This window comes from Parasteatoda tepidariorum, chromosome 4 (assembly GCF_982258835.1).
Source record: "Parasteatoda tepidariorum strain Cologne lab strain chromosome 4, Ptep-v5.0, whole genome shotgun sequence".
Taxonomy (NCBI): Eukaryota; Metazoa; Arthropoda; class Arachnida; order Araneae; family Theridiidae; genus Parasteatoda; species Parasteatoda tepidariorum.
The window spans coordinates 20,519,254-20,663,432 of NC_141758.1; the positions used below are offsets into that span (position 1 = coordinate 20,519,254).

Below are 144,179 nucleotides of genomic sequence, written 5' to 3' on the forward strand. Positions count from 1 at the left end.
CACATGTGCGGGTATATTTGATCTTCTTCTTGAAGTGCAAGTACCCAATTCGGCTTTTTTTCCAGAAAAAAATTACTCCCTTTGTTTCAAATTAATTGCTATATTAGAATAGTTTTGTATTTGGTGATTTTGTTTTAATATTTTTCAGAAATTTAAAAGGGCTATTCTATAAATTAACACGATTTATAAACCAAGCATTCTTTTTTTAAATCAGTATCCAATTAGTTTAAAAAATCCAGGATACACACCCTTCATTTCGTAACGACACTTTCACCAGTAATCGTATAAAACAATCTTCTAACTAATGAATTCTGAACTCATTAATTGTATAATTTTACTAGCGTCGATCTACTTTAACTCCATTGGAAGTTTTTTATGATTCCCTCTGCTTGAAATACAGCAACTAATCTGGGGAAAAATTCTCGATTAAGTGTAGCAACTAAATATGGACGGAGAGAGTATATTTTAAAATTGATAAAACTTTAATATACAAAAAGGTTAACATAAACTACCAGTAAATTTATGCAACAAAATTTTATGTATATCATACATTTTTTATGATTCTCACATTTTCAAATCTATTCCTTTTAAATAGATGAAAAAAGCAACCATAAAAAAAATGTGGTAGCTATGACGTATTTAAATTTTAGTCTTTTCAATCGGTGGTCCATCGGTTTTTACAAAGTGAGCATGCCTGGCTGCCAACTACTACGCTTTTTGCAAAATACTTTATAAAGTCGCAGACATTTAAAAAACAAAGTTTTCAGAACTTCTGGCAATTTTGTTAACATTTTAATGACCTCATCTTGAGAGAGTTGGATCAAAAATGCGTTTATGATTTTTTAAATCATTTACATGTGTGGAAAAATATGTATAAAGAAAGAAAGAATTTAACCCATTTTATATATTGAAATGCCACAAAAAATGGTTTTATGGAAAAAGTGGTATAATATATTATCGAAATTAATTGGTTTTTCTACTGTTAAAGCATTCATAAAGTCTTTGATAGATCAAAAAGTACTTGCTCCTTATAATTCTAGATCTAATCAGAAATAACTAAATCATAATGGTATCTGAGAATCTTTTAATTCACCCATATAAATGAAAATACTGAAAAATATTTTCCATCACAATGAATATCTTTGAAAAAAAGAACTGTCTTTAATATATGCAGAGATGCCAACTGCACCAGACAAGCCAAAATAATTTTTAAAAAAACGGTAAATAACTACAAAGTAAATTTTGCAAATATTTGACTATTTTTGCTTGCTTTTTGAAAGGTATTGCATGACGTAAGTGCTACGAAGTGGAGAATAATATAAGCCTACGAATTATTTAGAAATAGTGGTGTATAAAAATTTACTAAATTGAATTCATTAAACCAAGAAACACAATTGATAAACTACCACTTTAAAATATATATTTGCTGTCCGGAGCAAGTTGGCATCTCTGTATATGATGTTGGGCGTTAACCGGTTAAGTAGTTATCACTGAAATAAATTTTTCCAAGAAGCGTTTGCAGTCCTGAGTATGATCTATATTAAAAGTACCACTTTTTATTACACTTTTTCTTTATAAATTAGACGTTAATTCTTTACTAAAACCATGTCTCACATAATACGATGACATACCTGCCAACTTTTAATCCCATCTATTATCATTTTTCCCAGTGGTATTAATATGGAATTAAAACTTCAGTTTTAAGCAAACAAATACGTTGTATTTGAAAACACTAAAGTTGACAACCATGATAGTAACGCATATTAATATATGTGCTTCATTTTTGTAAGAATAGTTGTGATCAAAATCATTTAAAAATAAAGTTTATAAAAGAAAAAATAGTATATATTTACTACCACTTTAAATATGAAATTAAAATCTTCCGAAAAATCCAGAAGAAGTGGCAGGTATACGGTGAATAAGTTGGTCGTGGCCAAATCAGTGTTGCCAGATTGGGCTACAAGTAGCGAATTGGGCTACTTTTAAAAGTCCCCGCTACTCAAAATTGAATTTTGGCTACTCGCTACTTTTTGGGCTACTTATTATTTTTTGAACGCTACAAATCTTAAATATGCGCTACTTTTTTTCCTTACAGAAATGTGTATATATTTTTTAATTTTTTCCCTTCCCATTATAAAATGATTCTGAAACTTTGCAGTTTCCGTACTATTTTTAAAAAGGACATTTGGAGTTTTGGATTCTTGATTTGCTTTACTGATAGAGTCTATAATCTTTCCATGTTTATGTTTCAAATCGTAGACTCGGGAAATCGCAAGGATATGGAAAAATGCACGGAGAGTATGATGGGGAAAATTTTTTTAACTCCAACCATTATTAATCGTTTATCTTCTGGAAATATAAACCACGTTACTCGCTTTGAAACTCAGAAAAATTAAATCCAAAGTCATTAAACCTGCTGAATGAAAATAGTTGTTGAGAATGACAATGAGTTTCTAAAAAATATCGTACTGTTAAATGCTTTTTAGTGAATTAATTTTACTTTTATAAATCACCATCTATTAAGAAAATTTTTAAATCTCTCTAGAGCTTAGATTTGCCCGTTGTAAATGATGAAATTATTTTTTTTAAAGGAAGCTATAATATATATTGCTATGGTTACAGTTATTATTTTTCACCTCATTTTGTCAAATATGCAATAAATGAAACAAATAAAAATGAGATTTTGGATAGTTATCATATTAAAATAAAATTCGTATTACCAAACGCAAATGGTAATCAGAATTGGCATCAAGGAGAACGACATGAAGAAATATTTCATAGAAGGCCAAGGCCCATCCAATGATGACGATGCAAAATGCAAAACATGGAATTTGTTTTTAAAACAAAAATATATACTATGAAATTTCAAATAATAATTAACTATAACAATGAAATTATGAATAAAAATGACTAAGTTAACTGAAACATAATGCACTTAGGGATCAGGACAATTGAATAACGACAATTTTTTAATGCGAAAATGTCAACATTTTAAACCTTTCGAAACATTTATAGTAATTGCAAAATAACTAGGAAAGATAATTACTTTGAATGATAAACACGGTAATGTATATGCTGTGTGTTATAAAAGGAGTTTAGAAAATTATTAAAGCTACTACAGTGAAACTAGCTTAAACTAATCGCAAGTGGAACTACAATTTGATGGTTTTATAAGAGAAGTCATCTTATAAAAATGATAATAAATTGTTTTTACCAGTTTTGCACTTGATCATCAAAATCTTAGATAGGTGATTAACCTATAGAGATGGTCAACTTAACAGGTTTCACTGTGCAAGTAAAGTAAGCACAGCAACTAAGTGAGTTGCGAGAAAAGAAAATATTTACGAGCATTTAGTGCAAATCTATCGTTTTATCATTGTTATTTTTTTTTAACTTTACAACAGATGTTACGGCTACCATAAATGAAAAAAAAAATTTGTTAAAAATATTTGTTGCTTCGTAGACGCTTTAAAATACTGTTCCATACGTGGCCCAAATCAAAATATTCTTGTGTTCACTAAATTACTATCAAAACTATTCTCAATCGAGTTTGAAACAATTATTGATGTTGTTACAAAGGAAAGCAAAGTCATATTTCTCATCTGCGAGCTGAATGTTTGTACTTTGTATTGTTTCGAACTTCAGAACAGAAATGATTAAATAAATTATTTTGCTTATCAAAAAAAAGATTTTTTGCCTTTTATTTTCAAAGGCACACAGATGAAGGCCCATGAAGTTGAACTTTTCTGAATTTCTTGTTGGAGATTGGGTCCTTGTTAGGTCTTATTTTTAATTTCCTCGAAACGCGAGTTAATTTCATTAAAAAAAAAATTAGCTAGTGAGAACACTTTTATGTGCGAGTAATTAAGATTCTTCAGGTTGGGGAACCAAGCGAGCTGAGGTCGAAACCTCTCAGGAGAAAAATATTTTCTCACAAAATGTCCCATTATTCTTTAGCAGCTCAAAGACCCCACCAACATTAAAATATCGAAGACAGTTCCGACTGATTTTTACACATAAAAAATCTTGAAAAAACGAGCTATCCAATGTTATTATTATTATAATGTTTTCTGGCAAACGGCGCTGTTTTACAGAAATATAGCCAAATGAATTAGAACACTCAAAACATGGCAAACTTTACACTTTATTTATGCTGTGATATTAATTTTGTTAATATATATATATATATATATATATATATATATATATATATATATATATATATGATTTATTTTTGGGCTACAAAATGTTCGAATCCGCTACTTTTGGAGCTCCCATTCGCTACTTTTTAATCTTAAGTTCTGGCAACACTGAGCCAAATGTCGAGCTAAGTATCATCAAGAGACATGCCTGCCATCTCTTCCGGAATTTCCCGAAGATTTTAATTTCATAATTAAAGTGGTAGCAATACTCATGTTATTCCAATTAACCTTTTGAATTATAATGAGAATTATAAATGAGTTTGACCACCACTACATATAAATAATTTCAATAAATATATGAAAGCATAATAATCCTTGCGCAAGATAATTTCAACGGGATCAAAATATAAATATATTTTTGAGTCAGATTGTTTTTCGTTAATTGTATTACAACCACTCAGAAAATCCATTCTCGGAAAGAGTGAAAGTTGGCAGGTATGTCAAGAGCATACCACACTGGCTGCAGTGATAGACTTCTAAACATCTTTAACACGCTGAATGATATGGGGGTGACCGGTGAAGCCAAAATTATTAGAAACACATAAATTGAGTAAATTTTAAATTTTTTTATATAATTATAGTTACTAAAATGGTTTGAAGAAATTAATGCAATATAGAAAACACAAATAGTTTTTTTTTATATACACAGAGAAGCCATTTTGCTCCGGACAGAGTATAAATAAATTCAAGTGGTAGTTTATTAATTTGTGATTCTTGGTTTAATAAATTCAAAAGAAAATGGTAGGAAATATATCTCTAAAAATTGAATTTCGGAATATGATTGGTCGGTCTTATTTACTTGTCAACCAAAACAAATTCAAATTTAAAATATATATGAAAAATTTCTCCCAATTGCTTTAAATATATTAAAAAAAATTGGGTTCATGGGCACAACTAGTTCACTTTTTAAATAGTCTGCGCAGACTACTTATAAAAAAACAGAGTGAGAGCCTTTGAATGTAGGAGATGAAGGCTGATCACAGCTGGCTGTGATTTTTTCTCTTTTTGATTTTTCAAATTCTTAACAACTGAATCGACATCATAGACTTAACATAATCGAGGGATCGGTTCATACCGGTAACGGGCAGCGGACTGAGATTGGTTCCATTTCCAACATCAAGTGTTTAAGTTTATTCTGATTTATTAGAATTAACCGGTTAACGCCCAGCGTCATATATTTAGGACAGTTCCTTTTTTCAAAGACATCCATTGTGATGGGAAACTTTTATCAGAATTTTCATTTATCTGGGTAAATTAAGAGATTTTCAGACACCATAATTTATGAAAGATCTCTGACTAGATCTAGAATTAAAAGGAACAAGTACTTTTTGATCTATCAAAGAGTACTTGCCCTAAGAACTACTGTTAGAATGGCCTAACAGTAGAAAAAGAAATTAATTTCGATAATATATTATACCACCTTTTCCATAAAACCACTTCTTGTATCATTTCAATATATAAAGTCGGGACAAAACGGGTTAAACAGAATTACCAACCATTAGTGAAAGCATGTTAGCTATGAATTATATTTATTTTTTTAGATTTTTTGATAAAAGGTTTATTGAAGTCAGCTTGTACGAACGTTGAACAAATTTTTTCTTACCCGTGGATGAATCAAAGAACGTAGAAAGGGGAAGAAGTCCAGGGGAGGGGAATTGTTCGGAGTGGTACGTTATACCAGAAAAACAACTTACAGGATGACCAATATACATAGATTTAGGAGAGCATCATATGTATTGAAATCCAGCTCATGCGCATAAGAAATAAAGTGACTGTCAAAAGGTACCTCGCCTGTGAACTGGTTGTTGGACAACTCCACATGTATGGTTGGGTATGCTATCTCCCACCAACTGCTATTTTATTTTTTTCTCTTTGTGTTAAAAGGTGTTAGCAGATTCAATCAACATGTATTCTCAAAGAAATATTTTAATGAATGGTACAACACTGTTTATTAATAGTGCAAAAATGAAGAAGAAACCAACAATAAGCAAAAAGGAAAAACTTTTCTTCTATACCCCAACCCCAGTAGTTGTTGGGCAGGCAGAAGTATGCAAACCGGTTTCAAGATCTTCGGCTGTTGTGCCCCTAAATATTATGTATTTTTTATGCACAGGGACCACACCTAACCTTGGGGGACTGATTTTCATTTTGCTTATGGATGTTGGACTTCTTTCCCTTAATATATTCTTTGTATTCACTTTGTTTTAACTATTTGACCTACAGGTTGCCACTTTGGCACCTTAAATTATCTACATTTTTGAACGTTAAAATTTTTTCCAACTTTCATAAACCCTTACCGTAAAAGAAAATGTCGATGGACACTTACAGTTCGGCTATTCATTAGATACTATAAAGTTTAAACAATGCCCTAAGTGAAACGACATACTCTTGCTCTTTCTTGTTAGTGGTTGCTAAGCGTCAAAGACAAATAGTTTTACATTTCTAATATTTCGCATCATTTGTTGAATTAGTGTTGCCAGACTTGGTTCCACTGCATCGAAAAGGGTATACTTTTTAAACTCCTTTTCACGGTGGTTTAGTAACACACTTTATTTAATGGTCTCTTAGATGCTTTAGATCAATTGTGCAATTTAAGATTTTGTCTACTAAATCAACGGTTAGTACAATTACCATATTTAATTTTATACTATCGCTGAACAACCAGCCCAATTTGTTTAGTTTATGACTACTAATGCGCAACTCTGTAGCCTTCTTCTTCAGTTGGCATCTTTGCGAATGCACAGATGCCAACTGCTCCGGACACGCGAAAATAATTAAAATAACGGTAAATAACTACGAAGTAAATTTTACAAATACTTGACTATTTTTGCTTGCTTTTTAAAAGGTATAGCATGACGCAAGTGCTACAAAGTGGTGAATCATATAAACCTACGAATTATTTTGAAATGGTGGTGGATTAAAATCTACTAAATTGATATTATTAAACCAAAGATCCCTTTGATAAACTACTACTTTAAAATATATATTTGCTGTCCGGAGCAAGTTGGCATTTCTGCATATGTGATTTTATTGATTTATTGAAATTACATACATTTGCTGACTTGTGTGCTCAATATATAGGCTTAAAGTCATTGTCAAATAGAAAATACAGATAGAACAATTCAGAGAAAGACATCACAAAGAATACATCCAGGGTTACGGCGGGATTCGAACCCGCTACCTCCACGCTTAACAGAGCGTTTGGACCGGCGATACCGCTCGGCCAGGGAGGCCCCTCTGCATATGTGAAAAAGTGGGGGGAAATATAAGCCTGCGAATTGTTTAGAAATAGCGGTAGATATAAATCTACTTAATTGAATTTATTAAACCAAGAATCACAATTAATAAACAACCACTTGAAAATATTTATTCGCAGTCCTGAGAAAGTTGGCATCTCTGTGTATATAAATAAAAATATTTTTGTGTGTTCTATATTGCATTAATTAATAATTCATTAACCCTCGTGGCGAAACGAACAGAGTGACGATCACCGATGATCCCCATGGCATTCAACCTGCCAACTTTCACTTTTTCCGAGAATGGATTTTCAGAGTGGTTGTTTTACAATAAACGAAGAACAATACATACCCTCCAATTTATGAGGATTTCGAAAATAATTCTTTCTAGTGGTAGCGAACCAAAGTAGAAATTTTTAAAGCAAATGGATCTCTCATAAAACTTTTATCAGAACTTAAGAATCTAGCCATATGGCCTGCACTTTTATAAGTAATAGTGGACAAGTTACGCTAAAATTAATTTTTTTTAAATATTAAGACATTAATTTTGCTACAGTCTGAATGGAAGATTTCTGAAACTACGGAAATTCCGTAGCAGTTGGAGGGTATGATCAACATACCTGCCGACTCTTCCGGAAGATTTTATTTTCATATTTAAAGTGGTAGTAAGTATATACTATTCTTCCTTTTATAAACTTAATTTTGAGATGATTTTGATCACCACTATTCATACAAAAATTAAGCACATATATCAATATGCGTTACTATCATGGTTGTTAACTTAAGTTTTCTCAAATACAACGTATTTGTTTGCTTAAAATTGAAGTTTTAATTCCATTTTAATACCACTGGGAAAAATGATAATGGAAGGGATTAAAAGTTGGCAGGTATGTGACAATATGACTCAAAAATATTTTTATATTTTGATTACGTTCAAATTCGCTTGTGTTCCAGTAATATTATGCTTACATATATTTATTTTAATTTTTAAATATAGTGGTGGTCAAACTCATTAATAATTATCATTATAATTCAAAAAAGTTAATTGGAATAACATGAGTATTGCTACCACTTTAAATATGAAGATAAAATCCTCCGGAAAATCTTGAAGAGTTGGCAGGTATTATGTAAGTGTGAGTGTGTGTATATATATATATATATATATATATAAAGCCTTGATATTTTTTATTAACTGGTACATTTAGACATAAAATTAACCCACTAAAAATATCATATTTTAAAAAATCTGTAGCTTTCCGAACGTAACTGATATCCCCACACCAGAAATAAGTAAGATCAAGTACTTGCATAAATGTAAAAAAAAAATTTTTTTTTCACCCGGTTTAATATAAGTTTCGAAATTAGACATGCGCCGTCTCAACTCAATATATCTCAATTTTCTAAAAGTGAATTTGAAGTAATTTAGTCGTAATGCTGTGTTGTTCACTGAAAAAACTCTTGCAGCCTTATAAGACCTAACAACAATTCAGAGATGCCAACAGCTCCGTTTTAAACTAAAGTTTTAAAAAATTGGTAGGAGAAGAAATAGTAAAACTTGTTTAATAAGAATAATTACGATAACTTTTTAAGCGAGAAATTGCGAGATAAATGCAACAACGTTGCATTTGGGTATGATATTTTATATTTTTGTAGTGTAGTTCGAGAAAATTTTTATTTAATTGAAATAAAGCAAACAAAAAATATCTTAAAATTCGTAACCGCAAATAAATACTTTAATGCAAGGAGGATCAGGAGGAAATCTTCACAATGAAATTATACTCTTTTTTAGGAAAATATAATTGTTTTAATTTTAAAATATAATTTGGACCATAATACACAAATAATATGGGTAGGATTTTTATGATAATATATAAATGATATAAGAAACGATATTTATTTCTGAAATTACTAAAATGGGACCAACTTTAGAAAAGAAATCTATCTAAGCTTAAATGCTCTACCACATTTTCAGTAAAGATACTTTTAGCATCACCTCAAAATGTATTTTCGTAATATGACAAAATATTTATAACTGTTAAATTGAATCATAAAATTTATATAATTATGAAATGAAAAGGCAACAAATAAAAGTTTGCGTATAGAGATTTTTGACTCGAAAGAATTACTTAAATGGTTGGAATTTGTTACATGTCATAATTCCAATTTAGAATGTCTTGTTTTAAAATAAAACATGATTTCTACACGGAGACAGCTAAATCACCCAGGCACTCATGAAACTCTTCTTTTCAAAAACTAACCATCCCCAAAAGTTAAAGGGTTCTTCAGGCAATTTCCCCCCATCTCCTTTTACATCAGCAATTTCACTAAGTGCGGTGGTGTATCATGATGGAGCTATGGAATACGATACCACCTCCCCAGCATGATATTCGACTCAAATTAAACGCCCTGCCATCGCCCTGATATATCTGAGTGACACGATTCGATAAAGCTCCTCAGGGCGTTTGAAAGAGGGAAGATTTTAGAGATGATGCTAAAGGCAACATATTGCTTAGAAAGGCAAAATTTATTAAAGCTCGTTCGGGGGGGGGGATTAACGATAACAGGTTACAAATGGAAATCTCTCCGTCATTTCTGACGAGAGCTTATGCTTTTGATTTGGGGAGAAATTCTCTGGGGGGTGGCGAGACTAAATTGAAATGAAATCGAGCGAGAGATTGATTTATGTGAACTGTGCTTTTGTGGTAAAATATAACTCCCATAAAAGATATTTTCTATTTTTGGATATAAATAAGCAAATAATGGATCAAATTTAATTTCTGAAGTATCAACGTTCGTTTTATTTCACAAAACCGGGCATAAAATACTAAAATAATGCTTTCATGATGCATATGTTGAGTTGAATGAAATTTTATTTTAAGATGTTTGTTGAATAAACATGCTTTTCAATTAAAGTTTGTAGGGTTACCGGATTGTGCAGAGGTCAGGAAACTAGCCTTCCGTCAGAAATGTTCTGGATTCGAATCCTGTGCAAGACATGGATGTTCTTTATTCATTCTCCGTACTATCTGTCCTTAGTGTGGGAGAAAAGTAGCCCTACCTAATAAGGAGCCCCTAAAAAAGTGGCCAACAAATCTGCTCTGTAAATGCATGCATTGACAAAACGTTAACACGGGTTGTGATTAAAAGTAGAATTTTTAAAAAAATTAAAATTTGAACAAATTGATCGTTTTTAGTTTTAACTTTATTTCTTTAATCTTTTATGACACTAAGATGTATTTTTTCGAAGAAGCACTACTGTCGTGCAGGTATTTTACTTGAGCGTAAACTGTGAATTATTATACTTAAAGACGATCTAAATCTGACGTCATCAGGACGCATATCTTAAAGTTTCTCCTTACCCAACAGTCTAGAGCGCCTTCTAGCAGCATTTAACAGAAACGGTTAGTAAACTCGATAGATATAAATGGCTCACATTCTATGGTGTTGCGTGTCTCTGACATATTTTTATTTATTTCTGTACAATTACATTTGTGCATGATTAAATGAACACTATTTTCTAGTAATTTATTGTTTTTAGAGTTAGTTTTTGAGTTTAGTTTTAATTAAAAATTATTGAATTAAGGTAGGATTCGTGGAGTTATATCAATGTAGAAAATTTTTCACATTGAGCATTAATTAGAGGCATTAAATTTTCTGACCAATTCCATGAACTTAATCTTAGATTTTAGTTCTATTGCTGCTTCTGTCAAATTTTTATTTATTTTTGCTGTCTTGTTTATTTCATTCTGTGATATGATAAATTCTACTTTAAACACAGAGAAGAAGAAAGAAACACTCTACATTATTAACACTTTTCCATAATAAACTCCCTTATTAGTTAAAGAAGATTAACAATGCATAGTATCTGAATAAACATTCATTTTATTCAACATTAAAATAAACATAGCAAGGAAAATTCTGAGAAATTAAATTAAACATAATTTCTTTAATGAAATGTTCTTTTGAGTTTGTTATAGCACAACTTCCTTTGAGAACTAACATCTAAGCCTTATCTAGAACTAAAATAAAAACAAATTACCAATCTATAACAAAGAACTTCATTAATACAATTAAAGAAAGCAATAAACTCATCAACCCAGCAAGTAGTAAACGTTTTGCCGTTGAGCGGTAATAAAATTGTTTAGGCAAGACTGCTTTCATTTTCAGAAATGATTGTTCTCCGGAAAAAAACTGATTTTTTCGCTAACCGCGATCTGGAAGTTTACGAAAATCGAAGATCTACAAGTTTCAAGAAATCATCTTTCATATTTATGTTTAAAAGTTCTTCTGTATTTTATATAAAAATATCAGAACTACAATTTGTACTTCGCATCTCTCATTTGTATATATTTTTTTGTTTTAGAATAATAAATGTGATTAAACATAAAAGTAAACTTATACATAATTATTCATTTGAATTATGATGTATATAATTTATTTAGAATTTCATGTTTTCAAAATTCCAATCATTTAAATTTATGAAGACTTTAATTCTTTGAAATGCGTCATTAATGACTTTATTCGAGAAATTTTCAGGAATTTTGAGTACCACTATAAAATATTTATCTACCGCCCGGAGCAAGTTAATTGCATACCTCTCTGATATCCGTTCTTAGAAATATGTTTTCCTTAATGGTGATATTGGTAAATTCTTGATGTTTTTAAAAACTAGTTTTTATAAAAATGTTCACTAGTACTTTTAAATAATTTTAGTCAACAAATTAAAATTGAGATAGATAAATGACTGTGTATTAATAGAGTTCTTTAAAATTTCAATTTGTTTTAAAGAACAATTCTGCTTAGATTTGATACGACTAAGAAAAATAGTTTTAAAAATTCTTAAATGTTGAGTTAAGGATTGCCTATATCATGTGAGCTTTTTCACGAACCTAACAATTTATTACGTTTACGAACGGCTGCCACTATATAGTTGTTCTCGATGAGTTAACTAAGTGATAATAAAATACCAACTAATGTAATTTGATAAAATTTTTAAAAATGAAACTGTCATCTAATTTTTCGATTTTTGGTATATTATTTGTATAATAATTCTTAATTATTCATTTACCAAGGTTTTTTTTTTAACCTTTTGGAAAAATGGGTGTTGTTTTTGGTTGATGGCGTGCGCACCTAATTTGGACGTTATCACACTCTTCAACTGTGTTCAAGAGTAATAGTAAATCGTGTGCATGCGTTGCTATGGTGACAGCTGCTCTTTGATGAAATTTTTAGAAACTTTTCTTTTCACTATTAATTTTGTTATGCATTAAGTTGGTGAGTTTCGCCTATGGGTAACCTGTGATCGTCTTTCGGCTATCGCAATTTTTTAGTTTCTGAAATTCTATTACCATTGAAATGCTATCAAAGCTAAATTAAATTGCTCATCGAGAATTATTCATAATTATTTATGCATTATAATGATAAATTAATTTTAATTTTATATCAGAAAAAGATCATGGATCAATGTCATACTTATTTAAATTTTTATTATTATTCATTCATTCATTTATTTCTTTAATTTACAGACAAAGATTTAAGTAATAAAACAAAAATGGCACAACTAAGAAATTTTCTCCATATAAGTTTCTACGGCCGCGTTTACGTAGTGTAAGTTCCTGAAGTAACTTACAAAATTGCCTATCTCTTCTGAAATTGTAAGCTACAAAATTTATAATTCGATTATTCCAGATCCAAATTCAACCTGATATGTCAAGTCTCAAGCAACGGCCAGAAGTAGTTTTAGTGTGGCAGCTAAATTTATAAAAATATATGCACTTTGAAATATTCATAATAATTAAAAATACTTTTTATATCGGTGATATTAGCGTGTGAAAACTTCAAAGCTAATTTAATAAAAATAGAGTGTCTGGGAGGCGCAGTTGGTTTGTCGTCGGCCATCTGAGCCCAAGTCTGCGGGTTCGATCCCCGGCCCAGGCACCGGATTTTCGGGATGCAGAAATCCTCAGCAGCCATGTCGTATGATTATGCGGCATGTAAAAGATCCCTGGAGTGCCTTACAGGCTTTTGGCATTTCCGGCAAAATTAAAATCCTAGTGCACGCTAGCATCCAAATAGAGTCTCGGTTCTGCCATCTTGTGTGGCAGAAACTAGACGTCCAAATTAACATGGCCAACGGTATCTCACTCATTGTGGTGGTCCTGAAGGAGTGGATACCACTTCTGGAGAACACACTAGGTCTGCTCATCGGAAAGACTGATTGTGCAGGTTATTGGAAATAAAATTTATAAAATTAAATTGAAAGTTAACTTTAAGAAATTTTAAGTAACCACTTTCAAATTTTTCTAGTTTGTGAGTTCCCAGTATTTGATGAAGTATCATAAGGAATATGCTTCTTTGAATGACCTAAATTGGTGGTTGATGACTCCCACCAGTGAATGTTGACAATCACATAGTCATTCTGGTAAAGTTCGAAATATATACTTGGAATACTGCATGAGAAACATTTAAAACTTAACAAGAAATATCAAAAATTGAAATATTTTTTAAAACGAAATTTTATCATGTCCGCCAGCTTTTACACAGTGTATAATTTACATAAAGAAGTCATTTGATTTAAAAACTGTTACCACTTTATAAAATAAATTACAAAGTATAAGTTTCTACAAAATTTAAAATTCAACTAATTGTGGTTAAATTAAAAATTCCCACAGAAGTGTTTGCTAGCTAACAACGATTGAAAAAGAAGTGCTTTTGTAACATAGTAAAATATTCCGCCTTCCCTGGAAGGAAAACTTGGCAATAACGAGTAAAAAAATATCGGGAAAAGATCCATTCTGTGCGTATTAAATTTTCTTTGAAACCGAATTTTTACATTTCCGCTCTGTAGAAAGCGTTATTATGTAAAAAATAACAGCAAATATATTTGTGTAATAAATAAACCTTTTTCATGTTAGGTACGTTACATGATGCCTTTATCATATTAAAATATTAAAAATTTATTATTCGATGTTTACAGATCCAAATTCGACCTGATATGTCACGCCTCAAGCATGGCCTGGATATAGTTTTAATGTGGTAGCTAAATTGTGAAAAATATTTGTACTTTCAAATATTCATACTTGCTGAAAATATTTCTTTTCACGGCTTAGAAATAAATTTAATGTGGTAGCTAAATTTCGAAAATTATTTGTATTAATACTTGCTAAAAATATTTCTTTTCACGGCCTAGAAATAAATTTAATGTGGTAGGAGGCGTTACAAAACAGGTGACATTCCATTTTTTATGCCAAATCATTAATCTTTGTTGACCCTTTCTCCCTCAAATTGTCATAATGTAAATAATTTGATTTCATAAGATATATTTACAAGCTAAATCGAATGCAATAAAACGATTTGTATGCTTCTTTAGAAAAAGACCTTTTTTTGTCAAAATGATTATATTTTCCTACGGTTGCAGTTAAACATATTTCAATATGTTTTTTTTCCTGAGGTATTACCCTCTCTTTGTTACAACTTTTTACAGTTTGAACATCCGATAAATGTCTTACAAATTTTTAAAAAATGATCCCTCTTCCTTTTTTTAACAAACTGTACTTTGAAATTTATAAGACTCATTTAATACTTCTTCAAAAAATATCCAAAAATTGAAATATTTTTTAAAACAAAATTTGAAAATTGATAAAGTCCTCTAATTTTAACGCAGTGTAAAATTTGCATAAAAAGTCATTTGAAATAAAACTCTTACCACTTTATAAAATGAATTAAAAAGTATAACAAACTGCAAAATTTCGTATCAACTATATGAGTGCTGTCAATGCTGTCATGAAAAGGTGTTAGGGAAGTATTTGCTAGCTGAAAACAATGCGTGCAAATACAAATAATATATATTTCGCCTTTCCCGCGAAGAAGACTTCGTAGTTATGAGTCAAAAAAATCTTGAAATGTGAGTACTTTAAAATTTTTTTTTCACATTTCTGCCATTTAAAAAGTGTTATTACGGAAAAGAAATAACAGTAAATATATTTGAGTAATAAATAAACTTTTATCCTGTTAGCTACATTAATGCATATTCGTCAGTCATCATTTACAGCATAATAAATCAAATGCTGGTAGTTTCATCCACTGCTATATAAAAATAATGCATTTTCGACACCTTGCTGCAGGTTATTGACTAGGAAAGGACAAATTCTTGTCAAGAGCAGAGATGCCAATTGCTCCGGACACGCCAAAATAATTAAAAAACCGGTAAATAACTATAAAGTAAATTTTGCATATATTTAACTACTTTTGCTTTTTAAGAGGTATAGCTTGACTTAATTATTATTGATTGATATGAGTGGAATCTCGGTGTTAAGCGCTTCTAACCGATTCATCTATACTGTTTTGGCATTTAGTCCAGAGGTCATATACAGTTCAAAGTTCTAAGTTAGGATCAGATAATAAGTCCATGATGAGGTGAGGCATGAGTTGATTCAGTAGTAACTTAATTATTAGCTAGCTAGATCATGTAATTTTTTCAAGGTACCTGCCCGCGCAAGCGGGCACCAGACCTCTGATCTGTGTTATGCCCTAGGGCGACTGAGACTAATGGCATTGGAAAAAATTAAAGACTGAAGTAGATGTAAAAGATGGTGACTGGGCTGGGTAGTCGGCATGGTGGAGTAAACTTAATTATTATAAAGTGATGAATTATATAAGCTTACGAATTATTTAGAGATAGTGGTGGATAAAAATCTACTAAATTGAATTTATTATACCAAGAATCACAATGGATAAACTACCACTTTAAAATATTTATTTATTGTCCGGAACAAGTTGGCATCTCTGCAAGAGGGTAGTTAACACGTTGAATGCCACGCTAATTTTACACGGCTTGCCCATCTGGCTATGTAGTATATATGTTCAAACTGAATTTGCATATATAGACAGATTTTGCTAGTTTATAAAAGGTTTAGCATGACATATATGAAAAAAGTGGTGAATTAGATATGTCTACGAATTGTTTAAAAATAGTGGGGGATAAAAATCTATTAAATTGAATTCATTAAAGCAAGAATCTCAATAATTAAGTAAATTTTGAATAAATTTTCTGCAATTCCATGAAAGAGTGTAAATTTTATAGTTCTACATCATGTTATACGCTGTCAGCCAGCTTTCTTTCGCTGCCTATGAGAAAGGTCAGTGTTAACAAGCGGTGGCAGACGCAGCCTAAATGTAATTTCAGTGTCAGCCACCGGTGGTTGACGCAGCCTAAATGTAATTTCAGTGTCAGCCACCGATGGCTGACGCGGCGTTCAACGTGTTAAGGGAGTAAAGTACATTAAAAATATGTAAGCAAAATCGTAATAATATTAGTAATAACTAATATTAAATACCATTCGTTAAAATTTTGTTTGGTAAGGAGCAAGCTCTTGAATTTATTAAATGCTACGCTAGAAAAATTTTAGCAATAATTTCATTTACTTTTAATTTTAAGAAAGTGGTAATATATTATTTTAATAAAATATATTATTTTCTTACTGAAATTTTAAACCTGGAAACTATTTTTTTTAGATTTATGCTTGACTTAATGCATAGCACTTGAAGTACTAAATTTTCATTTTAAAGATTACAATTTAATTCGGCATATTACAAAATTTTAGCGAAATAGGTCGAACAGTTCTTAAAAAATCAAATTTTAAGAAAGTTAGATACTTAAAATTCCTTTTCACAGGTACTATCCGACCGATTTCACAGAAAGTTTGTGTTTACCGAGTAGAATTACATTCTTTATAATAATATACAAAATTGTATACCTTACAATTCAGAATTTATATTACTATAATTATATAAAAGAATAAATATTTACGAAGAATTTTTATTTTGCATGGAATTGTCTTTTTTATCAAGAACTTTATAGAAGGTTGCAAAACTTTTTCAATTTGCTTCAAGAGTTCTCGCAATTACAAAAAAAGTAAAATTAACATTAAGAGGTCGAAACTGCTGATCACTCTCCTGACCAAACTATGGGGACCATATTTCCCTAGTTGCTGCTATCACCTATATTTTGAGGATCGGAAATCAGAATCCATCTAGAAGAAAGTATGCTTATTCAGAGAAATCTGCCTTTTCGTATAAGAGCATACCTTTTTCATACCTAAGCATACTTTTTTCGTATAAGAAATGTGCTTTAGGATCTGAATTTTGCAACTTGAAATATCATCTGCAATAATTAATTAGTATATTTGAAATCACCTCCTCGATACTTTAAGATTGAGTTGTTGAAAAATGATCCCTCTCACTTTTTTTTTAACAAACTGTGCACTAAAACGTATAAGAATCATTCAATACTTCTCAAAAGAAATATCAAAAATTTAAATACTTTTTAAAACAAAATTTGAAAATTGATAATGTCCTCTAATTTTTACACAGTGTAAAATTTGCATAAAAAAGTCATTTGAATGAAAACTCCTACCACTTTATAAAATGAATTAAAAAATATATGAAACTGCAAAATTTCACATTACCATTATGAATTCTGTAGTGTCGTTAAAATATCAGTTAACTCTTCCGGATTTTCCAGAAGATTTTAATTTCATATTTAAAGTGGTAGTAGTTATATACTATTTTTTCTTTTATAATCTTAATTTTTAAATGATATTGATCACTACTATTCTTACCAAAATTAAGCACAGATATTAATATGCGTTACTATCATGGTTGTCATCTTAAGTTTTCTCAAATACAACGTATTTGTTTGCTTAAAATTGAAGTTTTAATACCACTGGGAAAAATGATAAAGGAAGGGATTAAAAGTTGGCAGGTATGCGTTAGTAAAAAAATTGCTAGCTGAAAACAATGCAAGCAAATAAAAAGAATATAAAAGAAGTATTTTTGAAACATACTAAAAATTTCGCCTTTCCTGCGAAGAAGACTTCACAGTTATGAGTCAAAAAAATCTGAAATGTTCCTCTCTGTGAGTTCTTTAAAACCAAATTTTCACATTTCTGCCATGTAGAAAGTGTTATTATGGATAAGAAATAGCAGTAAATATGTTTGAGTAATCAATAAACTTTTATCATGTTGGCTACATTAATGCATATTCGTCAGTCATTATTTACAGCATAATAAATCAAATGCTGGTAGTTTCCCAAATTGCTACTATCCCCTATATTTTGAAGATCGGAAATCTGAATCTCTCCAGAAAATGTATTTTTATTTAGAGAAAGTACGCTTTAGAGTCTGAATTTGTAGCTTAAAGCATCATCTACACTAATCAATTAGTATATTTAAAATCACCTCCTCGATACTTTAAGACTGAGTCCTTGAATGTGAAGATCCAAAATTATTCAAAACAGTATGTATTTTTCGCACTGTTTGCATAAATTCACATGCACATTTTCTTATGAACTTAGTCGCTCCGCTGAAAATAACAGCATTTAAAAGAAATAATCTTAACGTATTAGATCACAAATGGAAATATCGCCTTCTGCCCATTACTTCCTACGTAGCAGAGAAGTTGAGACAAATAGTAATCACCCGAGTTAATTTTAAGAAGTTCTGATTAGGATTTTATTATTGAATTGTATTAGAGAGAAATCGATTGCAGATTTGTAGTGAGGGACGAAAAAATATCTAAGATATCGTTCAAAAATCTTATGCAACGGGGAAAAAATGTTCCTCATTATTATTTTTTTCTCAAAAATAATCTATAATTAACTTATAGAGGGCACTGATATCGAAGTCTTACAGGATATTACATCTTTTTCGCAAGCGCTTAGACATGATTTTCAAAAATCCAGCTGAGAGCGCTCGACTGTTTTTTAATTTAATATCTCAGAAGTGACGTGTGTGAAATTTTAATCAAAATGTTGGTATTTTGTGTCTCATTTCTCTCTTCACAAATAAGATCAACTCGTTGTATACTAATAAAAATTTTTTTTTACATTTTGTCATTTACACTGAACTTTACTTTTCTTTAACATTGTTACTATCTTGTAATATCTTTTTGCGAATTTTTTAATTATTAATTAGGTTTAAATAGTTCGAGTGCAGTGTAAAAAAGTCATCCCAGAGAAAAAATGCAATAAAAATTACGCTACATATGTAGAAAATATATCATTCATAGTGACTTATAATTGGAGATCTTTTAACTCATTGTAATATGTATTAAACATCAAAATAGATGGAAAAAATTTTGTTTTTATCATATTATAAATAAATATGTCTCATTTATAGTGGCTTATAAACGGAAATCTTTTTAACTCTTTTTCTTAAAATAGTGTGTTCAAAAAGTTTTAAAATAGTTATTAAATATCAAACTAAATGGAAAGAGTTTAGTTTTTATCATATTATAAATATGAATCATTTATTGTGGCTGATAAACAGAGACCTTTTCAACTCATTATTTTAAAAACTTTTTTTGTTAAACCAATTTTAAAATATTTATTAATTATTAAACTTTTCACAAAATATATTTTTGACCTTTCTTATTACTTAGTATTAATTTATGTCAAAATCAGTGAAAAATAATATATTTAGCATTTAAATAATTTGTAATTAGCAAATACAGCATAAAAAGACCACTGATTCGTCAAATTCAAGCTATGAAAAATTTGTTTAAAAATATTAAAATTTAAGGAAAACATTTGTGAAGAAAAATGATGAATTTGAATTTTTTTAAAAATTCAAATTGTTTTTATTTATAAATTGTGTGACCCTTTTCTTTGTTATAATTTTACAAACCGTTCTAAAAAATGACATGCAACGTTTGTTTTTCGATAAGTAGATAGATAAGATAAGATAAGATTTAAAGATTGGACAGCTCTGACAAGCAAGGCACGTCGACCAGAGGTCTATTGTACCCGAACCCCCTGATTAGCATGAAAGTCCTTAAGATGAGATGAAATTCAGCAGGCACCTTACAGGAACGTCTTGTAGCTCCCAGGCGTTGACACAATATTGCCCTAAATGCTCAAATCTTTGAGAAGTATAGACCTCACAATCACAGAGTATGTTTCGTGATGTCTCTTCTTCAAGGTGACAACCCTGAAAAAGACAATTGGGGTCTATTCCTATTCTGTATAGGTGTTTTCTGAGGATGCAGTGTCCAGTAAGAAGACCAATGATCTTCCTTAGACTATTTCTATTAAGCTTTAAAAGTTTTTTTTGACGTACGCTAGGACAGTCGTGATTTAGCTCCTAAGCTTGTCTCTGACCGTCAGCAGCGCACCATTGCTCATGGGCAATTTTGCCATAGAGCTTGAAAATGGATGCCCTAAATGAGGTGGGAGAAATTCCCAGTGCAGGTTCAGGGCCCCAGAAAATTGCATTAGAGCCAGCTCGTGCCTCTTCATCAGATAGCTCATTTCCACCGATGCCCGTATGTCCAGGTACCCAATACAGGGATACCTTGTTATGAGTGGATAAGTCACTGAGGACCGTGAAGCATTTCCACAATAACAAAGAGGTGAATTTACACCTTGACAGTGATAGGAGAGCAGCCTGACTGTCAGAACAAATGCGGATGGTCGTATTTTGATATCCCTTGTCTAAGCATGTCTTGCAGCACAAGATAATGGCATAGACCTCAGCCTGAAAAACAGTGGCATAGTTTCCCAAGGGAAAGTGAAGTTTTTTCGATAAGTAAGAACAGTCAAACACGGTTAACCATTTGTTTTCGTACAATCTCGATTCTATTTGACTTGACTATTAGTAAAACGTTTTTATTATCAGATTAAAATAAATTCGTATTAATTGACATTGATAATGATATTTAAAACGATTCACAAAATAGGGGATAAAAGTTAAAATAATATTTTAAGCAATCAAAAATGATAATTTAAGCAATTATAATCTATAAAAAAAAGATACATTTTGCAACCATTGAAGTGCTCGCCCTATTATAAGCACCTGAGTGGTGTAAGAAAATTGTATTTCAAAAGTACTGGAAAATGATTCATCACATTAAAACTAACCTAATGTATAAAATTATAAATCTTTCTACAGTAATTAGTTATCGTAAAGCTTCAAATGTTTGGGACAAAACAACACCTCCAAGAAGAGAAAATACCTTCTCAGAGTTCATTTTAATCGCTCGAAAGAACGAACATAAACTGCGTAGTGGGGGAAATTTATAAATATGTCACAACATTCAGACTTCTAAAAGATCGGAATTCTCGTTTATAGTGATTCGTGTGAAAGCCCTAGAAGGTGCAATCCTGAGGCTCTCAAATTTCAAAGGGTTTGAAGCAATGTTTTCCTCCCTTAAGAATTGTCTATTAGAATTATGACATAAAAATTTAAATAAATACAAAGTTAAATTTACTAAATGTATCGTTATGTTGTGTTATCAATCAATTGAAATCAATTTGTTCATTGACGTTTCGATGCATTTAATACGAAGTTTCGATTAGGGGGCCTCCGACAGTATTTAAAATTTTTTTTCAGATTTTCTTATAATTAAAATATTTGCCGTTGCGACGCAATTAGTTGATTATTAAAAAAGTTTAAAAAAAATTTATCAAAACATCAAAACTTAAAGTAATTTTTTATTTTCTAATATCGGTAACTATTTTGAAATATTTCTTAAAAAAATTATCATCAATATTAATTTTATAACGCCATTAGACTTGAGTCATAGCTGCCTATTAATACTCTTTTGCAAAATATTTTGTGGAATGGTAAACATTTTAAAGCTTTAAACATTTTCGGTAATTTTGCCAACATTGTAAAAGCCTCGTCACCAGACAGCTGGAACAAAGTGGAGTTCCATCTAACCTTTGGAATCATTTAGATGTAGAAGCGCTGTAAACAACTAAATCTAACAAAACGTTGAATACATTAAAATATAAACTTAGCTACTACAAGAAGAAATCGTAGAAAGTGGCAAACCTGCTAGAGTTGGTGATTTTGAGATGAAAAAAAGATCTTTTCAAATCTGATCTAGGAGTACGGAAATATAAAATTATGAAATATGTACATAATAGATCTCACAGAAGGTTCTTGTTTTTAAAAATAAATTATTAAATTTTCTAGATCACCACAAAAATTTAGAACCTTATTTCCTTCACATAAGTCTAATACAGTCTAGAGGAATATTATTGAAATTGAACTGGTTGCGAAAGTAAAAAAAGTTCAAACTGCTTTCATGTTACCACTAAAATATTTTGGCAGACCTTTAAAAGCTCCGCTTTTCAAAATTCTGTCCAAACTTTCTGGGCTACCCGTTACTTTGAAATATTCATACCTGATAAAAATATTTTATTTCGTTTACCGCGGTGTGATTATTTCAGAATGGTAGGCCGAGTACATGATCGCAAAATCTTCGGAATCAAAAGTCTTACGATAGTACGCTGAGCAGTACCGTGGATATAAGAATCTGGAAAAATTTACCTTCCCCTTCAGATCTATGTTAAAATCGTGTAAGTTACCTCTAATGTGATTGGTGCTGCCACCTGTCTGGGAGGTTCTGAACTAAGTCTTACTTTCCCCCTTGCGGTGCTCTCTTGTCACTTGACTTAATACTAAAAAGCAAATGGATGGAGAGCTTGGCTTGTTCAAATGTCATGAGAGACAACAGAGAACATAAAAACTGATTTTTTTAAAAAAAATTTATGTTAACTTCATGAAACTTTAAGCAGTTTTAAGAAAAGCTCGTAAGTACTCTTAATTCTTTTTTATTAGGTTGTGGGTACTCTGCATTGGTAATTTCGGCCTGAAGAGGTAATGGAAAAAGTAGTAGGGCATGTATGCTTTTGACTAATTTGGTATCTTAAAAAGCTGGCATTCACTCTAGTTTCAAAATATCGCAGTTTAGTAGATAAAAGTAAATACAGATATTTAAGTTTTTGTTACATTACGGTGAACATGAATTTCTGTTATCGCCAAGATAAAAGACCATGAATGAAATAATTAAGGTACCAGTCTTTCAATTATTGAAACAATTTAATCGGACTTATGCTTTTAAGTGTGAGCAAAACAGAACCTTAATGCTTCGACTACAATCATTAAATTTAACGTTTCATTATCTGAAACGCCTCAATCGATTAAAGCAAATCAATAGAAAGTCGTTTAATGTTATGAGCGATTCATAATATTTAAAAAAATATTTCAAATTAAAACTGGTAACAAATTTAAGAATAGAATATTATATTATTTTTCCTGTATTGTAAAACATTTTTTTTATAGCAACTGCTAGGTTAAATACAAATTTTTATTTAAAAGTTGCATTAAGCACTTGAACAAATTTATATTAAGTACTAAAATTATTTCGTTTTTAACCCTGCCGCGTTGACAGCCAATTTTTAAGTGTTTAAAGAAATTATTTACTAATGGCAGTGATGGTATTAGCACCTAAGAAATGTAGAAGTGCTTCAAACTCCATTGATTTTTTTCATTATCTCCATTTAATTATTCATTTTTTACTACCGCCGCGTTTCAAACTATCGACGGTTAATGTTTAAATCAAACCTTTCCTTGCGTAATTATACGATACTTGTTACAAACTGTTGATAAACCAATTAAAAAGCTCTTTTGAACGGTGTATTGCTTTTTTATTGGTTAACACTTTTTTATATTAAGGCGAGCTTATTATCCTTGCGTATATATTGTTGGTATAACAAATTATTGAGAGCAGTAAATAGATATTTTTTCTATAATTTCTTAAATATTTGCTCTGATTAATGAGAAAATGTTTTCTAGTGGCGGTTACATCGATGGTTTAGTGTGCGATTTTCGGCTTAGTAATTTTAAAATATAGTGATTTAGACCACCGCCACAAATGATTCAAACTTATATGTTAAATAATACATAGTTTCAGTTATCTTATGGTGAGGCTTTTAACCTTTACCGATACAGTGCCGCACGAATTCAACTAATATTGCGAACTACTAGATGTGTAAAACTACTTTCCTAAACTTTTAGCGACCACCATTCTGACAAGCAACAAAAAGTTAAGGTACTTTTATAACCGTCGTTGAATAACTAAACAATTTTTGTGTTTACTACAGCCAATGTTCAACTCCGTAGCCTTGTAATTTTGAACCCAATCCAGAAGACAAGGGAACTCCTGGATCAACTATTAGGAGAAATTTTACATTGTGGAAGTATGTGTAATTAACCCGTATCTGTGTTGCTTGGAGAGGAAAACCTCCCATGGCTAGCCAAACGACAAGAGGATTCTAACCCATGATTCGTTTACCACTGAGGATATTTCACGTCTGCACTGTGGTTGGTGCAAGCCGGATGGAAGTCGCATAGACCAACCGTCTCTGGTTTTTGAACCCGGTTCAATTAAGTGGAAAGCGAACGCTCTATCCCCTGAGCCAAGAGTTGAGGTATTTTATTTTATTACCGACGTTGAACAGCCGACCCAATTGTTGGGTTTACGACTAAAAATGTTCAACTCAGTAGACTTGTAATATTAACCATTCCAGAAGACAAGGAAACACTTGCAGGACTTTGAGACTCGACAGATTTAACGTGTATCAGTCACTATTTACTACACGGGGAGCCTTCGGCTGGCGATGATCGAACTCACGACCTCATGGATATGAGCCCTAGTGCCCTAACAACCAGGATATCCCAGCCAAGAGCTGAGGTATGGCGCTTCAAATAGAATGCACTGTCTATGGACACACTTGCTAAAATACTAAAAATTTTAATCGAAATTGTATAGAAAGTTGCCGGGATAGCCTGGTTAGTAAGGTTACTGAGCCCATGTTTAAGATGTTGTGAGTTCGATACCCTCCGATCGAATACTCCCCGTGTATTCATTGATGACTGATACAAGTAAAATCTGTCGGTCTCAAAGTCCTCCATATTCTCATACCATATAAAAACCTGTTGGGGTACTGAATTATAGATTGATCGTTCCAGGTCAAAATTACGATATGTTGATGAATGATTGGGCCCACCCTTTAAACGGGCTATGGCGAGTGGGTGGCTAAAGGAGTATTCTTAGCCATAAATGGCACCACCACTGAAAAATATTAAACGCACCCTCTGCCTTAAATTTACTTGGTTTCACGGGTTGCTGATATTGGTAAGTGCCATTAGAAGCAACAAAAAGTTTTGTTTCAGTTTATACTACTGTATAAAATATTTTTCGGAAGCCATTACATACTCTACCAGATTTTGCGGACTATTTAACTTTAATATTTAATGAGGTAGTAAAATTTTAGCATTGATGCTTGATTCCTGTTTTAACTCTTTACTGAAAAGCAAATTTTAGTTTAGATATTAGCAGGTGCGACCTTAAACATTTTTTAAAATTATTTCCAATGAGCTGCACAAGTGCGCACACATGAGCAGACCTAGTGCATTCTCCAGAAGTGGTATCCACTCTTTCAGGACCACCACAATGGGTGAGATACCAATTGGCCATGTTAATTTGGACGCCTAGTTTCTGCCACACTCCATGGCAGCACCCAGACTCTTATTCGGATGCTAAATTGCACTAGGAATTTCATTTTGCCGGAAATGCCAAGGCACTCCAGGGATCTTCTACATGCCGCATAATCATACGACATGGCAGCTGAGGATTTTCTGCGTCCCGAAAATCTGGTGTCTGGGCCGGTGATCGAACCCGCAGACTTGGGCTCAGAAGGCCGACGACAGACCAACTGCACCACCCAGCCACCCTTAAACATTATATTCTAATTTAAGTGACACACTCTTTGTTGTTTAGAGAATAGTGTTTGCTAAAAGTTTCAAAGCATTTATACTTTTACATTTCAAGTGCCTTGTGAGACTTGTTGAATTAATGTTATCAGACTGGCGACACTGAATCGAAAAGGGTGGACAAATTTGATTTCAATAAATTTCAACTACCATTACATTTAAATAGTCTAAATATTCATTTTAGAAGATCAACTGGCTGTCTTCTATGTTTTAAACGATGGTAAAAAACGAATTAAGTAATTGTGTTATTACTACTAGGAAAATAATGTCTTAAAGAACGTAAATGTTCTCATCCTTCATGTCATGAAAATAGTGTTGTTTGTGAAAGCATTTTTCATACCAATAAAACTGTTACGTTTACATCTCATCGGCAAGGAAAAGATAAATAAATTTTTAGAAGATGCAGAATATTTTATTATTATCGTTTTCGCCACATCGAAACACACACATTTATTATATATTTAAAAAAAAAACTTGCTTAAAAATAATATAACTTTTAACTCTTTATAAAAAAAATTGTACACAGCTTTTGTTTAAAAAAATGATGTATGAAATAATACTATCATGGTTTAAACTAAGAGTTTCCGCCTTTCCTTAATAGATGGCGCTTTTAAAACAAAATATTCTCTACGTAAGTCGACGGATATGAGCTTCTATGGGAATCCCAAATGTGATTTCAATGACGGCTTAATGGGAAGATGGAGGGATAAAAATATACATATTTAGGATAAAAAGGGAAACATTATGCACTCAGTTAGGATGCACGTATAATATATCAGCAGAATTTATGAAAGTTGAATGCACAGCAAGGCAATTAGTTTGAATAAAACACATTTTTGTGAGCTGTTACCGACGGAATAAAACTTCATTTTTCATCAGTATAGATATGTTAAAGAATAAAAAATAAAAAAAATAAAGAAAGACTAGTCATTTTGTATTGTTGACATGCCATTTTATAATACTGATTTTCTTATAAAATATTATTCATGAAGTGCTATTTTATATAGTAATAGCAAAATATTTTATAAAATATAGTTTTCTTCCTGTTGTATAAACTCTAATAATTTTTTTTGCAGTATATATTTCGATTTCGCTTATGTTTTGAATTACATTCGAGTTGTTCCATACATTCTCAAAAAAATAAATAAATAATAAATGAAATAAAATAAAATAAAAAAATAATAATTTCAGTAATTAATTGTAATATTAAGATTGCCAACTTGCTCCACTTTGCGAATAAAAATTTTCTAGTGGAAACAAAATTTCTGCTATTTTAAATTCAGAATTTTTCATTTGAGTAATTTTTCTACCACGACAAATAAAGATACTTCGAATTTTTGATTCGGATTACTTATTTGCATAAATGCAAAAAGATCTTTTGATACGAAAGTCGAACATATTCAGCAAAAAATGTAAAATATTTTATATTTATAGTTTTGTGATTAAAATGTTCTATTTCAAAAAAAATTTTCGTGCTCCTCACACTATATTATTGATATATTTTGCTTTGACTACATTAGTACAATATTAGAAAGCACTTTTTTTTTAGGATATAATCGCGTGAGTTGATGATGAGATTATATCCTTTCCTTAATTTTTTTCGTTTTTTTTTAAATGTTTAAATATTTTTAAAAACATTCTATTTATTAATAATTTTTCTACTTTTCTTCAAAAATAGTACTTTCTGTTGTTTTCTTTACATTTTTTGCATTTACATTTTTCTTTACATTTACATTCCGTTTACATTACGTTTTACGTTACGTTTTACATTTACATTACGTTTTCTTTACATTTACATTCAATCACCCACCTGGTTTTTCACTTATGTTATAGGTTATATGCACTTGCAGCTTATACGCAGTAAGTAAAACTTATTATTGTTGATCTCCTTCGGTGGTCTCTCTCTCTTTTTCTTTTTTGTATGCATATTTCCTGATACAAACAGCAATGACAGATACAGGCCTGCTAACTTCTACGCTTTTTAGCAAAATATTTTATAGAGTGGTAGGCATTCAAAAATCAACTCTTTCAGAATTTTTGGAAATTTCGCAAGTATTTCAAAAGCTTCCTCACGTTAGAACTGAGACAAAGTAGAGTTGTATATAAATGCTTTTTAAGCTGTTAAATCTAAAGACAAAGCAAGACACAGGTGTTTCATGTTGTATTTCATAACTACAAATTATTAAATTTACTACAATATTTTTAATTCATTTTGATCTAAACTAATATAAAAATATGTAAATATATATATGTTATTAAAATATGTATGAGTCAAAGGGTTAAGTTCTCATAATTTTTTTTTAAAATTCCGTTTGATCAAAAAGATTTTCGGATTTAATTCACTACCACTGAAAAAAGTCTAATTCGCAACAGAAGTGGGATTCTGCCTTATTAGCATACAATTTCTTATGATGTTCGCAAACCAGAGTAGATCTTCCCAAACAGACAGTAATTTTCTCTTTAAACCTAAAAACTCTAACTATTCAGTTTCATGAAGAAACTTTTTAAAATTTTAACTAACAGTTACTGTTGGAAAAACTCGATCATTGATTTATTAGCACTTAAAGATTGAGTTTTCTTTCGACGATGTTTTTGTATCATTAGCACTAAATGATGCGGAGAACGCTGTCTTAGAAATGGTAGTTTAAAACAAAAATCCCAGGTAATCGATCTTTGATGTTTTTCACTCACGAGAAAACTTCATTAACCAGACTGCTATTTAACCATCGATTGAATAGAATTTGCCTTCCTTTCTTACTAAACAATCCCTGTCAGACATTTGCTGATTAACCTTTAGATTAAGAATACATCGTAAACTTGACTCTTTGTTTTATGAGTTTGATGAAGAAAAAATCATTCATATTTCAAAAAACATTTAAGTTCATTGTACATCGGTATTGATCTTTGAATGTTAAAAGCAGCTTTTTATACACTTTAGATATACAATGTGTTAAGATTTTATGCAAGATCTATTTAGGTAAAGTTTTAGGGAAATGGATCATTAGTTTCGTTAACGCACCCTCTAACGTTTAAAGTTATTGCGAAATACATATTCAAGTAGTAGTAAAGTAAAGCAAGAAATTACAAATAGTTAGAACACACATTTACTTGCAATTGGATCGTACCAGGGAGGCCAACTGCTACGGATTCGACGAAAGATTTTAAAAAAACGGTAGAGAACTACAAACTGAAATTTGCAGATCTTCGGTGAATTTTGAAAACTTTTTAAAAGAGGTTCGCATAAGTTTAATTTAATCTCGGTGGAGAAAAGTTTAACATTTATATAAAAAAAGGTGGCAACTGATCTGATACATCAATAGAACGTTTCGCTTTAATTTATTTGTCGCTATTTATTATTTTTTATTAAAATATTTTTTTAATTTATTCCGCTTCTTTATTATATTTCATTTAAACTAAATTCCTTGCCTTTCAACCATACATTATATGGCTCAGGGGTTAGAGCGTTCGCCTTCCAATGAGGTGAACCTTGTTCGAATCCCACAAATGGCTGGTTGATAGGAATCCGCATCCGGTTTGCACCGATCACAGTGCTGACGTGAAATATCCACGGATTAGAGTCCCTTTGCCGTCAGGCTAACCTAGGAAGGTACTCGTGGTTTTTTTCTCTCCATGTAACGCGAATGTGGGTCAGTTCCATCGAAAAGTCCGGGTTCCGAGGCTGGTGAAGGAATGGCAAATTAAAAGTAGCAATTAAAATATGTAATAGGCCTTTTCATTAATTAAATAATTTCTCCTATTGTTAATACCAGCGGGTGACCGAGCTCCGCTCGGAGAAAACAGGTATCGAAGCTAACTCGAAGATTTAAATTTTCAATTGTGATTTATCAAAACAATACATGCCATAAGAAAATTTGTGAAACCATTGGTGAACCGGTTAAAGTGCACCATTGTAAACTATCTAAACAAAGTTAGAGTTTGGAAAGGGAACTATTCTATACAAAGGTAAAGTTTGAAAAGTCATAGGAAATAAAATGTAATTGATAACAAAAAATTATACAATTAAAGACACTGTTCACAACGAATTCGTAAATTTGCTTCCGTTCATCCGCTTCTTGAAAATTCTTGTCCAGGAAAAGGCGTCGATGAGAGAGGTATTGTCCAGCATAAAAGACGATGTAAACACCGCAGGAAGACGCGTCATCTTGGTGGTTGTAAGCGTTGCGAGGTTTCACGATGCATCCTTTCAGCTTTTCATTCGTAACAACGGTATTCAAAACGTGTCGCAGTATTTTTCTCAAAACAGCATCGATGGGCAGCGGGTTGTCGACTGGATCGCAGACTAATAGTTGACGTTCTCCATAGCTTGCTTCGTAAATTCCTAGCATCCAGTGCTCGCCTCTATCCATTTGAGCTCACTTGTGAGTGGGAATGAGTGGGAATGTATAGATAGTTGGAAGCCTTGTTCTGGTCACTGATATCGTTGAGAAGAGCCATTCCTTCATAAGCGCCATCCGCTGTTGTAACGTAGAAGCGTGCGACAAATTCAGGGTGAAGTACGGCAACTTAGACTTGGGTAAGCTTGTTCGGCGTAATGGAGAAGCATTCTGACAATAACGGTATCTTCTAGTTGTCCATTTGCGGGTAGAATTGAGTTGATCGCTTGTTGTTCCGATCGCTTGCTTGTTGAAGAATTTCATGTAGAGGTGCGTTCTGCATGTTGAAAATGTAGCTTGAAATCTGACGAATGTTGAAATGTCGGACTTTGTTGACGGTGATTTTAACACAAAAGTTAAACTTTTCTCCACTTTGATAAATGTAAACTAATGCGAACCTTACAATTAAATTATTAATTCCTTCGTATATTATTGGTTTAAGTTGTCGAAAATTAATATTTCAATTGTAAGGTTCGCATTAGCATACATTCATAAGAGTGGAGAAAAGTATCTATAGCCATTATGGCGAACTAATAAAGTTTGAAAATATCCTATCTGTAACTCCGAACTGCTCGACCGTAGCGCTTCAAAACCGGCGCCAATCGATTCCTCGTGGCCAAAAACCCCAGACCCCCAAGTTTACCGGAGTTTATTAATTCTGGGGCGATTTTCGACTTGGCAACCATTCCTCGTATTATAGTATAAGATTGATGTATAAAAAGAATCTAAAAAAGCAATGTTAGCAAAAATTAAGAAGTTACTTTTTCTACTTATAAAAAATCAGCTATCTTGGCTTGGTGGTATCAGCTATCTTGGTTTTGTCTTGCATATGAGTATGTAACCCAGTTTGCCAAGAGAGGAAAGTTTGCAGAGCTTTTTTTTTGTGTGTGTGATAAATAACAAAAATATTCCACTTTTCCATTTCTTTCCGTTTTCTGTCTTCTCCACACTATGGAAGTGAGAACAGTAAAAAGTCATTTTCACTTTTTAAAAAATAAACAGATTGAATTATTGTCGAAATTATTGACGTTATTATTTCTCATTTCGTTTGCAGTTCAACATAAAAAATAACGGATGTTATTCTTATTTATTATTTGAATTTATATTATGTGTAACATATACATTAAAATATTGATGTCGCGTAAATATTAAAGCATATTTTTCAAGGATTATAAATTGCTCTCTGTATTGAAATTTTCTGAAAGGCCTAGTTCATATTTATGGCTTTTCATTTTGCATTGCTGGGGAGAAAAACAACAAGCAAATAAAAAAGAAATCATCATAACTTTAACTTAAAAATGCAACCATTCAAATTTCCAGGAGGCATTCCCATCAAGTGCGCCATCTGTCGGTGATAAGAAAATGCGTCTAAGATGATTGATTGAAAACTTTATTGTCCTCTGAAGTTTCCTTTACGCATATCCGTTAACATTTTCTTCGCATTCTTAGTTGACGTTTGAATACTAAAAATAAAGGGGAAAAATCTTCATAGAATACAAGTAAGGAAACAACCGTCAACATATCAAAATTTCCCCTTTTTCCTTATTTTTTCCCCTTTTATATATTCAAGTAGAATAATAATAAAAAATAATATTTGGAATATATATCCCCATAAAATAAAATGCAGTAGAGGGAACGGATTGGAAATCGTTTGGGGATTTCAATAATCACCGATGAATAATCATATGTATCCGCAACGATGGAGAGTTACTGAAGCGAGGAACAAAAAATAATATCGATTCTATCGAATATTATTCTATTGTACTTTCCTCCAATAGAAACACCTTTCTTCGGAGAATGAGTTTTTTTTACTTTACTTTAATCCGTTTAGTTTTACTTTAACACGTTGAGCATTGATGTGCTTGACCTCTTGGAAGAAAAACGGAAACTACTATCTCAATTTTCCAGCAAATAGCTGGCTCACAGAGCGATGACCACACTGCAAGAGCAGCAATTGCTCTCCTTCACTCTCAGAGAAATTGCACGACAAAATGTTCGTATTTCAAAATTAGTAACTTGTACCGATTTATCGGAACATTTCAATAGAGTAATGGGAAATTTTGTAATTTGAGATCATATTATTGATTTATTAAATTTAATTCAAAATTATTTTACTCACGACTATATGGGTCATTCTCACAAAAACAGTCATTTTCATGTCCCCAGTATATTTTATGTTTGTTTTACAGCTTACGAAAAAAAAAATTCAGGGAAAGTGTCCTTCAGAATGCAAGCTAACAAAAAAATAAAAATAAAATTAAAAATTTTTATTTTTTATTTTTTTTAGGTAATTAAAATATACCAATATGTCATTCCCTCACTTGTCCCCACTGCTGATTTAAAAAAAGAAAAAAATTGTTTCTGAAATAAATTTTTTTTTTTTTAAAAAATTCGTGTTTTCTATTTCCGCATACTGAAACATAGAATTCAGAAAATCAATTTTAAATTTAATTTCTGATAAAAATATTAACACAGCACTATTTTAAACTTTGTCCCCAGTGTTTCGCGTCATTCCCTCACAACAATGTTCTTATCACCTGCAATCTTCTTAGAATAAAAATATTTTAATAAAAACTTCAGAAGTTAACAACTGGCATCATACAACGAAATTGCAGTATGTTTCCATCTTCAACTTAAAGAAGCTTTGCTGTGGAATAAATTTGAATGAATCAAACCAGGTAAAATTTTTTACATTTGTCATTCCCTCATGTCATTTTTTAGAGTAAAATAAAATACAACTTCATCGAGAAAGTGGATAATTATATGTTGCTTTCTTGTATGAAAATAATTGTATGTGATTGACTTCAGAAATTAATTAGGCCTAACTGTTATTTTCAAATTTTATTGAATTCGTCATTCCCTCACTAGTGTATAAAGTGAGGGAATGACGCTGAAGTGAGGGAATGATTCAAGATGAGTATAGTATCAAATTTTTTTTTGTTCAATCGTGCCAGCCAATTTTATTTCCCAAACCTGTAAAAACTATTAAATATATAAGACTAAATTATGATAAATATTAGATATACTTAGTATGTTATCATTTTCAAACTTTAGGTAGATGTAACTTAGATAAAAACATGTATTAAAATAAAATATCATTCCCTCACTATTAGTGTCATTCCCTCACTTTTTAAATAGTGAAAAGAATTAATTTACTTATTAATTAATTTGAAAAATAAATTAAAAAATTAATAAATTAATTTATTTATTAAATTAATTAATTAATTATTATAAATTAATTAATTATAAATTAATTATTTAAAAAATTAATTAACTTAAATATTAAGTATAATTTTTAGGATATATACTTTCTTTATAATGCCATTACATATTTCTATTAATATAAAAAGTTTCAGAGCTTTTTATTCACTTTACTTTTTTGGGATTTTATGAACTGAAAAATGACAGTTTTCGTGAGAATGACCCATATACAAGTGACTTAAACATATATACCAAACCTATTAATAGCGCAGACTCAGAGATGCCAACTGCTCCGGACAAGCCAAAATAATTAATAAAACGGTAGATAACAATGTAAATTTTGCAAAGATTTGACCAAATTTGCTTGCTTTTTAAAAGGTATAGCGTGACATAAGTACTACAAAGCGGTAATTTATATTAGCCTACGAATTATTTAGAAATAGTGGTGAATAAAAATCTACTAAATTGAATTTATTAAACCAAGAATCACAATTGATAAACTACCACTTTAAAATATATATTTGCTGTCTGGAGCAAGTTGGCATCTCTGCAGACTTATAAGGAGCCGAAACGAAGGTAATTGATTCTAGTTCAGGAGTACTGCCAACGCCTCCTATAACTGAAAGCGTTTTTTATAGGTAGTCCGATCAGACCACTATGAAGGTAAATCTAGTAGTGAAAGAACCATTTAATATGAAATCTATTAAAAATTAGAAAGTGGTAGAAAATGTATGTCGAAACATTTGTTTAATTTATGAATATAATTGGTTTGTTTTATTTATTTGTAAACCACTACAGATTCAATTCTCAAATATATATGATAAATTTATTTCAAGTGCTTTTAAAATAGAATTTGCGACCATGTGCACAATTGGGTCGTTTTTTACATAATCTGCGCAGACTACTTATAAGAAACCGTGTGGAGGCTTTCTGATGTAGGAGGTGATGGTACTGCACGTTACAAGCAATGGTTTTTCACTAATAACCACTAGGATCATTAACCCTTTGCATTCGAGAGGTGACTGTCAGTCACCACTGGCGCCAGTAAATTACCCACCACTTTAATTGCGAATTTTTTTCATCGTAATATTTAGTTACCACTTCATTCAGTGATCTTCGGGTAAAATGATATAGGTTTATGAAAACTTTTTCAAAATGTTAGTGTTTGTGTCCATTTTTTTACTGTTAACCCTTTCGCACCGACTGTCACAAATAACTGTATCAACCAGGGTGAAAGGATGAAATTGGTAATTAAAATTAATTCTTTAGCAGTTTATTTGTGGGTGGAGTTATAATTGTTTGATTTATTTATTTCACCATTACTTTGTTCAAAATGAAACTATTTAGTTATACTTTGAACTATCATTGATTATATATATGATTAAACTAATAGTAATTAAAGTAAAAGCAAAGTAAGTCTGCCGAAATTAGCAACGACTACATTTAAGTTACCGTTTTATATTTAATTACATTCTGATTTTGTATGAATGCTTTTCTGAATCACCCGTCCCCAAGAGATCAAAAGGACTTCGAGTGCAAAGGGTTAACTTACATTTTATTCAATATAAAGTTCACGATCTGTTCAGTTTAACAGACAACTACTCCGGCCACCAACTGCCTCACATACTTCCACTGTTTATCGTACATTTTTGTCTCAATCGAAGCAGAAGAACTAGTCTAATTTAGCGAAGAAAAGAACTTCAACTCGAGACAGGGGGACATCTCAGTTGAGGAAGTAAAGTATCCACTTCACGGGCCTGTACCCCGAACGACCTCATATCAAGTGCGGAGAAGTTTTAATTTTATTACCAGAATTATTACCATTCATGCATATATAAGACTACTGTAACCCAGCGATGCCAAAATGCTTCGAACAGCAGATTTGCAATGGTAGTCTTTTAATGTATGATTCTTCGTTCCGTAAATTCGATTTACAGGGTTTTCACCAACACCTTCTATAACTGAAAGCCTCCACACGGTTTTTTGTAGGTAGTCCGATCAGACCACTCTGAAAGTAAACCAATTGGTTAAAGAACCATTTAATATAAAATATATTAAAAATTAGAAAGTAGTAGCAAATACACGTCTAAAAATTTATTTAATTTATGAATATAATTGGTTTATTTTATTTACTTGTCAACCACTACAAATTCAATTGTCAAATATATATGATAAATTTCTCTCAAGTACTTTTAAAATAGATCTTGGGTTCAGGTGATGTTCTTACTTACCAGCAGCTCTAAATAATTCAAAGGATTATGTGATACGCCACTTTGTTACAGACAAACTATGTTGTGCATTTTAAAATATTTTCAAAATTAACATAAAATTCGCAAGTCTTAGTTTATAATTCTTTTACGTTTTTTAAAATTTATTGTAGAATCCGGAGCATTTGGTATCTCTTGTAACCCACCAGAAGCTGCGAACAGCAGTGAGGGAAGCTGGACCACTGTCCGTGCACCTATATAGACATCGTTTTTTCTATATCATTATTTGTGCGTTCCATACCTAGACATATGACTAGGTCATATACCTAGACATATGTCATATACCTAGTCATATACATATACCTAGACATGTCATTATCTTATCTCTTTGAATTGTGTCAGATCCATTGAATCAGTGGAATGGCTGGTATTGAGCAACCAGAACGGTTCTAATTCAAAGCGGAGAAATTTTTAATTGCAGACAAAATTAAATTAAGTTTACCTAAAGTACTACTTCCTTACCGCGAATTATATATTCTGGGAAGGTTAGGTTGATATCTTTGGTATTTACAACGGAATGTCATGCAATATTTTTAACTCTGCAATATAAATCCACTCAGAATTTTAAGAAGTATGGTCTATTTATTCAAGTTCGTGAAAAGAAGGAGAAACAGTGATAATTGTGTGATATATATGTTACTGTGAATGACCGAAATTGGTGCTTGTTGACTTACACCCGTGAATGTTGACTATCACGTAGTCACATTGGTAAATGTCCGAAATATAGATTTTTTAAGGTTCAGTGCCACTGCCCGGTATATATTTTCCCGGTTTGATCTACTTCACTATTTTTCTAAGATTCAGTGTCACTGCAAATGTACACATTTGCCCGATATGTCCCACATCAATGTTTTTTTAAGGTTCCGTCCCACTGCCCTGTACACATTTAATCGGTACTCCAAACACTGATGTTTCTCCCAATCTGTCCTCAACTGATATTAAAATATCGAATAAATGATATTAACGAATAAATTAACTACAAATCTGATATAACATCAAAACGGGTGTAACAAATATTTCGGAAATTCACCTAAGTGACTATGTGATTGCCGACATTCATCGGTGACATTCTACATTCTCTTGATTTCGGTCATTCACGGTAACATAAACAGGTGATAAACACATGTTATTTACATATTTTGGTACTTCGATTAGAATCCATCACTATCTGCTACGGATCTTATTGAGATGTCCTCTATTAGATTTACGAAACTATTATATAATCATAGCTGCCAACTACTATGCTTCTTGCAAAATATTTTCAGAGTGGTGGTCAGTTAAAAATTAAAGTTTACAGAATTTTTGGTAATTCGGCGGCATATTAATAACGAAAGAGCTGAAAAATAGTGGCGTTCGATATGAACATGTCAAGTTAGAGAGGATAATTTAAAATCAAATTTACGAAACGAAGAATCATACATTACTTTGCTATAGATAATCAAAATAAACCAATAACCTAAAATTACGGGGCTGCTTTCTGAGTGCTTGGAAACGGTACACACAGAGGAATACATACTAAATTCAGATAACACAGTATTCCAAGCAGTGATGCTCGCCATACCCTGATCCGGTTAAAAACTAATAACATCAACTCAGCATTCATTAAAGGATAGCCTCTCTACCATTTATGTTTTAACAAAGCTAAATAGAAAGATAAACATGCCTTCGACTTGCAAAACAATTCTAATTGAAACTTCTAAATATTTTAAATTTATCATCAACTGGGTAACAGCACAAACTGGTATCATTGGCAATGAATTAACCGACGAAGCAGCCAAAAGATGCCACTCTAGGCAATGGGATTAAGGTTAATTTACCCTACCTACTATTATTAAAAAAATGACAAATGAAAGAAATCACAATTGATCTCTGGCAGGATATTTGGAACACGACAACTAATGGTTCAACCACTAAACAACACATTAAGCTCGTCAATACCAATAAACTAATCTGGGAGTCAGATGTAACGCAATTTTTGACAGGACATGGTCACGCCATTGGTCACGAAATTATGGAGGTTTAACCTCCATGATCTCCTTGGCACACAACGGGCTGTTTCTGGAATGTTATACTTTGCTTTTAATAATTTCACTGTATGAAAACTAAGCCGTATATTGTATTTAGTGATAATCAAAAACATTATGGAATATTTATAAAAAATTTTATGAATAAAAATTTTTGTTACGTTTTTTTATGAAAATTTTTATAAAACTCTTCCATTTTTTTATTGATAATATTAATGTATGACATTTCTTTTGTAAATATGGTAAACATCACAAGATTTATTTCTAAAATGTAAAAAATAAATAAATCAGAAACTAGCATGAAATAAAGTAATTTTCAGATTATTAAAAATTATTCATAATTGTACACTAAAAAAAAACAATAATTAAATACGGATATCCTTTATAAGATAATATCACAGACTATAACTATTTGATGCTATTGCGAGTTTTTTTTTCAGTGGTAGTGGATTTAAGTAGAATTTTTTGAAACAAACAAAAAATATTTTTGTAAAAAAAATTATAAGAATTTAATAATTTGTCTACTTATAGCCTCATATTAATATATGTATATCGGTATATATAATATATAACGTAATATCTATCTAACATACATCTATAAAAATTGCTTGCGTTTAGTGGTAGAAAAATTCTTTTAATTCTAGCTTGTTGAAATATAAATACATTATCTTTGGAAACACTTTGAAAAACTACTACTATAGTATAGAGAAACTAAAACTATTATTCCAACTACTATGGATAATCCGTAGTAGTTGGAGTCTTTGTAGCATGAATTAAAGGAACAAATCATAATCAAATAGCTATCAAGACTGACTTATTATATCTGAAATTAAAAGAAGTAATGGGATACCTGCAAGTGACGTAGTGTGGATATCTTGATCCTGATTGGTTGTTGAAACGCGACATTTGCTTACGTTAGTAGCTATTTTTTCCATTATATTTCGAGTAAACCAAGCACGTCAAGTATTAATTCTCTTAAGTGACACATGATATATTCTTTCACAAATATTCCTTCACAAAGATTTCGATTCTTTCAAATTTATATTTCTAACTTAACACAAAGAGCCGCACCAAACCATGCAAAACAGAAACAAACTAATTATGCCCCGAAGTTGCCAGGTACACGAAACAAAAATATATTACGATTACAATAAAATACATAAACAAATAATAAACATAAATTAAGTAAAAGATGTAGACGTGTAATAATTATATTTCAACGTATTCGATGTGCGATACGGTGCTGCATTTAATTAATTTACTTCACTTTAACATTTTAATTTATGAGGAGAAGTTTAGCTCAACTTTGATGTTTTTGAAGGGAGTGGGAAGTATACTTACCACCACGTTTTACCACTTTTAATTTAGGTTTCCATTTTTCAATAACTTCAGCTTTCTTGAAGTGAGTTTGAATAAAATTGGTAACCATTTGTCACTTTTAAAAAACGTGTAAAAGTTATAAAATACATAATTCCTTTAGAAGTTTGTAGCATTTAAGGAATTTATTTCATAAATAAAGAAAAATAAAAGTCAGTAAGTTCCTAATAGGTCATGTTAAATATATTTACCACCAAACAAAAGGCATTCTTATAAACTAAATGATTTTTTTTAAATTTCAATTACTGTTCTTAAAACAATTTCAATTCCAAAAATACTTTAATTTACCTTTACTAGAAATAAAGGGCCCGTTAAAGGGTTAACAGGTCATTTTCCTCACTAGCGATCAACAGGCACCTACGTCATAGGTCACGTGTGTGGGTACCTTTGATCGTCTTCTTGAAGTGCAAGAATTCGGCTTTTTCTTTCTTCCAAAAATAAAAAATGCTTCCTTCATTACGAATTAGTTGCCACATTACAATAGTTTTGTTTTGATTGTTGATACCGATGATGTTATGATTTTATTTAAATATTTTTCAGAGATTTAAAAGTGCTATGCTATCAATTAACAACTTTTACAGACCCAGAATTTCCTACTTTCTTCTTTAAATCAGTATCAAATTAGTTTCAAAAATCGAGGATACACACCCTCTTAAGTCCATTTTATTAAGACTCTTTCACCAGTAATCGCATGAAACAATCTTCTAACTAATGAATTCTGAATTCACTAGTCGTATAATTTACTAGTGCCGATCTACTGTAACTCCATCTGAAGTTATCTATGACTCCACCTACTTGAAATGCAGCAACTAATTTCGGACAAAATTTTCGACTAAATGTCTCAACTAAATTAGGACAGATAGAGTATATTTTAAAATTGAATAAACTTTAACACACGAAAAGGTTTACATTAACTAACAGTAAATTTTTAAATTAAAATTTTATATCCTTTATAAAATTTGACGTACGCTTCGTAATTCTTATAGACAAATAAATTTATTGAAAATAGCTACTGTAATTTAAGCATGGTAGCTAAGAATATTTTAAATTCGAGCATTTTCATTCGGTGGTTCGGCTCATAGGTGCTGGCAAAAGTAGGATCCGAAATAAAAGTACTACTTTATAAAAGCACTTTTTTTTATAAATTAGACATATCTACGTCCAGCTAGTTCTGATTAATGAAAATAAATAGATACAGCGACCATAACAGGAAACATGGTGGCTAAGAATTATATTTAATTTCGAATTTTAAATGAGAGGTTCATTGGAGCCAGTTTGCGCACGAAACAAAAAATATATTACGATTACAATAAAGTACATAAACAAATAATAAATCTAAAATAAGTAAAATACATAGATGAGTAAGAATTATATTTCAGAATATTCGATGTGCTATAAGGGCCTGTATTTAATTACCTTCACTTTAATTAACATTTTAACTTATGCGGAGAATTTTAGCTCAGCTTTAACTCGCCATTTTCCTCACAAACGATCAGCTGGAACTGTCATCATAGGTCACATGTGTGGGTATATTTGATCTTCTTGAAATGCAAGTACCCAAATCGGCTTTTTTTCCAGAAAAAAATTACTCCCTTTGTTTCAAATTAATTGCTATATTAGAATAGTTTTGTATTGATTATTGATACTGATGATTTTGTTTTAAAGTTTTTCAGAAATTTAAAAGGGCTATTCTATAAATTAACAAGATTTATTAACCAAGCATTCTTTATTTAAATCAGTAACAAATTAATTTTCAAACTCCAAGATTTCCCCTTGAAGTTGATTTTATAAGGACTCTCCCACCAGCAATCGCATAACACAATCTTCTAACTAATGAATTCTGAATTCATTAGTAGTATAATTTTACTAGCGTCAATCTATTTTAACTCCAAAGGAAGTTTTTCATGACTCCTGCTTGAAATACAGCAACTAACTTGGGACAAAATTTTCGATTAAGTGTAGCAACTAAATATGGACGGAGAGAGTATATTTTATAATTGATAAAACTTTAATACACAAAAAGGTTAACATAAACTACCAGTAAATTTATACAACAAAATTTTATATATATCATACATTTTTCTTCATTCTCTCTAATAATCAATGCTTTTTAAATAGATGAAAGTAGCAACCATAAAAAAATGTGGTAGCTATGACTTACTTAAATTTTAGTATTTTCAATAGGTGGTCCATCGATTCTAACAAAGTAAGCATGTCTGGCTGTCAACTACTACAATTTTTGCAAAATACTTTATAAAGTCGCAGACAAAGCTTTCAGAATTTCTGGCAATTTTATTAACATTTTAACCGGATAACACACAGCGTCATATATTTAGGACAGTTCCTTTTTTCAAAGACATTCATTGTGGTAGGAAACTTTTATCAATATTTTCATTTATCTGGATGAATTAAAATTCTCGGATACCACAACGATTTAGTTATTTCTGATTAGATCTAGAATTATAAGGAGAAAGTACTTTTTGATCTATCAAACACTTTTTGATTGCCCTAACAGTAGAAAAACCAATTAATTTCGATAATATATTATACCACTTTATCCATAAACCAGTTTTTGTATCATTTCAAAATATAAATTCGGGACAAGACGGGTTAAGTAGTTATCACTAAAATAAATTTTTCCAAGAAGCGTTGAAAGTTTACAGCCCTGAGTATGATCTATATTAAAAGTATAATTTTTATTACACTTTTTCTTTATAAATTAGACATTAATTGTTTATCAAAAGCAAGTCTACGCAGTGAAGTTCCTAAGGATCCTCAAAGAACTTCAGGAACTTTTGAAAGACGAGAAAATCATCTCATTACTCATCTCCCTGTTCCCAGCCCTGAAGACGTAGATGAGGAGCCTCACCATCAAGCCTGCTGCATCTTTCATGATGCCTTTCATTATTTTATCGCATTTCAGGTTCTTTTCCGAACCACCAATATAACTTTCCTATGTATGTCCCTTTGGGATATTTCATGATAAATGGAATAAGGGTCATTTTGGCCTCAGATTTTCAGTTCTAAAACAACAAACGAAAAGCATGTCTCACAGAATACGATGAATCGGCTGGTGGAGTTTCACGCCAAAGTTATGTATAATCAAGAGCATACCACACAGCTTGCTTTACTGGCTGCAGTGAAAGACCAAAGAAAGAACCAAGAGAAAGACTTCTAAACATCTTTAACACGTTGAATGATATGGGGGTCACCGGTGACCGGCGAAACCAAGATTTTTAGAAACACATAATTTTAGTGAATTTTTAATTTTTTTTAATATAGTTATAATTACTAAAATGGTTTGAAGAAATTAATGCAATATATAACACATAAAAATAGTTTTATTTGTGTACACAGAGAAGCCAACTTGTTCCGGACAGCTAATAAATACTTTCAAGTGGTAGTTTATTAATTGTGATTCTTGGTTTAATAAATTCAAAAGAAAATGGTAGCAAATATATCTCTAAAAATTTAATTTCTGAATATGATTGGTTTGCTTTATTTACTTGTCAAACGCCACAAATTCAATTCTCAAATATATCTGATAAATTTCTCCCAATTATTTTAAATAAAAAAATGGGTTCATGGTCACAACTGGTTCACTTTTTAGATAATCTGCGCAGACTACTAATTAAAAAACCGTGTGAAGGCTTTCTAATGTGATGATGGCAGATCACAACGGACTGTGATCGTTCCTCTTTTTATTTTTTTAGATTCTCAACAGCTGAAACACCATCATCAGCGGATCTGTTCATCCCGTTAAAGGGCAGCGAACCGAGATTGGTTCTATTTCCTATTTCCTAAGTTCCAACATCAAGAGTGTAAGTTTATCGTGATTCACTAGACTTAAATAGAATTACCCCAGTAGTTGTTGGGAGGGCAGAAGGATGCATACCCGTTTCAAGAACCTCTGCTGTTCAGCCCCTAAATATAAGCTTATTCCCTTATACACAGGAACCAAACCTAACCTTGGGAGACTGATTTACATTATGTCTTTGGAAGCTAGACTTCTTCCCGTAAGTATATTCTTTGGATGCACTGTGTTTTAACCATTTGCCCTGCAGACTACCTCTTTGCTACCTTAAATTATCAACATTGTTGAATGTTAAAATTTTTTTCATCTTTCATTTACCCTTTCCGAAGTAGAAAATGTAGATAGACACCTTCAGTTAGGCAATTAATTAGATACTATGAATTTATACTACGCTCTAAGTGAAGCGTCATAATTTTGCTGTCTGTTGTTAGCGGTTGCGAAGCGTCAAAAACAAATAGTTTTATATTTCCCGTGGTTTGTATCATTTGTGTTTCTGGAATTGGCTTCATTGCACCGAAGAGGGTTAACTTTTTAACCTCCTTTTCACAATGGTCTAGTAACACCAATTTAGTTAAGGGTCTCTAAATATTTTATATTAATTGTGATATTTAGGATTTTGTCCAGTAAACTCTTAGTGGTTGTATCATTGTTTTTCACTGTAGGAAGGGAGGGGACTGAATTCAGGGATGCTTTCTGCTCCGCATTCAGCAAAAGTTTGAATTGGTAGCGAATTAAATAGTAAAACTTGTTGACTAATCAATAACTACGTTAGCTTTTCAAGAGAATAATTACTCGTAAATAAGTACCATAAAGTTGCATTTCATATGACATTTCAAATTTTTGATGTTTAGTGGTGGAAAAACTAATCGAAATGGAAAATTGCAAAATAAAATTATCTTAGATTTCGTTATCACAAAAATATTTATTAATGAAGATAGTTAGAATTTCAGACAATTTAAAGCTACTGAAAATAAATGTATAATGAAATGATTAAATTTTTATAAAATTAAATAGGCTGGTTAGGAAGCTATTTTAATTTTAAAATTTAATTTGTATGCACTAGACCATAATATATAACTAATATAGGTTTAAATTTTTTAATAATATATAAATAAGATTAGTAAAGATATTTTGGTCTGCAATTATACTAAAAAGGGATATACTATACTATAGAAAAGAAATCAATTTAAGCTTAAATGCCCAACCACTTTTTCCATAAAGATAATTTCAGCATCACCTCAAAATGTATTTTCGTAATATGACAAAATATTTTTTACTGTTAAAATGAATCACAAAATTTATATAATTATAAAATGAAAAGGCAACAAATAAAAGTTTGCGTGTAGAGATTTTTGACTCGAAAGAATAACTTAAATGGTAGGATTTTGTTGCGTGTCATAATTCCAATTTAGAATGTCTTGTTTTAAAATAAAGCATGATTTCTACACGGAGACAGCTAAATCACCCATACACTCATGAAACTCTTCTTTTCAAAAACTAACCATCCCCAAAAGTTAAAGGGTTCTTCAGGCAATTTCCCCCATCTCCTTTTACATCAGCAATTTCACTAAGTGCGGTGGTGTATCATGATGGAGCTATGGAATACGATACCACCTCCCCAGCATGATATTCGACTCAAATTAAACGCCCTGCCATCGCCCTGATATATCTGAGTGACACGATTCGATAAAGCTCCTCAGGGCGTTTAAAAGAGGGAAGATTTTAGAGATGGTGCTAAAGGCAACATATTGCTTAGAAAGGCAAAATTTATTAAAGCTCGTTCGGGGGGGATTAACGATAACAGGTTACAAATGGAAATCTCTCCGTCATTTCTGACGATCTGACGAGAGCTTATGCTTTTGATTTGGGGAGAAATTCTCTGGGGGGTGGAGAGACTAAATTGAAATGAAATCGAGCGAGAGATTGATTTATGTGAACTGTGCTTTTGTGGTAAAATATAACTCCCATAAAAGATATTTCCTATTTTTGGATATAAATAAGCAAATAACGGATCAAATTTAATATTGAAGTATCAACTTTCGTTTTATTTCACAAAACCGTACATAAAATACTAAAATAATGTTTTAATGATGCACATGTTCAGTTGAATAAAGCTTTAGTTTAAGATGTTTGTTGACGAAATGTGCTTTTCAATTAAAGTTTGAAGGCCTACCGGACTGTGTAGGGGTTAGAAAACTAGCCTTGCATCAGAAAAGTTCTTAGTTCGAATCCTGGGCAAGGCATGGATGTTCTTTCATTCTCTGTACTATCTGTCTTTAGTGTGGGAGAAACGTAGCCCTACCTAATAAAGAGCCCCTAAGAAAGTGGCTAACAAATCTGCTTTGTAAATGCCTGAATTGACAAAACGTTAACACAGGTAGAGATTGATAGTAAAATTTTTAAAAAATTTGAACAAACTGATCGTTTTTAGTTTTAACTTTATTTCTTTAATTTTTTATGACACAAAGATGTATTTTTTCGAAGAAACACTACCAACAGTCTAGAGCGCCTTCTAGCGACATTTAACAGAAATGGTTAGTAAACTCGATAGATGTAAATGGCTTACATTCTATGGTGTAGTGTGTCTCTGACATATTTTTATTCATTTCTGTACGATTTTATTTGTGCATGATTAAAGGAACAGTATTTTCTTGTAATTTATTGTCTTGTAATTATTTAGTTTAATTAAAAATTATTGAATTAAGGTAGGATTCGTGGAGTTACATAAATGTAGAAAATTTTTCCCATTGAGCATTAAGTAGAAGCATTAAATTTTCTAACCAATTCCATGAACTTAATCTTAGATTTTAGTTCTATTGCTGCTTCTGTCAAATTTTTATTTATTTTTGGCTGTCTTGTTTATTTCATTCTGTGATATGATAAATTCTACTTTAAACACAGAGAAGAAGAAAAAAACACTCTACATTATTAACACTTTTCCATAATATACTCACTTATTAGTTAAAGAAGATTAACAATGCATAGCATCTGAATAAACATTCATTTTATTCAACATTAAAATAAACGTAACAAGGAAAATTCTGAGAAATTAAATTAAACATAATTTCTTTAACGAAATGTTCTTTTTAGTTTGTTATAACACAACTTCCTTTGAGAACTAACATCTAAGCCTAATCAAGAACTAAAATAAAACAAATTACCAATCGATAACAAAGAACTTCATTAATACAATTAAAGAAAGCAATAACATACCTGCCAACTTTTAATCCTTTCAAGGATGATATTCCCCAGTGGTAGTAAAATAAAATGTAAATTGCAATTTTAGGCAGAATCATTTGCGGTATTATGAACAAGCTTATGCAGAATACTAGAACAGTATTACATATTAATCTATATGCTTAATTTTTTTAAAAATAGTGATGAATTAAAAATATTATAAATTAAGTTTATAAATGCAAGGAATATATAGAAAGCTTACATTTCACTACCACTTAAAACATAGAAATAAAATTTTACGCCAAATGCGTAAAAGTTGGCAGGTATGCAATAAACTCATCAAGACAGAGGCGGTACTACTTGGTGCTGTCTCTCCTATTGTGCTATCTGTCCTCTTCTACTTGACGAAGGTTTATAAGCCTATTTTGAGCACACAAGCCTGAAAATTTGTGTAATTGCAATAACCAATAACTCATCAACCCAACAAGTTGTAAGCGGTTTATCGTTGCGTGGTACTAAATCCGTTTAGGCCAGATTGTGGACATTTTCAGAGATGACTGTATGTACTCCGGAAAAAATCCGGATTTTTGATTTTTCGCTAACCGAGATCCGGAAGTTTCTGAATATCCAAGGTCTACAAGTTTTAAGAAATCATATTTATGGTAAAAATTCTTGTATATTTTATTTAGAAATATTTGAAATAGAATTTATACTTGGCATTTGCTAGTTGACAACAATGCGAGCAAATACAATGATTAAAAAAGAAGTGCTTTTGTAATATAGTAAAATATTCCGCCTTTCCTAAAAGGAAGACTTGGCAATAACGAGTGAAAAAATATCGGGAAAAGATCCATTCTGGGCGTATTAAGTTTTCTTTGAAACTGAATTTTCACATTTCTGCGATGTAGAAAGCGTTAATATGAAAAAAATAACAGCAAATATATTTGTGTATTAAATAAACTTTTCATGTTCAAATATTAAAAATTTATTATTCGATGTGTACAGATCCAAATTCGACCTCTTATGTCCCACCTCAAGCATGGCTTAGATAGTTTTAATGTGGTAGCTAAATTGTGAAAAATATTTGTACTATCAAGTATTCGTACTTGCGGAAAATACTTCTTTTTACGGCTCACGGCTTATAAATAAATTTAATAAGGCAGCTAAATTTTGAGAAATATTTATATTCATACTTGCTAAAAATATATATTTTCACGGCCTAGAAATAAATTTAATGTGGAAGGAGGCGTTACAAAGCAGGTGATATTCCATTTTTTTATGCCAAATCATTACTCTTTGTAGATCTTTTCGCCCTCAAATTGTCATAATGTAAAAAATTTGATTTCATAAGATATTTTTACACGCTAAATCGAATGCAATAAAACGATTTGTATGTTTCTTTAGAAAAAGAGCTCTTTTTGTTAAAATGATTAAACTTTCCCACGGTTGCAGTTAAACATATTTCAATATGTTTTTTTTCCTGAGGTATTACCTTCTCTTAGAGACAACTTTCTACAGTTTGAACATCCGATAAATGTCTTAAAAATTTTTAAAAAATGATCCCTCTCCCTTTTTTTATTAACAAACTGTACATTGAAATGTATAAGAATCATTTAATACTTCTCCAAAAAAATTTGAAATACTTTTTAAAACAAAATTTGAAAATTGATAATGTACTCTAATTTTTACACAGTGCAAAATTTGCATAAAAAAGTCATTTGAATTAAAAGTTTTACCACTTTATAAAATGAATTAAAAATTATAAGAAAATACAAAATTTCTCATTAACTGACTGGGTTGAAATCTCATAAATTGTTAGTGAAGTATTTGTAAGCTGAAAACAATGCGAGCAAATACAAAGAATATAATATAAGTATTTTTGAAATATACTAAAAATTTCGCCTTACCTGCAAAGAAGACTTCGTAGTTATGAGTAAAAAAAAAATCTGGAAATGTTCCTCTCTGTGAGTTCTTTAAAACCACATTTCTGCCATGAAGAAAGTTTTATTATGGAAAAGAAATAGCAGTAAATATACTTGAGCATACCCTCCAACTCATGAGCATTTTGAAAATAATTCTTTCTAGTGGTAGCGAACCAAAGTAGAAATTTTTAAAGCAAATGGATCTCTCATAAAACTTTTATCAGAACTTAAGAATCTAGCCATATGGCCTGCACTTTTATAAGTAATAGTGGACAAGTTACGCTAAAATTAATTTTGTTTAAATATTAAGACATTAATTTTGCTACCGTCTTAAAAGAAGATTTCTGAAACTACGGAAATTCCGTAGCAGTTGGAGGGTATGCTTGAGTAATCAATAAACTTTTATCATGTTAGCTACATTAATGCATATTCGTCAGTCATCATTTACAGCATAATAAATCAAATCCTGGTAGTTTCATCGACTGCTATATAGAAATAATGCATTTTCGACACCTTGCTGCAGGTTGTTGACTAGGAAAGGACCAATTCTTGCCAAGAGGGCAGTTAACACGTTAAATGCCACGCTAATTTTACATAACTTTACATGGCCCAAAACCTTTTATAAAAGTAATTGAGAGAAATTTATCTTATATATTAGAGAATTGAATCTGTAGTGGTTGTTCGGATTACCTATAAAAAACCGTGTGGAGGTTTTCAGTTATAGGAGGCGTTGTCTGACCACACGGTACAAACTATATTTGCAAATATAGACAGATTCTGATAGTCTATAAAAGGTTTAGAATGGCATTTCTGTTGAAAGTGGTGAATTATATATGCCTACGAATTGTTTAAAAATAGTGGTGGATAAAAATCTACTAAATTGAATTTATTAAGCCAAGAATCACAATAATTAAGTAAATTTTCTGCAATTCCATAAAAGAGTGTAAATTTTATAGTTCTATATCATGTTATACGCTGTCAGCCAGCGGTTTTTCACGGCCTATGTGAAACGTCAGAGTCAGCAAGCGGAGGCAGACGCAGCCTAAATGTAATTTCAGTGTCAGCCACCGGTGGTTGACGCGGCTTAAATGGAAAGTCCAGTGTCAGCCGCCAATGGCTGATGCGGCGAGTTAAGGGAGTGAAGTACACTAAAAAAATATGAGCAAAATCGTAATAATATTAGTTATTGAATACCATTCATTCAAATTTGCTTGCTAAGGAGCAGGCTTTCGATTTTATTATGTGCAACAATACAACTTGAACTGGAGTAGAGAACAAAGTACCTGTCCGCGAAGCGGACAATTGACTTCTTCATCTGAGGTAATGCCCGTGGGTGCCTGTAATGATGTCGATGGAGAGATGGGCAGAGTGGCGAGCGAAAACGCAGAAGCGGAAGTCACAAATCAGTTTAAACTAAGAGAGAAGAATGCAACAATACAATACTTTAGCAATATATTTATACACATTTAATTTTAATAAGAAAGTGGTAATATATTATTTTAATAAAATATATAATTTTCTTACAGATATTTTAAACCTGGAAACTATTTTTTTTTTTTTAGATTTATGCTTAACATAGCACTTGAAGTACTAAATTTTCATTTCAAAGATTGCAATTTAATTCGGCATATTACAAAATTTTAGCGAAATAGGTCGAATAGTTCTTAAAAAAATAAAATTTTAAGAAAGTTACTTAAAATTCCTTTTCTCAGGTACTATTCGACCGATTTCACACAAAGTTTGTGTTTTACCGAGTTGAATTACATTCTTTATAATAATGTACAAAATTGTATACAATTCAGAATTTATATTACTACTATAATTATATAAAAGAATAAATATTTACTAAGAATTTTTATTTTGCATGGAATTGACTTTTTATGAAGAATTTTATAGATGGTTGCAAAACTTTTTCAGTTTGCTTAAAGAGTTCTCGCAAATACAAAACAAAATTAACATTAAGAGTTCCAAACTGCTGATCACTCTCCTGACCAAACTATGGGGACCATACATACCTGCCAACTTTTAATCCCTTCCATTATGATTTTTCCCAGTGGTATTGAAGTGGAATAAAAATTTCAATTTTAAGCAAAAAAGTGCTTTGTATTTGTAAAAGCTTAAGCTGAAAACAATGGTAGTAACACATATTAATATATATGCTTAATTTTTTAAAGAATAGTGGTGATTAAAATCATCTAAAAATTAAGTTTATAAAAGTAAAGAAAATATATATTTACTACCACTTTAAATATAAAAATAAAATTTTACGCCAAATGCGTAAAAGTTGGCAGGTATGACCATATTTCCCAAGTTGCTGCTATCACCTATATTTTGAGGATCGGAAATCTGAATCCATCGAGAAAAAGGTATGCTTATTCAGGGAAATCTGAATAAGCATACCTTTTTCGTATAAGAAATGTGCTTTAGGATCTGAATTTTGCAACTTGAAATAACATCTGCAATAATTAATTAGTATATTTGAAATCACCTCCTCGATACTTTAAGATTGAGTTGTTGAAAAATGATCCTTTTTCCTTTTTTTCAACAAACTGTGGATTGAAATGTATAAGAATCATTTAATAGTTCTCAAAAAAAATATCAAAAATTGAAATACTTTTTAAAACAAAATTTGAAAATTGATAATGTCCTCTAATTTTGACACAGTGCAAAATTTACGTAAAAAAGGCATTTGAATGAAAACTCCTACCACTTTATAAAATGAATTGAAGAGTATAAGAAACTGCAAAATTTCTCAATAATTGTATGCGTTCGTTAGTGTCGTTAGTAAAAAAATTGCTAGCTGATAACAATGCCAGCAAATAAAAGAATATAAAAGAAGTATTTTTGAAAAATATTAAAAATTTCGCCTTTCCTGCGAAAAAGACTTCGCAGTTATGAGTCAAAAAAATCTGAAATGTTCCTCACTGTGAGTTCTTTAAAACCAAATTTTCATATTTCTGCCATGTAGAAAGTGTTATTATGGAAAAGAAATAGCAGTAAGTATACTTGAGTAATCAATAAACTTTTATCATGTTAGCTACATTAATGCATATTCGTCAGTCATCATTTACAGCATAATAAATCAAATGCTGGTAGTTTCGTCGACTGCTATATAGAAATAATGCATTTTCGACACCTTGCTGCAAGTTATTGACTAGGAAAGGACCAATTCTTGTCAAGAGGGCAGTTAACACGTTGAATGCCACGCTAATTTTACATGGCTTGCTCGTCTGGGCACACGGTATATAACTCCAAACTAAATTTGCAAATGTCGACAGATTTCGCTAGTTTATAATAGGTTTAGAATGACAAGTGTGTTGGTGAATTATATATGCTTACGAATTGTTTAAAAATAATGGTGAATAAAATCTACTAAGTTGAATTTATTAAACTAAGAATTACAATAAATTTTGAAAAAATTTTCTGCAATTCCATAAAAGAGTGTAAATTTTATAGTTCTGTATCATGTTATACGCTGTCAGATAGCTTTTTTCGCGGCCTATGAGAAAGGTCAGTGTTAGCAAGCGATGGCCGACGCAGCCTAAATGCATACCTGCCAACTTTTACGCATTTGGCGTAAAATTTTATTTCTATATTTAAAGTGGTAGTAAAATGCATGCTTTCTATATATTCCTTGCATTTATAAACTTAATTTATAATATTTTTAATTCACCACTATTTTAAAAAAAGTTAAGCATATAGATTAATATGTAATACTGTTCTAGTAATCCGCATAAGCTTGTTCCTAATGCAGCAAATGTTTCTGCCTAAAATTGTAATTTACATTTCATTTTACTACCCCAGGGGAATATCATCCGTGAAGGGATTAAAAGTTTGCAGGTATGTAAATATAATTTCAGTGTCAGTCACCGGTAATTGACGCAGCCTAAATGTAATTTCAGTGTCAGCCACCGATGGCTGACGCAGCATTCAACGTTTTAAGGGAGTAAAGTACATTAAAATAAACTGCTGTTTGTAGAAAATGCAACACCATGAAGGAATCATCAGAATCAAATGAAATTCGCAGCAAATGTCAATTATAGGATATTATGCAAATTAATAAAGTTTCAGAGCCATCGCGCGTGCGTGGCGCGCGCAGCGCCCTCTGAATTGATGCTGAAAGCGTATAAATAAAGTGCTGTAGCGGGACGTTGAAAATAGTCTATGATTATTTGTTAGTGGCAAACGTTTAGTGAGACCTGAGTATGCCTCCACGACGGAAGAATAAGAAATTCAAGCAACTTACGGAGTTTGAACGAGGGAGGATAATCGGCCTTCGAGAAGGAGGATTTTCCTATCGCGCAATAGCAGCTCGTATGCAGCGGAACAGTTCCACAGTGATGCGAGTTTGGAAGCAGTGGACCGACGAGCACCGAACAACTCGAAAAACAGGCACTGGACGACAGAAGGTGACGTCAGAGCGCGATGATCGACACCTGCTCCGCATGGCGGTAAATGATCGCACAGCTTCCTCCAGGCAGCTGGCAGCACATTGGTCTACTGCTACAGGTGTACAATTGTCGGCTTCGTCAATTCGTCGTCGTCTGCTGCGCCGTGGATTGCGTGCAAGGGTGCCATTATACAGGATTCCCCTCACGGCGGATCATCGACGGCTGCGTCGGCAGTGGGCTCTTGAGCACAGAGACTGGCGAGCTGATTGGCACCAAGTTGTCTTTTCAGATGAATCACGCTTCAATTTGTGGACCCATGATGGCCGTGTTCGTGTTAGACGTTATGCCGGTCAACGCTGCCTTCCTGAGTGTATTATTGAACGACATAGTGGTCGAACACCCGGAGTTATGGTCTGGGGTGCGATTTCGTATCATGGACGATCCAATTTGATACGAATTGAGGGTAATCTCAATAGCAACAGATACGTCCGTGAAGTGCTACAGCCCGAAGTCGTTCCTTTCCTTCAAGGCATCCCTGGAGCTATCTTTCAGCAGGATAATGCACGCCCACATGTTGCGCGGACTGTTAGAGACTTCTGTTCAGCACAACGCATGCAACTTCTTCCTTGGCCTGCTTATTCGCCGGATATGTCGCCTATTGAGCACGTGTGGGATATGGTTGGTCGGCGTCTCACTCGTGATCCGCGTCCTGCAGTTTCCAAAGACGAACTTTGGTTGCGCATACAAGCGATATGGAATTCTCTTCCTCAAGCAGATATTCAACATCTGTTTGACTCCATGCCACGTCGTATAGCAGCACTTATTGCAGCGCGTGGTGGCTGCACCAAATACTGATTTCGGACGCTTAATTTGTTTCTTTTGTTTTGAAAATTTCATCATTTATTTGTATCAGTACAAGTCGTTTCTGCATTAAATTTCATTTGATTCTGATGATTCTTTCATGGTGTTGCATTTTCTACAAACAGCAGTTTATATAAGCAGAATCGCAATAATATTAGTAATAACTAATATTAAATACCATTCATTAAAATTTTGTTTGGTAAGGATCAAGCTTTTGAATTTATTAAATGCTACGCTAGAATAATTTTAGCAATAATTTTATTTACCTTTAATTTTAAGAAAGTGGTAATATATTATTTTAATAAAGTATATTATTTTCGTACAGAAATTTTAAACCTGGAAACTATTTTTTTTTTTAGATTTATGCTTAACATAGCACTTGAAGTACTAAATTTTCATTTTAAAGATTGCAATTTAATTCGGCATATTACAAAATTTTAGCGAAATACGTCGAATAGTTCTTAAAAAATAAAATTTTAAGAAAGTTACTTAAAATTCCTTTTCTCAGGTACTATTCGACCGATTTCACACAAAGTTTGTGTTTTACCGAGTTGAATTACATTCTTTATAATAATGTACAAAATTGTATACAATTCAGAATTTATATTACTACTATAATTATATAAAAGAATAAATATTTACTAAGAATTTTTATTTTGCATGGAATTGTTTTTTTATAAAGAATTTTATAGATGGTTGCAAAACTTTTTCAGTTTGCTTAAAGAGTTCTCGCAAATACAAAACAAAATTAACATTAAGAGGTCCAACTGCTGATCACTCTCCTGACCAAACTATGGGGACCATATTTCCCAAGTTGCTGCTATCACCTATATTTTGAGGATCGGAAATCAGAATCAATCGAGAAAAAGGTATGCTTATTCAGGGAAATCTGAATAAGCATACCTTTTTCGTATAAGAAATGTGCTTTCGGATCTGAATTTTGCATCTTGAAATATCATCTGCAATAATTAATTAGTATATTTGAAATCCCCTCCTCGATACTTTAAGATGTATTTGTTGAAAAATGATCCCTCTTCCTTTTTTTCAACATACTGTGGATTGAAATGTATAAGAATCATTTAATACTTCTCAAAAAAATATCAAAAATTGAAATACTTTTTAAAACAAAATTTGAAAATTGAAAATGTCCTCTAATTTTGACACAGTGCAAAATTTACGTAAAAAAGGCATTTGAATTAAAAGTCCTACCACTTTATAAAATGAATTAAAGAGTATAAGAAACTGCTAAATTTCACACTAACTGTGTGAGTTAATATATGTCTTTAGTGATAAAATTGCTAGCTGAAAACAATGCGAGCAAATAAAAAAGGATATAAAAGAAGTATTTTTGCGAAGAAGACTTCGCAGTTATGAGTCAAAAAATCTGAAATGTTCCTCTTTGTGTGTTCTTTAAAACCAAATTTTCACATATCTGCCATGTAGAAAGTGTTATTATGGAAAAGAAATAGCAGTAAATATGTTTGAGTAATCAATAAATTTTTATCATGTTACCTACATTAATGCATATTCGTCAGTCATCATATACAGCATAATAAATCAAATGCTTGTAGTTTCCCAATTTGCTGCTATCTCCTATATTTTGAAGATCAGAAATCTGAATCCACCCAGAAAAATTTATTTTTATTTCAAGAAAGTACGCTTTAGGGTCTGAATTTCCTTGAACCAAACCTTAATCCAAAATTATTCAAAACAGTACGTATTTTTCGCACTGTTTACATAAGTTCATATGCACATTTTCTTATGAACTTAGTCGCTTAGCTGAAAATAACAATATTAGAAAGAACTGATCTTAACGTATTAGATCACAAATTGAAATGTCGCCTTCAACCCATTACTTCTTACGTAGCAGAGAAGTTGAGACAAGTAGTAATCACTCGAGTTAATATTAAAAAGCCCTGATTAGGATTTTATTATTGAATTGTATTAGAGAAAATTCCCGTTGAGAGAAATCGATTGCAGATTTGTAGAGAGTGACGAAAAAATATCTAAGATATCGTTCAAAAATCTTATGCAACGGGGAAAAAATGTTCCTCATTCTTATTTTTTTCTCAAAAATAATCTATAATTAACTCATAGAGCGCACTGATATTGACGTCTCTCAGGATATTGCATCTTTTTCGCAAGCGCTTATATATGATTTTCAAAAATTTTGCTGAGTGAGCTCGACTGTTTTTTAATTTAATATCTTAGAAGTGACGTGTGTGAAATTTAAATCAAAATGCTGGTATTTTGTGTCTCATTGCTATCTTCACAAATAGGGTCAACTTGCTGTATACTAATAAGAAAATGTCATAATTTTTGTTTCATTTTTGTAGAACATATTACACTGATCTTTACTTTTCTTTAACATTATTGCTATCTTTTTGCAAATTATTTAAATATTAATTAGGTTTAAATAGTTAGAGTGAAGTGTAAAGCAGTCATCCCAGAGAAAAATTGCAGTAAAAATTACGCTACATAAAATTACGCATAGTGACTTATAATTGGAGATCTTTTCAACCCATTGTCTTAAAATAGATTTAAAATATTTATTAAACAAACTAGATTGAAAAGATTTTGTTTTTATCATATTATAAGTAAATATGTCTCATTAATAGCGGCTTATACACGGAGATCTTTTTAACTCATTGTCTTAAAATAGATTTAAAATATTTATTAAACAAACTAGATTGAAAAGATTTTGTTCTTATCATATTATAAATAAATATGTCTGATTAATAGCGGCTTATACACTGAGATTTGTTTAACTCAGTGTCTTAAAATAGTGTGTTAAAAAGTTTTTAAATGTTTATTAAATATCAAACTAAATGGAATGGGTTTAGTTTTAATCATATTATAAATAAATATGTATCATTCATAGTTGTTTATAAACGGAGATTTTTTTTAACTCAGTGTCTTAAAATAGTGTATTAAAAAAGTTTTTAAGTATTTATTAAACATCAAACTAAGAGAAAAGGGTTTAGTTTATATCATATTATAAATAAAATTTATAATTTATAGAGGCTTATAACTGCAGATCTTTTTTACTCATTGTCTTAATATAGTTTTAAAATATTTATTAAACATCAAACTAAATGGGAAGGATTTAATTTTTATCAAATCATAAATAAAACTAGACTATTTATAGTGGCTTATAACTGCAGATATTTTTCACTTATTGTCTTAAAATAGTTTTAAAATTTTTATTTAACATTAAACTAAATGGGAACAATTTAATTTTTATCAAATTATAAATAAAACTAGACTATTTATAGTGGCTTGTAACTGCAAATCTTTTTTACTCATTGTCTTAATATAGTTTTAAAATATTTATTAAACATCAAACTAAATGGGAAGGATTTAATTTTTATCAAATTATAAATAAAACTAGACTATTTATAGTGGCTTATAACTGCAGATATTTCTAACTCATTGTCTTAAAATAGTTTTAAAATCTTTATTAAACATTAAACTAAATGGAAAGGGTTTTGTTAAAAACGCAGTATAACATTTTTATGCTAGAAAAAAATAAGACTTAATGGTTTAAAAGAGAGCAAAAAAATCCTAACAACTTATTTTGAAATTCAATTTTTCCGTAAAGTACTTCAGTCGTCTTAAATTCGAAATATTTTCGACTTAGAGAATACATAATTCATATTTTTTTTAGTCTATAGCGATAAAATGAGATTTTTCTCCAAGCATTTCGTTTGTTTTATTTATTTATCGCCTGTTTTATATTTATTTCACAAAATGTTGACACTTTGTCGAGGTTTATTTTTGTTCGAAATTGCCTTAAAAAATTTAAAGCATAACTCGGAATTCCAGCCACGAAAACAATTGGCATAAAATAAGATATGAATGTTTTTTTTAACATAACTCAAAAAATTCGTCTAAATGTAGTATCCAAACATGAAGTGTTAATTTTTTTTTTCATTCACTGCTTTCACATTAAAGTTACGGTTTCAGTCATAACTTTCGAAAACTTTTAATTATTTTAAAAACTCCTATTAAAATAAAACTATATAGTATATCGTTATTAGTCTTACAGTGTAAATTATAGTATATCGTTTAATATATCCAACTGTAATATATATCTTACTTTACTATATTTTATTTTATAACCGTTGTTGAACAGCCAAACCATTTTTTTGGTTTTACGACTGCTAATGATCAACTTTGTGAAGCCTTGTAATTTTGAACCCAATGCAGAAGACAAGGGAACTCTTGGATCAAGTATTGGGAGATATTTGCCTTCGTGGAGGGGACTTTTTGATGGAATTAACGGGCATTTGTATTACATGGAGAGGAAAACCACGAAAAACTTTCAAAGTTAGCCTGTTGGCAAGAGGACTCTAACCCATGATCCGTCTAGCACTGTGGTTGGTGCAAGCCGGATGCGGAATACGTATCGATCAGCCATCGCTGGGATTCCAACCTGGTTCAAATCATTGGAAGGTGAACGTTCTATCCCCTGAGCCATCACGGCTCCTAATTTATTATATAGTATATATAGCCCAATATCCTACTAAAGTACTAGTATATCCGGAATTGATTTTACATCACTAATTGTTAAGAGCCACGCCTACAAAAATGTTCTCACCTGTAATTACATACAATAATGTTTAAAAGCAAAACAAGCAATGGAAATATGCATTTTATTTTTTTGCAGATTTAGGAAAGACATTTCATCATTTTTTAAAATTTACATAAATGTTACTTTAGAGCAATTTTTTTAGAATACCTGAATTTAAAAGGTCAAGACATTTCATTATTCAGTTAAGTAGTCTATTACCATGCGTTATGTCAGGGCTTTCCAAAGCAAATGATTTGGTAACACTTTGGTCGTTATGATAAACGGTAAATGTCCGAAAGATATATTAGGTCTAGTTAATGGCCACTGCCTGGTATACATTTGTCCGATATATCCTACACTGATGTTTCTTCTCATATATCCTCAACAAATAAATAAATATCGTACAAATACAATGATATAAACGAATAAGTTAGTATTAAATCGGATATAACAAATATTTCGGACATTCGCCTAAGCCAGGGTTTCTTAACCTGTGGTTCATGGACCCCTTAGGGGTCCATGGGTCATATTTTGGGGGTCCACCGACTGCTCCTAATTTTTAAAACGTTTGGATCAATAATATTTAAATAACATTGATCTTTTTTTCTTTCTATAAGGTGAAAATACATACATATTTGAAACTAGGTGATCGAGATACCCCAAATTCAGTACGGATTGCACGCAGCCCTCTAATATCCCTGTCATATTTTCAACATCCTCCACTAACCGGCTTTCAGTTTGCACCATCAGGGGCAACTGTACTATGACGGTCGCTGTACTATTTTTATCATCCCCTATCAAGCTACTTACATTTGACACCTTGTTCAGGTTACTAGATGTGGAATTTATTACTAAGAAAGCCCAGTTTTTGAAATCTGGAACATTAGACAAACTTGGATTTGGTATTCCACAAAAACCTCTGGTTGTGGCATCTCTCAAAGTTGCATATCATATTGCTAAAAGCAAGAAACCGCATACTATTGGAGAGACGTTAATTAAGCCATAAGCGCTGGAGATGATTGAATTAGATTGGAACAGAGAAAAAAAACTTGAGGCAATTCCATTTTCAAATGATGTGACACATTCAAGAATAGTTGAAATTTCTTGCAATATCTTGAAAAAGATCATCGATGAATTGTAAGTATCGCCATTTCCCTTTAGTATGCAACTGGATGAAACTACAGATATCTCGAATTATAGTCAACTTCTTGTTTTTGTTCGTTACGTGTTTCTTGATACTATCAAAGACGAATTTTTATTTTGTGAGTCTCTTTTGTAAACTACAAAGACAGTTGATGTTTTAGCAATGTTAAATGTTTTCTTTACCAAACAAGACTTCGGCTGGAAAGAAAAACTTCATTCACTTCGTACAGATGGAGCACCTGTGATGCTTGGCAATAAATCTGGTTTTGCCCTGTTGGTAAAAAAAAAGTCTCCTAATGTTCTTGTTACTCATTGTTTTTTTACATAAACGGGCTACAAAAACTCTTCCAACCAGCTTAAAAGAAGTATTATCAAAAGTTATTAAAACTGTAAATTTTATTAGACGTAGAGCTCTTAATCATCGTCTCTTTAAAACGGTGTGTCAAGAAATGGACGCAGAACATGAGGTACTTCTGTACCACACGGAATTGCGCTGGCTGTCACGACGGTAGGTTTTGAAACAATTTTTCATGTTGAAGATCGAATTATCACTTGTTCTAGATGAAAAAGATAACTCATTCTTCGAATATTTGAACAAAAAAGATTTTACCTATAAATTGGCTTACCTGGCAAATAATTTTAACCGCATGAACAATATAAGTCTTTTAATTCAGGGACCCGATATCACCATTATGGATGCAACTGAGAAATTACAAGCATTCTAATTGAAGATGCCACTTAGAAAAAAATAGAATTCAAAGAGATATATGCAAACTTTTAATTGTTGGACGAAGTGCTTTCTGAAAATGGATCTTGGCAAGATAATTTGTTACTGAATAACTTAAAAAATGAAATCTGTGAACACCTGGAAGTACTTCAAGTTCCATTGAAAAAATATTTTAATTTAGATGAGATAAAGATAAAAGATAAGTTGTGGATTCGTCATCCTTTTCTTTGTGATATTGACTGTATCGATGATATGAACCTTGCCAAAGATGAGCTTATTGATCTTAGAACAAAGTCCTTGCTAAAAATGGATTTCGATTCAAAAACACTCGGAGAGTTCTGGTCTTCTGTGAAAGAAGCCTACCCATTGCTTGTAAAGCGAGCTATTTCAGCTATAATTCCGTTAGCTACAGTGTATCTTAACGAAGCCGGACTTTCCACAGTTGTGACAATAAAAACAAAACATCATTATCGATTGAATGTTGATCGCAACGAGCATAACATGTTATGCTCGTTGCTTTGTCGAAAACCATCCCTCTATTCAATTTATTAATTAAGGAAAAGCAGCAACAAATTTCAGACTAAAAATTTTAATTTTAAATATTTTGCATACTATTGAAATAATAAAATTAAATGCTAAAATAAATTAAATACTAAAAATTGATGTTTTTTTGTAATTTTTTTTCTCAGAGGGGTGGTTCGTGACTTCTTAAAAAACTTTAAAAGTGGTCCATTGTATCAAAAAGGTTAAGAAACACTGGCCTAAGCAATCATTCACGCGGTAACAGAAACACACATGTAGTATGTATAGTGCTGAGTTGTATTTAAGTACGGAAGAAAAGTTTAGAAAAATTGCAAATTTAATAATATTTATATTTACGTTTCAAATAAAATTAGTGGTAAATCAATTTTTAAACAGACTCTTCAATTTATTGAATAAGACCATTCGTACTTGAATGAACGACTTTGCATGGGTTTCATTTCAGTGGTAGTGTTTTTTAAAGGATCAAACATTCAAAAAAATTACATCAAACTGTTCCTCAGTTTTGTAACTATATAGATATTTTAGAAGTGGTGAAAGCTATTTAAATTAACAAGCAAAATTAGGTGGGAGCTTTACCAACTTTGACGTCAAGATCCATGGTAACTTTCTAATTTAGAAAAAAATTTAAAAGCAAATAACAACACTTCATATAGTTTTTATTGAACAAAAATACCTAATAAAACTTGATTTACAACATTAAGACTAGGAATTTCCTTTCTTTTTTTCGAAAATAACATAGTAGAATAAAAGCAAGATAGACTGATTTCACATTATGAGGGGAGGGGGAGTTCTTAGTTCCCTCTCAGAAATTAAACTCTCACTTTTGACAATTCAGATATTCCTTGAGTTGTATTTCGTTAACTTTGATAATCATTTTGTCAAGAAATCACCCGATTTGTGACGAAACGCGAATTCTGAAAAAATTGACGAAACTGCATTCTGCATTCGAAACCCCATTGCCGTGTATTTTGGGAGATTGCTAACTGGAATGAAGACTAGACGATTGAAGCTATAATGATGAAATAAGCTGAACCTTCCTGTATAGTGGTCAAAAAGTTGGTTTCAAACCAGGAAGATCGCGGGTTCAAATCTCGCTCACTATCTGTTCCACTTACGATATTCCACTTATATGGTGCCCATGAAGAAGTGATCAGCAAGAGATGATCGCACATGTCAGACACCATGAGGTGCCAAATAAAATTTTAAAAAAAAAATAGATTGATGAATTATTTCTTTACTTTTGACGAAATTCGTTTCTTTGAAGAAGAAACCATAGTTAATTCACCATTTTAACGTTTTGAAATGTTTACTTGGAGCATACACAATAAGACGGTTTCGTCAAAAACGAAGAAAGTTTCGTGAAATTTGAGTATCCATTTTTTACGGTATTTTGCAATATATTTAAAAATCAATAAATTCGACTTAAAATCAGCTTTCATTTTAACAATAACTAAAATTAAAATCTTTTTCAAAACAGTCAAGCGTGACATTTCTTCATGAATTGAACTATCCCACACACCATCATTTTTGCAGAACAAAAATATTCTAATTTACGAAATTAAAAATGGGTATAAAGTTCGGATGCAATAATGCTCTCTTAAAATATTTTGAGCCTAATTACACACCCTTTGTATTTAGAGTTATTAAAATTAATTATCATTAGCTTTTTTTCGGTCGTAACATTTCAACGTAAAAATAAAATAACGTTCCTTTTTTTTGGCACCTACTTTATTTTGTCAAAACATAATTAAACCTTTTCAACACCAGAAATCTTCATTAAGTAAATTGCGTATTAAATTCATTTTCGTCGCCACTAAATGACTAAAAGCTTCCCTGAGAATCGCCAAAAAATGTTACGTCTTTTAAGAGTATAATCATAAAAACGTATTACCCATTATTTCCTTAATTTCTATTTTTGCCACTGCATTACCTGTAACCGCCGAGAGAAAGAAAGGTGGAATATCTACTTAAATTAAGGCGCCTTGACTTAATTTTGCTCTTATGACTTAATTACAGGGTAACTTAGAGACCCATTACAGTTAGGACAAGATGAGTTTTTATTATGCCACTTGTCATGGAACTTAATGTTGTAAATATTCTTGGAAGTAACTAATATGATTGCAGAAGCAATGCTTATTCAGTATTTATCTAAAGGAAAAATGAACAATTTGTTTCACAGAAGTGATTTAGAAATATTGCAGGCAAACTATTCCTTTTGGACGTAGCTAAGAAACGGTAAGGAAAATGGACATAGCTTGTTATGCCACTTGTCATGGAGCTAATGTTGTAAATATTGTAGAAAGTAACTACTATGAATGCAGAAGCAATGCTCATTCAGTATTTATCTAAGTGAAATATGAACAATTTGTTTAACAGAAATATCTTAAAAATATTGTTGGTAAGTTACTCTTTTTGGACGCAGCTAATAAATTTTTTATGAAAATGGACGTAGATTGTTATGCTACTTGTCACGGAACTTAACATTGTAAATATTGTAGGAAGTAACTAATATGAATGCAGAAGCAATGCTTATTCAGTATTTATTTAAGTGAAATGTGAACAATTTGTTTAACATAAGTGTTTTAGAAATATCATAGGTAACGTAGGTGGAAAAAAACACGTTTAAGGAAATGAGCAAAACTTGTTATGTGGTGAACTACTCCTTTCAGATGTAGCTATAAAAAGCACGTTTAAGAAAATGAACATAGCTTGTTATGTGAACTACTCCTTTCAGAATTAGCTACAAAAAGCAAGCTTAAGAAAATGAGCATAGCTTGTTATGTAGTGAACTACTCCTTTTGGACGTAACCGAAAAAACACGCTTAAGAAAATGAACATAGCTTGTTATGAGGTGAACTACTCCATTCAGACGTAGCTACAAAAAGCACGTTTAAGAAAATGAACATAGCTTCTTATGTGGTGATCTACTCCTTTTGGACGTAACCGAAAAAACACGCTTAAGAAAATTATCATAGCTTGTTATGAGGTGAACTACTCCTTTCAGACGTAGCTACAAAAAGCATGCTTAAGAAAATGAACATAGCTTGTTATGTGGTGAACTACTCCTTTTGGACGTAACCGAAAAAAAACACACTTAAGAAAATGAACATAGCTTCTTATGACATTTGTTATGCCACTTTCATGGAACGCAAAGTTGGGAATATTTTAGGAAGTAACTAATATGATTGCAGAAGCAATGCTTGCTCAATAAGTGAAATGTGAACAATTTTTTTAACATAAATGTTTTAGATATTGTTGGTACACTAATCCTTTTAAGCGTAGCTAAAAAAAGAGCGTTTTTGAAAATTGTCATAGATTGTAAAATTAACATGATACAAAATATATGTTAGTTTCATGTTATCTATTCTACATAGGTCAAACCTTACGCGCTGAAAGACGAATCTACTCTTGTCGCTAATTTTTTTCATAGTTAGTAGTGTAAAGCGCTTTTATTTAAAGTAAGTAATATAATGAGAAGTGCGACTTTTATTGATTTGATGACAACAAAAACAATATAGAAATTAATGTTAAATGTCCTGCTATATAAACGGCTTTTGCGGCCTATATAAATGTGCTAACAACAATGGAAAACTGACAAACCATCTATCTATCTATCTATATTATATAAAACGCTAATACGCACTTATGTATGTATGTATCAATAAAACCTTACTTCTTTTCTCGCGCTGGCAACAGTTTTCATTTTTAATTGATTGGATTCGGCGTGCAAGAGCACGTAGTGAGCATCATATGGCTAATCCATGTTATATAAAACGCTAATACGTTTTAATTGATAGGCTTCGGCGCGCGAGAGCACGTAGTGAGCATCATATGTCTAAACGGGTGAATTCTCACCGAATTATCAAAAAAATTCTCACAAAATAATCTTCATCGAAGCCGATGCTTTACATCCGGCTTTCAGTACTATTTCATATTGTTTTACAACGCATGATTTTAGCCCTCTGGTGGGAAAGACTTTAAAACAAAACTTACAACAGTTACTTTTCGCAACAACTGAAATTTAGAATAGTGTGATTAAGATAAATATGTGAACTGTTTGCAATTTCAAATTAATATTGAAATGCACAGGTTTAGAATTTTCTACAGTGAAAAGTCTTCGGAACTTCAGTGTTCAAAAAAGTATACAAAAGCTAGACGTTAAGAACGTATCCAATGAGCGAGCATCGGATTGCGAAGCAATCCAAAATAAACTGCGAATGCAGTTCCAGGGGTTGGCGAGCGCGAGCGAGCAGGGGGCGAAGCCTCCTAGTATTATATAAAACGCTTATACGTATGTATCAATAAAACCGACGATATTTCTTTTCTCGCTTTGGCAACAGTTTTAATTTTTAATTGATAGGCTTCGGCGCGCAAGAGCACATAGTGAGCATATCATATGTCTAATCGGGTGAATTCTCACCGAATTATCAAAAAAATTCTCACAAAATTATCTTCATCGAAGCCGATGCTTTACATCCGGCTTTCAGTACTATAGTTCGTTCAGCAGGAGTTGGCACTTGGCTCCACCTCCTCGGACGCAGAGTTCATTTCAGCGCGGGGGAGTAAGAGGAAAAACATTTCTCCGCTTGAAATCGAGATAACCTCTAATGCGCGCAAAGCCTCCACACGGATTTTTATAGGTAGTCCAATCAGACCACTATGAAGGAAAACCAGTTTACAAAAGAGCCCTTTAATAGAAAATCTAGTAAAAATAAGAAAGTGGTAGCAAATATGTGTCTAAAAAATTTTTTAATTTTCGAATATGATTAGTTTGTCTTATTTACTTGTCTACCACTACAGATTCAATTCTCAAATATATATGACAAATTCCTCTCAGTCACTTTTATAACAGAATTTGGTTTCATGCACTCAAACTGTTCACTTTTTAAATGGTCTGCGCAGACTACTTATAAGAAACCGTGTGGAGGCTTTCTGATGTAGAAAGTGATAGCCAAACACAATGAAAAAAAATTTCAGTCACTTACTTCGCTTTATCATTAGCTATTATACCTTTCGTTATTCTAGCTAATTTATATTTAAAAACTTTTTCCCAGCAAAATATCTCAAAAAGAACAAACTATTCAATAAAAAGAGAGAAATATCAACAAGTTTATGAAATAAAATGCATATGTTCAAAATATGCACATGAAGATTGCGAAATAAATATTTTTGTCATACGATCGCCAAATAGCAGCCTTGTTCACATCCTTCTCCCCAAAATAGCGAAATAGTATCATCCGATACCACGTGATGAAGGCGGAGCCAAGTGCCAACTCCTGGTGAATGAACTATATTTCATATTGTTTTACAACACATGGTTTTAGCCCTCTGGTGGGAAAGACTTTAAAACCAAACTTACAAAAGTTACTTTTCTCAACAACTGAAATTTAGAATAGTGTGATTAAGAAAAATATGTGAACTGCTTGCAATTTCAAATTAATATTGAAATACACAGGTTTAGAATTTTCTACAGTTAAAGTTTTCGGAAGTTCAGTGCTCAAAAAAGTATACAAAAGCTAGACGTTAAGAACGTATCCAATGCGCGAGCAAAGCGAGCATCGGATTGCGAAGCAATCCGAAATGAAGTGCGAAAGCAGTTCCGGGGGTTGGCGAGCGCCAGCGAGCAGGGGGCGAAGCCTCCTAGTCATTAGAATTTTATGTTTAGTTAGATTTGTTATATACATTAACTTTTTCAGAGAAATGAGATGTTAGAAATATTGTTTTCATTGTTCAACATTGAAAAAAGTGTTTGCACTATATCCATTTACTTAAATATTCATTTAAATGTTCATTGTTTGTGTCCTTTCAATTATGCAAGCCATTTGAGCCATGACCATTTTTTAAACACGCAATTGAATTTAAGTCTATTTCAGAATTTTAAAAAAAATTTGAACAACTTGTTAATTTTTTTTTAAAAAAATACTATAAAATGGGGAAAAAAATTTTTTTTGAAAAATGGGCCATTCCTTTTAACCCGTTTTGTCCCGAATATATATATTGAAATGATACAAAAAGTGGTTTTATGGAAGAAGTGGTAAAATATATTATCGAAATTAATTGCTTTTTCTATAGTTAGAGCATTCAAAAAGTCTTTGATAGATCAAAAAATACATGCTCCTTATAATTCTAGATCTAATCAGAAATAACTAAATCATTGTGGTATCTGAGAATCTTTTTATTCACCCAGATAAATGAAAATACTGAAAAAAGTTTCCCACCACAATAAATGTCTTTGAAAAAAGGAACTGTCCTAAATATATGACGCTGGGCGTTAACCGGTTAACTAATAGTTCAAATATTCTTGATATCAATCATAAAAGTTTTTTTAAAAAAAATTATTCAATTTTGTTAGTACACAAGTTAAAATAATCTTCACTGAACTTTAGTAACAATTTTTATTACTTTTCATTCTAATCATCGACATAAATGATAAGGTTTTAAAAGATATATTTTTTTAATACTTTCTTAGTCACCAACACTAACACGTAATAAACTTTTATATGAATGTGTCAATTTTAAAATTATTCATGATTGAATTTATCGACCAAAACATTATTTTTTTAAACACGAAACGCTGTATGAAGAGTGAGGTCTTCATAAAATTAATTGAAATATAAGACACTTTTAAAACATGCAAGTATAATAAATTAATTTCAACTTAATTGGAAAGGATGGTTTTATTTTTTCCCCAAAAAGAAGGAAAAAATCCTCATCTGTTTCGATTAGCATGTTGCGGATTAACTTTTTGGATAAAAAAGTTTATGAAAAATATTTTGTTTTTTTAAGTCAAAACACTATTTTGCATTAGATACTTTATTTTGAGACTTTTAACAATCCTTTTTTTAGGTCTCAAAAGACTTTTTTTTCCTTAGAAATAAAAAAAGTTCGAACTTTACATTGTAACTTTATTCGGAACATATTTTCTAAAATAGTTCATAATTACTGATTTTCATTTTTAATTCAATTACGGATCTTTTTTTCCAATAAAAATTTGTAAAGTAAATTCTGAAAATTTAAAATGCTTCTGAGTGTGACGTAATATTTTCCGTCATAAAAAGTTTTTCACAGACAGAAAAAAAAAAGAAGATATTTGTAATTTTGAAATCATTTGTGACTATTTTGTAATAGTTTTAGCAATTTAGGTAAAAAGTATTAGTGATTAATGTAAACTAAAAACAAGCAGTTACGACTTTTTTTTATTTGTTTTAAATATACATTAATTTAGATGGAGCGATATACAAATTAATTTTAACACATTAACACCCGACTTTTTATTTCGCAATGATGAAAAAAGTGCTTAAAAAGAGAAACCGCATATTTTTTTTTTCAAAAATAATTGATTAATATCTACAGATTGGTCCCGCAGTGGATTGAAAGTCAAGACACGGTTCCTAGCAGATCACCGAAGTCAATCATCACTGGCTGCGGTCAGTGTGAGGGAGGGTGACCACTTGGATTAGTCTGTGTAGGGACCGAGGGCGAGCGGTATTGGTCCTCGTTAAACTGTTCTACGGTAAAGTGCTCAACTTCCCGTGCAAGTCATCGGGCTCCCGAATCGGCGGTGCCATCCCCTCTGCAGAGGATCAAAATTGCGATGGCATGTCTTCGGATCATCCCCAGGGATGTTTCCCAGAACGTCGCCAATAGCTCATTGTGCAGATCTAGTGCGATGTAAATGAACTACAACAACAATCTACAGAATCTATTAACTATCATAAAAGATCGCGATTGTCACAATAAGTAGACAGTCTTCCTTGTTTTTTCTCAAAAGAAAATTAATAACGACAAATTAACCAACCAAACGTACCATTTTACCATTTTGAAAATAAATAAATAAATAAAAAATAGTGCGTGGAGTCCCTCCGCGCGTAAGAAGTGAAACTTCGTAATGTGGAAATGAAAATAGGAAGGGGTAAAAATTGATTTTTAGTGAAATCATATTGTTTCTTTAAGACAAACTTTATTGACAATACTTACAATTTACAATTGATTGCATCTTTTAATTATCATTTTCGAGAGGAGAAATATCCAAATCTATAACATTTACAATGGGATTATGATAGCTAAAGTCAGAAACGAAATGTTTGAGTTCGATTTTTTCAATATTTCTCGCAAAAACTGCATCAATGATAGTTACCCCTTTGGTTGTTGGATCATTCCTACCATTTATCATTTCCAATCCAAATTTATCTTTAAGGAAGGTTAATAATGTTTCAGGTAACGAGAAATTCACATTAAAATCTCCTGCAAGGATCACAGGCCGCTCACAATAATCCATTTCTTCACCAGTAACGTCTGCCAGAGCTTGTGAACCTGCAGTCTATAGTGGCAATAAGGATTTTGCAATAAATAATTTAACATCACTCATGGCTGCATTTGGTGAAATATAAATGGCAATTAGAAAAGAGAAAACCTAACAATCAATTGATATTCACAAGAGACGTACCTTGACATAACCTTAAATCCGTCGCATTATCAGTGGGATTGTTTTCACTCATTTCTTACAATTGTTATCCACTAAGTTTGAAAATAAAAAATACTACCCTATTAAATTATATGTGTATCAAAACAAACTAAAAAAAATATTTATAGAAAAACAATACTTTTATTATTTTTATGCTAGTGAGAACCAAAACAATATGGAAATGAATGAGGGAAAACTGGATCCTACCACGTGATTTCTCGGCCAATAAAAATGTAGCGTTAAACATTTAACGCAACCTTGTTGGAAGTCGCATAAGAAGCATCACTTCAAAAAAACTATTTACAAACGAGAACGTTAGCTACTAATAAATCAACCATTGTGATTAAACAATTTAAAAGGATCTTTACAAAATTTAAGTGGAATTTTTTATGAATCTTTTTTTTATAATCACCAACATAATTTAAAAATTATTGTAAAATGTTGACCGACTGGCCTGTGTAGGGGTCAGGGAACTGTCCTTGCATCAGAAAGGTTCTGGGTTCGAATCCCGGGCAAGGCATGGATGTTCTTTCCTTCTCTGTACTATCTGTCCTTACCGTGGGAGAAACGTTGGTCCACTTAATATGGTGCCCCTGAAAGAGTGGCCAACAAATCTGCCCTTCAGGTGTGACCAAGGTCATTATCCGGGTGGGCATTGGAAAAAAAATTTAACATTTTGTAATTCTTTTCCCAGCAACACTACTGCGCATTAAACTTGTAACTGAATTCTAAAATTATTAAAGTCAGAATCTATGCATACTATAAAAAAAAAATTTTAAATTAAAAGCTCCATGAAGAGCTAGGTCTTCACAAAAATTAATTAAAATGTAAGACACTTTTTAAATATGCAAGTATAATGGATTGATTTTAACTTAATTGGAAAGAACAGTTCTATTTTTCCCTAAAAAGGGAAAAAAATCCTTCATGCATTTAGATTAATGTATTACAAATTAACTTTTTGGGTAAAAAAGTTTATGGAAAATACCTTCTTTTGGTAAATCAAGAAAACATTTTTAAAAGATAATTAATTTCAAGATTTTTAACGATCGTTTTCATGTATTAAAAGAAATGTGTTTTATTTGTATTATAAGAAAACCTGTGTATTTAATATGGCAATAGTTTTTCCGGACTTATTTTTTAAAATAGTTTTTAATAATTTATTTTGATTTCTAATTCAATTATAGTAGTTTTCCTATCGAAATTTTTAAAGTATTTTCAGAAAATGATCCAGTGTTTGACATAATATATTTAATTATAATAGCTTGAAAAAAGGAAGATATTTGTATGTTTGATAATATTTGTGATTATTTTGTAATTTAGTTAAAATGTCTTAATAATTAATGTAAACTACAAACATTTTAGTAAAGTTAGATAATTTTATTTATTTTAAATAAATTCAATTACAAAGGTCTCTAAATTTATTCGTCAATGTGTTAAATAGGTTGAATGCCAATGTGTTAAATAGGTTGAATGCCAATGTGTTAAATAAATTCAGGTCGGTACCTACCTACCTAAATTTATGTAACACATTCGCATTCGACTTCTCATAACGCAATAATGTAAAAAGTGCTATTATAAAAAGGGATGCAGTACATTAATATTTTAAAAAAGAAAATATAATCTCATTTAGCAAACACTTACATTTTTAAAAAAAATTCTATTTTAATAATTTGCAAAATCATTCGTTTTATGAAGGAAGATAAAATCCTACTTTTTTTTAAATTTATTCTAAGGTAGGTCAGGTAGCTAAGTATATGTTTTTATGTATTATAATTTCATTCATTTAAACTTAATTTCCACACCACTACATAGAAATAATTTAAAAGTTCATATGCAACGTCACTTTTTCCAGCTTTCTCGTGGCTGACTACGAAATAACTGCGCAAAGTATATAAATTTTTTCATCAATCACTTGCAGTGGTATGGGAAAAACAGTTATACAAAACAAAGGAATAATACATTAAAGCATAATATTTTCGGTACTACTACAGGAAATTTTCCCTAAAAGCTCTAGAAATTAGCAGGTGTCTACAAACATAAAATTGGTCTAAGCAGTAATACCCTTTCATATCTTCAAAGAGTACTTATTTTTGCGTACTTGATATTGCCTTTTCTATACAGTAGAACGAAATTGTTAAAATAATTAAGTCAGATAATTTTTTCAAATCGCGTTAAAGAAGATTTTACAGTATCATTAACAAGATACAAAACTTTTTTTGTAACAAGAACTGGAAAATATAATATCTATAATTATTTCATACGTACAGCTAAAACTTAGAAAGTTCTAGAAATGCAAACTTTCGAAATACTTCCTTCGTTTGTTTTATGTTGAAAAGGTTTAGTGCTCACAACTTTGAGGATATCCTAATTAGAAGTTCAGCTTATAGCTCGCATAGAAAAAGCGGTTTGAATAAATTATAAATTCGAATCAAAAACAAAGATATTAACAAAAATAAGTACGGAAATGTTTAACAAATAATAATATTTATAGTTAGTTTGAGAAAATGTGAAATAAACAACCTCACGATATTGACAATTTTTATAACATATATCCAACTTGTCCATTTTTTTAAACAAAATTGAATCAGATGATTGATTAAAAAAATTCTTCTCTTTTTTTCACTCTCAATATTCCTGATATTAATGATGAATATTAATATTATGTTACTCATAAATCTGGTGATTAAGTAAGTTAAAACGATCTTTACTAAACTTAAGTAGAACTTTTTTTTATTAATCTTCGTCATAATTGCCATAATTTTAAAAGCTTGTGTAAAACTTAGTATTTTTTTTTCTAAGCCACTATAAGTATAGTATCAAACTTCTAAATGAACGCGTCAATTTTAAAATTATTAATGACTTAACGTAAAGATAGTGAAAAAAAGAAAAGAAAACCTTTTTTTAGCGCAAAACACTGCATAAAGTATGAGATCTTAACAAAAATTAATTAAAATATAAAACACTTTTTAAACATGTAAGTTTAATGGATAAATCCTAACTTAATTCGAAAAGATAGTTTTCTTTTTCCTAGAAAAGAAAATTTTTTCTCATCTATTTCGATTAACGTGTTGCAGTTTAACTATTTGGACAAAAAAAAACATGGAAACACTTTCTTTTTATAGGAAAAATTGTTCTAAGATATTTATAAATTTATTATTATTTTTTACGACCTTTTGGAGTTTTAAAAGACTTTTCTTATAAAAATGATAAACTATATTTTATTACTTCTTGCAAACATATTTCGTAAACAAGCTTATAATGATATATTTTGACTTTTTATTTAATTAGAATTTCTTTCCTCGGTATTGGTTTGTAGAGTGCATTCTAAAAATATTTTTGCCTCTGACATAATATATCCTGATATAAAAGCATTTACATAGATTGAGAAAATATAGATATTTTCATTTTTTTAAGTAATTTATAATTATTTTGTAATATTTTCAGACATTTTGTAAAAGTATGCAATATTAACAATAAATGTGAGTTCGAAAAAACTATTCCAATTCCATATAAATATTTATATCAAATGTATTTAAATATATGTCAAAAATTTCGTTTAACCCCAGACTCTTCTCGTTGCAATCGCGTCAGAAAAAATTATAATACTGGTAATGAAAAAGGGACAAATTTCAATCAAATACATATCTAGCCTCCACTGTGTGTTATTTCGTCAATAAAAATATTCTCACATAATAGTCTTGTTCCTTAAAGATTCTAAATATTGAATTTTGCATCAAGAAAAAGGGAATTCTGATTGGATTTAACGAAAGGCCACCTCAACCACTGCTACATTCTTGTTAAGTACAATGAAGTAATAAGTTTTTTTTCAATACAAAGTGTGGCAGTACGTTAAATTAAATTATTATTTTAACCAATATTTAAGTCTTCAAAACATCATACTTTCAAGAGTATGCAAATTATGTATGCAAATTATAAGTTTTGTAATACTAATATATGACGGTAGTTCTGCAGAGATGCCAACTGCTCCGGACACGCCAAAATAATTTAAAAAACGGTAAATAATTACAAAGTAAATTTTGCAAATAATAGACTAATAATAGGCAAATAATATTTGACTAATTTTGCTTGCTTTTAAAAAGGTACAGCAGGACGTAAGAACTATAAAGTGGTGAATCATGTATGCCTACGAATTATTTAGAAATAGTGGTGGACAAAAATCCACTAAATTGAATTTTTTAAACCAAGAATTACAATTAATAAACTAACACTTTAAAATATATTTTTGCTGTCCGGAGCAAGTTGGCATCTCTGGTTCTGTTTACTTTGCTTTTCGCAGATAAAAAATAATTATACTGCTAATAATACTAATACTACCAGTTTTTTTTTCATTCTTTTTGTGTTCAAATTAGGTCTTATCTGATTTATGTATTTGAACCTTTTGCCTTCGAGAAGCGCCTCTCGGAATCACTGATGAAATACCCATACCAGGGATGCCAACTGCTCCAGATCAACGCTTCCTGCAACTGAAAGCATCCATACGGTCTCTTATTGGTAGTCCGATCAGACCACTATAAAGGTATACACGTTTACGAACGAGCGCTTTAATACAAAATCTAGTAAAAATAAGAAAGTGGTAGCAAATATGTGTTTAAAAATTTGTTTAATTTATGAATATGATTGGTTTGTCTTATTTACTTGTCATCCACTACAGATTCAATTCTCAAATACATATGATAAATTTCTCTCAGTCACTTATAAAACAAAAATTCGGTTCATGCGCACAACCGGTTTACAGAGATGTCAACTTGCTCCGGACAGCAATTATATATTTTAAAGTGGTAGTTTAGCAATTGTGATTATTGGTTTAATAAATTCAATCTAGTAGATTTTTTCTATTTCTAAATAATTCACAGGCTTATATAATTCACCACTTTATAGTACTTATGTCATGCTATATCTTTTAAAAATCAAGCAAAAATAGTCAAATATTCGCAAAATTTACTTTGTAATAACTTTTATAAAGCTTGCCTATGACTTTTTTGAAAATTTTAATCTGTAACACCTGCAATACAATTCTTCAAAGAGTTGCACGCATGCAATTGTTAAAATCTGATAAAGTTTCCTAGAAAGTTATAATTTTTTTAAAAATTTCGACTTTAACAAGTTACCACAAGAAAAATATTTTGTAAAAAATCTCAAATTAAGGGAATTAAAGAAATTTTTGTAAGATTTTACACTAATCATGAAACACATACTAAATTATCTATAACTCTATTGAATGCATCATCGGTACATAAAAGGTTATACGCAAATGTTTCTACGACTTCAAAAGAAAAGGTGATTTAACAATAAATTGATTTAAGGAAGGTGATTTAACAATTAAAGTTGATTCGATAATATGATGATACAAAGTTTACCATAGTTCGTTCACCAGGAGTAGGCACTTGGCTCCACTCCCTCGATTGCAGTATTCACTTCAGTGCGGGAGTAAGAAGAAAAACATCTCCGCCCTTGAAATTGAGACAACCCTTAAGCGCCCCAAACATAAACTGTGACTTATTTTTCAGTCATTTACTTTGCTTGATGATCTGCTATTGCACCTTTCAATTCTCTAGCTAATTAAATATATTTTAAATTTAAAACTGCAGTCTTCCCAGAAAATATCTCACAATGGACAAATATTCACTCAAAAGGGAGAAATATCATAAAAAATGGTGTGAAATATCAAATTTATAAAATATTTAATGTTGAAAAAATGCAGATTAATTTTTCGAAATAAATATTTTTACCATACGATCGCAAAATAGCAACCTTGTACGGGATTGCTCGCTATCTTCTCCCAAAAATAGCGAAACAGTATCGTGCATACCTCGTGATGAAGGCGGAGTCAAGTGCCTACTCCTGGTGAACGTGCTATACCTTAGAAATGTTGTTAATCAGCCCTCCAAATTATACCTCTAATTGCCTTACTTTTACCGACATTATACAGCCAGTAAGTTATGCATAATTTGACATGTGGAACACATTACGCGATCAACAAGCGAAATGAAATATTATCAAAACATATTTTTATCTTTTCTTGTGGTAGTTTAAATAATTTATAACTTGTAATCTTCAACTATATATGAACATAAATAAATGATACGGATTCAGTTCAATAAGTATCCAATATCTCAATTTGACTATACACGACGGATGAAGCGTAAATTTGGAGAATTTTAGTAAAAAACATTTGTTTATTTAATCCTAACAGTTTAAAACTGCGTAAGAAGTAACAGCTAAATTCATTGGGAAAAAAATATTGTTTTTCCTCCAGAGAAAAAAAAATTGTAATACAAAATGAGCGAAACTTCAGAAAAGATCAGCTGACAAGACTTAATATTCTCATTTGACAAAGATAAAACAAAATGATTTCAGAATATCACTAATAATTCTAAATTACTTCGTTACCTGCATTTTTAATGTGTATTTTCATTTTTATCCACTGGTAGCTTTTTTTTGTTTTGGACATAGCTCAAAATAAGTATTTAAATGGAAGCAGGTGCACGTGAGTACGAAATATGGCTATACGTTTGAAAATATGGTGATCATAATTTCAAAATTACGGCTACCTCCAATATGTCAAAGTTCAAGAGCTTGAAGTTGTCGGAAAAAAGCTATTTCTTCAGAATAACTACATTTTGCGTCTATCAACTAGCGTATTTCAAATTTATCAAGATTGCATCGTAAAAAAAAGCTAGGCATTTCCGTAAAAGCCCATTGTGAACCAGGGATGCTATGGAGGTTGAGCCACCGCAATTTCATTTGCCAACAGCTTGTTGGTGGCAATGTGGTCAATATTGCTCACCAACAACCTTTACTCATTCGGCAAGTTGGGGAATACAGGTGATCTAAAGCTAAATGAGCTTTAAGTCGCCACCGGAGATTCTCTAATTCTAAGAATGAATCTGAGCTTGTTAGTTTGATTATTATATGAAAATTATCAAAATGTTACAATTTTACTTCGCGCCTTATACAATGATTATTCGCTAATAAATCTAATACAATAATTGTATTTAAAATTAGTTTATGATCTACAAATTCCTATATATAAATTATTGTGTTTTTCAATCAGTAAATTTAAGACCTTACCGGGAAAACATTTCTGGCTGAGTCACTAGATTTAGTTTGTTGTCGAAATTTGTGAAATTTTGGTACTTAACTTGTTTAACATTGAAAAGGCTCATTTGGAGATATGTCCGTTTTCTTAAACACGAATTTTTAGTTGTGTCCATTTTCTTAGACACACTTTTTTAGTTTTGTCCGTTTTCTATGTTTAGTTGTGCCCATTTTCTTAAACACGTATTTTTAATAGTCGCCGTTTCCTAAAACACGCACTTATAGTTCTGCTCATTTTCTTCAACACGCATTTTTAGTTGTTCCAATTTTCTCAAACATGTATTTTTAGTTGTGTCCATTTTCTTGGACCCGCATTTTGAGATCACTTAAAAGAGCTCACCGATGATCTGCTGAACAATGTTGTTTCACGTTGAAGATACAATTTTATCCGAAGATGCGCTTAGCTATCTTACATCTGAGCTTAGCTATAATACATAAATATATGTCCATCGGCTTTCTTCACTAATTCATTGCTACATTACCAGTGATAGCTATATGATGCGCAGCTTTCAAGAGTTCAGGACATTTACCTGGCCTGACAGCTAAAATATCCAAATATCTTAAAACATTTTTTGGTACCGCAGAAAAATGTCTACTACCATTGTAAGGAAGTATACTATATCTTATTATTCAGAGATTATATCTCCTACCCCACCAGGCAAGACAGCAAAATTTTGAAAATTTGCCTCAAAATACTTAAATATTAAAAATATATGTCTGTAAACATATATCATTGACTTTGTAGAAGGCGTGCATTCACACTTAAAAGTCAACATTTCTTGAATATTTATACAAAATTTTAGAATCATAGCTTAATATTTTCTAATACCTCATCAGCATCGAAATCTAAATAACACCATTGAGGGAGCATATGATTATCAATTCAGAAAATTTCATTCCGCTGCCTCACAGAGGACCAATCAAAACTTCGGTGTCGTTGACAGTAATGGTGAATTAAATTTGTGGGAACTCCTCCCACAAATAAACTGCTAAAGAAATACTTTGATTACCAGTTTTATATTTTTACCCTGATTGATACGGATTGATGTTGGCACGTATTTGTGACAGTCGGCGCGAAAGGGTTAATGATACAGAAATTTGTAAAGGTAAAAAAAAGCCACGAAGGCTTAGTGGTTAAGATACTGAACCATCACCTCTTACATCAAAATTTTTTTATTAGTAGTTTTGCGCATGAACCCAAAGTCTATTTTTAAAGTAATTGAGAGAAATTTATTATATATATATTTGAATCTGTGGTGGTTGGCAAGTAAATAAAGCAAACCAATCATATTTATAAATTAAAAAAAATTTTAGACATATATTAGCTACCACTTCCTTGTTTTTATTAGATTTTATAATAAATAGTTCTTTCGTAAACTGGTTTTAATTCATAGTTGTCTGATCGGACTACTTGCAAGATATTAATATTAATTCAATACAATCCTTAGGATTGTAATTCTGGGAAAATGTCTCCTACTTTAAATTGTTGTTACCAATTATTTGATATTGTTAAACATTTTAATCTATTTTAAAATTAATTTAACTTATCTGTTCTAAGAACTCTAATTATCATGCAAATTTTTATTTAGCTCAGATAGGAGGTACTGTATCCATACAAGGCACTCCGTATGTTTGTGTTCAAGTACTTGCAAGAAACCGTATGGTGGCTTTCAGTTGTAAGAGGCGTTAACTGAATTGTCATTGTGAAAATTTTGCTCGATCCTTCAGTGGCAGCCTATTTATAACAACTTTTTTGCCTTCGAATTTATAAATCATTTTCTACTTTCGATAACATTAATTAAACAAAAGCATTAGTTTTAACGTACTTCTCAAATATGAATATTTGAGTTGATAACATAAAACGATGAATACTTTAAAATACTCTTAGTCAATAACTCAATCAAATAAATTTAATGTTAAATTTTTCTACCACTTCCAATATTTGGCCAAAGCATTTTGTTACAAAGAAGCTGAAAATTTATTAATATTAATAATCATTTTGAAATTAAAATTTCAACGACGTAACTTTTGGGTTACGAAATTGGATATTTAGTTTGCCGGTCTTTTGAAATTGTGTTATAAAATTGGATATGCCGGTCTTTTGAAACATAATAGTGAATATGAATAAAGTGAACATAATGTTTTAAATATTAATAATACTACTTTTAAGTATTTTAATTTTTTCTAAATGCATATGCATTCGCGCAAAAAACCGAACGGGTGCAGATATGCCAACTGCTCATCTCTCAACAAACATTTTAATAAATTCGTAACGAATTACGTAGTAAAACTTGTAGAATAAGGGAAATTACGCCCACCGTTAAAAAGTGTCTCCATGAACTAACTGCAATAAAATTGCCTTTTATATGATACTTTGAATTCTTGTAATATAGTGGAGGAAAAATTGTTTAAAATGAAAAACAATTAACTAAAAGTAACTTGCATTTCGATACCATTAGAAAATGATTTTTTACAAAGCGGAGCAAATTAGCATCTCTGGACTAGTTTGCAATTATATACAAATCATCCTTCTTATTAATTGATTTCATAAAAGTAACTTTAAAAAAATGTGTGGGTACTAACATTGCTAGATATTTTTTTAAAAATTATATTGGCATCATTTGAAATTTTTATAATATAATTATTTTTTATATAAATTAATGTCAATATAATTTATAACTACTTAAAAAAATTTTTGTTTTAATTTTATTGCATAATAATAGTATTAGTATCCACTTTTAGATATGAGAGCGAATATATCATACACTAGTTACAGTAAACTTTATTAAAACCTTATTAATAGAAAGAAATAAAAATTCATAAGCCTACTATTCCACCAACTTAATACTTGAGCGCAAACAGCCAATCTAAAAACCCTAAGAGCGCTGAAACCTAAAACTGCGCAAACAGAACCGTGCATATGCTTTTCATCTTTTAATAAACCCCCTCGCCGAAGAAGAAGCTTTAGCGATGAAATAAGCCAATAAACTTGGAATCCTTAGAAAACGAGATAAGAGAAAGAAAAATAAATCGAATCTGGGCTCAGCATCTGTCTTTTAAGTAATTATTTAATACGGCAGTGAAAACTCGGGAAAAGGAAGATATAAAAACTACAACTTCCACTTCGGAGACCAGATAGCCGGGAAGCAATTTAAATGAAACGGAGGAAACCTCTTTAACGGAGCTCCAAGATTTCCGTTTTCACTACTTCCTTTTTTTCTTCTCATTTTCCAGGACTTAATGCAGTTATTGAATACACGCGTGAATGAGTTCGTTGATAGGGAATTCTGTACATTGTGTGCTAAAGTGAATAAGAAAGGGTAATTAATAATGAAGAAATATAGGCTTGAACAATAGAAAATGCGTACATGTAATTAGTGTCAGTCTTAAATAATATTTTCTTGTAATTATTAATAGTAATATTGTATTTATTAACATTGTGCTAAAGTGAATGAGAAAGAATACTTAATAATGACGAAATATAGGCTTAAACAATAGAAAATGCGTAAGTGTCAGCCTCGAATAATATTTTCTTGTAATTATTAATAGTAATATTGTATTTATTAACATTGTGCTAAAGTGAATAAGAAAGCGTAATTAGTAATGAAGAAATATAGGATTAAACAATAGAAAATGCATACGTGTAATGTGTGTCAGCCTTAAATGATATTTTCTTGTAATTATTAATAGTAATATCGTATTTATTAACATTGTGATAAATAAGAAAGGGCAATTAATAGTGGTGAAATATAGGCTTAACCAATAGAAAATGCGTACGTGTAATGACCGTCAGCCTTGAATAATATTTTCTTGCAATTATTAGTAGTAATATCGCATTTATTAACATCGTGATAAATGAGAAAGTGTAATTAATAGTGGCGAAATATAGGCTTAACCAATAGAAAATGCGTACGTGTAATGACCGTCAGCCTTGAATAATATTTTCTTGCAATTATTAGTAGTAATATCGCATTTATTAACATCGTGATAAATGAGAAAGTGTAATTAATAGTGGCGAAATATAGGCTTAACCAATAGAAAATGCGTACGTGTAATGACCGTCAGCCTTGAATAATATTTTCTTGCAATTATTAGTAGTAATATCGCATTTATTAACATCGTGATAAATGAGAAAGGGAAATTAATAGTGGCGAAATATAGGCTTAAACAATAGAAAATGCGTACGTGTAATGACCGTCAGCCTTGAATAATATTTTCTTGCAATTATTAGTAGTAATATCGCATTTATTAACATCGTGATAAATGAGAAAGGGAAATTAATAGTGGCGAAATATAGGCTTAAACAATAGAAAATGCGTACGTGTAATGACCGTCAGCCTTGAATAATATTTTCTTGCAATTATTAGTAGTAATATCGCATTTATTAACATCGTGATAAATGAGAAAGTGTAATTAATAGTGGCGAAATATAGGCTTAACCAATAGAAAATGCGTACGTGTAATGACCGTCAGCCTTGAATAATATTTTCTTGCAATTATTAGTAGTAATATCGCATTTATTAACATCGTGATAAATGAGAAAGTGTAATTAATAGTGGCGAAATATAGGCTTAAACAATAGAAAATGCGTACGTGTAATGACCGTCAGCCTTGAATAATATTTTCTTGCAATTATTAGTAGTAATATCGCATTTATTAACATCGTGATAAATGAGAAAGTATAATTAATAGTGGCGAAATATAGGCTTAACCAATAGAAAATGCGTACGTGTAATGACCGTCAGCCTTGAATAATATTTTCTTGCAATTATTAGTAGTAATATCGCATTTATTAACATCGTGATAAATGAGAAAGGGAAATTAATAGTGGCGAAATATAGGCTTAAACAATAGAAAATGCGTACGTGTAATGACCGTCAGCCTTGAATAATATTTTCTTGCAATTATTAGTAGTAATATCGCATTTATTAACATCGTGATAAATGAGAAAGTGTAATTAATAGTGGCGAAATATAGGCTTAACCAATAGAAAATGCGTACGTGTAATGACCGTCAGCCTTGAATAATATTTTCTTGCAATTGTTAGTAGTAATATCGCATTTATTAACATCGTGATAAATGAGAAAGTATAATTAATAGTGGCGAAATATAGGCTTAACCAATAGAAAATGCGTACGTGTAATGACCGTCAGCCTTGAATAATATTTTCTTGCAATTATTAGTAGTAATATCGCATTTATTAACATCGTGATAAATGAGAAAGGGAAATTAATAGTGGCGAAATATAGACTTAAACAATAGAAAATGCGTACGTGTAATGTGTTTCAGCCTTGAATAATATTTTCTTGTAATTAATCATAGTAATATTGTATACGGTTCCTGGGATACGGCACTCGTCTCCCGATGAGGTTAGCTAGGCTCGAAATCTAGTGATGGCTGGTCGATATGAATTTCACACTCGGCTTACACCGACCACAGTGCTGATGTAAAGTATCCTCAGTGGTAGACGGATCATGGGTTAAAGTCCCCTTGCCGTCAGACTAACTGAGGGAGGTTTTCGTATTCTTCCTCCCCGTGTAACTTAAATGCGAGTTATTTTCATCAATGGGTCTTCCACAACCTGATCCAGGAGTTCCCTTATCCTCTGAATTGGGTTCAAAATTATAAGATTACGGAATTGAACATTGGCTGACGTAAACTTAAAAATTAGGTAAGCTGCTCAACAACGGTTACAATATTACCATATTGAATTATAATCAGAACGTTTCATTCTCAAAAACTTTAGTAAAAAAAAAATTCCCACTTCTCAATTTCTTATCAAGAAAACAGGAAGGAGGAAGGAAAAAAAAATAATAAAAAACCACTTAATTTGGGAAACAACAAAATCAGAAGCGTGAATTTTTCCATTAAAATCCATCAGGGTGTGAAGTTTCGCGATTTTCCCCACTCTTTCTATTTCCAATATTGCCCGGGCAGACACTGGATAGCAAAGTCAGTCTGCCCTATCGGAAAAGCTTGTAAGTCCGGAGTCCCCACCTAATGGATTTAGTTGTCTTGGTCCCTGATTGATGAAGTAGTTAGAAAACGGATTCCCTGCTCCCAAACTGCGAGGCACTTCTCTCAGATCGATTCGTGGTCCGTGTGAACCTTTCTTGACTATAAATTGGAAACAAACGAATGAAGTATTGGCATGAATCTATGCCAAAGAAAGAACAAGGGTGAAAAAAAGAAGATCCATGTTTTCGTTCGCTTTTTTCGAACTAAGAATGAGGTTTGGAAACTTATTGCCCTTTCTTTTGAATAGATTCAATTGATTTATGATCTGACTGCAGTTAATTGAGTTTAAAAAATGGATCAAGGTAAATTAGAGCTTTATTAAATATTTTTGGAAATATGGTTTTTATTTTAATTTTTTTCCTAATCTAGATAAATTTAAATTTTAGGTTCATTGAGTTTAAGATCAGTAGATATTTTATTTACGTCGAGCTAGAACTGAAGAAAGGGATATTGGCGACTGTCCGGGAAATATCCCTGAGGATGATTAGAATACATGCCATAACAATTTTGATTCTCTGCAGAGGGAATGGCTCCTCCGCTTTGGTATCCTGATGACATGCGTGCGAAGTCGAGCACTTTATGGTAGAACAGTTGATCATATCGAGGGTCGAGTTATTAAAACGTGCACCCTCGGTCTCTACGCGGGTTGATTTATTAAATTCACCATTACTTTGTTCAAAATAAAACTTACTATTTACTTTAACTATTTACTTTGAATTAACATTGATTATATATATGATTAAACTAACACTAATTAAATTAAAAGCAAAGTAAGTCTGTCAAATTAGCAACGACTACATTTAAGTTACCGTTTTTTATTTAATTACAACTTGATTCTGATTTTGTACGAATGCTTTTCAGAATCACCCGTCCCCAAGGGGTTAACTTAAAGTGTTTGGTAGAAATAAATTGTCTTAAATATTAAAATTGGTAAGTTTTTTTTCGGTAAATGGATAAACAATGTAAAAATTATGCATGCAAAATTTCAAAATGACTCTTAAAATGTAATAACACAAAACAGGAGATAATACTCAGCAATTTAAAACTTTTTTCATTCGTTTTTTTTTATAGTTACTTGTGAGGATTTTAAGTTCAATTTTGTGTTAAATGTATGATCACATTAAAGGAAATATTGATTTTCTCATACCAGACCTCCAACAAAAGAGTGATAAAAGTTTTAATGGAGAACTTTTATGGGACTTTTAAGAATTAAGAGGCGAGGAAAAGGTCTTTTAACTAGCAATGGCTTAAGTTCTTTCCCATCTGCTACCTCTGGCAAACTAGCGAAAACACGACGTCATAATATTATAAGTTTCGATCCTTCTAAATTTAGAACGTAAACTGAAAGCGATGAGGTGGTTGACCTTGCATAAAAATGGGTGAATAAAAGAGTAAAATCCTTATTAATAATAATTATCTTCGATAAGCGATTTCTTCTGAAATCTTGAACTTCTTTGAATAGCTTTATTTGAAGGAAAACATGCTGACATGATTCGGCTGGTATAGTTTGGATGATATAATTTGATGCCGAAATATACTTAACACTAGGTTTACGGACGTTTCTTATACGAACACGCGTTAATTTAAAGCATGAACGAATGCATTTAACAGTACTTACAGAGATGCCAACTTGCTCCGGACAGCAAATATATATTTTAAAGTGGTAGTTTATCAATTGTGATTCTTAGTTTAATAAATTCAATTTAGTAGATTTTTATCCACCACTATTTCTAAATAATTCGTAGGCTTATATAATTCACCACTTTATAGTGATTATGTCAAGCTGTACCTATTAAAAAGCAAGCAAAAATAGCCAAAAATGTTCAAAATTTCCTTTGTAGTTATTTACCGTTTTTTTTAATTATTTTGGCTTGTCCGGAGCAGTTGGCATCTCTGCATATCTTTAGGACAGTTCTTTTTTTCAAAGATATTCATTGTGACGGAAAAATTTTTTCAGTATTTTCATTTATTTGGGTGAATTAAAAGATTCTCAGATACCATTATGATTTGGTTATTTCTGATTAGATCTAGAATTATAAGGAGCAAGTACTTTTTGATCTCTCAAAGACTTTATGAATGCTTTAACAGTAGAAAAACCAATTAATTTCGATAATATATTATACCACTTTTTCCATAACACCATTTTTTGTAGCATTTCAATATTACCATGTTTTCTGTTATGAATTCTGGACAAAATTTTTCTTTATTTATACATATTTTTCCACACATGTAAATGATTCAAAAAATCATAAACGCATTTTTGATCCAACTCTCTCAAGATGAGGTCATTAAAATGTTAACCTAATTGCCAGAAATTCTGAAAGCTTTGTTTTTTAAATGTCTGCGACTTTATAAAGTATTTTGCAAAAAGCTTAGTAGTTGGCATCCAGGCATGCTTACTTTGTGAGAACCGATGGATCACCGATTGTAAATACTAAAATTTAAATACGTCATCGCTACCACATTTTTGTTATGGTTGCTACTTTCATCTATTTAAAATGAATAATTTTATCTAATGAGAATGATTAAAAATTTATAATGTATATAAAATTTTGTTGTATAAATTTACTGGTAGTTTATGTTAACCTTTTTGTGTATTAGGGTTTTATCAATTTTAAAATATACTCTCTCCGTCCATATTTAGTTGCTACACTTAATCGAAAATTTTGCCCCAGATTAGTTGCTGTATTTTAAGCAGAGGGAATCATAAAAAAACTTCCAATGGAGTTAAAGTAAAATAATACAATTTATGAGTTCAGAATTCATTAGTTAGAAGATTGTTTTATGCGATTACTGGTGAAAGTGTCGTTATGAAATGAAGGGTGTGTATCCTAGATTTTTTAAACTAATTGGATACTGATTTAAAAAAAGAATGCTTGGCTTATAAATCTTGTTAATTTACAGAATAGCCCTTTTAAATTTCCGAAAAACATTAAAACAAAATCACCAATATCAATGATCAATACAAAACTATTCTAATATAGCAATTAATTTGAAACAAAGGGAGTAATTTTTTTCTGGAAAAAAGCCGAATTGGGTACTTGCACTTCAAGAAGAAAATCAAATATACCCACACATGTGACCTATGACGACAGTGCCAGCTGATCGCTTGTGTGGAAAATGGCGAGTTAAAGTTAAGCTAAACTTCTCCACATAAGCTAAAATGTTAAAGTAAATTTAATTAAATACAGCACCTTATCGCACATCGAATATGTTGAAATATAATTCTTACTTGTCTATGTCTTTTACTGAATTTATATTTATTATTTGTTTATGTGTTTTATTGTAATCGTATAGTATTTTTGCTACGTGTACAAACTGGCTCCAGTGAACCTCTTATTTGACTATCTTTGGTTTAATTTGCTTTACATACATAAATATAAGAGAAATTTCTTACGTGATTTTTTTAAATAGAGGCTGGTTAATTTGCAGACTGGTTCACTTTTTAAGTAGTTTGATTAGACAATCTGTCAGATACTTTGTAGAGGCTTTTAGTAGTTGGCTCAGCCATCTTCATTCATTTTCAGGGCTGCCAACTTCTACGTTTGTTGCGAAATATCGTGCTGAATGGTAGACAATTAAAAAATAAAAGCTCTCAGAATTTTCGTAGATTTTGTTAACATTTTAACTCTATGCCGTGCGAGTACTTTAACTCGTTTTGTCCCGAGTTTATAAATTGAAATGATACAAAAAGTGGTTTTATGGAAAAAGTGGTATTAATCGCTAGATATCGTCATAACTAAGTACAGTATTGTCGAAATTAATTGTTTTTTCTGCTGTAAGGGTATTCAAAAAGTCTTTGATAGATCTAAAATTACTAGTCCTAGTCTAGTGTTCTGATGTTATTGGGCACCTGGGCCGCGAAGCGGCCCCTATCCCATTTATCTGGAATTTTAGAACAGTTTTGGTTGAGCAATGAGGTAAGCAGGCAATGGAGTTGCTTTTATGAATGTTTCAAGCTCTTTGCTTGAATAACTAAAAAGGAATAAAAAATAAATTGAGCAGCTCGCTCTAAACTGTGTTTGTTTGATTTTGGAGTTGTTCAGAATTGTATCAGCATGAGTAAACGTTATTTTCAGAAAAGTTGATGAAATTATTTGTTTTGATAGTTATGATATGAGGCGTCGGAGGTGAAATGTGCAGCTATTGGTCTGTAGTTTTTATCTTTGATATAATTTTCAAATTTAAAGATTTCATTAAAATTTGCTGTTTTACATTCTATGGCTTTATCGAAAAAATCTGCGTTTAACTTGTATATATGCTGTGATAGAGTTGGTATTTTGAGGTCTGCATGTATATTGGTATTCCGGATGAACCATCTTGCACAAGTTATTTTTCTAAGGATCTTGTTTTGGCATTGGTTTAATTTCTTCAGTAGATGTTGAGGTATCGTTGTCCAGGCAGGTGAGGCATAGGTAAGTATTGGGCGGATCATTGCTGTATATAGTAGCTTCTTTAGTTTAAGTGACATATTCTGATTATATATTAATGGTTGTATGGCTATTATTGCTGCATTTGCTTTATCTATTGTGCTTTTGATGTGATCATTCCAGGTGAGTTTGCTATTGATTATAAGGCCAAGATAATTTGCTTTTTTAACTATTGGTATTGGTATGTTGAACATTTTTGGTTGTGGAAGTATTTTAATTCTTCTTTTTTGTATAATTAATATTTGTGATTTTCCAGCATTTACTGCAGTTTTCCATTTTAAGCACCAGTCTTCTATTTCGTCTATATGGTCTTGTAGTTTTTGAAGAGCATGATTTGGGTTTCTGGATTTAATAATAATACCGGTATCGTCTGCGTAATAGGCTGTTATAATCGGCTTTTTTATAGGAAAATCATAAGTGTATAATATGTATAATATCGGTCCCAGAATGCTGCCCTGTGGTAGTCATTTATTGTTGGAGCAAAGAGCTAACATAAGCACAGCGAATAGATATTTTCATGTGGTAGTTTATTAATTGTAATTCTTGGTTTAATAAGCTCGATTTAGTAGATTTTAATCCACCACTATTTCTAAACAATGCGTAGGCTTATATAATTCACCACTTTTTAGTATTTTTTACATGCTCATACCCTCCAACTTATGAAGATTTTGAAAATAATTCTTTCAAGTGGTAGCGAACCAAAGTAGAAATTTTTAAAGCAAATGGATCCGTCATAAAACTTTTTTCAGAACTTAAGAATCTAGCCATATGACCTGCACTTTTATAAGTAATAGTGGACAAGTTACGCTAAAATTAATTTTTTTAAAATATTAAGACATTAATTTTGCTAATTCTGAAAAGAAGATTTCTGAAACTACGGAAATTCCGTAGCAGTTGGAGGTTATGCATGCTTTACATTTTTAAAAGCAAGCAAATATTGTCAACTATATGCAAAATTTACTTAGTAGTTATTTACGGTCTTTTAAATTATTTTGGCGTGTCCGCAGCATTTGGCATCTCTGTAATAACATAACGAATACTAAAATAACGTTAACTTGCTTTATAGGCCAGCTCTGATAGTATAGGAGCCTTATTTCGGACATTTACCAAAGGGACTATGTCATACCTGCCAACTTTTCCGGATTTTCCCGAAGATTTTATTTTCATTTTTCATAAATCAAGAAAATGTTTTTTCATGATTTTGAAGAGAATTGAAAGTTTTAGCTTTTAAATATTTAACACTGAAATATTTTTCTCTAACTTTTATAAGGCTTGCCTACCACTTCTTTTAAAAAAAATTATTTTATAACACCTGTAATAAAATTTTTTGTAAGTGTTTTACGTATGCAATTGTTAAAATCTGATAAAGTTTCATAGAAAGTTATACTTTTTTAAAAAGTTCGGCTTAATCAAGTTACCACAAGAAAAATATTATGTAAAAAATCTCAAATGAAAAAAAGTACGTGCAATGAAATATTTTTAGATAAAGTTTACATGCTAAGTATAAAACACGTACTAAATTATCTATCATTAGTATCATCGGTAGATAAAAGGTTATACGCTACTACTTCAAATGAACCTCTTGAAAAGGTGATTTAACAATAAATTGATTTAAAAAAAAATGGTGATATAGCAATTCTAGTTGATTCGAAAATATGAAACAAATGTAACTATCCTAGAAATTATTTTTATCCGCGCTCTAAGATCAGCTTCTCATTCTTACCGACATTATAAAATCAATAATTTATTCTTATAATTGCATACCTGCCAACACTTCCGGATGATTTTATTTTTATATTTAAAGTGGTAGCAATACTCAGGTTATTCCAATTAACTTTTTGAATTATAATGATAATTATAAATGAGTTTGACCACCACTACATATAAATAATTACAATAAATATATCAAAGCGTAATAATCCTTGCGCAAGTGAATTTCAACGGGATCAAAATATAAATATAGTTTTTCGTTTATTGTTTTACAACCACTCTGAAAATCCATTATCGGAAAGAGTGAAAGTTGGCAGGTACGTAATTGCCTCTCAGATCATGGAACATAAATTTCTTAAAAATGAATTACTATAAAATCCTATTTTTATATAATCTAGTGGTATTTTAAGCAATTCACAACTTCTTAACTTCAAATATATATGAACATAAATGGAACGGATTCAGTTTGATAAATACCCAATATCTCAATTTGACTATACAGGAGGACAGGCAGGATGAAGCTTAAATTTTGAGAATTTCAGTATAAAAAAAAACATTTGTTTAAGCAATCTTAATAGTTAAGAAGTAACCACTAAATTTATTGGAAAAAGATTTTTTCTCCAGAGAGAAAAAAATATACAGCAAAGTGAGTGAAACTTCAGAAAAGAGCAGCTAACAAGACTTAATAGTTTCATTTGATAAAGATAAAGCTATTTAATTTCAGAATCAGAATATCACTAAAAAATTCAAAATTACTTCCTTAGATGTTTTTTTTTTTCATTTCTATTCATTTTATTATCCACGGGTAATTTCTTTTAAATTTTGAACATCAAATATATATTTTAAAGTGGAAGTTTAACAATTGTGATTCTTGGTTTAATAAATTCAATTTAATAGTTTTATATTCACCACTATTTCTAAATTATTCGTAGGCTTATATTATTCAACACTTGAGAGGATATATGCAGAGATGCCAACTGCTCCGGACACGCAAAAATAATTAGAAAAACGGTAAATACTACTAAGTGAATTTTGCAATTATTTGACTATTTTTGCCTGCTTTTTAACAGGTAACATGACAAAAGTACTATAAAGCGGTGAATTATATAAGCCTACACATTATTTAAAAATAGTGGTGGATAAAAAGCTACTAAATTGAATTTATTAAAAAAGGAATCAAAATTAATAAACTACCACTTTAAAATATATATTTGCTGTCCGGAGCAAGTTGGCATCTCTGTATATGCAATGCTTATACCTCCTAAAAAGCAAGCAAAAATCGTCAAATATTTGCAAAATTTATTTAGTAGTTATTTACAGTTTTTTTTATTTTTTTTGGAGTGTCCGCAGCAGTTGGCATCTCTGATATCTCAAAATAATTATTTAAGTGGAAGTAGGTGTGTGAGTAAAATAACCCCATGCATGGGCAAAAAAAAAAAATCCCGTTTTTTATAAGTTTCAAGCATGATCTTTCAAATGGTGCCATCAGTTCAGCCACGTGAAATCTTCAAAAGTATGTGTTTCGAAAATCTTCCAAATTATTTGTTTTGAAAATTATATATAAAAAATTGCTCTTTAATTCATTTAATAATTTACTTTTTTGCTTTAAAATTAAATGTATTGTTTTTTTTTAATAATTCCGTAGCGAATTTAATTAAAAACTTTAAGTTGCACTTATATATAATGTATAGCTATTTTTAGATCGAAAAACTAAGTCATATATTAATAAATTTTGCATAACGTCAGTACATAAAATATATAAGCAGAAGGATATTTACTTTTTTTTTATTATTTAGAGAATTATTTAGTTAAACTTATTTGGATATACATATTTATTTAGGAAATTAATTATATATGTTGTTTGTTGGATATTTATTATTTACAAAAAATATTTATTAAAACTAAATTTACGTAATTATATAATTATAAATAAAAAATTGCTCTATAATTCATTAAATAATTTACTTTAATGTTTTAAAATTAAATGTATTTTTTCTTAATAGTTTCGATACGAATATAACCAGAAACTTTAATTTGTACTTATATATATTGTACAGGATATACATATTTATTTAAGAAATTTAATATTTATATTTATTGTTGGCTATTTATTATTTAGGAAAAATATTAACTGACTAAAATTAAATTTATATAACTGTGTTTGTTCAAATTTATAATTTTATAGGCTCAGTTTGTCGGAGATGTGACAATTTATTATAACTATTCATGGCAATTTATTTTATTTCATTTTAATTCTTCAAAATAAAAAGGAAACACCTAAACAACTTATTTTTAATATTCATACAATTATTTTCTTTTCCATTGCAAGCTAAAATCATATATAACTATTATTAAACGAAGTCTTAATTATTAATGATTGAGCAATAAAAAGTGAATAATTAAAAGTAGTGTGCATATATAATGTATTTTGACCCAAAGACGTATCGTTTAAATCGCTAGTAAAATTAGGAAAACATTCGAAATAAAAAGAAAGAGAGGAAATCTTCAGGCACTTTTAAAACTTTTCCTGTATGTATCAACAAAAAAAAATTCGCCCAAAAGATTACTCTTCTACAAGTTCATCTTTTAACAATTAACAATACGGAAATGGAGTAAAGCAGATACATTAATTTCTGTCTTCTGCTAATTCTTGTGTGTCGATTCTGTGTTGAGAAAATTTCTTCCAAATTCACTTATATAATTAAATGAGCTTATTAAACCGAAAGGAAACGCAGAATTCCTGTATTATCTTCCTCTTGAAGACTATTTTTCCCCCTTGATTCTTAGCGAGAACGATAAAGATAGAAAATCAGCCCAAATTTATTTTTTATACTATTTACTTAGTTATGTATCTCTTATACTGATTACTAAATATACTTATTAAATAAAGAGGAATAGTGATTTATTTTGAGAGTGTTAATATTCATAAGTGTACTGAAAAGAATTTCCTAAAAACCGGCTTTTTATAATTAAAATTATTAAACATTTTTTAAATAGCTTTTTAATAATGTAATTACATCATGACCATTACTAAATATAATACTAAATAAAATAATACTAAATATACTAAGTAAATAAAAAAGAATTATGATTTCTTTTAACAGCGTTAACATTTGTAAGTTAACTGAAAAAAATTACCTAAAAACCGATTTTTATAATGAAAAATATTTAGCAATTTTAAAATACTTTTTTTAATAATGTAATACGTAGCATACGCGTGCTCATTTATATTAACACGTTGAATACCATGGGGGTCACAGGTGACCGGCACTGAGTTTGCTCGTAGCGCCATGGGGTCGCCGGTGACCGACGAAGCCAAAATTATTAGAAACACATAATTCGAGTAAATGTTTAACTTTTTTATAATATTATAGTTACTAAAATGGTTTGAAGAAATTAATGCAATATGGAACACACAAAAATAGTTTTATTTACATACACACAGATGCCAACTCACTCCGGACAGCGAATAAATATTTTCAAGTGGTAGTTTATTAATTGTGATTCTTGGCTTAATAAACTCAATTTAGTAGATTTTTATCCACCACTATTTCTAAACAATTCGTAGGCTTATATTATTCCCCACTTGTAAATATGTCATTATAAACCTTTTGCAAAGTAACAAACTCTGTTTAATATTTGCATATTTAGATTGTAGTAATATACCGTTGTGTTCAGACGGGCAAACCATGTAAAATTAGCGTGGCATTCAACGTGTTAATGGTGAAAATAGTAGCCGAGCATCATCTCAGGCGGAGTTAGCTAATTCAGCCAGCTCCACATGTAAAATTAGCGTGGCATTCAACGTGTTAATGGTGAAAATAGTAGCCGAGCATCATCTCAGGCGGAGTTAGCTAATTCAGCCAGCTCCACATAGACCGTTCAGGTTGTTCCGTATCAGGATCAGTGAAAAAAATCATAAGAAATTTTTATTAAAATAAATGCGCTGTTATCAACATAAGAAGAGTTTGAGATATTTTATTACTAGTGGATGTAAAATTACAATTGTATTGATAAATAAAAGCAACAAAAAAAAATTATAATAAGTAAATATCACCGGTACCCTAAATCAGATATTTATGAAGCCTTTAATACATGTGTTTAAAATATTATATATAGCAGAGACGCAAATTGTTCCGTTTCCAGCAAAAATTCCAATAAACTGGTTACGAAATAAATAGTTAAATTTGCTGAAATCGGATAATTACGCTTTGTTTTTAAGTAGAAAATACGAGTTAATTGCAACTATGCCTAGGTGGTGACTTTACTTAAGTACCGGCCCCGTGAGGGGCCTCAATTTATTTAATTTAGTTGCGGAAGCAAGAATTAATTGCAATTACGTCGCATTTAATATGATACTTTGAATTTTCGATACATAGAGGTAGATAAATTCTAAACGAAAAATAACTTAATTTCAATTCCACTTGAAAATATTTTTTTTCAAAGTGGAGCAGGTTGGCATATCTGATTATAGAGATCAAAATCTAAACTAAGAATTAGTTATTAAGGAACTCAATTTTATGATACTTTAAAAAAAGCAATGGATTATTCTGGGAATACTGGATTATAAAAATTCATTTTTCTATGATTCATAAAGGAAACTGCAATATCTGCCAATCTGAAAAGATTTTAAAAAGTGGTAGTAAAACAACAATTAAATTTTGAAGAATTTTTTAAAAACAAAATTATTAAGACATCTATAAGCATAATTAGACAACAAATCGAGGTTGCTTTTATATTTGTTTAAATTATTGATTCCTCATTGTAGTCGTCAATTTTTTGGAACTTTAAACTTAAAGATTTAATATGCCAAAACGCTATTGTCGCTACCACTGAGAAAATTATTTCTCAATGGCGTACTAGTTGGCAGCTATGCATCAGTAATGAAAATAAAATAGCTTTTTTTTAATTTTTGGTGGTGCAGGTTGAACTCATTCAAACTGGTTCAGAAACAAGATCAAAACTGAGGTATCGATACAAAAATAATTCTCCGTAAGCAGAAAATGACGCAATTACACAAGGGAGAGAGATGTTAATAATCCATACAAATCTACCCTAAGTACTTGCCAATTACCCGGGTAATCTCGCTAGCTAATCCCCCACCAGGTATGTGTTATAAATTAGAAGAGGAAGAGCTTTCTTTGGGAAAGAAGAGTGAACGCAAAAATAAAAGTGAACATCAGAGTGTTATTAAGTAAGTTGATGCTGTGGGTGCTGTGGTGTTATTTGAATAGCTGCCAATGTGCATGGACACCCAGGAGAATTTTTCGTGGAGCTATTTTTTATCTTTATAAACCAACATTAATCGTAAATAAGTTATTCAAAGTTTGTTTAAAAATCGCTTAATCCACCTTGATCATCAATGCTTAACCTTCTCGGGACGGCTTAGTCATAAATGTATTCGTATAGAATCAGGATAGTAAAAAGTAAAAAGCGGTAGCTTATATTTGGGCATAGCTAATTTGACAAACTTATTTTTGATTTCACTTTAAATCTAAAACATCCAATACTAGTGCGTTAAAAGTGTAACTATGCCATTTTTAATTCGAACTAAGTAGTGGTGAATTAAATAAACTATTACTACCCCGCTCACAAATAAACTGTTTTAAAAATAGTTTGGCTACCAGTTTTATATTTTCTTAATTTGATTATCGACAACCTGAGAATGTATATATGACTCTCCCGTCTTGAAGAGGTTAAGAGAATTCATTTTTGATTCCGTTGAAATTTATGTTAACTGTGAGCGACCGATACCGACTATCATACACGTACGAATCCGTATATTATGACTCTAATTTCAAGGAATCAGTCTTTGTCGCTATTGGGTGCATGGAAATTCTGTCAACATCGTAAGAGTTAATATAATACCTGTAGGGGGGAAAAAACTGTGTTTCTGCTCACGTAATAGATCCTTCTTCAAAACAACACTTAACTTATGGCAAGCCGCTCCCCAGTAAATTTTCATTTAAAAACGAGCCATTTAATTTAAATTTTTTTATATTCATAAGTTATTTTTCATGCATATCAATTTAAATATCTATTTCTAATACATATCTATTTCTATATTTAAAGTGGTAGTTAAATGTATGTGCAGAAACGAATCATAGCGTTCTTACATTTTTACGGAACCAAAGACAACATCAAAACAATCAGAATATAAAAATAAATATTTTATTTTCCAGAAAACTGATAGAGTCACAAAAACTGCGTGACTAACTTAAAAATAAATTAAAATTCAAAATAGTGTATAACACTGAGTAGTAGTAGTTTTGTGGTTTCACAGACACACATATATATATATATATACTGGAGAAAATGTGCGATGAATAATTATGACATCAGTATCCTGCAGTCAGTTACAGTTAATTTCTGACAGCAGAAAGAATATCAGGATGAGAGGTTGCAGGTCCGATATTTCGATCAGCAGGTCTGATATAGCGAACTCTACAGTACTCCCCTTCCAGTCTGTAAGACGTTTAGGCTTGAAATGGCAGGGCAAATCGAACTTTCCTTCCAGACCTAGTAGTTACTTCTGGCTTTACCATAGGAGACTGATTGGTAGAGTCTGCAACTTAATCAGATAGAAAATAGGCAGGCTTTAATCTGTCGATAGAAACACTAGATTTCTGTCCTTCAAGATCTAGAACAAAAACTTTGTTAGTTCGTGAAATTACTTTAAATGTGCCTTTATAGGGCTGTTCCAAAGGACGTCGGACACTGTCTATCCTGACAAAAACGTGGCTACAAGACTTCAGATCTTTACTGATGAAGATTGGACGTGTGGCACCACGAGTATTCAGAGGAGCAGGGCGCAAATCTCTCATTTTTTCACGAAGTTTCTGTAAAAAATCAGAATGAGATGTTACAGATTTAGAAAAAGAGTTGCGAAAAAATTCAGCTGGAAGGCGTATCGAACAACCATACACCATTTCAACTGGTGTGCAATCAATATCTTCCTTTAAACTTGAGCGAATGCCCAACAAAACTGTTGGTAAAACTTCCATCCAGCGCTCAGTTAGGTGGCATTTAATAGCATTTTTTGGGCTTCTATGAAACCTTTCAATAGCTCCATTACACTTTGGATTGTAAGCTACCGTCCTAGTTTTCTGTGTTCCCAAAAACTTAGGCAAGGAAGAAAATAGTTCTGATTCAAACTGGCGACCTTGATCAGTTGTGACAGTCTCCGGAACGCCAAATCTGGCTATCCAACCAGCAAAGAATGTTTCTGCAACTGTGTCAGTTGTCTGATTCTGCATTGGAAATGCCTCAGGCCACCTAGAAAAACGGTCAATACATATAAGTATGTACCTGTAATCTCTTGATGGTGGTAGAGGACCTACAATGTCTATATGAACATGTGAAAATCTGTAGTGTACTGACTAATAAACTCTAAATGTCGCATTTGTCTTGGAGAGCATTTCTCACTTTTTTGCTGAAATGCGTAAATGAGAGGTTTGCGATCAGTGTACACTAGAAAATTTCGACCTTCAAGCATGTGCCGAAAATGTTTGATAGCTGAATAAATTGCAAGCAATTCCCTATCATAAGTGCTGTATTTTTGCTCTGCAGCATTAAATTTGCGAGAATAAAAACTCAAAGGCTGTAATTCATTGTTTATTTTTTGTTGCAAAACTGCACCAATAGCAAAATCTGAAGAATCTACAGCAAGAGATAAATTTGCGTTTGGTAAGGGATGTGCTAGCAAAACAGCATTAGCAATCGCATCTTTAACTGCCTCAAAAGCAGAAATTTCCCTATCAGTCCAAATTATAGGTGTTTTATCTTTTTTAGCTTTACCCTTAGTTAACCCTTTCGGGCCGACTGTCACAAATACGTGACAGCATAAAACCGTATCAAACAGGTTAAAAATATAAAACTGGTAATCAAAGTATTTCTTTAGCAGTTTATTTGTGGGCGGAGTAATAATTGTTTGATTTATTTAATTCACCAATCCTTTGTTCAAAATAAAACTATTTAATTATACTTTGAATTAACATTGATTATATATATGTTTAAACTAACAATAATTAAATTAAAAGCAAATTAAGTCTGTGAAATTAGCAACGACTACATTTAAGTTACCATTTTTTATTTAATTACGACTTGATTCTGATTTTGTACGAATGCTTTTCTGAATTACCCGTCCCCAAAGGGTAAAGTCGTGTAAACAAGATTGGATTTTAGCTGCATCTTTAAAAAATCTGTGATATAAATTTACCATAGCTAAAAATCTGCGTAATTGTTCTACAAATTTAGGCAAAGGAAAGTCTCTTAAAGCTTTTACTTTTTCAGGTATAGGCTGATAACCATTTTTTGAAACTAAATATCCAAAAAAAAAACTTCCTTTACACCAAAAACGCATTTTTCTGAGTTGATTATTAAACTGAAATCGTTTAAACGTTTAAGAACTTTGTCTAAATCAGATTTATGCTTTTCTTCTGTTTCAGAGAAAATGAAAATATCATCTAAATATGCTATACAGCAGTCTATGTCTCTTAAAACATTATCAATAAAACGTTGAAATGTTTGTGCGGCATTTCTTAAACCGAAAGGCAAAAATATATATTCGAAAAGTCCAATTGGTGTGATAACTGCTGTTTTAGGTACATCGGAAGTTTCAACTCTTATTTGGTTATATGCTTTTACTAAATCTAATTTAGAAAATACAGTTTTTCCATTTAAATTATGCGAAAAATCCTGTATATGAGGTATCGGATATCTATCAGGAATAGTTTTGGCATTTAAACGACGAAAATCACCACATATTCGAAATTCTCCATTTTTCTTTGAAACCAAATGTATCGCGCTTGCCCACGGGCTTTTAGATGGACGAACAATACCTTGCTTTATTAAATTGACGAATTCTTTACGAACAATTTTTAATTTCTCATGCGATAAACGTCTTGCTTTGGAAAAAACCGGGGGTCCAAATGTTTCAATGCAATGTGTCACACCGTTGTCTTGGCGCGGTGCATTTTGATTGAAACTTAAAATATTCGGATATTTGATCAACAAATCATGATAATGGTTTTCTGATGAGACCAAAGTTAATCCATATGATGGTCCAGGACATGAAATGCCCTTAGAAAAAACTATTGTCAAACTGTCAAGTAATCGACGATTTTTAACATCGACCAACAGTCCGAAACGTTCCAAAAAATCCGCACCAATAATAGGGCTTGACACATCAGCAATGATAAAATTGAAGTCGAACCTTCTACGCAAACCAAGATCTAGTTCTAAGCGCTTATTGCCGTAAGTTGAAATTTTAGAACCGTTTGCAGCATACAAATTTAATTCCTGAATTATGTTATTTCTTGTTAAATTTTTAGGAAAACAGCTAACTGCTGCGCCGCTGTCTACGAGAAATCTGAAACCAGATATTTTATCATAAACAAAAAGGCGACTGTGAGACTGGCTAACATCTGCCGTCGCTACATCAGACGAGCCGTTTAGTTTTCCGAAAATTGGCATGGTTGTATGCACTTGTGTGCTTTATTACCAAAACGATTATGATACCAACATAATTTACCTGTACGTCGATTGTCAGGAGTACGACTATGTAAATTTGAATGTCTGTATCGACGATTGCCACTTCTATCACGATTACGTTGTCTAGAGGATCTAGATAATCTATCAACGTTAGCGCTAAGAATCGAAATTTCTTCACGCAATGATTGAAGGGTTAAATTTTCCTGAGAAATTTTAACTTCAGATACCGATTGGAAACAAGATATTTCGCATATCTTATCGGCAATTAAAGCTAGTTCATTAATTGGGTCTTTGCAAACAGACAAAATTTGCTGCACATGAACTGGCAAACGTTGTTGCCACAAAGTACGCAATATATCGTTGTTAAGCCTTTGGCAAGAGAGATTTTGCATCTCTAACAGAAGCTGTGACGGTCGTTTATCCCCCAACTGCAAATCTTGCAGCAGCAATTTTAACTGAGCCGATTCTGATTGAGAAATGGTTTCGATTATTTTGGCTTTTAAACTCAAATACGTGACAGCATAAAACCGTATCAAACAGGTTAAAAATATAAAACTGGTAATCAAAGTATTTCTTTAGCAGTTTATTTGTGGGCGGAGTTATAATTGTTTGATTTATTTAATTCACCAATACTTTGTTCAAAATAAAACTATTTAGTTATACTTTGAATTAACATTGATTATATATATGATTACACTAACAATAATTAAAGTAAAAACAAAGTAAGTCTGTCAAAGTAACAACGACTAGATTTAAGTTACCGTTTTTTATTTAATTACAACTTGATTCTGATTTTGTACGAATGCTTTTCTGAATCACCCGTCCCCAAGGGGTTAATTTTTAGAAAATATTTCCAACTGCAATTGTTGTTATACTACCACTTTGTAAGATCTTTTTCAGCGACCGTAGAAGTTGGCAGGTATGTACGGGTGTAAAAATATTTAATTTCTTCTTTTGAACTTGCAATAGCTTTATTCAACCAAAAGACGTTTCATTAAAAAAAAAAACTGTCAAAAATCAGTCAATTCTATTCCACTTACGTTCTTCTAAATTCTTCAAGTTACATCAAGTAAGAATAAAACACAGAGGTGAAACAATGTAAGGAAATGGAAAAAAAATAAGACCGATCAACAACAAAAAAATTGAAAGAGTAGGGCGTGGAAAATAATAAAATGAAAGTTGAGGTATAAAATTTAATGCCAACCAAGTCTTTTGGCGAGGGGAGGGCGAATGCTTATATTGGAATTCTATAAATCAATATCCATTCTTTCCACTTTTTTTTTTTACCATCATAGTCTGGAAGCAATATGCATTGTTTCCCTTCGCCCATTGAACGAAAGACGAAACCCCCTTCGTGACTGGCGGGACTACTGTAATTTATTCGAAGGTAAAGGGGGTCTTATGACGCCAAATCTTTGCGCCAAGAATAAAAGGATATGAATAGAAACAGGAAAATTTTGAAATATGTTAAGCATATTGAAAGCTTAATGTAATCTCATATGAATTGCAAAATCAATCATTTATGAAAGAATATATAAATCCGTTCTTTATGTGTTTCGAACTTAATGCAATTGAACCAATGATTTTATAATTCTCCTTTATGAAATGAGACCTAGGAAGTACAGCTAAAAAAAAAAGATACTTTTTATAACTAATCGTAGACCAAAGGTTTGCAAGGGAAAACTTTCTTATTTATTTATTTTATTTTATTTTTTACTTTTTATTTATTTATTTATTGATGTCTCAGTTTTAGTAATTCTAATCAAAAATACATCTTTAAAGTTCCGATTTCTCAAGAATTATTCGTTCGATTTCACATAAATTACTAAGAAAAAAAAATATTTTACTGGCGTAAAAATTATATGTTTCGCAATTCAAAAATTTTTCGACTATTATTAAATAAAATATGAAAAATATTTACTAATTTTTGTTTTTTGGAATGGATATCTTCGGATAAACGAATTTTATAATTGTGCGAAAAATTTTCCAATTCACTTTAAAAATTCTCGAGATATAGCTAAATACGCAAAACAGTAAAGTAAAGAAGAGTTAAGGGGTACAAACTTTGACCCCTTGTTATTTTGGGGATCAGAAATCCGAATCCATTTAAGAAAATAAAAGGTATGTTTATTCAGAAAAAAGAGTTTTCGTGTCTGATTTCGTAACTTAAACTATCGTATGACTAATTAGCATATTTGAGATCACCTCTGAAATCACTAAGTTTGAGCCCTAGAACGTGAACATCCGATCATTAGATCAAAAGTTAGTCTGAGAGGTCTTTTTTTCATTTTGCGCATTGTACAAGTGCAGTACAAGTTATTGTTGCATTACTTATTGCGTTTTACCATTGTTATCATTATAGTTAATAGGATAAGTTTGTGATAGGTGAAGAATTAATGGGTAAAATCAGTTTTCTTTAACAAAAAACAATAATTAAAATACCCACATATTGTTTTAACATTAAGGAAAACATTCCGCGAAAATCGAAAGAACTGTAATCCATGTTGATGAAAATAAAATCGAAAGAAAATCACTACTCTTCTAAGACCGTTTCATAATAAAAAATTAATATAAACATTTTTTTATATATTTTTTTTCTAATTATTTCAAATTTTGAAAAAAACCTGAAGAAGAATTTTCATATCTATTACAAAGTGAAGTATTGATGACACAACACTATGATCATTCAACAAAAAGTAAAGTATCCAGCTCAATGTTGCCAATATTTAATCAAGGAACGCGACTAGCGACTAAAATTGTAAGAAGTGGTAACTAGTAAGAAGTGAAAATCTATTAAAAGAGATTAAAATTAGCAATTTTTTTTCATATTACGAAAGAGTTTGAAAATGAAAGTTTTCATTTTAAATATTAATAATTAGTAATCTAAGTTCTGGAGATCATGAGTAATTTATGATTAATTGCCAGTTTCGCATACCCTCCAACTCCTACGGAATTTCCGTAGTTTCAGAAATCTTCTTTTTAGACTGTAGCAAAATTAATGTCTTAATATTTAAAAAAAATTCATTTTAGCGTAACTTGTCCACTATTACTTATAAAAGTGCAGGCCATATGGCTAGATTCTTAAGTTCTGATAAAAGTTTTATGAGAGATCCATTTGCTTTAAAAATTTCTACTTTGGTTCGCTACCACTAGAAAGAATTATTTTCAAAATCCTCATAAGTTGGACGGTATGGTTTCGCATAATTTAATCAAAACACTCCACATGTGGCTAAAAGTGTAAAAAGTGGTAACTAATAAGAAACGAAAATATTAAAATTAGCAACTTTTTCTAGCATATTTATTTCAGATTACATTTAGAAAGTGGTAGTAAGGCAGCGTTAAACTTCGGAAAAATTTTGTAGAAACAAAACTTCTAAGACTTTTATTTACATGATTACGTACCTGCCAACTTTTACGCATTTGGCGTAAAGTTTTACTTCTATCTTTAATGTGGTAGTAAAATGTAGACTTTTTATTTATTCCTTGCATTTATAAACTTAATTAATATCTTTTTGACCACCACTATTTTTATAATAATTAAGCATATATATTAATAAGTAATACTGTTGAAAACGTCCATATACTCATTACTTCAGCTGCTCTTGCAGACACTATAAGCCGCCAACTGCCTCGTACTCCTTCACTATCCTAATGCCAATTATACCAGTCGCCCTAGGGCATAATATATCAGATGTAGAGGTCAAGTGACCGCTAACGCGGGCAGGCACCTCACCAAATTCCAGATCGTCGTCGAAATCGCCCGCATTAGCTCTATCAAAATACAGTGTTTGCTTCTGCCTTAAATTGCATACCTGCCAACTTTTAATCCCTTCCATTATCATTTTTCCCTGCGGTATTAAAACTTCAACTTTAAGCAAACAAATACGATGTATATGAGCAAACTTAAGTTGACAACCATGATAGTAACGCATGTTAATATATGTGCTTAATTTTTGTAAGAATAGTGGTGATCAAAATCATTTAAAAATTAAGTTTATAAAAGAAAAAATAGTATATATTTACTACCACTTTAAATATGAAAACAAAATCTTCCGGAAAATCCGGAAGAATTGGCAGGTATGAAATTGCAATTTAAATACTATTTTACAACCACTGGGGAAAATCATCCTCGGAAAGATTAAAAGATGGCATGTTTGTGATTATTCAACAAATGGATCTTATATATTATCTTTTTAATTTATTTCTTCGTCGTGGTAGTTTAAAAATATTTTTTTAAAATTTTAATACACCAAAATGCAGTTGTTACCACTGAGAAAATTATTTTTCAACTGCTGTACTAGTTGTCAGCTATGAAATTACTAGTAGGACTTGACTTGATATAAATAGTAGCAGAGTACATGCCCGCGAAGAGGGCATCTCACCCCTTCATCTGATGATATGATATAAATTGAGACTAAATTGCTTTGGCAAATTTAAAGATTCGACTATTGGCTGAGAAGCCTCTGTTAAATTACAGTCAAATCTGAGTATTACATACCTGCCAACTTTTAATCCTTTCAAGGGTGATTTTCCCCAGTGGTAGTAAAATGGAATTTAAATTACAATTTTAGGCAGAATCATGCGTTATATTTTGAACAAGCTTATGAAAATCATAGTGGCAGTTATGACTGAAAAAATTAACAAATAATAAATCAAAACAATTAAATAAATTTCCACCACTTTTTACTTTTTTAGTCTCCTGTGGCATCCCTGCAACTTAACCGGTTAACTCCCAGCGTCATATATTTAGGACAGATCCTTTTATCAAAGACATTCATTGTGGAGGGAAACTTTTTTCGGTATTTTCATTTATCTGGGTGAATTAAAGGATTCTAAGATACCACAATGATTTAGTTATTTCTGATTAGATGTGGAATTCTAAGGAACAAGTACTTTTTGATCTATCAAAGACTTTTTGAATGCCTTAACAGTAGAAAAACCAATTAATTTCGATAATATATTATACCACTTTTTCCATAAAACCACTTTTACTATCATTTCAATTTATACATTCGGGACAAAACGGGTTAAGCAACGTCAAGCATGGATTTAAAAGCAAAAGTGTAAGTTTTCTTTCTTATGGAATTTTTTTTACAATTTTATTATATTTATTTTAAACAAATTCACTCTCCCTCTACCTTTTTACTAAATTCACTATTTCTATATGGAGAATGGTTTGAATAGTGGTAAACACTATTCAAACCATTCTCTATATTTCATATTCCTTGCTTGAGATTGCTTAGTAATGCTACTAACAAACATATACATAACTGCCAACTTACAAACTTTCTGAGAAAGGATTTATGTGTTAGTAAAACAAAAGCGGAAAAACTATCTGACACAAATATATATTTAAGTGTTGCTGCGGAAACTATTAATGGGTAAAACAGAGTACAAGGCCACCTCCGTCTATGTTTAATTAAATAGACAAAGAAATCCCTAGAGGTCTTAATTATGATTTTATATATTTATTGTAATTTTTTATAAATAGTGGTAGTCACACTCATTTATAATTATTATTACAATTCAAAGAGATGGAATAGCACGAATTTTGCTACCACTTTAAAAATTAATATGAAATCTTCGGGGAAAACCAGATGAAATTTTAGTTATGCATATGGAACAAATTTTGAAAGTATTTAACAAAAATTTCGTTTGATAAAATACATTTTTATGATACTGTTACGAAATACATATACACTTTAGGGAAAACTATTATAATAATACTTTTAACATTTTAGCATAATGCTAACCAAATGATAAAATTAGTTAAATTAACAGAAGTTTATTTACTGCAGCAAATGCTGTTATGCAATACAGGATGCAAATCTCATGCACGGAGATCAATAATCTAGATAAATATATATCGGCATATACTTTTTCACATATATTGACATAAACTTGCAAGCATAATTAATATGTAGTACTGCACTAAAGATAAGGCAATCATATATTACTATTTGATTTAAAAAAAAATCCTTCAGATTACTTATTAGCAAGTTTCGAGTAGACAGAAAGGCAGTGAAAATAAAGGGAAAATGAGCTTTTTAACGCGTTAAGAAAGCTTTTCAAAACGTTCCAAGGATTTTCCTCCAAACTTGAAATTTTTCTAGAAAATTATATTTATTCTTATTATTGAAGATTGTATAGTTATTTTGTCGCTTAGAACAGAAGTCTCTTAAAACTTTAGGAATTTTTAAGGAACGTTTATAGTTTATAATGTTTATAACGTTGTAGACTACCTGACTTGATATAATTGCTTAAATTACATAAAAATTTAGTGGTAGTGGTAAGTATTTAAATTTTAATTTATTTAATTATGAATATATTACTTTCATTATAACCAGAAAAAAGATTTTCTAAAATTGCCTAAATTCCTTAAAAGTTGGAAGATAAACCTCATCTGTAACATTTATCAAAAAATGATGCGCAGCAATTACTCAGATTTATTCACAGAATCATTACGTTAATTTTCTTTTTTGTCTAAACGTATTCGAGCTCTAGCATGAACTATTTTACTTTCTTTTTTCGCAGAAGCATGCCTGCCAACTCTTCCGGATTTTCCGGAAGATTTTATTTTCATATTTAAAGTGGTAGTAATTATATACTATTTTTCTTTTATAATCTTAATTTTTAAATGATATTGATCACCACTATTCTTACAAAAATTAAGCACAGATATTAAAATGCGTTACTATCATGGTTGTCAACTTAAGTTTTCTCAAATACAGCGTATTTGTTTGCTTAAAATTGAAGTTTTAATTCCATTTTAATACCACTGGGAAAAATGATAATGGAAGGGATTAAAAGTTGGCAGGTATGCAGAAGCAGAGTTTAGTTTATGGGACTATGAAATGTTTCAAAAGGAAAATAACGTGCAGTAACTAACATGTAAAAAAATAATTTTCAACAAATAAAAGTTAAAATCAAGGAAAGTTCGGTAAAGGACTATTATAGCAATGAAAAAAGTTAGTAAGTAGTTGCAACAATGAAAACAAAACAACTAACTCGTCAAAGCTAAAATATAAGCTAATAAGTGATTCAGTTCTCTGATTCTCCAGAATGCTCCTTAAGTTTTTTAAAAAAAAGTCTATAGTATTTTTATATTCTTTTAAATTTTTATTGTAGTTAGTTTTTCCGATAGAATCATTGAAAATATTGATAAAAGCATTATTATCAAAGACTAATGACGTCACGTGAAAACTATGGACTGGATCGTTCGGAAAGTCGACCGTCAGACGATTTTTATTTTTCAGAAATTGAGGGATTTAGATCTTAAGATGCGTGCCGCATAACTGACCCAAATGCTTCGATATACAAGAGAGTATCAGTGAAAACAGGGCTCGCAAAGATCCGCAAAAAATAATCAAGAGGGAGTAAACTATTCACCGTTTCAATTTGAAGTTTTCCTAATTGCGCAACCACTTCAATAGGGATAATAGAGAACCGCGATGGCTCAGGGGTCAGGCGTTCGCCTTCCAATGAAGTGAACCGGGGTTCGATCCCGGCGATGGCTGGTCAATACGAATTCCACATCCAGCTTGCACCGACCACAGTGCTGACGTGAAATATCTTCTGTGGTCGACGGATCATGGGTTAGAGTCGCCTTGCCGTCAGGCTATCCGTGGGTGGTTCTCGTGGTCTTCCTCTCCATGTACCGCAAATGCGGGTTAATTCCATCAAAAAATCCTTCACGAAGACAAATTTCTCCCAATACTCGATTCAGGAGTTCCGTTGTCTTCTGAATTGGGTTCAAAATTACAAGGCTACTGTGTTGAACATTAGTAGTCGTAAACCCAAAAATTGGTCTGCTGTTCAACAACGCTTATAATAATAATTATAATAGGGAGAATAGAAGGGCTGGGATAGCATGGTTGGTAAGGCACTGGGCCTATGTCCAAGAGGTCGTGGGTTCGATCCCCGCCGGTCGAAGACTCCCCGAGTAGTGCATGGTGACTGATGCACGTTAAATCTGTCTAGTCTCAAAGTCCTCCACGTTCCAATAACCATACCTGCCAACTCTCCCGCATTTTGCGCGAGATTTTATTTTCATATTTAAAGTGGTAGTAAATATATACTATTTTTTCTTTTATAAATTTAATTTTTAAATAATTTAGATCACCATTATTCTTACAAAAATTAAGCTTATATATTAATATGCGTTACTATCATGGTTGTCAACTTAATTTTTTTCAAATACAACGTATTTGTTTGTTTAAAATTGAAGTTTTAATTCTATTTTAATACCACTGGGAAAAATGATAATGGAAGGGATTAAAAGTTGGCACGTCTGCAATAACAAATCATACTTCAGGAGGTATTGATCCAGGAGTTTCCTTGTCTTCCGGATTGGTTCAAAATTACAAGGCCTCAAAGTTGAATATTAGTAGTCGTAAATCCAAGATTGGGTCGGCTGTTCAACGACGGTTGTAAAATACATATGATATACATCCAGCATGTATCAGACTTTAACTCTTTCGCGCCGACTGTCACAAATATGTGACAGCATAAAACCGCATCAATCAGGGTAAGAAGATAAAACTGGTAATCAAAGTATTTCTTTAGCAGTTTATTTGTGGGCGGAGTTATAATTGTTTGATTTATTTAATTCACCATTACTTTGTTCAAAATAAAACTATTTAGTTATACTTTGAATTAACATTGATTATATATGTGATTAAACTAACAATAATTAAAGTAAAAGCAAAGTAAGTCTGTCAAATTAGCAACGACTACATTTAAGTTACCGTTTTTTATTTAATTACAACTTGATTCTGATTTTATACGAATGCTTTTCTGAATCACCCGTCCCCAAGGGGTTAATGCATGCAATAACGTTCAAAATCTTTCTGATGTTCAAGAAAACGTCGTGGCCTATTTTCCTTTAAACAAGAAATATATTTCGTAGTATAAATTTTGCTACCACTTTGAAAAATTCCGAGGGCATTCAGGAGCCCTGTGAAAATCGAAATAATGTACATTACGACAAAGGCTAGAGCTACTGTCATTCTTAGCATGTCTGTTTCATTTTCGACCAAATCAAAAGTCGTCTGTAACTTTTATTTCGGTTTCTAAAAAATGGCGATAATTTTGATTTACTTATTGATCCTGTTACTTATTGGAAAAGTATGTTAAAGTAGTTATTATAATATAAAATTTTGAAATCAGCAGGAAGAATATTTTTTCAATTTACTGTAAAAAGAATTTAATGATGATATAAAATTATGGTCATTCAAAAATCATCTACTCGTTTCTACCAAGTTTTAAATTTAATGTCGTGCAAGATGTTGACATCGTCATTTCCTTTTTTTTTACATTAACTTTCATCAAAAACGAATTTCTGTCCGGTAGTTAAGAATATTAGATTCTGTTCCTTGCAGCTGTTGCCATTCTCTTAGACGGAGTGTTAATGAGGCAGAGGGCGCTGTTTCGCAACATGTTTCATGCATGTCAACATGCAGATGTTGCCTTTCTATTCCCCATCTAAATAGTGAAATTCAACCTGCTGTTTAAAAGATTATAAAAACAGTAAAAAAAATTAGATGTAAGAGGTACGTGATCGTGGAGATAGCATGCTTTCGATCTTGTCAATCTTTATTGAGATGCCAACTTGCTCCGCTTTATGAAAAAAAAAATTTTTCCAGGGATAACGAAATTTAAATTATTTTTAGTTTAGTATTTTTAATTTTAGGTAATTTTTTCTCTACCACATTTCAAAAATCTTAAGTATTATGTAAAATGCAACTTTTTTGTTGTTATCAACGAAATAATAATAATTCTTCATGTTTCACTAATTAATTCTCTGCCAATTTAACTTCCGCAGAAAGCGGAGCAATTGGCATTCGTAATTTTATTTGAGATTTAAAACAAATTATTATGTCGATGGTTGATTTTACATATTAGTAAATTGTTATTTAATAATCTTAGTGGTAGTTACGCTACAAAATAAAATAAGGTTTCTGGCTCAATTCTGATGTGATTCCAACATTTTTAAAATATATAATGTTTGGTTCATGTACTAATATAACTTTCTTAAACTGACAATTATTAAAAAACAATTAAGCTTTTTTCTGATAAAAATATTTTTTTTTAGAATGCATGGTTTTATATTGCACTTCAAAACTCATAATTGAGATCTGAGAGGCAAAAAACTATGTTCTCAATTTTGGTAAAAAGTTTCAATAAAATTCCGTTTATTATAAAGTTTACTTTTACCACCATAAAATTATTTCAAAAAAATTTTAAATGTCGCAGGAAATGACTACAGGTAAGATGATTTATGCTACATAAATTTTGTAAGATCTCTAATCGTACAGTAAACCCTGCCAAAATTCTTTTTGTAAAATAGTTTATTAAGTGGTATACATTTAAAAACCAAAGCTTTCAGAAGATTTAATAATTTTGCGAACATCTTAAATACCTCACCGCGAAATATCTGGAACAAAGTGATGTGGAAACTACTTTTATGCTTTCTATTTCTGTTTTGAATGATAATTTAAGTTTGAAATTATTTTAACCACCCCTACATATCAATAAATAAAACGTATACTTAAATAAAAATACTTAATTGTATACGTATACTTAAATAAATACTTAAATTAAAATAATAATATTTGTTGTTCATGAAGTTTTTGCATAATAAAGCGTATGATTCTGCCTGTAATTGTTATTGAAATTTCATTTTACTACCACTTTAGAAAATCGTCCAAGAGAAACTTAAAAATTGAGGGGTGTATTTGAAGAGAGCATTTATAAAGATAAAATACAAAAAGTTATTACCGCATACGAGAATGAAGTCAAACTAAAAAACCATCTTGAGAAAACAGAGAGAAAAAATAATTTTAAAAAATCCTTTGAAAATCAGGTACTTTTATTTATCTAAATTATCTTAATTTTTTCTTTTCTATTAATTATTGTCGAAAAGTGCCTTCAAATCAATATACTATTAGCTGGTTTTTCATAATTTAATGATTTGGCGACTAACAGAAAGCCTCCTCACGGTTTTCGAAAGGTAGTTTGATCAAACAACTATGAAGGTAGACCAGTACTTTCTTTCTTTACTTATGCTAGCTGGACACCGGGGTCGTAAATTACTTAGCATTGTGTGAGTTCCTTGTGGTCAGCAGACTTGGTGTTAGCTATTACCACAGAGATGCCAACTTGCTCCAGACAGCAAATATATATTTTAAAGTGGTAGTTTATCAATTGTGATTCTTAGTTTAATTAATTTAATTTAGCAGTTTTTTGTCCACCACTATTTCTAAATAATTCGTAGGCTTATAGAATTTACCACTTTATAGTACTTACATACCTGCCAACATTTAATCTCTTCCATTATGATTTTTCCCAGTGGTAGTAACATGGAATTAAAATTTCGATTGTAAGCAGAAAAATACGTTGTATTTGAAGAAACATCAGCTGACAATCATGATAACAACGAATATTAATATATATGCTTAATCTTTGAAAGAATAGTGGTGATCAAAATAATTTAAAAATAAAGTTTATAAATGAAAATATAGTATATTTTTACTACCACTTTAAATATAAAAATAAAATTTTACGCCAAATGCGTAAAACTTGAAAGGTATGTACTTATGTCTTGCTATACCTTTTAAAAAGCAAACAAAAATAGCCAAAAATGTTCAAAATTTACTTTGTAGTTATTTACCGTTTTCTTAATTATTTTGGCGTGTCCGGAGCAGTTGGCATCTCTGTTACCAGTTCTCAAAAGAGCCATGTAATACAAAATCTAGTAGAATTAAGAAAGTGGTAGCAAGTATATCTTTACAAATTTGTTCAATTTCTGAATATGATTGGTTTGTCTTATTTACTTATCAACCACCACAAATTCAATTCTCAAATATATATGATAAATTTCTCCCAATTACTTTTAAAAAAAGAATTTGGGCTCATGCGCACAACTGGTTCACTTTTTAAATAGTCTGCGCAGACTACTTATAAAAAAAATGCCTGTAGATGCTTTCCGATGTAGTAGGTGTTGTTCAAGCCCGCCTAAGCATTAACCCTTTCGCGCCGACTGTCACAAATAGGTGACAGCAGAAAACCGTATCAATCAGGGTAAATATATAAAACTGGTAATCAAAGTATTTCTTTAGCAGTTTATTTGTGGGAGGAGTTATAATTATCTGAATTATTTAATTCACCACTACTTCGTTCAAAATAAAACTATTTAGTTATACTTTGAATTAGCATTGATTATACATATTATTAAACTAACAATAATTCAAGTAAAAGCAAAGTAAGGCTGTCAAATTAACAACGACTACATTTAAGTTACCGTTTTTAATTTAATTACAACTTGATTCTGATTTTGTATGAATGCTTTTCTGAATCAACCGTCCCCAAGGGGTTAAACTACGATAAAACAGCGTTTCTGAGCCTATTTTAATGGATCTCTCGACAATAACTAATTAAAAGGGCAAGTTCAAAGGCACACTAACAACTTGTTCATGATAGGAAAGCGGCCCTAGCAGCGTACAATGACATTTCCAGTCATGAATTCCTAAGTAATTCTTAATCCTCACGATGTACCCTACTTCCCCTCGAAGTTTGTCACAACATTTACGGGACACCCTGTATATACGTGTTTGTGTTCAGGCCAATCCACGGCATTTGACGCTCTTCTGCACTTCAGTAAGAACGCGCCATGAAATACATCCCACTATCCTCTATTTACCCTTTTATTTTCATATTTTGTATTATAATACAAATTACTATACATTAAGTTTTAAATTCATAATGAAGATGAAAGAAAATTTGCCTTGAAGGATTTCTCTGTTGTTATAGCACACTCTTAATGTGCAATACTTCATAATGTGAGTTACGAATTCTATTGTACCTGAAGGGGGTGGTGGATTTAGAAAAACACAATGTGAAACAATTGGTTTAATAATAATGGTTCAAGATTTTAACAATTAGAGCTTATGTATTTATTATGTTTCGGCACTATCCCGCATCAAGACGCATCTTCTGTATGTTCTAGATTTGCAACGGTAATTTTTTTTACTTGTTTATTTATTTAGATATTTATTTATGAGAGATTAGATGGCAGTTGCTTTTAAGTGGTGCAAATTTTGGCAGGTTCCTAGTGATTTATATCTATTACTTGCAACATTTGTTAAAAATATGGAACATCATAATGATTGTTATGTCCTAATCTGAATTTTCAAACAGTGTTTCTTCTATTGGGAACTTTTCCTCTTCAAATTACAATTGTTCTGAAATTTTAAAACTGTTTTCTTAACTTCTAGATTGTTACTCTTATCGATTTGGAAATAGCTTTTTTTTCCAACTCAACGTAATAAAATACATTATTAGCGAAACTTTAAATTATTAGATATGAATATTTAAATATCTCCTATCGGATAAGAGTCATTTTAAGTAAAACCTTCGGAAGAAAAAAAAATTTTTAAATATTTTTTTTATTACTTGTTACACTATTATTTACTACATTATTATTTATTTTGTTTTTATTTATAGGCATATCACAGATTAGTCTAAATATCTTTCGCTTACTCCAATGGTAACGAACATGAACTACAATACTAAGAACTGTAATTTCATAATACTGTGACGTCATCAAGATTCGAATCTTGAAGTTTCTCCGGGCCTAACTGCTTACAGCGCTCTCTTGCAGCACTTAACGGAAACGATTATTTGATTTAGTACATAGATGTGAATTGTTAACAGTCTACAGTATATTATGTAGCGTCTCTGTCATAATTTTGCTTACTTCTATACGATAATATTTGTAGCATGGATGAATAAATGATAATTCTTTGCCATTTATTGCTTTATAGGTGAGCTTTTATGCTTTACTTCAATCAAAATTATTGAATTAAAATTGGATTGTGTGTATTTATGCTATTGTTTTGAAATTTTTCCATTTTGTGCGTTTATGTGGAAACGAAACATTTTCTAATTAACTGCAAACCTCGTTACGAAACTCACTCAAGCTCGTTACAAAAGGGTTAAGGTGATAAGAAATCGTCATGTTTGATATCACCCACTCAAACTATTAAGATGGAGTCCAAGAACTGGAAAATCTGATCATTAGATCAAAAGTTATTCAAAGAAATCTTTTTTTCCCCCCGCATTGTGCACTTCAAGATGCAGTTTGAAATTTGATCAAAAATATTTGCATTTTCCGTTAACGTTCTGTTAGACCACTCTTTGATTTTGACCGACGCTTCTTTTAGCTGGTGGAGGGTTATTCCTATCTGACAAGTCCAACATTAAAGTCAGTACTTCTTCCTAAAAATGCTAGGGGCAATACATAAATGGAATTCCTAATCCTAACACATATCTATCGAATCCCCTTTCAGATGAGCGATAACACGCCAAATGATGCAGAACCTATCACACCTTCCGTTCACACTTTCTTCTTCTTTTTTTTTCATTATTTTTACCTCTGGAGAAATCATAGAAAACTTCGAGGTACCTCAGTTCGGGACCCCGTTAAAAGGACGGCGAAATGAAAAAGAAGAAAATAAAGGGAAAATTGATAATAAAAAAGTGAAAGAAAAAATTCAGAGATAAAGGGGGATAAGTTTCCCTCTATTATTATATTTTACTTATTTTTTGCCGATATGATATTCATGGTATCATTTTATTTTTTGTAGGTGGAGTTATTTTTTGTTATCAAACTAAAGGTGTCAATGAAATCTATTCACTGACGAATCTTAAATTCTTCGAGATGGGTGAGTCATACATGCATTCTCAGGATGGCGGCAATCAGGGTAAAAAAAGATAAAACTTGCAGCCAAATTATTTCTTTGGCAATTTATTTGTTGGCGGGGTAATAATAGTTTGATTTACTTGATTAAGGGGAGTCAGCTACGTAGATACCAATAATGCTAAAATTAACCTTGTTCGATGTATCTTTTCTCAGCATCTAAACAAGATATTATTTCAGTTTTTCTTCACAGAATTTTTACAAATACATGTTTACACTGAGGTATCTGTTAATGCATATCTTTGGCAGAATTTTTTTTTTAAATTATGAACTGAGAACTTTAATTTTTTAAAAAGTTTCACTGTTTTTGAGAAAAAATCTTTCATAACTATTTTTCTGTTAACGCGAGAACATTGTCACAGCATACAACTGATATAATCTCAAATGTCTCCAAAATTTTTCTGAATCATAACATAAGTAGTTTCTTAGAAAAGCTACGTCGACTAAGGTCAGTTTTAGCATTATTGATATATGTCCCACCGACTCCCCTTGAACACTGCCCCCTCCGTCTTCGCTTCGAAAATATAGGAATTGGAAATAACAGTCTCATAAATGATCCCAAAAAATTTAAGGGGTCAGATATTACATAGTTAAAAATTCATTCTCTTGAAAAATGTGTGTACGAAATTGGAAATAATAAACAATAAATAATCCTAATATATTGACGTAGTAGGATATAACTTGATTAACCGTTGTTTACAATTTGTATATTTTTAACACGTTCACGCGGGGAAAAGTGAAAATACTGGTACGGGGAAGAGAAAATACTGATAGAAGAACTAATATTAGATAATATTCGGGAGGAATTAATCTATTCTCAACAATAACAATTCACTGTAAGGAAATATATCACGGCGAAGCAATTCAGTATAAAAATTGCATACGTTAAAAACAATTGGTAGTTATGGATTTTTATTATTCCCTGAAAAAAACTAAGCAATGAAATTTATTGTTACCAGTTTTTACTCCGGTGCGCTGCCAAGATGTGACAATCTAGCGTGACCCACCGGTGGGTCACCTCGGCGTGAACGTGTTAAAGCGAATGACGTTCTTGTAGAGAATGAAATCCTTGATTACAAAACAATGAATCATACATTAAAATATTAATTTAACTGCGAATGGAAGAAATTTTTTCCCAAAAAGCGTAGAAAATTGGCATCATATATACATTGTTATGATAAAAAAGTGAAGTTGTTGCATATTATGTCCAGTGGAAGACTGATGGATTACAAAAATAAAAACCTCGAAAACAAAGGGTGATAGAAAAATAAAACAAACGGTATGTACATTGTAGAAACTGTCAAAAATTTTATTCCAAAATTTCGGAATTCAGTTACAAAGTTGCCATCTGATGGCGTTGTACTCTGAGCAGACTTCTTGAAACGAATACAAATGCCATAAAACTATAACCTGTTATATTCCAGTACCAGAAACACAATTATGTTCCATAGGATAAAAGTTTACACCTTCAAATCATACAAAAACCTTTTTCTGAACTGATAGCTTTGATGATCAGCGGCTCGCAGCGCTACCTATTGCTAACTTTTGCAACTAAATTCTAAACTTTCGGTAGATAGTCCTATAGTTTTCACAATTAAACATGGCGTTTGTTTAAGTCCTCTATTTTTCATTGTTGCTGAGAGTTTTAATTCTACAAAAAACCCTTTATGTTTGGAATGACGCGAATCTTTTTTTTTTCATGTATATAATAAATGGAGCTAGCCAACAGTTCAAATTAGGCTTTCATTACATACTCTCGTGTGTGCATAAATAATGGTTTTTGACATAAAATGGAAACTTGAACTTTTCTCAGGCAAAATTATTAATCTATGTGAACTATCAAATTGTGAGAAAAATCACAGACTGAAAACGGGGGCGAAAGCAACACAGAGGAAGAGTTGAGTTGAGTGATTAATCGGCTGTTGTTCGACTCGTGAGAAAATAATTCATCGTGCGTGAGTGAAAGGAACCACTCATCCTCAGAGTAATTAACGTAATTACGCCCACCTTAATTCCGTCATCCATGCACGTTTAAATGATGCCTGTTTAGCAACAGGAAGTGACGTATTATCTACCAATTAATGGAAAGTGAGGCAAATGCGTGAGAGAAAAATAAAATGACCATCCTGCAGAAGATAAATTTTCTGGAACGCTTTAATTTCTCTGAATTTTTTTGTGCCATTAAGCTCCGATGATAATTATTCAAAAAATGCTGAGCAAGCATTGCTTCTTTTTCCAACCTTTCATTTCAGGATATTTGTAGCCAGTTTGTATAGATTTTAATGCTCAAATAAAATAAATGATCCTTTTTGGTGTTATGAAAACAATGTTAATGTTTAGTTAAACTGTAATTACTCGATGAAATAGTGTTTTTGTTAGATATTCGTGTTAATATGTTATTTCCCCTAACGGCACTCATAAAAATAAAAATGGAAAATATTTAAATAAAAAAAGAATTAAAAAAACATACGCATTTGCGAATGAATCTTAAATTCAAAGTATTAAATTTCTAGTTCAGGCAATCAGTATTAAATTAGAACTAATCAAGCGTTTTTTTTTTATTCAAATCGCATATAGCATTTTTTAATAGAAATAGCTATATCAATATCTTATAAATATTTTTGATTACCTTATAAATATGACACAATAATTTATATAAGCAAGAGTTGAATAAATGACTAATAAAAATCTGGATGACATCGGTTATCGCATATTTCACTTTCTCTAATTATGAAGCCTTATTAAAGCTAAAATTCTGCTCAACATAATTATATTACCTGCATAAATTAATAAGCGTAACAAATCCATAAACTCTGTGTGTTTATATGAACTATTCGCTATTAACCATTCATTTTTATCCGACCTATAGCTCAGTTCGTTTCAGCTTTTCGTTCACTACCACAAGAAAAGAAATTTCATCATTTTGTTGACATTATGCACAATTGTATTGACGTTTCATGCAATATAAGGGGCCTACTTCCTACTTGCAGTACCGGCCAGTCACGGCAACTGTATTTGTTTTTTTTTATCCAAATGTATTCACAATTTTATTGCTATAACTATATACTGTTTTTTTTTTATTAAATTTACTATTTCTTTTAAAGAGATATATCTGAATAGAACCGTTCGAATTTACTCAAATATGACAGATATGCACCACTATTATTGACCTTATATACCTCTATGCGCAAGATATGAGACGGGCTCAGACTAATCCCGAGCCCGAAGCTGGCTCGCTCGGCCTTATTTACTGAAAAAGTTTACTGTTAAAGAAGCCTTAGATTCAGCTGTTAAATATAAAATAGAATAAAAAATTACAGCTGTAGAATAAAAAATTACAGCGATCTTCTAGTTTCGCTCTGTTCTCTTGCTTTGTGGCACTCAATTCGGTCTTTATCCAACGTTTATTCGGACTCTGGCAGAATCATCTGGCTCTAAGTAATCTTATATATCTTAAGGCTCGGGTGGATTCACATTAAAATTTTTCGGACTTGGATCTCAAAAACCGAGCCCGAGTTCATCCCTACAGCACACCAATCGGTGTAAAGAGAGGTGTAATTGCTATATTTTTGAAGAGATTTGTATTCCTGGCTAGAGCCACACAAATCTTGCCATACATACTAGTTATGCACCAGTTTCTATCATCATACCTCTATGCACCAATCAGAATAAAGAGATTATAAGATCGCCATGCTTTGGAAGAAATATGGTAGGAGCCATTGTAATCTAGACGTATACTTGCACCAATCGCTATCACCTACTTCACAAATGCGTCTTTGCACCAATTGGTGTAAGGCTGTATGTGATAGCTATTTTGAATGAGATACATACGAATGTTAAGCTAGGACATATTATGACCAAGCTAATCCCTAAATTAAAAGCATGAAACACACAGCGATGGTATGACGTGGCTTTTAAAAGAGAGTACAATGAAAAAAAAAACTGTCTTGGACTCTCTCTCGTTGATCCAGTTATGCAGTTTTAGATTTTGGATTGATAACAGAAGTGAGACTTACGCTTGGTTGTAATTAACACAGTGTTGACCAGCAATTTTGTCATGTCACCGGCTATTATTTTGTAATTAATCACCGGCTATTATTTTGTAATTATTTTGTAATTATAAGTAAAGTTAAGCAGTCTAAATATTGATTTCATGATCAAACGTTGTTGAATAATGCATAAATGCTTGCTCTGGACAGCGGATAAATATTTTCGAGTGGTAGTCTTTTAATGTATGTTTCCTAGTCTTGTAAACTCGATTTATAGGGTTTTACTCACCACTACCTCTAAATAATTCAAAGGCTTATGGGATACATTTTGCTACAGTAAAGCCGTGTAACACATTAACTAAATTAACCGGAAATCTGCAAATTTCATTTTGTAGTTCTTTATCGTTTTTTAAAATATTTTGTCGATTCCACAGCAGTTGGCATCTCTGATGTCAAGTTAACTCGACATTGCTAGTGCAATGGCGAGTTATCTCGTTTTCGGTCAGCAATGGGTAATGTAACGCCAAAGACTTATTTAAGTAGTGTGTGGTACTTTTTTAAATTAGTAGTTTTCTAATATATTATAATGTTGATATGAAATCCCTAATGGTGTGCTCAGAGTGGAGTATCAGGTGATTAGGCTGCAGCCCTTACTTCAGTGTTTCCCAACGTGGGGCCCACGCCCCACTGGGGGGCAATTTGATTGTTAAGGGGGGCAGTTGAAAAATGTACTCGACACGAGTTTAACCCTTTTGCTCCGGGCCATTTAAATGCATTCTAGATTTCGGTGCCAAAATTGAAAGAAAAAATCAAATTCTTAAATAATTGCAGCCAATAAATATTATAAATTATTTTGACGAGACCAGAATATCAACTGGGTTTTTGGCGTCGTCAAGTTAACCTCCTTGCGGCAGACACCGCGTGGACTTTCAAACTTTAAAGAAAAATTTTGAAAAGAGGACAACAGTAAAGTCTCTATTTACTGCTCACACTTCAACTCATAATCGTGTTCTTGAGGCTAGTTATCAAATTTTTTTATTCATCGCTAAATCTGGAAAAAATCATACTACAGGAGAGAATTTAATAAAACCGTCAATATCAGCATTTCTTAAAACTGTTCTTGAAAAAGATGACAAAGATGTAAAAGCTATGCCACTCAGTAACAATACTGTTAGCAGAAGAATAAACGAAATGAGTGAAGATATTGAAAAACAACATGTTGAAAAGATGAAAACAAGAAAATTCTCAGTGCAAATGGATGAATCAACTTTGATAGACAGTGTGGCAGTGATTTAAGTTTCTTAAGTGAACAATTCAATTTTTTAATATTAAAAATTATGTTTATGTTACATAGGGGGGCATAAGAATTTTAGAATGGCTTAGGTGGGGCATGGCACAAAAAAGGTTGGGAAACACTGCCTTACTCGGAGTAATTCAAAAAAAAAAAATATATACTACTGACGTTTGAACATTTTTAAGAAAAAAATAGAAACAATGTTTCTAATTGTATTAAGCATAAGTTTCAGTCGATTTTCCAGTTTCCCATTCTGGAATACGTTCGTGTACAAGGTGTTTTATTGTTATACACAACTGTAAGAGGATATAGCCTGCCAAAAATATACAATTGCTACTGTATACTACGGGATCTGAAAACAAAGGGTGAGCCAGTGGAGGGAAGGCGGCAAAGAGTGAAGTTTTACCCACTCCAGAAAAAGGGCTCTTTCCCGGATAGTCCTTTGCTTTGAGATCCCTCCAAAACTTTTGTTTACACAAGCCATATCAATATCATTAACGTTGTGTCTTTAGTTATATAACAGCCAGTATATTGAAATAACTATTTTTAAGTAAGCACTGTGGTTGGTACTCACCGACCACAGAGCTTACGCAAAAATATCCCAAGTGATAGATGGATCGTGGATTAGAGTCCTCTTGCCATCAGGCAAACAGTGGTAGCTCCTCTCCATGTAACGCAAATGCGGGTTAGCTCCATTAAAAAGCCCTCCACGAATGCAAACTTCTCCGAATATTTGATCGATGAGTTCCCTTGTCTTCTGGATCAAGCTCAAAATAACAAAACTACGGAATTGAGCATTGGTATTCGTAAACTCAAAATTGTGTGGGCTGTTCAACGACAGTTATAATGTGTCACGCTATCTTTAATTCCGTTTCCCTGCTGTGTCCTTATGTAAACAAAAATGCAAAGAAGTACATCTTTTTAGTTTATTATTTATTCCTCAAAGTTGCGTATAAAAAATAAACTTCTAGATAAGTTACATTTTTTTTTTCGATCTCCAGGTTGCTACTAAGAAGGAAAAAACGAGAACATAACAAAAAAGATAGAGAGAAAGGAAAAAAAGAGCACTGTCTGGCTGCTGCTAAAAATAATGTCCGAGAAGTCAAGAAAATGGGGCGCATACAAGGGCGCAGCCCCGATAATGACTGTTGGCTGAAGTGTCCGTCGAAGTAGAATAAAGATAGCCTTCGACCTACAAGGCTATCCAATCGAAAAACGGAGTTTTTTCCCCATCGGGAGGGAAAATTCAGAGGTACCTAGGGAATTGGTATAGTGTTAGGGAATGATGGAAGCGCTGGTGTGTGACGTACGGGAGGTGACTTGAAACCGTGCGTTAAGGCCCTCTTTAATAGGGAATCAATGATGTAGCGAGCTTTCCCAACTCTTTCCATCTCAGAAGTTTCTTTTTTGAACTATCATAGTTTAGTCTTAATTTTAAAAAGTTTTCAAAGTAAAAATGCTGATGTTTTTTTTTCTCCTCTCGTTTCTTTATTGAGTTGTTTTCTCCCCCCCCCCTTCTTATACAACCAAGTAAAAATATTAGAGGTGCAAAAACTGTGCAAGATGCAATAGGAAATAAATTTTAAAGCAGATGTGAGTGTCGTAAAAGTTTTAATATTGCAGGGGAAATTTATGTTATTGCAAGAGCAATGGAGCATTTTTTTAGTCATAGAAATGTTTATTTAAATAAACAACCCTTACAAAAAAAGTCAGGTGTTTTTGAGGTTGCCACTGGCAAAGAAATACACCTGAGGTAGGAAATGAGGTTTTATTTTGCATCAAAAATAACCTCATTAATGAACATCAATTTCAACCTCATTTACACCTCATAAAACCATATATATTTTTCGTGCGATACAGTCGATACTTTTAGTTGAGATTGAATGAAATTATTCACACTTCAAATGCATTAATTTATTTGAAGTGTAGAAAAACTAGCCTGTGCACCTCAAAAATAACCTCTCTAACTGGTTGCTCTAAAGTAGATTTACCATCAACTTCAAAACAACCTTAAGTGTGAATAAAACAAATTCTTATACCTGATTATACAGATTGATCTTTTAAGGTCGGTTTTGAATCTGACTTCAAATCAATCTTGACGCCTCAAAATAACCTCAAATAAACTTCTAAGACACCTTATATTTTTGTAAGGGAACTACTTGTGTAAACAAAATATTAGCAAATAAAGGATCAGTCCATATCTATTAATACCTTTTTTTCCCCTCACGCCTAATCTCGAACCGCACATTGCAACCTATTCTTCTTATTATAACAAGCAATCAAAAGGCAGATTAAAAAAGAGCGTGAAGGAGAAATAGGCGCAATAATCTAGGCATAAAAAAGGGGGCATGAAATTATTTTCCCAATTTTATATAAAATTATTTATCACTTTTATGCAATAGTCATTATAGGGCTGCTACATCCGGGGAAAATTTAATCAACAAATGCTTCGTTGGGCTATTGGAATAGCGAAATGATTCTTTAGTTTAAGAAATAAAGTTAGTTACTTTTAACAAGTAGACACATTTCTTTCAATTTACAAATAAGTTTTTTTCAAAGAGTTGAGTAAAAACTTATCTATACTTTATGGCTTTTTTACTATTCATTATGTATTGAGTATTAGTAAAACTTTCGGATCTTTATATTTACTTACAGAAATAAAATATTCTGGTAGCTTCAAACATAAAAATTAAATAATTAGTAAATTAAAAAAATTATTATTTAAAATATTAAAAAAGTAATATTAAAAAAAAATACTAATATTACTACAACTTTTTAATTTTTCCTGCAAAAGGTACAGTACTCGAAGCGTTTTCTTAGAAACAGAATAATGATAGAAAAATTAGGACTTTTTTCATATCTTTTTTTTAAAAAGTAAAACGAGATATTTTGAGTACCACGGCAATTAATCAATTTAAGTAAAAATATTTCGTTTAGAAACTAAACAAGATGGTGTTTTATATTGAAGTGAAAGATGATAATTGAACATTTTGTTTGTTTAAATAAATTAGTTATATCAGTTTAAGTTTTTTTTTATATAACACTGCCACCTCTGAAACAACAATAACTGAAAAACACCTATGTGAAAAAAATAGTATAGTACTTATTTGTTGTACTAGGTGGACCTACCATTACCTACCATTATATTACCTACCATTATATTACCTACCATTTTAACTTTAAAAACGCGTTGCTCATGATCTTCAAATAATCTATCTATTATTAATATCAGAGATAAGTACTCCGTACCAAATTTCACATTGGACTTTTAATATGTCATTGTGGGTCGAAATAGCCTGGTTGGCAGGACGTAGGACTCATGTTTTCAAGAACGGGAGCTCAAATGCAGCCGACCGAAGATTCCTAGAGTAATAAATGATGACTGTATCACGTTAAGTCTGTCGGAGTCACAATCTTCTCCAAGTTACCATAACAAATAAATACCTCAGTGGATACTAAATTGGAGATAGATCGTTCTCTGGTTCAGGCCAAATTATGAGATCTGCGGATAGATGAAAGGTCTGTGAGTGAGTCCTCCCTGTGAAACGGGTTGTGACATATGTGAGACAAAGTCTTATTCTTGGCCATAGAAGGAGCCACTGAAGAAAAGCGCACCCTCTGCCTTAAAAATTCTCTGGATTTCAAGCAGACTTGTTAATATTGACAAGTGGCATTAGTAACAAATGTAACAGTAATATACCATTGCTGAAAATCCTGTTTTCTCCGAAATCTGAAAAAAAGAATGAAATATAATTTTTATGCTTTTGCAAAAGCAACTAGCTAAGTTTCTAACCAGGCTAATGCAACGGGTAAAAACCACGAAACCAAAAATCAAGCGCACATATTAAAACTTTACGATGAAAAATGACAAAACTAACTCTCACTTAAATAGAAAAGAAAACGAGTTCCTACTTTCGTTTAATGAGGGAGGTGTAAAAATTTCCACTTCTTTTGAAAAGCATTAAACCCGTCTTCGGTCCGGTCCATAAAAATAAGAATTAACGCCAAGAAAGCTCGGCAATAAATCCAAGATCACTCCAGAACAGCTAAAACTCCTTTTGTTTGATTAAAGTGGCCATCTAAGAAACCTATTCTTTCTTATATCACTATATGTTCTGGATAGGGCCTGAATGAAGGACAATCCCTACAAAACGATAATGAAGGTACACGAGAAGGGAAAAAAAGACATAAGAAAGGGATTTAGAGGTCACGTGCTCGAACCAGATAAATGGGCAAGTCTGGACAAGAAGTGATATCGAGAGAGATTTTCCTTCTTCAAGGGCTATTTTCGTGATAGTGTTGGGTGCAGAACAAAATTGGAAACCCCCTGACAGTGTTGTTTGGATATCATTTATTAAGGATTCCAACCGGGCAGGCCATAGGAAGTGACACAGTAATTGGTTTCGGGGATTATCATCAAAGTAATTCCCCCTTTTTTTATTCTTTTTTTATATTCTTTATTTGCGGTGGAAATTTTTTTATACGCCTAAGAGGTTGATGGGACACATACATCATCTTTAAGATTGACCATTTTTTTAGGGACTAAAGCGTTTTCAAATTTTTTTTGGTGTCACATTAACTTTATTGAGCTAAATGTGGGCTTACGAAATGAAAGATTTTAGGAAATAGCACGATTCTCTTGTTTTGCCTTGCTTAGAATTAATTTTTAAAGCCGTAGCATTTGTTATGTAAGACGTATTACGTGGTTGGTACTTGACGGTGATCCTTTTTTAATCAAAATTAAAAATGGCTAGAAAAATTTTTACTTTATCAGGGTTTCCACGGTTCTTGAAAAGGTTTAGAAGTGGTAGTAAATTTAGGTTAATGCTAGAAGATTCTTCCAATATACCACTTTATCGTTAAGTGGTTTGGAAACTGAAATTTGCATGCATATATACCTTCTTTGGAAAACAATTTCCAATGGTGGTTATCCAGAAATTAAAATATCTAAATTTGCTTTATTTTTGACTCCACTTTTTAAAATATTCGTGTCTCGCGGGAACTCTGTTTATAATCTTTTTTTCTTCTTTAGCAGGGTTACCACGGTCTTTGAGAATTTTAAAAAGTGGTAATAAAAATAAAAGAAATTTTGACATTTTTATTTCTGTGTAGCCACCACTAAAAATTGTTTTCTAAAAAATATATATATGCACGAAAATTTCAGCACTTTACGATAAAAAAGTATATTAAAATAAAAAAAGTATATTGTAGCTCCACCCTAAATTTGCTACCACTTTTGAAATTTTACAAGGACCGCGGGAACCCTGTTTAGAATAATAATCACGTCTGTTAAGCGTGAAATTTTAGTAATCATGGTGCAGTGAGATTTTAAAATCTTACTGTTAACGAACATAACAGAATATTCAAGAAATGACGAAGACATTGATCAATAATTTAGCTTAATAGACCCCTTCTCAATCGGGGTCGCATCTCACAAGTTCGGCGTTTTTATGTCCGTATGGTCAGCGCAGTTATGTCCGTATGATCAACAGTAGAGGTTATTACAAAAGGTTTGCACCCTCCTCACCATCCACCACTACTGGGGTTCGGGTAAAGAAGAAAAGTTTTCTCTTCTTATTGTTGGTTTATTCTGCTTTTTCAACACTGTAAACATAAACGCTGTACTATTGATTAAGATATCCCTTTGAGAATATATTTATATAATGCATGTTGATTAAATCTGGTAACATATTTTGATAAAGAAAAAAATAAAATGGTAGTTTTTGGTAGAGATTGTATGCAACCATAAAGTTGTCCAGCAACCGGTTCACAGGTGGCGAACCTCCTGACTGACACTTTACTTCTTATGCGCATTCGCTGGATCTTAGTACATATGATGCTCTGCTGAATCTGAGTCTGCTGCTCACCCTATAAGTTGTTTTTCTAGCATAGCGTACCGCACCAAACAATTCCCAGTGTTAGTTACTTATTCGATGAGCTGAGCTTCGTCTCCTTTTTGTAGTTTGTCTAAAATAAGAACTCCCCCGGACATTCGTCTAGACCTGAGGCGGTGACTATGGTAACGAGGTATGACTATTTCAAGTAGGAGTGCGGGGTCACTGTTTTGGAGTGCTTTCGGGTCGGGTCGGTTTGAGAAAGGGAACTCTTTATTCCGTCTATTGTGTTAGTCCTAGAGTGAAGCGACCCTCCCTAAAATGAACCAGTCTTGTTTCCATACCACCAGACGGCCTCAGACTTTGTGGCTAGAGGAGTACTTAGCTTAGATAAACTATAGAATCTTTGTCCAGGTGCCCAGATTTAAAATCATACTAGGACTTTTCAACACTATTCAGAGTAATTAAGAATTAGCAAAGAGAAAACCGCCCTAGTTATCCTATTTTGAACAAAGAGAATAATAGCACTTTGCTTTCTGAATTACTATTTTTTTCCCTAATATTTCATGTAATTTTGATTCATTTTGCTCTAATAATTTGTTTGCAAATATAAAATATATAATGTCAGGTGCTCGATTTGATAATGTAATAAAATTTCTCATTCTATATGCTTTTATTGTTTAAGTTTTAAAAATGTTTTTAAAAAAATAAACGAACTGCTTTTATATCCTCGCTAACGATATTAATTTTAATTGGATTTACTAGTAAGAATTTTTCAATTTTATATGAAACGAAAATTGCGTATTCCTAAAAATTTGAAGAACTAATTTGTTTAATGTCTTTCTTTTAGTGTATTAATTTCTTAAAGAAAGAGTTGAGAGACCAATTAATACATGAGATTTTGCCATCTTTAGATGGTCATTGAATTTAATCACATTGGTGCGTGCAGAATTGAGGCTTATACCTTCCCCAGAAGCTTCTTCGATTTGTTTGTAATTCGTGATGTTGTGAAGGGGTTCCTTAATTACATCCATCCTGCTTTGGGTGAATAATGTCATGTTTGTGTACATTCACGTAAACTAGTCTTTCATGAGCAAGGCAATAATCTACTTGATTTAAAATTTTTCAATTATTTTAATAATCACGTTTGTTGTCGGAACTGGGAGCAGGAAAATGAGGAAGAATTTTAATGTTATAATTGCTATTGTGAACATTCGGACAAAATAAAAACTTATTTAGTTATTATTGCTTTCATTGATACAAAGCTTTCGATTTCAATAAAGGAGAAATTAGAACAGAATTGGATTTTTTATTTACTTATTTTTGGAGGAAATGCGTAGTTTCAACTACCACAAGACCTTAAGAACTCGAAACAATATTTCAACCAAATAATATTTACTTCTAAAACTAGTAGTTTCATAATTATCGTAAGACTACTAAGAAAATAAGTGGTGCCTCTACAATTCAAATTTCGCCGTACGGATACATTTGCAACTACCATTGCAGTTAATTTTCACGTGAGTTATAATCGTATGAGTTAACTACAAGAGTTTCATTTTATTTTATAACCGTCGTTGAACAGGCGACCCAGTTTTTTGGTTTACGGCTACTAATCTTCAATTACGTAGCCTTGTATTTTGAACCCAATCCAAAAGACAAGTGAACTCCTGTATCAAGTGGCGGTAGAAACTTTTTGATGAAACTAACCTCATTTGCGTTACACGGAGAGGGAAAAAACGCAAATCGCCCGCGGTTAGCCTAACTGCAAGGGGACTCCAATCCATGATCCGTCTACTACTGATGATATTTCACGTCAGCACTATGGTCGGTGCAAGCCAGATGCGGAATTCGTCTCAACCAGCCACTGCTGGGACTCGAACAAGGTTCACGTCATAACTACAAGAGTTGTAAAAATGTATTCGAAGCATCTCTACACTAATTTTATTCAAACAATCTTTCTTTTAGAAGTAAATGTAAGAATATCAGCAAAACTGTTGGCGCAATTTGAAAGATCATGCTTAAAACTGTAAAAAATTATGTTATTTTTAATCATGCAAAATTTTCATTGGCCAAGAAATTAAGAGCTTCTTTCCTTTTTCATTACCGCCATAAATAAAAAAAACATTCTTATTTAAATAGTGCAAATTTATGGAATAATTTCAAAATCGTAGTGTTAAAGCTAAAAAAAAGTTATTAACCTCCAACTCTCATATTTTCCGATTTCATATATATATATATATATATATATATATATATATATATATATATATATATATATATATATATATATATATATATATATATATATATATATATATATATATATATATATATATATATATATATATATATAGGGGAGAGTCAGGCAGCCCCGCTCACTTAAGGAGTATTGCTTATATTTCTGTATAATATTGAGTAATAATCAACATCTTTGTACATTTCTATTGTTTTATCATCTAATTAAATAATGCAAAAAGAATAAACCAAAAAAGGAATAGTTTAACTTAAAAAAATAGAAATTTAATAAAACATGTTTTTCAGCTCTTTTCAAAATGTGTCGGGTAGCCTCACCCAGCTTCAAAAATTACGTTTTGTGACTGTTTTTTCAGGTGTAAATGAAAATGACCGATGTATTGACAGTAGGTAAACCTCGTTTATCATTTTTATCACAAAATTATTTTATTTATTACATATTTATATACTTTTAGTGAATTCTATCATTTAATAACAGCAATATTTGTTGTTAAAAATGCATATAACATTCAAATTTGAAGCAATAAAATAATAATCTTTGCAACCGTACATTTATCGACGAAATAAAATTGGCCGTTGATACCCGACATTCATGTGAGCGGGGCTACCCGAAATCCAATTTTTTTGTAAATTTGCAATTACTCGAACAATTTTTCATATATAGACTTCTTTCTTTTAGCAAATTAAACTTAAGATTACATACTTTAATGCTGTATGCATAGAAAAAATTATTTTTTTAGTATTAAAATGAAGTTTAATCGAAACATTCAACCAATTTTTCTTAATTTCACGACTACTGTATTCAACATATTTTCAAAACTATTGTTTACCATGTTAAGAGCTGCATAAATACTTGAAACTTTGAAAATAATCTTTTTTTAATATAGCAATTAATGTCCGATGGCCCAATGACTTGAAAAAGTATTCTATACATATAAAATTGACAGTGGGCGGGGGTACCCGCTGGGAGGGGCTACCTGACTCGCCCCTATATATATATATATATATATATATATATATATATATATATATATATATATATATATATATATATATATATATATATATATATATATATATATATATATATATATATATATATATATATATATATATATATATATATATATATAGCCTAGTTTCCATTGGGAAAAAGTAAATAAACGGAAAGTATATACCATTGGAAAAATTTCCTTTTTAGTTTTTATCATTTAAATCTGGTTTCATAAAGAAATGCCATCGACGATTTTATATGAACCTAGAAAAATATTCTTAGCCGCCGCCGAAAGAAGTAGAGAAGTAGGTAAAAGGAAGTTGGACAATATTTCCGAGCACCGAGTCCCCATTAAAACTTCGATATTATGACGTATCAACGCTAAAAGCTTCTCCGTCTTTTTTCTCGAAGTTACTACTTCTATGGATAACAATTTTTTTTTATTCCTTTTTATGTGCTTTCCTCCATTTTTTAGAACATTTTTTTTATTCTTTTACCAGCCAAAGTAAGAAAAATCTCGCCACACATCGAAAATAAATAGTTTTATGTCTAGAAAGGGATACAATATATTTATATTTGGGCTGAAAGAGGTCAACGGAAAATTTATATTTTCTGCGAATAATCCTTCTTATAGTAGAGCGAACGGTGCAAATAATCAGATTTTCAAGCTGATATGAAAAATATAAATATATTTCCTTTAGTAATATGTTTGAAATGTCTCCTAAATATTATTAAATTATTATTCAAAGATAGTGTCTGATAAAAAATTAAATAGACATAAAATTACTAAATATAACCCGAATACCTTAGTTACGCAAGTTAGTTGTAAAAAGTGAAATGCTTTAATTTATGTGAAAAAAGAACTAGTCATTAAAGAAGGGAGGAGTTAATTTAGAAATTCTTATCTAAGTAAAATTAATGATGAATAATTAAGTTAATTATAATCACTCTTATAATTAAACCAGCTAATACAGCACTAATACAGTTAACAAGTTCATATAGCTCATACAGTTAACAAGTTTATCGGAAATTATTTCTTAATATTTAAAGTAATAAAAAATTGAATCTTCAACATTTAATGAAAAAATAATTTCAACTAGCACGACATTTTAATAATTTAACGATGTAGATATCGTAGACCAGATACGTATGTTGTAATATTTCAAAAGATTCAACGTGTGTTCTCTCAGAAAAGAAACTATAAGTCATCCATTTCTCAAAGAAGAGTCTGTTTTCAAGCTTAGAGTTAGCATGAATTATAAGTCGAGGATTTTTTTGTACTAGGTTATACTACGAAAAAAGGCTAAGTGTCTTTGTGATTCTGTATCAGTAAACCAGGTCTGCCAACAACTAAGGTTTTTGTAAAATATTTTACAGAGTAGTAGACATTTAAAACACAAAGCTTTCTGAATTTTTGTTTTATTTGATAATTTTCCAACATTTTAAAACTCTCACCTCGAAGTAGCAGGAACGAAAAGGCGTTGCATATGAACTGTTAAATCATTTATTTCTAGAGGTATGGAAAACATGTTTAAATGAATAAAAAATAATGCATTAAAATATTAACTTATCTACCACTCGAAAATATTTTTTACAAAAAGCCGAGAAAATTTGCAGCTATCAGGGGTTTCCAACTTACATAAGGCCGAAAGCCACAATTAAAAACACCGGTCAAATGGCGGGCGGCAACTTTATCAAAATTTTATATAGGACTTTTTTATGTTTGAAGGAGCATTAAATATTACTGTCAGAGTCTTAGGAAGTTGTACAAAACAAAAGTATTGAATTACAAACTAAAATTAGAAGTAGATTTTTTTAAATATTTAATTGTATATTAAAAAATTCCGGCTACAATAGCTTTAATGTGCACCTATGTATTAAACAATTAATGTACAACAGATATCTAATAATTAAGATAAAAAACTTTAAAAAGGTTGGTATCAAAACTTACATAGTAGCACACAAAATGTTCAATGAGAGAATTGAGGTTAGTTCGCTTCAACCACCAGAGAATAGATATTTACATTTCAAATTTAAAATTTACAGATGTAAATAATTTCGTCCAAAATGAGTGGTTTCAAAAAGTTAAGTCGGAGAATTGTTTCAAGAAAATTTCTGATTACGCACATGCTAAATTATATTCACAAAAAAATAAATAAATAAATAAATAAATAAAAAAAGAAAAAAATACACGATTACTTGATTATTTTTGTATTTGAATAAATATTTTCCTGGATGCAAAACCTGAGAAAAAATTTTTTTTCCACCGTTGGTATGTTAAATTTCACGGAAACGAAGAAATTAGGGTTTTTTTTTAACGAGAAAAGTATTTTGAACCAATATAAATTTTTACGAAAATTGTCCGTAAAAAATGACAACTATTTTATTTTAGTTCGCGGATCACAAAAAAATTCGCGGTCCTACATTTAGTAACCACTCGGTTGAACCATCACCTCCTACATCAAAAAGCCTCCACACGGTCTTTTATAAGTAGTCCGCGCAGACTATTTAAAAAATGAACCAGTTGTGCGCAGGAACCCAAAACCTTTTATAAAAGTAATTGAGAGAAATTCATCGTATATATTTGAGAATTTAATCTGTAGTGGTTGACAAGTGAATAAGGCAAACCAATAATATTCACAAATAAAACAAATTTTTAGTCATATATTTGCTACCACTTTCTTATTTTAATTAGATTTTGTATTAAATGACTCGTTCGGAAAGAGGATATCCTTCACAGTGTTCTGATCGGACTACCTATAAAAAACAGTGTGGGGGCTTTCAATTATAGGAGGCGTTGGTTAAACTGATGAAATTTTTAAAATATTTGCTTGTGATTATTATTCTACTACCACTTTATATGTTAGGAAAAGTTAGAATTTCCGAAATTGCAGCTCGGTTTCATTGAGAAACCTTCAAAAAAAAGGCATTGAAGAAATAAAATAATAAAAAATTATATATATATATATATATATATATATATATATATATATATATATATATATATATATATATATATATATATATATATATATATAATATATATATATATATAATATTTTTTTACTTATTATTTCCCACCCCCTTTTTTTCATATGTCTATAATTTTTCTTTGTTTTTATTCTTCATTTTGAACTTATATATATATATATATATATATATATATATATATATATATATATATATATATATATATATATATATATACATCAATAAATTTATTCTTATCTCTTTCATCACGGCGGATAGCTCGTCTTTCAGGAATATTTGCATTCCTCTATTGTTAAATTAGTAAGTATTGTTATTGATTGAAATTAATTATTATTTTTTAAAGTAAAATAAACAAGTTTTAAAGCAATTTGCGTTTTGATTACTTTTAGGGCTGCGGAAAGCTCTTAGAGCTGAGAGTGAGACAGTCACGCACCATTGACATTTAACCCTTTTAGCGCAGTGTTTCCAGTCTGACGACATTTTACCCAAAAATGTTGCTACAAATCACTAGAAATCTAAAACTCTTTGCTTCTAAATGCTCACCAAATTTTGAGTTGCCAACTGGGGCCTCCCTGATGGAGCGGTATATCGCCCTCCAAACGCTGTGCAGAGCGTGGAGGTAGCGGGTTCGATTCACGCTGTCCTTCTCTGCATTTTGCTACCTGTCCTTCTATTTGACAAAGGTTTTAGGTCTAAATTGAGCACACAAGCCTGAGAATGTATGCAATCCCAATAAATTATTCCAACGAAAAGGACACCAACTTGCTCCGCTATGTAAAGAGGTGTTTCCCAATGGTAACGAAATTTAAGATATTTTTAAGTTAGTATTTTTCATTTTGAGTAACTTTTCCTCCACTACAGATCAGAAATTCAAAGCATCATATGAAATGCAACTTTATTAAACTTATTATTAAATTTTTAAATAAATTATAAAAAGGAGAAAAAAATTTTATTAATTCCCTTACCCACTCATGTACCAGTAGTTTGTTTTTGCTATTACATGTTTGTGCTGTCCCCTTCTTGAGTTATCTTTTCTTTCGTTTCTTTTTTCATCATTCTAATTAATTATTAACAACTAATTAAACAATTTCAAAGACTTTTAAATAACATAGGCCTTAGATTCAGTATTTAATCTATAATTTACGGAGAGTAGCCATATAGGCCAGGAACTCCGTCGCACCACTTCTAAGTTTCCGCAGTTATCTCATGCTGATACCATACCTGCCAACTTTTAATCCCTTCCATTATCATTTTTCTCAGTGGTATTAAAATGGAATTAAAACTTCAATTTTAAGCAAGCAAATGCATTGTATTTGAGAAAACTTAAATTGACAACCATGATAGTAACGCATATTAATATATGTGCTTAATTTTTGTAAGAATAGTGGTGATCAAAATCATTTGAAAATTAAGTTTATAAAAGAAAAAAAAGTATATATTTACTACCACTTTAAATATGAAAATAAAATCTTCCGGTAAATCCGGAAGAGTTGGCAGGTATGTAATACCTTTAAAAAGTAAGCGTAGTCATTCAACGTTTCCTGTTACTGAAAGCTATCTCACGATATTTATAGATATTTTGATCAGATTACTATGGAGTTTAACCATTTTATAAAAGAGCCATTTCATAGAAAATTAAGTAAAGTGGTGGCAAATATATGCCTGAAATTTTTTTAAATTTATGAATATGAAGGATTTGTTTTACTTACTTGTCAACCACCACATATTCAATTCTCAAATATATATGACAAATTTCTCTCGCAATTATTTTCAAAATAGAATTTGGGTTCAAGCGCACAATTGGTTCACTTTTTAAATAGTCTGCGCAAACTACTTATAAAAAACCGTGTGGAGGCTTTCTGATGTAGGATTTAAAAAGTGAACCAGTTGTGCGCATGGAAAGCATATTCTATTCTAACGTTGACTGAGAGAAATGTATCATATATATTTGAGAATTGAATCTGTAGTGGTAGACAAGTGAATAAGACAAACCAATTATCTATTATATATAATTCTCTTACGTGGCTCCCAAATTTTGGCTGCATTTCTTTTCCGCCGGTGGCAACGTTTGCTGTGTTTTGTTTACGTTTTGAAAGCACCAAAGCATTCTGCCTTCTAATGATGTGCTTCTGGTTAAGAATTAAGGATGGATTTAAGAAGAGCTGTGAAGTATTATTGCACATATATTAACAAGTAATTGTATACATATAGCACATTTCTAATAGGTTTAACTAAGGCTCCTATACTATCAGAGCTGACCTATCAAGCAATATTGGAGCAAACAAGTTTGCAAGTTAACGTTATGTTAGTATTAATTATGTTAGCTCTTTGCTCCAAAAATATATGATAAGTTGGCCTGTCTAATTCAGGGGCTCTAGATTTAACGAATCGCATGTCATTTATTTGAATTCAAATTTATTTTAATCATGTGTTTCTGAGCTAATATATATAATTCTCTTACGTGGCTCCCAAATTTCTTTTCCGCCGAGGACAACGTTTGGTAGACCTTACCTATTTCTCACATTTACGTGCAACCCCAAGTGGTCAGAAATAAGTGATGCTGTAGGGGAAAGGTCAGAAGATAGACCAGATGTTGTTGTCCGTGTGTTTAAAATGAAGTTATCTGAACTTTTAGATGACATTTTAAAACGAAACCTGTTTGGTGCTGTTCTAGCTTATATATATGTGATAGAGTTCCAGAAACGGGGCTTACCACATGCTCATACATTGTCGACATTAGATGATAGATCGAAAATCCGCACAAAAGATGATATTGACAAATTTGTTTGCGCTGAATTGCCAAATCCTAATACTGAACAACGCCTGTATGATATCATAACAAAATGCATGATCCATGGCCCGTGTGGCCATTTGAATCCTAATTCCCCGTGCATGAGAGATGGGGAGTGTTCAAAAAAATTTCCTAAGGAATTCAATGAATGTACTGAAGAAATTGTTAACGGATACCCTGTATATCAGCGTAGACAAAAAGAGCCTGTCAAAGTGGGAAAATATGAAATAGACAACAGATGGATTGTCCCATACAATCCCTGGCTTTCTAAGAAATTCAATGCACACATTAATGTAGAAGTATGTGCTTCTGTCAAAAGCGTTAAGTACCTCTACAAATATGTCTACAAAGGTCATGACGCTGCTTCTATCAGGCTCACAACTGAAAGCGGAAGACTTGACCATGATGAAATAACAACATTTTTAGATGGTAGATATGTAAGTGCCCCTGAAGCAATTTGGTGTTTAAGTGAATTTAATATGTCTTGACAGATCTCATACAGTCATGCGTCTGGCAGTTCACTTACCACTCCAGCAGCAAATAGTGTTCATGGGTGGGCAAGAAGCTGAACAAGCTGCTATCAAGTGTACAGCCTTGACAGCTTTTTTTGAATTAAATAAAACGGATAATGCAGCTCACAGCTACACTTACTCTGACATTCCCCATCACTACGTTTTTAACAAAAGTGGAACAAAATGGAAGAGGCGCCAGCGAGGATCACAGCAGGTGATTGGAAGAATGCCTGTAGTTAGTGTTCAGGACAGTGAAAGATTCTGTTTAAGAATGTTGTTACTCAGGTGCAAAGGAGTTGTTGGTTTTGAAGATATCCTTACTGTGGACGGAATGCTGTGTACTTCTTTTCAAGAAGCATGTAGGAGGACAGGACTTCTGGAAGGAGATGAACATTGGATCCAGACATTAAGCGAGGCTGCAGAAGCACAATCTCCTAATCAGTTGCGGATGCTGTTTGCCATAATATGTGCATTCGGGGAAGTTGAAGATATTCCTCAACTTTAGGAAACACACAAGGATGCTCTTTCTGAAGATTTTCTTCATATATATGCTGGGAGTATTGGCATACAATATGCTTTATCAGAGATTGATAAATTGCTGCAATCATACAATTTAAATTTGGACAAGGTGAAACTTACTGCAATTTCATTATCACTGTTTGGCCCATCATCCTATGATGCTTTACAAGAACAGGAAAATGCAGAAATATATTTTTAAAAAAAACTAACACCGAGCAGAGAGAAGTTTTTGAGACAGTCTTATCAGCTGTTTACAGTAATGATGAAGATTCCTCTAAATGTTTTTTTCTAGATGGACCTGCAGGAACTGGTAAAACGCTTCTTTACACTACTCTTTTGCATACTATTCGAGGAAAAGGGGACATAGCAACACCCGTTGCTTCAACAGGCATTGCTGTAACTCTTTTGAGGGGTGGCAGAACCGCACATTCTGTCTTTAAAATTCCTATCATTTTAAATACTACTTCCACTTCCAACATAAAACCTAAGAGTAAAGAGGCAGAAAGGTTGCTTAAAACCAAATTGATTATCTGGTATGAAGCCCCAATGACACATGCTCATGCCTTTGTTGCTGTCAGTAGATTACTATGTGATATCCCACAATGTGAAAAACCATTTGGAGGGAAAGCCGTTTTGGTTGGTGGGGATTTTCGTCAAGTCCTACCTGTTATTTTACGGGGGTCGAAATTCTTGACTGTGGCAAGCTGCCTTAAAAAGCATCATCTTTGGTCAAATTTCATACAACTGACTCTCACACAAAATATGCGAGCTCTGGATACAGAAAAAGAGTTTTCGAAGTGGCTTTTGGATGTTGGAGATGGCAAGGATGGGGATATTTTAAATCTCCCTGAAATCTGTTATCCTGAGCTTCAAGATCCCATTGCACTATTGTATGGAGATATCGATTTTAGAAATGTTACACATCAACACTTAAAAGGCAGAGCTATTTTAACAGCTACAAACGACATATCTCTGACCCTAAATAATCAAGTCCTCAGTATCTTGCCTAATGATGAATTTGTATATGAAGCAATAGATAAAATAGTTAGCGATGACCCCCAAGACCAGCTAACTTACCCAGAGGAGTTTCTAAACTTTTTAACCCCTACAGGTATGCCTCCACATAAACTTTATCTAAAAATTGGGTGCATTGTAATGCTCCTGAGAAACTTGGCACCATTGCAAGGATTGTGCAACGGCACCAGACTGATTGTCACAAACCTTCAAAGAAATATAATAGAAACTAAAACCATTGATTCCGTCAGCAAGACTTTTTTTATACCTCGGTTGCCGATGGTTCCTTCCGACAGCAACATGCCGTTTAAATTTAAACGGAAACAATTGCCCTTGAGGTTAGCTTTTTGCATGACCATCAGTAAATCCCAAGGACAGACTTTTGACAAAATCTGCCTGATGCTGCCTAAGCCAGTTTTTAGTCACGGCCAACTATATGTTACCCTGTCCCGTGTGCGTTCTTTTCAATCTGTGACTGTAGTAGCTCCAAGCCGCAGCACTTACAATTGTGTGTATAAATAAGTTTTGGATGAGCAAAAATAATGCATATAGCAACACTATTACAAATTTTTACATTAATGTTTTCTTGCTATACATTACTATTTCTGCAATACCATTTGTTTTCATTACAAATTAAATTTGTTAATAATCTCAGCTAGACTGTAAAGTGTATGTCGAGCGAGCGAAGCGAGCATAGGATTGCGAAGCAATCCTAGGGGAAGTGCGACAGCAGTAACCCGGGGTTTGGCGAGTGAAAGCGAGCAGGGGGCGATAGCCCCCTGGTATTAATAAATTAGACAAATTTTTATACATATATTTGCTACCACTCTCTTATTTTTACTACATTTTGTATTAATAAGCTCTTTCGTAAACTGTTTTACTTTCATAGTAGTCTGATCGGACTACCTATAAAAAACCGCGTAGAGGTTTTCACACGTTCGTGGATTCGATCCAAGCCGGCTGAAGACTACCCATTTAGTAAATGGTAACTGATGCACGTTAAATCTGTCAAGTCTCAAAATCCTCCATGTTTCGATAACAAATCAATACCACTGGGGGTACTGATCCTTGTCTTCTGGATAGGTTCAAAATTACAGGGCTACTGAGTTGAACATTAGCAGTCGTAAACCCGAAAATTGGGTCGGCTGTTCAATGGCGGATATAATATTCTTCAATCAGCAAGGAGAAAAAGTATACGTCTTTAATGAAAATACACTTTATGAGCAGTTGTTGATGTGTTTCTTGACCAAAAATTGCAATCAAAATTTACTTTTCCGTAAAAATTCAAAAGCTTCTTGTTTTAGCTTTCACTTTTTTAAAAATTTGAGTGATCCCTCACTCTCAATAAATGTCATTCTTTTTATATCTATTTTATCTATCTTTTGTCTGCATTAAAATGTAAATTTGGATTACCCAAACTAAAAAATTAAGCCGTTAAAGATATGACGCTTAACCGAATTATCTCTTTTTGGAGATCAATGTGTTAAGAGAGCTGTTCCCAAAAGGTACTCCGCGGAACCCTAGGGTTCCGTGATAGAGGAGTTCCGCGAGTAAGCACTATTTTTAACCTGTGATGAGTTTCAAAACCTCCGATTATATTTAGATTCACCATTTATTTAATCTTTCGCATGCCTAAAAAGATCCTAAGGAAATTGAAATCGCATTTTTTAAAAAGAAAATACTAGATTTCTAATACATGAAACAAACTATGAAAAAAAGGCATTCATAAAAATTTTAAAAGTATTATTAACATGTTTTCAAAATTCAAATAAATAAATCTCTCAATAAAGAAGTATGTTTCCTTAACCCTTTGGGGACGGTTGATTCATAAAAGCATTCGTACAAAATCAGGATGTGATTAAATAAAAAACGGTAACTCAAATGTAGTCGTTGCTAATTTGACAGACTTACTTTGCTTTTACTTTAATTATTATTAGGTTAAACATATGTATGATAAATGTTAGATCAAAGAATAACTAAATAGTTTTATTTTGAACAAAGTAATGGTCCGACAGGATCCAAAGATCTCCAAAGTCACTCTCGTTGATTATAGCATCGATGCCCTGTTCAATTGCGATTAATTCACTTCGAAAGACTGAAGTGAAATCAGTATTACGGCGTCATATAGAAATAGCAACCGGTCATATAGTATTTTTTTTAAGCATATATGTAAATATGGATTACTAACATGGTTGTCATCTTAAGTTTTTTCGAATACAACGTATATTTTTGCTTATAATTGATATTTTAATTCAATTTTACTACCACTGGGAAAAATCATAATGGAAGGGATCAAAAGTTGGCAGGTATGCATTAAGGTATTTCTTTGAGAATACATACAATGAATACATTTTATATCATCCATGTTGATTAAATATACTAAAACATTTTTACATTGAGTTTCCCTTAAAAATGACTAAAATGGCGGGGAGCAGCATACTAAACCATACACGTAGAATTTTCCATCAGCTGGTTCATATGTGTCGTACCTCTTGACCGTCAATTTATTTCTTATGCACATGCGCTGACTCTTAGTACAATTATGATGGTCTGCTAAATCTGAGCATTGCTCAGCTTTCAAGTTGCTTTTCTGGTATAGCGTACCACACTGAGCAATCACCACGTTAGATACGTATTCGAAGAGCTTGATTTCTCTTTTCTACATTCTTTGATGTATCCATGGGTAAAAAAAATGTCTGCACAAGCTGGCTCCAATGAACCTCTAATTCAAAATTCGAAATTAAATATAATTCATAGTCACCACGTTTTCTGTTATGGTTGCTATATCAATTTAATTTTCATCTAACTTGATGTAGAAATGCCTAATTTTAAAAAAAAGAGTTGTTAAAAATTGTACTTTTATTTCGGATCTCACTTTTGCCTGCCACTATGAGCCGATCTACCTATTGAAAATGCTAAAATTTTAAATATTCTTAGCTACCACATTTTAATTATGGTTGCTATTTTTTTTAATTAGGTGCATTGCCGCAAGTCCAGTTGTTTTAGAATTAAGATGTATAAGTATATATAATTTTTATTTAAAAATGAACTGGTAGTTTATCTTAATCCTTTTGTGTATTTAAGTTGTTTAATTTTAAAATAGTCTCTATGTCCCAATACATTTAGTCTAAAATTTTTTCCCAAATGAGTTGCTGTTCTATTTAACACCAAATGAGTTATCCTATTACTATGGATTGCCCTTTGCTTCAGAAAATATTTTCTCCAGTGGTTAATGTACTAATTTATTTTTCAACAAATTAGAATTAAAAGAATTTTTCAACCATTAAACACAAGCGATTTTAACAGATATATATGTTTCCGTGAATGCCCCAAATCAAGAGAATGTCGACTTTCACCGGTGAATGTCAACAATTGCATAGTCGCTTTGGTAAATGTCCGAAATGTTTATTATATCCGATATGATATTAATTTATTCGTTAATATTATTATATTTTAATACTAGCTGTACCCTGCGTGCGTTGCAACGCTTTCAGTTTGAATTTAAATTTTGTATTTAAGTGTGTAAATGAGATTTGCGATTATGATTTGAAATGAGAATTTTATTTAATGGTGAAAGAAACCAGTGATAGTCTCAACAGTTAATTCTCTAGGATATCGTTGGTGCATTTTCAAACAGACTTGTATGGTGATGCACACCGACCATGAAACATATTTTGGATGATGGTCTGAAAAAAGTATGGATGAATATTTCTGCTGATATGAGCTGACCAATGTGTCATGGTGTGATTTTTTTCAATAAGCCAAATCACCTGGCAATTCTCTTTTTCTGCCATTCAATAGAATACATTTTCTTATTTGATGATAGTTTTCAACAGAATGTTTTTTAATGTCTGATTAAGAACTATAAGAATAAAAAAAGAAACATTATGAAAGTTTTTATTTCAATATAAAGAATTTTTAAAATCGTTTTTTTTTTCCTAAGAATTCTTTATTTTACATTTTTTATTTCATAATTTTTTGATAAAAATTGTTGTCAAAATACTTTTTCTGAAAAATTAATTGGTATAACATTATGTGTTTATGTATACTTCTTGTATATTCTAATGTTTGAAGTAATATGATTCAGAAAAGTATGGAATAATAATTCGGTACTTACGTACTAACGCCACCGCCGCTACAGATTTGACGGTTTTTAAGTGCCGCCAATCTGAAATTACACTTAAAATTTTTGCGACAAATCATAAAATACTTTATTTAAAATCAAAGTCAAAACACTTTATTTAAAATCAAAGTAGTCAATCGAATTTCGGTGGAAAATGGGCCGTTATAGAGTTTAGCATAGATTCAAAACAATCATATCGCCATATGAACTCTGGCAAATAAGATTCCAAATGAAATAACATTTCCAAAACGTACGTTTACTAATATAAAGTTTCATGCCGTGGGAATTGGTACATTTTCGTTCTTTCGGTAAAATATTTCGCTCCTGAAAAAATAAAATTGCATCTTGTTTTGTTTTTGGCAAATCCCAAAGACGAATTTTTGCAGCACTAAAAAATAGCGACAAGAAAGAATTATTTTTTTGATTTTCTTTCGTCAGCATTCTTTATTTTACGTTTTTTAGTTTCTAAATAATGATTTTTATTGAAATTTGAAATTTTCTGATAAAAATTGTTTTCAAAAAACTTTTTTTACGAAATTAAATGTCATAAAATAATGAGGCTTATGTATACGTTTTGTTCATTTTAATGTTTGAAGTAATATGATTCTTAAAACTATGGAATGTAAAGTTTAAATAGGCCTTTCATGTTATATCATTAAATTTACTAAAACTATTTCTCCGGCATTAGGTTTTAACTCTAATAAGAATATACATGTTTTTTTCTGTTTATGTACAAATATTTTTTCGATGTGTTTTGGATGTCCCTTCTCTAAAAAAAAGAGATACCATTTTGTTTTCGTTCGTATAAGGAAGAATATCAAAAATCTTTTTTTAATTTAATTAGCCAGAATAAAGATGGAGCGTTACAATGCTACACGCTACATTAAAGACATCTCCAGAGTAACTGAATGACTGTTCTTATAGAAATCGCAAGTATTCGTCTCATACAACAACGACCTCTATAGTTCGTTGCGATCGCGAATACTAAATCCGTGATACGACCAATAATTACGAAATCTATTCTCGTTGATTTTACGTGCTTGTGCTTACCTGACATAAAGAAACTTGCGCGAATTATAATTAAATATTAAAGTATATGTAATTTACTTTTTTAAAAGAATAGAACTATAAGATAGAAAATATCACTGTTGTTATCTTCAAGATATTTGTCAACTGAATCGTTTATAGCAAAATTTAAAACAATGGCTAACTTTTAACCAATCAGAAAATTCCATTTTGATTTTCGCTGATACCGCTGGAACGGTTTGTCGCAGAATGCTCTAATGTCGACAGAAACCTTCCTCGTGCTTTGAACTATCTGTATGCCAAGTTTCATAGCTTTCTGTCAGATGGTTTTAGAGGACAAACAGACAAACACACATTCATTTATATATATATATAGATATAGATATACCAGCTAAAAGCATATTGAGCAGTGGCACTTGACCTTAAAAAACATTTATGTGGGGTATACCGGGTATATGTATACCAGGCTGTGGGACAGAACCTTAAAAACCTTCATTGTAGGGTATACCGGGCAAATGTGTACCTGGCAGAGGCACTGAACTTTAAAAAAACATTGCTTTTTTTCACTATTAATTTACAATGTTGTACTACAATTTCTTTGAAAATACATACAATGAATTCTACATTTTACATCATCCATGCTGATTACATCTCCTAACACATTTTTACATAGAGGGAGAGAATAAAATTTATGGAAGCAGCATACAGAACCATACAAGTAGAATTGTCCAACAACTGGTTTACATAAATCGTACCTCTTGACCGTCACTTTATTTCTTATGCGCATGCGCTGAATCTTAGTACATATGATGGTCTTCGAAATCTGAATATATTGCTCATTAAACAAGTTGCTTTTGTGGTATAGCGTACCACATTGAGCAATCCCAACGTTAGATACGTATTCGAAGAGCTTGACTTCTCTTTTCTACGTTCTTTGATGTATCCATGGTAAGAAAATATGACTTCAGCGTCTCTACAAGCAGGCTCAAATGAACTTCTTATTTAAAATTCGAAAATAAATATAACTCATAGTTAGCACGTTATGGTTTATGATTGCTAGTTCTTATTTAATTTTATTAACGTTTTCACTGGACCGGCGAGTCATAAATGTGTTCGTACGGAATGAGAATAGTAAAATATAAAAAGTGGTAGCTTAAGTTAGGGCATAGCTCATTTGACAGACTTATTTTGCTTCCACTTTAAATCTAACACATTCAATCCCTGTGAGTTAAAAGTGTAAGTATGCAATTTTTAAATTGAACTCCATATCCAATTTATATTAAATGAAAGAGCAATAAAAAGTGGTACGTTCAATTTAGACCTTTTCTTTTGCTATCATGTATGAACCGAATCTTCTATAGAAGATTCTAAATATAAATTGTTCTTAGCTACCACATTTTAATTATGGTTGCTACTTTCATGATAAGTTTAACAGCTCTTTTAGTGCTTCGTAATTTTATAAGGTGTATACCTTATATAAAATTTTAATTTATAAACTTACTGGTAGTTTATCTTAATTTGTGTATTTAAATTATTCGATTTTAAAATAGACTCACTCTGTCCCAATACATTTAGTGGAAAATTTTGTCCGAAATTAGTCGCTGCATTTCAAGTAGGTGGAGTCATAAATATCTTCCGATGGAGTTACAATAGATCAACACTAGTAAAATTATACTACGAATGAATTCATTTGTTAGAAGGATTTTTTAAACTAATGAGGAACTAATTAGAACAAGGAAGGGGGGAATGCTTGGTAAGTAAAAGTTGTTAATTGATAGCATCGCACTTTTAAATCTCTGAAAAACATTTAAATGAAATCATAATATCATGGGTATCAATAATCAGTACTAAACTATTGAAATCTAGCAACTAATTTGAAACGATGGGAGTAATTACTTCGTTTAATTTCTGAAATAATAATCCAGTCTTATATCAAGATAACTATTTGATTCTGATTTGTTCCTTTAATTCATTATACGGAGACTCCAACTACTATAGATTCAACTTTGTTTCAGAAAATATTTTCTCCAGCGGTTCAAAAGTTATTGTATTAAATTGTTTTATGATATAAAATGGATATAAGAGTGTGTGAATCCTGGATTTTTTAAACTAATTTGGTACTAATTTGAACAAGGCAGGAGGGAATGCCCCAAATCAAGAGAATGTCGACTTTCACCTATGAATGTCAACATCACATAGTAGTTTCGGTGATGTCCGATATGATATTAATATATTCGTTGATATGATTATATTTTGATATATACTTTATAAATGCATATTGGACAGTGTCACATGACCTTAAGAAATCATTTACGTAGGGCATACCGGGCAAATGTATACCAGCAAATGTGTATTAGTAATGGCATTGAACCTTAAAAAAACAAAGCATTATTACACTATTAATAAACAATGTTGAGTCATTAATTAAGGTATTTAAGATTAAAATACAATGAATGCATTTTATATCATGCATGTTAATTAAATATAATTCATAGTTACCACGTTTTCTAATATAATATAGAAAATAGAATAGAAAAAAATAAGGATCGGTAGCTAAAGTTTGGGTGTAACTAATTTGACAGACTTATTTTTGCTTTCACTTTAGAACTAATACATTCAACTCCTGTGTGTTAAAAGTGTAAGTATACAATTTTTTATTTGAACTTAGTTGTGGTGAATTAAATAAAGCAAACAATTCTCACCCCTCCCACAAACAAACTGCTGTAAAAATAGTTTGGCTAACAATTTTATCTTTTTTACCCTGATTATTAACACCCAGAGAAGACATATACAACTTCCATATCCAAAATGTCTAATTTACATTAAAAAAAAGAGCAATAAAAAAGTGGTACTTTCAATTTTGATCTCACTTTTGCTGGCAACTATGAACCGAATCACCTATTGAAAACGCTGAAAATTTCATTATTCTTAGCTACCACATTTTTATAATGGTTACTATTTTCATTACATTTGCAAATACATTTTAAAAAAAATTTAGCATTATGCATACCCTTCAACTTATAAGGATTTTGAAAATAATTCTTTCTAGTGGTAGCGAACCAAAGTAGAAATTTTTAAAGCAAATGGATATCTCATAAAACGTTTATCAGAACTTAAGAATCTAGCCATATGGTCTGCACTTTTATAAGTAATAGTGGACAAGTTACGCTAAAATTAATTTTTTTTAAATATGAAGACATTAATTTTGCTACCGTCTGAAAAGAAGATTTCTGAAACTACGGAAATTCCGTAGCAGTTGGAGGGTATGAATGAGCAAATTGTATGAATCATATAAAATTTTAATTTAAAAATTTACTGCTTGTTTATTTTATCCATTTTGTGTATTAAAGTATGTTCAATTTTTAAATATACTCTGCTAACTGTCCCAATTTAGTTGAAATGTTTAGTCGAAAATTTTGTTCCAAATTAATTGCTGCATTTCATGTAGGTGGAGTCATAAATAACTTTCGATGGAATTATAGTAGATCGACACTAGTAATATTCGACTACTAATGAATTTAAAATTCATTAGATTGTTTTATGCTATTACTGATTACAGAGTCTTTATAAAATGGACTTAAGAGGGTGTGAATCCTAGATTTATGAAACTTATTTGTTACTGATTTAAAGAAAGAAGGAGGGAATGCTTGGTAAATAAAAGTTGTTAATTGATAGCATAGCACTTATAAATCTCTGAAAAATGTTTAAATAAAATCATAAAATCATCGATATCAATAGTCAGGACAAAACTAATGTAATTAAACAACTAATTCGAAACAATGGGAGTAATTACTTCTTTTAATATCTGAAATAATAACTAGACCACATCTTATCAAGATAGCTATTTGATTCTGATTTCAACCTTTAATTCATTCTACAGAGACTCCAACAGTTATTTGATTTCAATTTGTTCCTTTAATTCATTCTACAGAGACTCCAACAGCTATTTGATTCTCTTTTGTTTCAGAAAATATTTTCTCCAGTGGTTTTTAATAAATTATTTTTTTTACCTATTTATTTTTTTAATAAATTAGAATTAAAATACTTTTTCCATCATTAAAAGCAAGCGGGATGTTGATTCAAAATTTCCGATGTCCAACTTGAGTCCGAGTACAGAAAGCCATATGTGAATGATGCTACCAACTGATGCTGTTCATGCTCTACTGATGTCCTCTTCTCCCTTACGATGCCGGTCATGCTGATTATCCTGAACGTTACAAGGTGAGTGATACTGATTTTGGTCTCGTCAGGTTCCTGAGTCGGGAGAGACAATACTGACAACTGGCCATTTTGATTGTCTGGATTTTGAGCCCGCCATTTTGTTTTTTCAAGTCATGCCGTATCATAAAACAGCTCGTGGTGGAAAGATTTCACT

The 144,179-nt window shown here is 31.3% G+C and overlaps 2 protein-coding genes across 2 annotated transcripts; one reads left to right on the top strand and one right to left on the bottom strand.

Moving 5' to 3' along the window:
• Window positions 1-20,578: 20,578 nt before the first annotated feature.
• On the bottom strand, window positions 20,579-97,688 carry LOC147810784 (uncharacterized). The gene is made up of 4 exons (XM_087162083.1): window positions 96,695-97,688; window positions 95,640-96,035; window positions 94,889-95,559; window positions 20,579-21,085 (listed from the first exon to the last, which is right to left on the bottom strand). Exons 1-4 carry the CDS (start codon window positions 97,686-97,688, stop codon window positions 20,579-20,581), a joined length of 2,568 nt encoding a protein of 855 aa, XP_087018209.1.
• Window positions 97,689-132,432: 34,744 nt separating this feature from the next.
• Window positions 132,433-133,098, top strand: LOC139425743 (uncharacterized). The gene has a single exon (XM_071181687.2). It carries the CDS (start codon window positions 132,433-132,435, stop codon window positions 133,096-133,098), a length of 666 nt encoding a protein of 221 aa, XP_071037788.2.
• The last annotated feature ends 11,081 nt before the right edge of the window (window positions 133,099-144,179 follow it).

Coding starts and splice junctions, on each gene's coding strand:
- LOC139425743 (XM_071181687.2), top strand. CDS start 132,433: ATGAAGTTATCTGAACTTTTAGATGACATTTTAAAACGAAACCTGTTT.
- LOC147810784 (XM_087162083.1), bottom strand. CDS start 97,688: ATGCCAATTTTCGGAAAACTAAACGGCTCGTCTGATGTAGCGACGGCA. Junction 96,036..96,694: donor TTTAAGAGACATAGACTGCT/GTATAGCATATT, acceptor TATTTGTGACAG/TCGGCCCGAAAGGGTTAACT. Junction 95,560..95,639: donor TTACGCATTTCAGCAAAAAA/GTGAGAAATGCT, acceptor ATGTTCATATAG/ACATTGTAGGTCCTCTACCA.